A 144,179-nucleotide genomic window follows, 5' to 3' on the forward strand; every position below is an offset into this window, starting at 1 on the left:
CAAAAAATTAGGCGGCAAAAGATTTAGCACGAAATTTCAACAATTTGCAACGACATATATTGTCGTTGAAAGTATATAATTAGAAATATATTGTTGCTGAAAGTATATAAGTAGCAACGACATTTGACTTTTTAGCTACAAAACTACATTTGTCACTGTTCTCATTTTTCGCGACGAAAATTTTGGTCGCTGAAGGATTCTTGTGGCGACAAAAATGGTTTCATCGCTAAAATCATTTTAGCTACCCAAGTTTTTCACCGCCAAAATCTAATTTAGGGACAATATTTCTATGGCAGAAGACACTCTTTAGAGACGAAATATTTCATCGCTAAAGAGTGCTCTTTGACGACGAAATAGTTCTTATCGCTAATGGTATTTTTAGCGACCAAACATTTCGTCGCGAAAAGTGTCTCATAGCGACCTATAATATTTGTTGCCAATAACTACTTTTTGGGGGCACATTTAATTAACTGTTTAGTTGCTACAGATGTGGTAAATCAATATAAAGTTGTAAATTTAGAATGCATTTTCAATTATTTTAATTTTTGTTGATGATTAATCTTTTTATTAATTAACAAGTAATATAATTTCATTATAATAACAAAAAAAATATTAATATTTTGAAAAATAAAAAAAAAATAAAATGTGTTAATTATTAATTCAAACCTCCTTAATCTCGACCTGAATATTAAATTGAGATAAAACCGAATATTAAATTAAGATAAAATTTTATTTTTAATCCCGCATAAATAAGCCAGAATTTGGAATCCCAATGGAGATTCAAGAAATTTTGGCAATATAAGGACAAACTAACAATTTTTTGTAAACTTAACTCATTTTTTGTTAAGACTTATGACTAATTGTATTAGAAGACTTTTAGTTATAAGTGATGAGTTGTTCATCCGATTGCACGCTTCTTAATTTCAAAATAATGATTGAATGGTAGGTAGTTTAATTTAGCTCAACATATATTTTGATTAAAATTATGAGTTAAATATTATATCTTTTAAAGGTTAAAATTAAAATTAATCCATATGATTGATAGAATGTATAGTTAAATTTATGAGTAAGTATAATGCAGTTAATGTTCTTTTAAAAAAGACTATCATTTAAACTTAAATAAAAATATTTTTCACATAAGATTTTTATTTATGTAATTATAAATTATCAATTCAATTTAACTATATGAAATTGGATTCTTATAAAACATAGTTTATTATAAACCAATCGGTTTGGTGGGTTTGATTAAAAATATTATTTAATTAAAAATATAAAAAGCAAAATCGAAATAGGCAATTCCTATCTATTTTCTAACCCAAAATCGGCAATTCCTCGACCTCTCTCACATTCACGATCCCACTCTCACCAAACGCGACAAACCCGATTCAAGCCTTCAAGGTCACCACCGTCTACCGCCGCTTGTGTAATACTGTCATATTCGGCAGCTGTCTCCACCACTGTCAGCCGCTGCTCATCTGCTGCCATCATCTTTGTCAGCAACCGCTCGTAACCTAATTCATCATCGCCAGCCGTCGCTGCCGCAATTGCTGCCTCTCTCAGTCGTTGCTCTCGCTCTAGTGAAGGTGAGTACTGAGTTGGCTATGGCCCTCTTGAGCTTTCTTGCCCGCATTTTTTCTCTGACTCTGCACATCACAGAACTCCCAACTTTGTAGCATCTTCCTTAGTCTCCCTTGCCTAGGGTTTCAATTAGATCATAAATGAAGTTTGTGAAAATTGAAGAAGCAAAAAGAGTGATAATATGAAATTAACAGGCGCAAAGAGTTTTGCAATCAATTCAGGGGAGGTATTAAACATCTATCATCATGCCCCTCGATAATGAAAGATAAGAAAATGCTTGTTGCCTCGAAAATCAATCCCGACTGAACCCTACTGAAGTGAAATTTAATTTATCTTCTTTTTGTATTTTCATTTTTTTTTTGGTGGTCTTTTGGGGTTTAATTGAGGTTTATATTTGGGGAGTATGTCGCTGCTCCAGGAAATAAGAAAGAAGATAACAGCTTTTTCATGTGATCCCACATTTTTTTTTTAATGAAACATCCAAATCTTTTGCAATCAGGCTACAGGCTACTAATCTGCCGTTGATATTTTGTTGATATTTTATTGCGTGTCGGTGGCAAAAATTGTTTAGTTTTCCTTTTTTTTTAGCATTCTGCAAAAAAAATGTAGAAACTTAAATTGTTATTGGGTGTCAATAGAAAGAAGTTATTATATCTACAGAGATTTTTGTTTCAACAAAAATAATAGATATATGACTCGACATAACTTTATTTAAGTTGTAAATTAGATTAATAGACTATATACCTTTCTAAGAGGGATTAATAGCTAGTCATCTAACCAAGTCTGGATTCTTACTGTTTATACTATTATTTGGTAACTTTTTGTTGTCTATTTGTTTCGGCTGTTATTTGCTGCTGGCTCTTCAGTTTCAACTGTTATTTGCTGCTGTTTCTACTATTATTTGTTGTTGTTTATGCTGTTTCTTCTGTCAGTTACTGCTGTTTCTACTGTTATTTGTTGTTGTTTCTCCTGCTTGTACTGTTATTTGCTGCATTTGTTGTTGCTATCGCTGATTTTACTGTTTCTCCTGCTTGCCATTTTGCTGATTTGTTGTTGTTTTTGCTATTTTTTGTTAGATAAATTTGTTATTTGTGTTTTTTCCTGCTGTTTTAGATAACCTTTTACTGTTATTTATTGCTGACACTGCTGTTTCTACTATTATTAACTGTTGTTTGCTGTTATTTTGCTATTTTTCGTGGATAAATATGTTATTTGGTGTTTATTCTGTTGTTTCTAGGTAATTTTTTACTTTTTTGCTTATTGATAAAGTTTTTGCTGCTTTTTACTTTTTATGTTGTTTTTCCTTTTTTAACTGTTTTCACGTTTCATAGAAACAAAAATTGATTGTTATTTGCTAATATTTTTCTGCAGAGAAGAGGATAGCCGGTTCATAAATCTTCAAGTAAATATCCGCTCAATACTCACAGCTATTAGCGAGCATATAACAAAAATTTCATGTGAGTTTCTACTGTTATTAGCTGTTATTTGCTGCTATAAAAAGTAAATCCATATCAAAGCAATATAAAATTTTAAAAACTAAGGAAAGCTTAGATTATATAAGGAATCTTTATCCCATTTTAGGCATAAGCTTTATTAATAAGTAGCCTTTAATTCTCAAAAGATTCACATTCAGGATGGCTGATATTTAGAACACATCTACATGGTTATCGTTTTTCGTCTTTTTAAGCTTTGAGTGAAAAATTTAGTTTTTATATTGCTTTGATATGGATTTACTTTTTATTATTGCAGTTTCTTATTGGAAATACATTGTTGATTTGTTGAATCAAAAAGATGCTTGCTGGAGTGAAATTCATACCTCGCGATCAAGTTGATAAAGTAAATTTTGTTACTTTTTAATACTATATCTAGCTTGTGAAAGTTTTTATTTTGCTTATAATTTTAATTATGTATCTACTAACTCGGTTATTTGTTGTTAGGTAAAAGATGAAAAGTTGGATGCAAAGGGAAGGAAATCAAGTAGTAGGAAGGAAAAGCATAGGAGAAAGAAGAAGGGTTCAAGTTACGGTGGTAGTTCGGATGATGATCTTGAGAGAATAAAGAAACGGTCGAGACAAAGCAAGAAATGGTACTCGTCGGATGAACATTCAGTAAGTGAAAGTGAGGGTGAGGACAGTTCTGACCGAGATGAAAGGAAATATAGGAGTGCAAAAAAGAAGAGTAAGAGAAGTACTGATAAAGGTTCAAGAACTGGTAGGAAACATTATTCTTCTGAGAATTATTCTTCATCTGGTTCAGACTATGAGGACCAGAAAGGAAGCAAGGGGAATAGAAAGAAAAGAAATAAGGAGAGACGGGATGAAGAGGACATTGTGGATGGCTTGTCTGGTATGCATTTTGCAGTGATTTTGTTTTTCAGTTTTTTTTTTTTAAAAAAAATTGTCTTCAAGTTTATCATGTTCATTTGATCCAAATTTTGCATGTTGCTATATAGATGACAATAGAGGATCAGAATCATTTAAGGAGAAGGAAATTGTGAGAAAGGAAATGGGGTTAGAGTGGATGCTGAGGCCTGCAGAGAGGACAGCAAGAAAGCCTTTGGTGCCTGTTGAGAAGCAACCAGACGAACCTCCTTATGAGGAGGTATGCTGTCAATTTGTTCTTACTTCCTTCTAGTTGCAATCTATTGATCATATTTCATCTAGCCTTTCTTTATCCTCGTCTATTTTTTGTTCTGAATTGTTGTTGCATCTGGTTAAAATTGGTTTTTTGGAGTAGCTCTTGTACTGGACCTGTTTTAGATATCTTCATATGTGCATGTCTGATTTCTATGGAAAACATATTTGCCAGATGCCTTTACGGCTACATGATTGTCATGTGACTGCATATAACTTTATATTTATTTCTTCCTGTTTGTTAACATGAGTCTTCTGTTTGCTGTCATTTAGTCTATATGATTGTTTGTTGACTCCACATTGTTTGCTTTGTCTGCCAGATGCCAAAGGTGAATCCAAGGGAGTTGAATCCTTATCTGAAGGATAATGGAAGTGGCTATCCAGAAGATGAAGATGAGAATAAAGGTAGCGGAGAGCAACTTTTGTCTTCCTCACTTGTTGGTGATGGAGGTGCAAGCTGGAGACTTAAAGCTTTGAAGCGTGCCCAGGAGCAGGCAGCTCGAGAAGGACGACGATTTGACGAGGTATGCTACTATGCCTTTCAGATTCGATCAAGCATTACCAGTATGAATTTTGCTCTTTATTCATTTAAATGGTTCAGGTTGTGGAAGAGCGTTGGGGTTCTCTTGGTCAACTAGCTGTATCTGCCACATCTCACAGGGCTGCTCCATCTCGTGCTCATTTATATGCCATAAAAAACAGAAAAAGCGGACTAACTGAAGATTGTCAAGTAGATGCTGAAGATCAAAAGGAAAGAGATACTCAGAAGGTAACTGCAACAGTTGATTTTCTCTCTCTCTTAATGATTTTGTGGTTTTGTAATTTGGATTGAAATACTTAAAGATTCTATTCTGATTGAGAAACTGAAATTTTCCCAACACATTGGATTTTTGTGGTTGTGATCCTTAGACCTCCAATAGAGATTACCTGAGGGATGTGTCTCTTCGGCATCCTGATATGAGAGCCCCTAAAGCTCGTGATTCATTGTCTTGGGGAAAGCGAAAAGGTCAACATATGTCTGCTAGGGATGCTAACATTGTCTCTGCTGCATTCTCTGGCTTAAATAAGTTTGAAAATGATGGAAACTTCATGCGTGAATTCAGTCGTCAGCAGGGTAAAGATCCTGGTGGTCCTGTTGATTCCAATCCTAATGATGAGGGCAATGTGGAGTCAGAAGTGGTGTTATCTGAAATAAAAGTACCTAGCGAAAGTACCGTTATGATTGAAGAGGGACTGGGTGCCAACAAGCTAGCTGCTAAGGCAATGCAACTGCGTTTGAAAGGAAAGCATGAAGAAGCTGAAAAACTTTTGGTATGACAATATTTTCCTAACTTCTCTCCTCTCTTATTTGCATTTGGGGTGATAGGTGTTAAACCCATCTGGAGGTTCTCCAATTTGACATAAAAGAATTAAAAGTGCCAAATGAATTTGTCATAAAAAAATTTACTATTTTTCTAGTGCTGTCTTTTGCGGAACTTTAAGATAGTATGATAAAGCTTCTTTTGAAGCTCCTGGTCAGGTCTTTTCATTAGCATTCATCTGGAGATTGGTCTATCCACCACCCTAACCCTTTTCATGAATAGGCTAAAAAGTCTTTACAGCCGCTTGGCTGTTTTGCTAATCTTGGTTGTTCCATCCACTGCCTACTTTGCCAAGTGCTTCTTGTTTCTTCGAAGGAGAACATCGTAGGGACTTTTGTAATACTCTAGTTATTAAGGAGTTTATTTTATTTTCTTTTTATTTTTATGTTGATCTGTATAAGTCTCTATGATGTTCTACCTCAGTCTTTTTTATACTTAAACTGAATTTTCTTTAACTTCTGATTGAAAAATCATGAAAATTATGATTTAATGTTTCTTACCATTGATATTCTTAGAGATAATTGGATTATTTCTTGCTTCCAATTTTGTGAGCTAGTGCTCACAGAATTCCAGTGTTCATAGTAGGGAGATATATTAGAATTGATGTTGTGCACTCGGCTATTAGGTTTGGGACAGATATATGCATGCATAATCTTTTATTTTCAAAGAAGATCTTTGTACTTTGTACTTGGACAGCCAGCTATTAAGATTGTGAGCTTCTTCTTCGTGTTTAATTGTTTTTTTATTATTTTTGTTTCTGTTTATTAGCAAGAAGTTGAGAAAATGAAGGTAAAGCAGGGTGCGGCTGATAATTCTACTAAACATCAAGGTGTTGGAAGCTCGGGCAGGTAATTTTGAATATTGTGATTGGAGATTCTATTCTTTTTTCTTACTTCCCTTTAAGTGTGTGAAGTTGTTGAAAGAGTACTGTTCTTGGTAATCTGCCATATTAATATTTCGGAGGAGTTTTTGTACTAATGGATATTTCATTTTTTAATTTGTAGGCATGTTATTTATGATTTGTCTGTTCGAAAAAGGAAGGATGATGATGATGCTGATAGGAATCTGGTCCAAAAGATAATGCATAATAAACAATACAGTATATCTGGTCGGGCCGATGATGAATATGATTTTGAAGATGGTCCAAGTCGAAAATCCCAGAAGAAGAGAGGAGCAAATGATAATAAGGGTGCTGAAAGAGCTATTGCGAGACGTATCATGACTCAACAAGAGCGCTGCCTGTTTTGCTTTGAGAATCCAAACCGGCCAAGACACCTTGTTGTGGCAATAGCAAATTTTACTTATTTGATGATGCCACAGTGGCAGTCTGTCGTGCCTGGTCATTGCTGCATCTTGCCAATGCAGGTAATGTTGTTTCTTTACTATAATCTATTACTTTTTTTTTCTTTTTTTTTTTCTATTATGGGTTTTGTTTTCAGTTGAATGGTTTCCATGGTTGAACTTAAAACACATATTTGGGGATTTTCAATACTTTGTTGGAATGGAGTCATTCAATTTATGATTCATGGCACCTGGAAGCAAATATTTATACTTAATGATGGCTGTGGGACACAGTGAATGTATGGGCATTGTGGAAAGTTTGATTAATCCCAAAGTGATTATAATTGTGAAATTTCCGTCACTTTTTGAATAATTTAAGTTCTAACATACTGCTATCCACGATGGAAATTGTTTAATCTGAATGGGTGGCCCAGTGGTAAGGGTGAATGTAGGGTAAGATGTAAACTCATGTCTGGGTTTGACTCACACATGATGCAAAACTGTCGAACGCCAATGTTATATCTTGCTGGAGGTTGCATATACTTGAGGGTTTATGTCTGTCAACCGAAAAGAAAAGGAATCCCTTTGTTCTCATGCAGTTGACCCTTTATTATCATAAGGTTGACTTGATTTTAAGTTGTTCTATTCTGATTAAGAGTTTCTGCTTTTGCAGCATGAGTTGGCGACTAGAACCGTTGACAGTCATGTGTGGGATGAAATTCGTAACTTCAAGAAATGCCTTATCATGATGTTTGCAAAGCAAGAGAAGGAATTAGTGTTTCTCGAAACAGTGATGGGTTTGGGACAACAGCGTCGCCATTGTTTGATTGAGTGCATTCCTTTGCCCCAAAAAATTGCGAAACAGGCCCCTGTCTATTTCAAGAAGGTTAGATTCCGTCATTCATTCTCTCTCTATTGTTCTTCTGGTTCTCCTTGTCTATATTATGCTTCACTTTATTGTTAACTGTGGTTAATTTGACTGGCCTAAGTAAAGATGTTTTTGCTGCCCTTAACTTTGTGTAGGATTCCCATTTATTGCCAAATTAGTTGCACATTTATGTAAAACAAAATTGGAGGTTGGCATGGCATGTACATAGCTTGCATAATAAAGTAATGTCCTGTAAAGTTCATGTTTTTGAACTGATCCTCCCATCCACATGAACACCTCTTTTTGTTTGCATGTCCGTGTACGTACAATTCTTTTTGTCTCAATATATACAGTACAAGTATCTGAAACTAGCTGTTTCAGGCAATTGATGAAGCTGAAGATGAATGGAGCCAGCACAATGCAAAGAAGTTAATTGATACGAGTGTGAAGGGCTTGCGTGGTTCAATTCCAAAGGACTTTCCTTACTTCCACGTTGAATTTGGTCTAAATAAGGGTTTCGTCCATGTAATTGATGACGAAACACAGTTTAAAAGCAGCTTCGGACTAAACGTCATAAGAGGCATGCTTCACCTTCCCGAGGAAGACATGTACCGTCGTAGGAGGCATGAATCTGTGGAGGCACAAAAGCAAGCGGTGGCAACTTTTGCGCGGGACTGGGAACCGTTTGACTGGACTAAACAACTTGAATAGAAAACTGTGCAGTGGCTCTAAAGCGATTCAGGACTTCAGTTTTAACTTAAATTGATGAACTTGGCCAATGGTCTTTTATAGCCCGTTGGCAACACACATGCATAGGCTGGAGTTTAAGCAATATGTTATATTTATAGTGATGTACATAGTTTTTTATTTCTAGTGATATGTCATCAAATTTTTGTCGTGGGTATAGTTAATTTTTATTTTTTCATCATGAATTGATAATTTAATATCTATATACACTTGTTAGATGCAACTTCACTTGGGATACATAATTATGTACTTCAACCATCTAAATTCAGAATTACGTGGTCCCTTATTACGGTTACTGAAAAGACACAGAACCCTTGTCCTGCAAGTAAACCTCTGCGGGTATTGTCTTAAGGATTCCCTAAACCATATCCTATTTGGATTTGTAATCCTTAAAAATACTTACATATAAAATAGATTATAATTCCACTGCTGTAACTGACTTTCTGAGTCTGTTTTGGATTAGGAATCTTCTAAAAAATCGCTATATACAAGAAGTAGATCAACGCTTTGATAATTCAACTGCTGCATCTGTTGGATTGCGGGATTCATCAGATGGAGAGGTCCTCATCGTCGTTAGTTCTGTATTTTCTTTTTTTTTTTCCTCTGTTTTTGCTGTTTTGATATTTGTCTTTCAGTAATGATGAATAGAGAGTGGGAAAAAATCATGGAATATTTTTTTAAAAATTTTTTTGGTGATATTTCCAAATTTCTTGTTTGTTTGTTCTCTTAAGTCACAGTTTTTTCCCTAGATAAATAAACAAACACGTTCAATTCAAAAACAGTTTTTTTTAAGATGATTTGTTGATTTATTTATTTATTTTTAAGATGCTCAACTCAACATAATCGAAATATATTAATCAGTTGCTAAGTAATTGTTGAGGGAATCCGGTGATGATAATATTATTATGGAGAGCCTCGGCCGCATAGACCGGATATTGGATTTGCCGGAACCAATACTACATCACATTTTGTCATTCTTGCCTCTAAAGCAAATTAATGGTTCGAAGCACAGAATGTCCAAAAGTTTACAATTCGAGGGCCACTCCCATTTCAATGCGAGTTCAAGTTAGCCTCATGTAAGTTTCTCAAACACTTGACATTTGCCCTTGCTGCTCCTACAGAGGATGAGCGTCTTTGCAACCAAATTTCTAAATTTCCGCTTCTTGACTTGAAGAGCATTAACATCTCTAGCCGCAGTATTAAGATGTTGAAGATTTATGAATGTACGGGGTTGGTTGAAGTCAAGATTGAAGCTCCCAATGTCTTCTCTCAAGGTACTGCATTTTTTGTTCATTTGTTTGAATTCAATACTTGATCCATGCAATGGGGATGCAATGCAGTGCTGGTACTTCTACTCTGCTTTATTAATCATTTGGTCTACAATGGTCTTGTAAAAGGATGTCGTACTCTAATGTTTTTAAAAACTGAATCAGCTTTCCAGATTTAGATTGTTGTCTTGTACACCAGGTGTATGAGCCGTACAACAGAAGCCTTGTATCATTATCTAAGCCTGCAGATACGTGAAATCCTTGGCCGGGATTTTTGAAGTCTTAATGCCTGTCATCAGACGGAAAATATGCACGTACTGGGGGAACCATTCGACTGGACAGAACAACTTGAATGGGGAAACAGAGCTGTACTCTAAAGCAATTCAGGATTTCAGCTTCAAGTGCCTTGCCATTTTGATCGGTGGTTGATTATGTATCGATGATAAGAGGAGAAAGAACCGAAAAAAATAAATAAAAATTCACATTTTGAGTTGAAGTGTGACTGGAGTTGATTCAATTTCACTTTTTGAAGTGTTCTTTCATTTTAGACAGAATCAATCACATATTTATTTAACAGATACTTGAACAACCAGAATACTTGTTGTAGCCTTGTAGGTATGCCTACACTTTTGAGCAAAAAGATTTTGTAATTTTTTTAACCACACGACACGGGCTTTATTATCTTTCATTGTAAATTTTGGAAGGTGAATGCCAGGAACATTAAAAAAAAAAAAAAAAAAAATTTAATTAATTACTTAAATAAAAAAAAAAGCCTCATGCGCACCACGTGTCCTGCCGTTACGATATTCCATTTCAACGGCTCAGATTACACGGATGTTTGTTTATAAAATGTAACCGTTGGATCAACAGTGATCCAAAAATGGAAAAGTGCTAGGGTTTTAATCTTGAAGCCAAAATAAGCAGCCTATAAATACGCCCATGTCCAGAGACACAATCGAACCTTTTCACTCTACTTTCCTTAACCACACGACACGGGCAAATGCCAGGAACGTTAAAAAAAAAAAAAAAAAAAAAAAATTAATTAATTAATTAAAAAAAAAGCCTCATGCACATCGCGTGTCGTTCCGTTACGAAATTCCATTCCAACGTGTCGTGCCGTTACGATTTTCCATTCCAACGGCTCAGATTACCAGGATGTTTGTTTATAAAATGTAACCGTTGGATCAACAGTGATCCAAAAATGGAAAAAGTGCTAGGGTTTTAACCTTTGCTAGGGTTTTAATCTTGAAGCCCAAATAAGCAGCCTATAAATAAGCCCATGTCCAGAGACACAAACGGACCTTTTCGCTCTACTTTTTTTATGTTGCTTTGGTTTGGTCTGGTTACAAAGTGAGAAAATAAATCACTTTCGTTGTTCGTTGTTAGAAAAAAAAATGATCGATTATATTTGTTTGGACAGAGAAATCACGGTCATGAGATGAGTTTTCTAATCTGTACTGTAATCTGTATACGGTGATGGTGAATATTGACGACGGATTCTCTTTCTACCGTGTTTCTCTGCCCAATCAGATATATTTGATCTTCATTCCATTTCCATTTCTGTCTGAGCCTTATATATGTATTGATTAGTTAGTTCTTGAAATCTCTTCCAGATCCGTTCCAAAAACTTTTTATTAGTTTTTTCTGGTTTTCACTACTCTTCCAGATCCGTTCTGGCTTTTATTTTGGACCGACAGTTGAAAGCAAGGATCGAATCTAGTTTGGGCTGAACCGGTTAAAGATTATACACACACACACATATACGTATATATGCATATACTTTAATACAGGCGCCTTTACTTTTTTTTTTTTGTTTGATAAAGACACTTTTAAATCGTGCACACTTCTAATTCGTGGAGTTTAATAAAGTATTTTAATGTTATAAAAATATAAAATTTTATAGGAGCCCAGGCACAGCAACAATGACAAGTCCCATCACTAGCACTGTTGTTGTATATGGCGTAACTTAACCAAAGCCAATTTTATAATATGTTTAAAAATATTTTTATTAAAGTGCAGGTTTAAAATTTCACAATTGCCCTAGAATTAAAAATTGATAGTGGTTTGTATTGATTAGAGATGGTAAAATTTAAATTTGGATCCAGCAATGATTGCGGTAGATTTTTTAAATATTCGGATTCGCATAATAATAAATTTAAATATAATATTAAATTTAATAATTTATTTAATAATATCAAATAAAATTAATTATAATTTAACAATCAATAAGTCAACACTATAAATTTGATAATTTCACACAAGATAAATCAAACATTAAAAAAAAAAATCTAAGGTAAACCAATTCATTAAAATATTTTCTAATTATTATTATTTTTATTTTTTAACATATTTTTAATAGTTATAGAGTTAATTATACTTATACATATTAAATAAATAATTTTATTAATATATTTTTTAATTAAAATTTAATTATAAAATAATACTTACATCTAGATTCGAATTTACAAGGATCTTGATTTTTAAGATACGGATTCAAATCTTCTGAATGTTTATGGATCTGTAGTTTATTTCCAACCCGCGCTTATTGGTTAATTGAACCTTCTTGGTTTGGTTATATGAAACAAACTTATTATAACGTGCCAATATAAAAATCAGAACTGCTGTATGATATTCAAATATTTCAAGAACTAGTACAGAATGAATCCAAATGATGTCAAGGCCGCCACTAAAGTGAATGCAAATGGAGGTTTAACGGGAGCATCTGTTTCAAATCCGGGTATATATTTACCAATTCGGTCATTGTTAGGCTAACTAGTTTATCTTATTAATTTTTTTTCAATCAAGATTGTGTTGAGTTAAGCTACAAGCACCAATACAATTAATTCTGATTCCCTTTGTAAATTAAAATATTTTCACCCTTTATTAATTAAATCTTTCCTCCCCGTCAATTCTTCTCCAAATAACATAATGCATGTTTGAAGCATTAATCGACTTAATTATTAATTAAACTTTTGATTTGCAAATCTGCTGGTCCATTTTGTTACCGAAAGGGAACCACTACCAATGTTATCTCTTTGATGTGACAATTCCCGTCGTTCAATTCTCAGCCAGACTCTGAAGCATTGCACTTTTGGCGACATCTGATCTGAATGTGGGCTTGCTTTTAATTGTATGTGATTGCATTAAAAATGGTATGAAATGACATTTTCTTTTTTCCCCTCTTCCCATTGGCTATAAAATGAAGTAATCGTGAAAATCCTTCCATTTTCTCCTCAAATTTTCCTTAAATTTTCTTTTTGCCTTAAGAAAGCTTACCAAATGAAAAGATGAGTAAAGGGATTTGACTGAGGGATTTTTGTCAAATGCGATGGATGCAAGCCAAACAGACATGTTTCGTTAGGCAATAAGCAGGCGCTGCAATTCAGCTCATTTAATTTTTACAAAATTATAAAAGAATACACGACCATTTGCTGCTGCAATGAAAAGAGCCCCTTTAAGTTTTACCTTGCTTCGTATGTTTTTATTACTTGCGCTAATAAGCCACCGAAAAATCAAACGTCGGTGACCGGAGGAGGGGGGCAAATCCCTCCCCCACCGGGAATCATACTGCAAGGATTACCGCCAATAGGTGGCACGGGAGCCCTCTGGAGGGTCGCATGGCTAATAAGGTTACGAATATGCGGCTTCGCATGCAATGGCCTCAAGGCTGAACCTAGTTGCATTGTGCTGCTTGAAGCGAACAAAATGATGAACATGAACAAAATTGTGAAGAAGCGAATGTTTGTTCTATGGAACTCCATTTTTTTTTTTTTTTGAGTGAGTTTGATGGAGATGTCTTATATGCAAATATAAAGGCTTCAGGGCTTTGTCTCTCTTATCTTTTACAACCAAGTCTGTTCTTGCAAATATAGAAAATAAAACCTGTAACATTTAACAAAAAGATTCTAGATTTTGTTGATTAGCTTATAAACTTTGAAATATGATATACTCGACCCTTCGACAGCTCATTTAACAAATCGATATACCATTTTTATTGCTGGAAGAATGAAGTCATAAAAGATGCCTATTTGTTGTTGATTATCTTTTCCAAAATTATCATCCTCAAATGAATAAAAGAACAGCTCTCTGTCTTTAAAAAGAATCATGACTATTATAACATGGAAATGTATAAATAAAAAGTAATGATAAAATCACAATTACTTTGTGTAAGTAATTGTATACAAATTGATATGATATGAGAAGATTGGTTATATAAAATTACCATAAATAAGTTCATATAATTGAAAAAAAATAACTGTTAGTATTCTTCAGCTGATCTTTTTATACTAAATTATTTTGTAAACATTAATTTGCATAAAATAGGTTGATAAATTAAGGATTAGAACTATTATGATACTCAAATATATATGTCAAAATTTAACACTATTTTAGTATGCAAAAGGATAAAAGACACCCAATTCAAGTGCCTCTCATTCAATCATGTTAATCAAAAGCAGCAAACGCAAACACGCACTTCCCTCTCTATTTAGAAACCCACCTCAAAGCCCTTCACCAAATGCAAAACCCAGTAACCAAAACACAAAACCAATCTCTGTTTTGGGTCCAAACAAGTTGGAGTACCGTGTAAGGCACCACTGTAAACCAGGTGCAATCAGTCCCAAAAAAGCCCAAGAATATTTTCGTCAACTGATCCAAACCAAACCCATTCCTAATATTGATGCGTTCAATCATTTGTACGTTCAATTTCCAAGCCTAAGCGTTATGATGTTGTGTTTTCAATGTATGAGGAATTATACAGTTGTGAAATTCAGCCTGAGTTGTACACATTTAATATTTTGATCAATTGTTTTTATCAAACAGGGAAAATAAATTGTGAGTTTTGTGTACCGGGTGAGATCATAAAGAGGGGTTTTAAGCCTGATTTAATTACCATGAGTACTCTGCTTGAGGCTCTGTGTTTGGATGGTAAATTTTTTGATGCGGTTGAGTTGTTTGATAAATTGACTGAGTCAGGTTTTGAAGGTAATGTTAATGTCTATGGGATTCTCATTAATGGATTATGCAAGATTCGCGAGATTGATTCTGCTATTCATTTGCATGGGAGGATGATTTGTGAGACCAATGTGGTTATTTATTGATGGTCTTTGTAAAGATGGGTCTGTTGATGACGCAATAAAAATGATCAAACAAATTATAGGAAATGGTATTTGCCCCGATGTCATTGTTTACAGTTCGTTGATTAACAGGTTGTGTAGCTTTAATAGATTGAAGGAAGCTGTTGAGTATTCTGATAAAATGGTTGCTCGAGGGATTTCCGCTGAATTAGTCAATTACAACTCACTGATTCATGGTTTTTGTCGAATGGGATTTTGCAAGGAGGCAAATAGAATTTTTAATCGAATGTTGAGAAAATTGGGAGGAGGGAAAATTGTAACGTTCACAATATTGATAGACTGCTTATGCGAGGAGGGAAAATTGGGAGAAGCAAGGAAGATTTTCAGTTTGATTATTAAGCCCAGGAGGGAGCCTAACTTATTTAACTTATTATTCACTCATCAATGGATTAAGAATCGGTTGGTCACCTGATGCTGGAAAACTGTTAGAGTCGATTGTAGATGAAGGGACTTGAGCTCGATGTTTTTACCTACAATGTAATGATTAATTGCTATTGCAAGAGTTTGAAGACTGAAAAAGCTGTTAGCCTCTTTCAAGAAATGCTTCATAAGGGATTGAAGCCTAATAAAGTTGGTTACGACCTACTTATAACAGAGCTTCGTCAAGTTGGGTGAGTAGCAGAAGCACAAAAGCTGTTCAATGGGATGCCTGCAGCTGATCTATCTCCGAATTTATTCACATATTCAGCTTTGATAGATGGGCTTTTCAAAAATGGCCACGTTGAAGAGGCAATTGCTCTGCTCCAGTCCCTTGAAAGGGACAAGAAAGAGCTAAATATTGAGGTTTACAGTGCAGTCATTGATGGGTTGTGTAGAGTGGGCAGATTGGAAGCTAGAAAGAAGTTAGATCAACTCTCAGAGAAAGATTTGGTTCCTGATGTTGTAACATTTGACATTCTGATCAATGGCATCTGCAAGAAAGAGATGATAATGGAGACTGATATGTTGCTTGTCCAAATGGAAAAGTAGGGACGTTTTCCAGACTCTATATCATTCAACACCATTATTCGGGTTTTCTTGTGAAAAATGAAACTGATAAAGCAATGTAGCTTCTTGAACAAAATGTGTAATAGGAACTTCTCATCAAATGAACAGTTCACTCTAATGCTGCTATAACTCTATTTTGTAGATTCAATGTCGTGCAACCATTGAGTTCCAAATGTTTTTCGGGGGAACTTTTCAACTGTAAATTCTGTACAATGATATGGTACAAAATACGGAAAGAGATACTAGTAAATCGGTAACTTCACTTTTGTGTGAGAATTGAGGTAATAAAAACTTGTCCATTTTTCCCCTAAATGCAATAGTATTCAGATTTGCACGTTCTAACATTCTGTCGTATTCATGTTGTTGCAATTGCATATTTGTTTTATTACATATGATACAGTCCTTTAAGATGGTGTATATTTGCGGTTTCCCTTTTTCTACTTCGATTTTGAGTGTGGGTGAATGATAAATAATATCACATTCATATATTATTGCTTTTATTCTGGTGAATTCTATACTTCTAATGTGCCAAGATTTTACCCATGCTGCTGCGTCCCCTTTACTTCTTCCTATCAGCTTTGCTGCCCTCCTTTTGAGTTTTGTCTGCAAGATTCTGATTTCAGAAAGTTGTGTCAAACTGTCAGCCTACAGTGCCCGTTCTTTTGCCCTTGCAAACAAGGTAAATGACTCAACCCTAAGCTTGCCCAGGCATCTTAATAGTCTGACTGATTCAACTAGTTGAAGTCAATGCTTCACCAGAACTAGATATTTCAATTTTGAGCATACAATTTCACTTAATCATTGAAGACAAAGACAAATGTTGGGCAAATATGTGCTGTCGGACTGCTTTCTAAGCACCAAGCTGGATGCTACAGGGGTTAAAGTCCTTATGGTGGGTATCCTTAGTTGGAATGAAGAAAAATCTGTATCCCTCCACAAAACTCAGCACATTCATTACATGATTTACAATATAAGTAAGAAAAAGGAAAGATTGGTACTCACTCTCAAATCTATATTTGTTTATTTAGATGCTATTTGCGTGAAATCCTCTTTCTACCACGAGCCCTACTAGCCGGAACACCTTTTGAAGTGCTTGTAATATCCTTTGCAGGTTCTTCCTCACTTTTGTCATCATCGCTCCCTTCATCAAAACTCTCAGTTTTGTCTGTGGACTGTTCCTCCTCTTGTTGCAAATCCCCCATGACTGCCTGTTTTGAAAGCTTGTCTCGAAGCTCTCTGAGTTTTGATTTCTTTGAATTCAACACACCTAGGAACTAGAAGCAGGAAAAAAAACTTGAAGTCAGTCCTAAATACTAAAAGAATGGAAAGTTGATGCTCCTAAGATCCTATTCATCCTTTAATAACTAGCATGCTCAGAGTTCAAAACATCTTGAAATTACAACTATGACTAAATGGGTATTCTGGAAACATCAATTATGGGAAATCTAAACCATACATTTAAGAATTCAGCATTTATACATTTTCATCAGTCAAAACTGAATTGGAAAGAGGGGCTTCATCAGAAACACCTGATGTCCCTATTTTCAAACGTTTTATTCTTTTGGTCTCTGTCTTGGATCTCCAGTTAAAGAGCAATACTATCAGTGTTATTTATTCACGCACCTTTGCATAGATTGCTGATTCAAACTCCAGCTTCTCATTCTTAAATCTCTCACTTTGTGCTAAACACTTCTCAGCCTCCACTTTCAGTCTCTCAAATGATTGAGTTTTTGTGACAACTTCATCCTATAAGCGAAAGAGATAAAACATGAAGGTGTTATAAGCTGACAGACAAATTTCATTGCCAAACTAATTGACATAGGCATTTCATCTCCATCTATCTATCCAAAGAAACAGCAAGAATAATAGAACAAAACGTTCAATGTCATTTACAGTCAAAATTCATACCACATGTATATAGCTCGTTGGTACAGAAAATTTTATAAAGAAAATGAAGAATCCTGGCAGGACCATTCCATTTTGGAGTTATAAAGAGTGAAGCCCAAGGAGCTTTAGAGCTTCTTCAAACTTGGCCATCAATACCGCAGCTGATACAAACTTTTCCAGAATAAGACATATTGCTACAATCACTTTGCTAGAAGTATAAAATAAGATTCCTCAAGTACCCAAAATCCAATTCAAACTCACATATTGTGTATGTGAAAAATGTCTCAGCTTAATCCATAATGAATCAAAAGCATTATAGATGATATCAACAACCAGTAGGACAGATGACACCCCATGAATCAGCAACTCATCACTGATAAGAAAGAAAGGTCGAAGTGAATCAGCATGTTTGATTTACATTCCATGTAACCAACCACTACTCGCTCTTCCAACCTAAAGTCTGGACCACCTACAGAGAAAGTGAACTTCTAAAGATATAAATGTCTATCATGGAAATTATATTTAGCATTGTCCTCATGAAACAAAATACAAAGAACCAAGTCAATGTACAACCATTGATAGTTTTGAATCAAACATCAAGAGAAATAAATCCCTTCCATTGAATATAAACGAACCCAGTATGGACAGATCCCAAGTCTTTTCTTTTACTGCCCTTCAAACATTACTTACAACATGCACCAAGTCATTGAAATCTAACGAACATTACAAACACATCTAATAAAGTAAAATTGTTTCAACTAACAATCTTCAAAATTTCAGCCAACAAAAAGGCAAAAGAATCTTACACTGAGCCTAATGTTTGCATCCATAAGAAAGTCCAAAATCCCTGCAGTAACCTTCTTGCTATTACGTGCTGATCCACATTTCCACCGCCATTCAAGCTTAGTCCCTTCCTTCTCAAATGTCCATGACAACTGCAATACATCACAATCACATACATACCCACATAATTTTAAATTTCACCTTTTTCCAATTTCAATTTCGATAAACAAAATTAAATTTTAAAATATAATAACAAAAACTTACTCTTTTACATCCATCAGCAGCATCAGTAAAACCGTAAACAGAACCAGGCTGCTGAAACCCTAAATAGCGCTCAGCCAATTTGACGTATTCGGTCACCGGCTGGTCCCACAGCGCCGCCCTATCTTTCACCTGCTCCTCAGACGCTGTCGAAAAGACGAAAACGCTGTTGCTTTGAGACACACCCAAAAAGAAAAATGACAAATTTAAATTAATATTTGTTACAGGTTTTAATTTATAATACCGTTGCAGAGCCAAGCGTTGAGACCGTCAGTGATGGAGAGATCGAAGTGGGTCTGAAACCACGTGCCTTTGACGAAAATGGGATCCGTGGCGTCGGGAATCTCCAGCTTTAGACATGTATGGCTCGTCGCCTCCATTTTTTCTGAGCTCCTTCCTCGAGAAGCCCCAAGTGCGAGTGCAGAAATCTTCCCGCCTTTTCGAGTTGCGTGTTTTGGAATTTGGACTTTTCGCACATATTTATATAGATCCTATACATAAATATTAGGATATGACCAGTTTGAAAGCCACGTGTATCACCAAACGCACTAGCATAATAACACAAACATAGTGGCAGCAGTAAGCTAATCATAGCGTTATCATCCACAAGAAGAAGGCCAGCCAAAAAAAAAATGTCTTTGAGGTTCTGCAACTCTCACTCACTGTATCATCTTCTTCTGGTTCTCGTAATCTTCTGTTCCATTTCTGCAATCTACGCTAAAGCAAATGAAGACGCAACAATCAGAACTATGGAGGCTTTCTCAGGGTACCCAATTCATGAATCAAACTCATTTGTTACAAACTTGGCTTCTTCACTCTCAGTTGATACTGAAACTCTCCAAAAACGGGTACTGAGAAAATCTATAGCATTATGGACGAGTAAAATAATGTGGGTTTTTAATTTTCTTATTAAAATATATATTATTTTTAATGCGTGTGGTTTTGGCTTCTTTTTGTTTTTTTGGGCTAGATCGATGAACTGTCAACTTTCTCGGACACTCCTGCCCCATCAGTTACTAGGGTCTTGTACACTGAGAATGATGTATTGGCACGCAGGTAACTAATTTAAGAAGTTACAGTTCTTGTGCATGTTCTAATTGTCTGCAAATCTTAATAGAAAGTTACAGTTTTTATATTGTTTTTTCATTAATTATTCGTATATCGAATCCTTTATAATATTTCATCTGATGGAGTTGTTTCTTGTAGTCCTTAAAGGTAATCATTTATTTTACAACATGAATAGGCCTATTTTACTGAGTTATCAGTGTTTTCGAATGAATTATTCAGGTTAGGCCTTGGAGAATTCTATATGTGATGCTTTATCTGATTGTTTGTCAAGAGATATTTATTCCCTTTGTATGCTTTATCAGTGGCCCCCTCGTGTCTAGAAGGATATATACAGGACATTACTCTTGCTTCTAATCCAGCAGCAGTTGTCTAATATTTTCGGCCATTCTAAGTAGTTATTAACTTACAATGCTATTTAAGCTCATGTGTTGAGAACATACTATTAAAGCCTTACAGTATATATTCAATCATATTTGAAAATTTTATTATGTGTAGAGGATTATCTAGTTAACTCTTTATATGCCATTGCTTTCTGAATTTTTTTTTTTCCTCAATTGCTCACCTAAATTAAGGATTTATGCTGTCTGTTTGCAATATTTTAATGCAGCTACATCAAGAACTTGATGGGGCTTTCAGGTCTCTCTGTTAGGGAGGATGCAGTTGGTAACATATTTGGTAGATGGTGAGATTTCATCTTCCTTCAGAGGAGTTTGGTTATCATGAATTTTTTGCCAAACTCATGCTCTCTAAATGAACCCAATTGAACTCAAGATTGCCCTAACCTGTGTTAGTTTGCATGGATGGAAGTTCTTGGTTTCATTTATTCTCACTTAGAGTTTCAGTTCCTGTAACTGTGTTCAGATTGACATGTCATCAAAATGGAAAAAGAAAATCATATTATGAGTATAGAGTGTGGTGTACTGCATATTTTGAGAAAATGCCATAATTCTCACAGCAACTTGAAGTGCACTCTCCATATGGTATTGTGTTTTTCACAAAGGGTAATCTAGTTGACAATTGGTGTTCTCTTTTCCTGTCATTTTCCAAATTTTTGGCCTTTTTGTTAGAGTAGTGAAGTTTCTTTCAAGGATGTCTGCATTCGTTGAAGGGATTTTTTTTTTTTTTTGGCAGTAATAGTTTGGAGTATCAAAGCTCACAATACCACCTTTTTTCTTCATTTCTCTGAGACAAATGTTTCGCAATTTCTGTTGTGTATCCTCAAATGTCTTTGACCATGCCCCCACCCCTGTTTCCCTTATGCAGGATTGGCAATGAAGCAGTGCTTGCTCCAGTTGCAACAGGTTCTCACATTGATGCCATTCCGTACTCTGGGAAGTATGATGGTGTTGTTGGTGTGCTAGGTGCAATAGAAGCCATTAATGTGCTAAAAAGGTATTGGTTGATTTTATTGGTAGCGTCTGATGAATCTTAAATATGTGGTTATAAATTGCCAATTATGTTTGCTTTCTGGGTTGATTAGCATTCTAGATTAGCACTGAAAATTTCTCTTTTTGCAAATTGATGGCAATAAGTTCAATCAACATACATAACTTTATTCATGAATGGATAAACTTTTAGATGTTGAGTGCCTTTAGTTAGATCACCTGTACTGTAGTCAGATAATGTCAAAATTGAATCAGGACATATTCAGATATTCCTTGCTCAAGCTATCAAAGAAGAGATTTGAAACACTTATCTCAAACTATATCCAAAGACACCCTCTTAAAGCCGTGTCTTGGAGATACAGTTATAATAAACATTGTTATGTTCTCTCAGTTTTCCAGTCTAGGGTATTGTTTATGCTTTTGGTTTCCAGCTAATAAGATTGTTTTGAACTGAATAGCATGGATGCAATTTCTTTCTCATCATGTCATAGTTTTTTTCAGATAAAGGTATTGTGTAGTAGCCACAGTTTTTGGTCTATGCTATGTTGACTGGGTCTTTAACAGATCTGGATTCAAGCCTAGAAGGTCACTGGAGGTTATCATGTTCACCTCAGAGGAGCCCACACGCTATGGGATCAGTTGTTTGGGAAGGTTAGCCACTTGTAAATGGTTAAAACTTCATAACTCAATACATGCACTTGGGTTTATTTGGTTGCTTTCCTTTCTTAATTTTTGTCCATACAAAAAGAAGAAAAGATACTTTTCCTCTGGAGTTTCCTTTTACTTACCTTTGCAAACTTTATAGCAACCACTTCCACTGTACATTAAACTTCAACAGGTTATGTCTTGGCATGGTGGATGGTATATGGGTTTGGAAATCTTATACTATAGTATGAGTTCGTGCGTTTATTTTTTTGTGCAGTCGCTTATTGGCAGGAATTGAGTCACTTGCAAAAGATCTGACATCAACAGTTGATGGTCAAAATATATCCTTTTTAGATGCTGCAAGATCTGCTGGATACGCAAAAGAGCACAATGACCTATCCAGTGTGTTTTTGAAGAAAGGAAGTTACTCTGCTTTTGTTGAATTGCATATAGAGCAGGGACCCATTCTGGAGGAGGAAGGTTTGTCATTTTTTACTGCTTATTTTATCCTTATGATCTCAATTTATTGATGGTTATTAATCCACTTTATACTTCAAATCAGGTACATCAATTGGTATAGTGACTGCGATTGCAGCTCCTGCAAGTATAAAAGTAGATTTTGAAGGCAATGGAGGGCATGCGGGTGCTGTCTTGATGCCGAATAGGTAACTGCTGTCTGCCTGTATGCAGTTAAATTTACATATCTTTCATCAATTTGGTATATTCATCATTATGATTCTTTTATTATGCTTATTCAGTCAACAAGATTCACGACGTTTTACATGTAATGAGCAGGAACGATGCCGGTCTGGCTGCTTCAGAACTAGCGCTAGCTGTCGAGAAACATGTTCTAGAATCTGGATCCATTGATACCGTTGGTACAGTCGGTAAGTCATCTTCCTGAATGCCTAAACTTAGAATTTTTTGGTACTTATTGTTTAAATCCATCCTGCATTAGATTATATCTAACTTTGAGTTGGCTATCTTTCTTTCTTAGAACTATGATGTGACTCAATATATCCTGTTTCCTAAGGTATTCTGGAGCTGCATCCTGGTGCAATCAACAGCATACCAAGCAAGTCACACTTAGAAATTGGTATGGTTCCAATCAGTTGTTGAAGTCTTATTGGAAAACTGGCCAACAATTTTATAACATAAATACTTTGCATGAGATGAGTTTTAAGTTCCTGAAGTTTGTTTAAAATCATGTTATTGGCATTCTTCTTCTCCCAAAGTTTGATTTAATTCCAGTTGATTTCTGAAGTTTTTCTTTGTTATTTATTGAGTTTTCTATTATCTGTGTTTCGGCAGACACACGAGACATTGATGAAAAGCGAAGAAATAGTGTGATTGAAAAAATCCGTCAGTCTGCAATTATAATTGCTAAAAATCGTGGGGTCACTCTATCTGAATTCAAAATCGTAAATCAGGATCCACCAGCTCTCTCTGAGAAATCAATAATTGAGGCAGTGGAAGCAGCGTCAAAAGAACTTAATTTAACACATAAGCTTATGATAAGCAGAGCTTACCATGATTCACTCTTTATGGCCAGGTATAGATAGAGAGAAAGAGTTAATATTTGTACCTTGTCCAGTACCATGCTATATGTCCCATTATTTTGGGCCCTCCAAGTGCCATGTTTCTTAATATGAAGATTTTACTCCTTTTTCCCCCCTTTCTTTTCTTTGAAAGAGGAGGAAAATGATAAAATGTAATGATGCAAGATACCAATATGGGAATTCAGGTGAAGAAAATTTTCCAAGGTGAAAACTGGGAGTGGGTACTTTTTGGCAGCAATTGACTGCTGAAAATTCGCTGAAATCCCCATGATTTGAGTGACTGGCACCCAAATTTTCAAAAGTTTCACATCCAATCTGTTTCTTCCAACTCCCAAGCTTTTTCACAAACAATACACAGCACCAAACTTGCACACAAATGTGAAATGTATCCTTATTTTTAGATGCTTTACTATGAATTAGCTATCTTATTATTACCGTTCACTTCACCTGCTTAAGGATGTTTTAGATGGTGAATGCATATTTACTCTTATTGTTCTTCTTGCTAGCAACATCTAATTATAGGTTCACATCCTTGCAGGGTATCGCCAATGGGCATGATATTCATTCCATGTTTCAAAGGTATGAACGCATTTCTTTTCTTCTGTATCTAGAAATCTAAACCCTTCATCGCTGATTATTAAGTTGAATGTTGAAATATTCGGAATGACTATAATTATCTAGTTGGATTTCATCAATAAAAATTTTTAGGTACTGCTTTGGTGCTGGTGCTTCTTTTGCTTTTGAATTATGTGCACATGAAACAAATCTTGTGTGGAAGTACACTAAAATCACATGATGTGAATTAGAAAATGTACGCTTGTACAAGTAGTAGGGCACATACCCATTCTCGAATGGTGTCAACTTAGTAGGGGACTTTATCTAGTCAAAATGAGGACCTCTAGCATTTGTAATCTATCTAATCATCTTCTTATTTTATGAGGGAACTAGAGCATAGAACCAGACTAATGCTTGTTTTCATACATTTGATTTTGCAGGTTATAGCCACAAGCCTGAGGAATATGCCTCTGGCCATGACATGGAAAATGGGGTAAAGGTATTAGCATTGACCCTTGCCAAGTTGTCCCTGCAATGATCACTGCTTGTAATTCTTGTCAACCAACAACCTGCAATGATCACTGCTTGCAATACTAGGTATACAGGGTTATACATTCTCCTTTCTGTTACCCTTTGTGCAGTCAGGAGTTACTTTATGCTTATTTTTAGTAAATGACTTGATATAGAGCTCCAACATTGATCCATGACTTACGAGTTACTTAGACATGAGACTGTAAATTCAGATAGTCTTGTAACAGTCTTGTTGACCATGGGACAGTAGATTCTGATAGTCATGTTGAATATCTCATATTTCTCTTGATGAGGAATCACAGTGATGACGCCTTTAATTTAGCTTAGAGCAGAGTTTTCTCAGATGTTGTGATAATTGTGGACGAACAGATGATAAATCTAGCACTCACCAGCACTTACAACAATCCTCTTCTGTTTTCTGGTAAGAACTAGTATCATAATCACTAACCTAATAATTGTCCTCCGAGTCAGATCAACAGTTGAAACCGACCCAGCCCTGCCCCCAACCCCTCTCTTATTTTGGTGGTGGTTGTTGAACACATTTTTTGAAATTACAACTCTTAACGGTGATGCTTGCAGCATTAGCTGATCTCAGGATGCAGTCTATTTGCGTAAATTTTGTGTGTGCTGCATATGGGTGTTTGTGAGTGTCTGGCGCGTGAGAGGGAGTGTGAGAAGAGAACTTCATAAATCTGTTTATCTGATGTAAAATGAAACATGAAAGAGCAGGAGCATAAGTGATAAGTTTGATTATATGAAAAGAGAAATGGAAATATGCCCGGAAAACACCCAACGGCTTTAGATGTATTGGTAATTTTAAATCTATGGGAATACAGGTAATCAAGGTTGTACATCAGTTTGCGTAGGCCTTAATTATTTTGAGTAGCTATTACTAGAGTTATTATTGTATAGAATGCCACGTGGCCTATATTTTTTTAATTCTCATTAATTATATTATTTTTCTTAAAATTTTGCCCAAAAATTAGCTTTCTTAATAATATAAAGAATCGCCAACATTTGAATCACAACTCATCATCCTAGAAACTTGTAATCAATATCTAATGGATGAATGTTATATCAGTTGTAATTCAAATTGAGAATTAAATGTTTGGACACCTAGTATTGTTCTAATTTTATTTTATCTTGAAGGTAATTTGTAGTATCAACTATTTGAAAATTCTTACAAGTGAATGAAAATAAAACTTTCAATTAAATTAAAAGCAGTGGTAGATATTTTAAGATTTTATCCTAAATTTTGTAAATAATGTGTCATTCATTAGAGTAGAATACGTGAAATAATGATATAATTTAAAAGAAAAAAAGACCGTAAAATAATATAACTAATTCAGTTGAAATTTATGAAAAAATAATTGATTAATAAATGACGTATCACTTAAGATAAAAATATATGATTGTAAAATTACGAGGTGCAGCTATAATCATCGGCACTCTTTTCTCCTTATTAGTAACAATTTTTTTTTCTTGGATAACAACTTTTTAAACCGTATATTCAATTTATATTTTCTTACTACGTATGTAGGAAAACTTGTTAAATATAACAGAAACAGTGTGCTTATCTAGGAACAACTTATTACGAAATGCCAAGGCAGGAGACTATATGTAATTCTTTCCAACGAAAGTTTTGTGTGTTTCCTAATAATTGAGTAATAATTAGGGTAAGTGAAGACTCTACCTAATACCAATACGGTACGGTAAATCCTCTGTAAGCTAATAATGTCGTTATCATATAAAATTTATTAATTTAAAGAAGAATTAATTAATTGTCGACTTATTGAGTGTTTATACAATTCAATGAAACATATATGCAAGGGATTTCAAAACAACTATCATCATATTAATTTAACCAATTAGCCCAAGTTGGGACTATAAATAATTGCTATGTAATAGAGATTATTGATTTTTAGAGATTATATTTTACCGAGTGGTTTTTTGGAGCATGTAAAAGAGGTACAGTTTTCTTATCACTAGAATATTGCGGCACTTCAATGTTCCATTCTCACCAAGCCTATTTATACTGAAGTCAGGAAACTAGATTGGGAAATTATATCTGGCATTGGATTTCATAGAAGTCGTGGGGAATGGGTTAAGACTCCGTCATCTAAGAATGAGGACACTTTGGTAGCTCCGAAGGATAACCGATTGCTTAACGATATTTATTCTGAGGATGAGTTACCCAATTTTCGACATGGCACTAGACCTCGTGCACCTCGCCGAGCTGCAGCAGCACAATCTCCGGCTGAGGAGCCAGCAGAGTCAATTGAGCACCCTAAGGCACCTTTAGTTTTTTAGGACCACATGCAGTAGCTATTCGACAAAGTGGATACCCTCTCTCAGCAACAACAGCAGCTTCAATCCCAAATTTAGACATTTTAGCAGCAGATTCTAGACCAGCAACATGAGCTTCTCAAGGTATGGCTTGTCAATTAGTTAAGAGTAAATTTGATTTACCTACTCGCTAAAGAAAAAGCTTAAATGTTTAGGGAATTTAAATGAAATGTAATAGGGAAGAAAAAAAAATTAAGATGTTAATGGTCCATTTACCGATCGATAATCGGAATAGATTAGAATTAAAATAGATTTAAATTGAAATGGATTAAAATTAGAATGGGACATAAAGTGTTATATTTTATAAACTTTTGATATTTGACTTTCTTCCAATAAAGAACTCAAATAAAAAAATAATCACTTTGGTAAACATGGTGCACCCATATTAATTATTTACTAAATGAATATTATTAATTAACAATTAATATCCTCTTTGGTAATCTTACAAATAGTTTTGTGATGCTCAAGTAGTTCAATTAAAGTCTCACGAACTTCATGTAGGGAGGAATAAAGGAAGTATTATATAAAGTGGAGGCAAAGAATCTCTATATATATTATTTAATTGTTGGATGGTTAAGGTATGACTTGTCAATTAGTTAAAAGTAAATTTGATTATCTACTCGCTAGAGAAAAAGATTAAATGTTTAGGGAATCTAAATGAAATGTAATAGGGAAGAATAAAAAATGAAGATGTTAATGGTCCATTTACCGATTGATAATCGGAATGAGTACGAATTAAAATATATTTGAACTGGAATAGGTTGAAATTAGAATGGGGCATAAAGTGTTATACTTTATAAACTTTTAATATTTGACTTTCTTCCTGTAGAGAATTCAAATATAAAAATAATCCCTTTGGTAAAAATGGTGCACCCATATTAATGTTTACCTAATGAATATTATTAATTAGCAATTACTGCCCTCTTTAGTAATCTTACGAATAGTTTTGTGATGCTCAAGTAGTTCGATTAAAGGTTCACGAGCTTCATGTAGGGAGGAATAAAGGAAGTATTATATAAAATAGAGGCAAAGAATCTCTATATATATTATTTAATGGTTGGATGGTCAAGGTATGGCTTGTCAATTGGTTAAGGGTAAATTTGATTCTATACTAGCTAAAGAAAAAGCTTAAATGTTTAGGGAATCTGAATGAAATGTAATAGAGAAGAATAAAAAATGAAAATGTTAGTAGTCCATTTACCGATCGATAATCGGAATGGGTTGGAATTAAAATAGATTTGAATCGAAATGGGTTGAAATTAGAATGGGGCATAAGTTGTTATATTTTACAAACTTTTGATATTTGACTTTCTTCCTATAAAGAACTCAAATAAAAAAATAATCCCTTTGGTAAAAATGGTGCACCCATATTATTATTAATTAAATGAATATTATTAATTAACAATTAACGTCCTCTTTAGTAATCATACGAATAGTTTTGTGATGCTCTAGTAGGTCAATTAAAGGTTCACGAACTTCATATGGGGAGGAATAAAGGAATTATTATATAAAATAGAGGTAAAGAATCTCTATATATATTATTTAATGGTTGGATGGTCAAGGTATGGTTTGTCAATTGGTTAAGAGTAAATTTGATTCTCTACTCCCTAAAGAAAAAGCTTAAATGTTTAGGGAATCTGAATGAAATGTAATAGGGAAGAATAAAAAACGAAGGTTTTAATGGTCCATTTATCGATCGATAATCGAAATGTATTGGAATTGAACTAGATTTTAATTGGAATGGATTGAATAAGATTGAGACATAAGAATCAGAATAGATTATTTGCTCTAGTTATACGAATTGACATTAGAATGAGCTGTATGACCATTTATGTTTTTGTTTTATCTTGAAATCAGAATGAATTGTTATAAGTTACTAGAATTATTTTAAATGATTATTGTTATTGTTTACTATAATAATAATAATAATAATAATAATAATAATAATAATAATAATAATAATATTGTTATTGTTGTTGTTGTTAATAAATGGGATCAAATGAATTTTTTAAGATATCTTAATATTTTATCTTAAATTTTGTAAATAATGTGTCATTCATCATAATAGAACACGTGAAATAATGATATAATTTAAAAGAAAAAAGTGACCGTAAAATAATATAACTAATTCAGTTGAAATTTATGAAAAAAATAATTGATTAATAAATGACATATCATTTAAGATAAAATTTAAGATAAAAATATATGCTTATAAAATTACAAGGTATAATCATCAGCACTCTTTTCTCGTTATTAGTTACATTTTTTTTCTTTGATAACAACTTTTTTAACCATATATTCAATTTATATTTTCTTACTACGTATGTAGGAAAACTTGTTAAATATAACAGTAACAGTGTGCTTATCTAGGAACAACTTATTACGAAATGCCAAGGCAGGAGACTATATGTAATTCTTTCCAACGAAAGTTTTGTGTGTTTCCTAATAATTAAGTAATAATTAGGGTAAGTGAAGACTCTACCTAATGCCAATACGGTACGGTAAATCCTCTGTAAGTTAATAATGTCGTTATCATATAAAATTTATTAATTTAAAGAAGAATTAATTAATTATCGACTTATTGAGATTTGAGTGTTTATACAATTCACTGAAACATATATGCAAGGGATTTCAAAACAACTATTATCATATTAATTTAACCTATTAGCCCAAGTTGGGACTATAAATAATTGTTATGTAATAGAGATTATTAATTTATCAAATATTAAATTTTAGAGATTATATGTTACCGAGGGGTTTTTTGGAGCATGTAAAAGAGGTACAGTTTTCTTAAGCTCTTAAATGGAACAGGCCTATGCTAGTTGAATGATTTTCAAACATATTTAGCCGATCATCCAAATCCAGATCTTTTAAGAAATAAAGAAATTAAAAAAATTGTGGAAGATATTAAATCTAGCAGATCCTCAACAATCTGCTTTAGGCACAAGCAATATGTGTGTACATTAGGACAATTTCAACTATCAACTAATGAAGCTTGGTCGTATGAATTTAATGGTAAGGGGTTAATGAAACAAAACTAATGAAGTAAATTGGACTCTGGACATGCTCTCTAAGCCATGTATGGAACAGTATATTTTGCTCAAATTGTACTCTTTCAACGAAAGTGCCTATGCATTTTTTAGTAAATATGGTCTACCCCTTTTCATTTAGATAATGGACAGTCCGACGAGTCCTTAATTAATTCTTTAATCAGCAAAACTTTAGAAAGAAAAAGATGAAACAATGGCGACAAAAATAAGAATAAAAATGGTACAATGTTAAAATGTTACAATGTTAATAAAAAAATAATACTAATTTTATAATTTTTTTTATCATTAATATGTCAGAACAGCTGATCAGTATAATCAACACATATTTAGAAAATTACTATTTAATTTACTCGATGATGATGAAGTTTCTTGTAGGATTGGACCCGTATCACCGTATGTGCATGTAACCCATCTTCATGTATAAATTGGTTAGCACTTAGCAGCCTGTAGCCATCTCCGATCTCCATTTCGGAAGGGGAGAAAAAAATAGGGATGGCAACATTCTCCACGGATCCCTGAGCCAGTGGACTCCCGATGAATTTGGGTCGGCTGTGGGTCCTAAAATGTCTAAAAAATGAAATTAGGGCTATTTCGGGAATAGGCTTAAGAGCTAATAAAATTTTAGGTTCGGGTTTGGGGATTTTTTTTTTAATTAAATAAAAATTCTGAAATAGAATACAAAAAATTCTAAAATATAATTAATTTGTTTTGTTAAATTAGTTCCAAATTTTGGTTAAGCCTTTTCATATTGAGGTTCATATGTTTCAAATTATTAGTCCACTAGTTTTGTGTTAGGTATTTCTACTAAGTTCGTTCAATACCAATATTTTGGGTTAGATTCCAAGTAATTTTCATTTCCCATTGGATGAGTTCCTAATTTTTGTTGGATTTTCTCGTTTATTGGTTCAAATGTTTCATCTAATTATTCCTCTAGTTTTGTGTTGAATATTCCCATTAACTTGGACAGATTCCAATTATTTGGGTTAAGTATCGAATTTGTTTTTTGTAATTTTATTTTCTCCCTTGTGGGGTCATGTGATTCAATTATAATTTCACTAGTTTTGTGTTCAATATTCCAATTAACTTGGTAGGATTTCATTTATTTAGGTTAAATACCGAAATAATTTTTTTTGTTAAATTAGTTCCCAATTTTGGTTAAACTTTTTCATATTTAGGTTCACATGTTTCAAATTATTAGTCCACTAGTTTTTCATTAGGTATTCCTACTAAGTTCGTTCAATACCAATATTTTTGGATGAATTCCTAATTTTCGTTAGATTTTCTCTCTTATTGGTTCAATCTTTCATCTAATTATTCCTGTAGTTTTGCGTTGAATATTCCCATTAACTTGGATAGATTTCAATTATTTGGGTTAAGTACCGAATTTGTTTTTCGTAATTTTATTTTCTCCTTTGTGGGGTTATGTGTTTCAATTATAATTTTACTAGTTTTGTGTTCAATATTCCAATTAACTTGGTAGGATTTCATTTATTTGGGTTAAATACCGAAATAATTTTTTTTGTTAAATTAGTTCCCAATTTTGGTTAAACTTTTTCATATTTAGGTTCACATGTTTCAAATTATTAGTCCACTAGTTTTGTGTTAGGTATTCCTACTAAGTTCGTTCAATACCAATATTTTGGGTTTGATTCTAAGTAATTTTCATTTTCCGTTGGATGAGTTCATAATTTTCGTTAGATTTTCTCTCTTATTGGTTCAAATATTTCATCTAATTATTCATGTAGTTTTGCGTTGAATATTCCCATTAACTTGAAAGATTTCAATTATTTGGGTTAAGTACCAAATTTATTTTTTGTAATTTTATTTTTGGTTAAATAAGTCCCTAATTTTGGTTATATTTTCTCCCTTGTGGGGTTATATGTTTCAATTATAATTTCACTAGTTTTGTGTTCAATATTCTAATTAACTTGGTAAGATTTTATTTATTTGGGTTAAATACCGAAATAATTTTTTTTGTTAAATTAGTTCCTAATTTTGGTTAAACTTTTTCATATTTAGATTCACATATTTTAAATTATTAGTCTACTAGTTTTGTGTTAGGTATTCCTACTAAGTTCGTTTAATGCCAATATTTTGGGTTTGATTCCAAGTAATTTCATTTCCCGTTGGATGAGTTCTTAATTTTCGTTAGATTTTCTCGCTTATTGGCTCAAATGTTTCATCTAATGATTCCTCTAATTTTGTGTTGAATATTCCTGTTAACTTGGACAAATTCTAATTATTTGGGTTATGTACCGAATTTATTTTTCGTAACTTTATTTTTGGTTAAGTAGGTTCCTAATTTGAGTTATATTTTCTCACATTTACTTTTATATGTTTCAACTATTATTTTCACTAGTTTTGCGTTCAATATTCCAATTAATTTGGTGAAATTTCAATTATTTATGTTAAATATCAAAATTACTTGTATTACCAGAACCAATAATTTTAATAAGTTGAATTATGTTTGAACCCTTACTATTTTATGAAATATCAACGTACGATATAATTTTGAAAAAATTTTATTGTAACACTTAATCTTTTCCAATGTTTTGGGTCCATAGCCTAATTCCCTTTTATATATATCATGAGATCTCTTGAACTTGATTGTATATATACTTGAGCTTTTAATCTCTATACGTATTTATTCTCATTTTATTATTTTAGTTGATTATTTTTAGTTATTGTTAAAATAAATTAATTCATTTATTTTCATCTCTCTCTTTACTTTTTAAAATAATTTCTTTAATTTTTCAAAACTTCGACAGTAAATAAAAAATAACATGTAAGAGTGCATGCAATTGCTGTGCTTCTCCAAAAAATTATTTTTAAAAATTATGATGGCATAAGTTATAAAAAAATATTTAAGCTAACAAAAATTGAAACTTTCTTAATCTATTTGTGTTATATTTTCTTCTTTTTTTTTTTGGGATCAATTGACTTCAGGAGATTTCTTGAACTTGAATTTATTTATACTTAACTTTTGATCTTTATAAATGTTATGCCCATTTTATAATTCAATTAATTTTATTTATTTATCTTTAAACTAAAATAAATCAAGGATTAAGATTTTTTGAATTCAAATTAAATTTTTACCACTATGTTTTCTTTTCAAATTAGTTTTCTTAATTTCTTATTACTTTAACCAAAATTTTATCACTTGTATTATAAATATTATACTTGTATTAATATATTAATATATTATACTTGTATTATTAATTATAATCCCTATATTATAAATATTATAAATATTTATAATATTTATTATAAATATTAATTATTATTTTTATTAATTATAAATATTAATATATTATACTTGTATTATTATCACTATTATTATTATTTTTTACTCTTACTAAAATTATTATTATTACTATCTTGCCCCATGAGATTTGTTAACAATTTTTTTTTAATAATGAGTATCCTTCTTTTTTGTTTTTAAGTATGGATATAATTTTTAATTTATAAAATAAGTTCTTAAATTTTCAAGACTTAACTAAAATAATTTTTAAGAGTTTATTATGGCTAATATGGTTATGAAAATTTATTACTATAGTAGCAACACTTTATACCATACCATTTCATATTTATTACAACACCAAAATTATTTTATTTATTTTATAATTATCCTATGAACTGTGAAAATTAACTTTTATATTAAAATTGAAAAATTTGTAAATTAGTATTACATTGATCCAATTCTACTAAGCCACAATTTATTTATCTTTAATGAATGCTTTAAACACAGTAAACGCAATTCAAATTCAACAATATTTTGTAAAATAAAAACATAAAAAAATCAATGCAATCAAGAAAAAAGAAAATATATTAAACATTATTTTTTCTTCCTAAATTAAATATTGAAAGGATATTTTTCTCTAATAGGTAAATTCAACACCGCAATTTAACAATAATGTCGACTTTTATTTTTAAACTATTTTTTTATTACTCCGAATTGCAATACATTTTTATAGGTCCCAAAATTAATAACCAATAATGAAAGTATCTTTATTTATTCAATATCATTATTCTTTACTTCATGAGATATGATCATAAATTTGATTATCCCTTATACAAACAAAATAAGTTAATCATTTTCACGACTTAAACAAAAATTATCTTAGTAGCTAAAATTATTTTTAAAAGCTCAATATATTTGGATGGATATTCCAACTAATATGGTGTTACAACATAACACTTTGGTATAAGAAACAACATTCACTGATACGATTATGGTCTGCACTTAATAATGGAGTTTCACATTAATAATTTCACTCAAATTCCAAGAGTACAATTGAACCTTTAGATATACTAAAAAGTAAAAAAATAATACACAAAAATCTATCATTTCAACTTTTCAATGCTTGCTTGCTCTTTGAAGGTGGAGAAATCATAAGAATGCTTGCTTGCTCTTTGAAGGTGGAGAAATCATAAGAGTGCCTGTAGAATAAGAACTCAATTTATAGATTAAAAGAAGTTAAAGAGAATTGCTCAATTGGAGCATGAATTAACAAAAATTAAGTTCATTTACAACCGAATTAGATGGTAGCCAATTCTTGTTCATTACTCAACTATATAGCATTAGTTCATTCAAAAACTTATAATTTGTTAACATTATTATTTTTAATTAAGTATCATTCTCGTTTAAATATCCCTATAATTTAACTAGAAATACAATTATTTAGGACTCAACTAAAAGAGTTCTTCAATTTTTATCATGACTAATATGGCATTAAAAAAATATAACCCTACAGTTATAACATAAGATTATAATTTTGGCGTATTTTTATTATTTTTTAAATGGTTTGTTGGCATTTGTTTGTAAATGAAATTACAATGCCCTATTAATTTATCCAGTGCATAAAAATATTAATCAAATCAAAAATTCCATTCATCCAAATAGGTATATGAGAACTTTTTACAAGCTTGCGGGAGATTAATTTTAAAAACTTTTAGCATCAAATAAAACCAATACAAAACTAAATTAATTTACAATTTTCAAAAGCTAGATTTCAGATGCTGTTAGATCATAAGGGTCTCTGCGTGTAAAAAAGAAAACCAAATGATATTAGAAAATAATTCTGCGAAGCAATAAACAATATTCAAAATTTCAAATGCATGTCCTAAATTTCTTGAGTAGGATCAAATAAACTTGTTTTCAGTAGAAAAACTTTGATACAAAATATACACAAACCTATATACACTAATTTTTAACCACAATTTTTTAAAGAAATTTTTTTAATAGCAATATTCAGAATATAAAAATTAATCTCGACCACCATGCTTGTTATTTTTTAGCAGCAATATTCAGATTATAAAAAACAATCTCGATCACGTTCATGTCAATTTTCATTTAACAGAAAAGTGATATTTGAAAGATAAATACATCCACAATAAACAAGAATAAATGGAGAAATGAAATATTCCAATATCTCGATGATCAAAAATTAGATCTATAAGTGCTTCTTTATTTTAAACCTTAAGCTCTAACAACAGTTCTTCAAACCATAATATGACTTCCTGGCAACTCAATAATATTACATATTAAAACTATAACCTATATTATGGATTCAAAAAATTACATAACTCAAAAAAGAATTAGATAGAAAGAACAAACTTGCTATTGTCATCTTATAACACTCAAATAAACACTTTTGGAAGAGCTTGCTCTATCAAGAACACATGCATACAATCACAATTTGATTCACCTCCAAAAGCCAATCAATCAATCAAAAATGGAAGCTGCAATTAGAAAGAAAGATGGAATGCAAATAACTAAATATTTTAAAAATGGAAACTTTTAAGAGAAAAACTATAGAATGTTACCTTAACAATTCAAGAGACCAGTCTAAGCACAAGACAAGACAAACAAAACAATAAAGGATGTCAGTTTTAATGATCAATAGAATTGCAAGACTAAAATATTAGAAATAAAGACAATAAGTAGCTCAATTCAAAGAAATCAAGGTAATATACAAAATTAAAAGGTAATACAAATATTCTTCCCTCAATAAAATCTTGGGTCCCAACATCAACTAGGGTAGACACAATGGCCTTTGCAAAATTCATAAAAAGGGTATAAACAATGATGAAATATTCAGGTTACAAAAACACCAAATTCAAAATATTCAACTATAAATTACAACAATAAAGAAAACAGCTTCAAACCCGAAGACTCTTTTACTGGCTCGATTTTAGATACATCTTAGATGCCTTCACCTACTTTTGACCTTCACCTACTTTTGAAGGTAGTGGTGTTCTATTTTGAGCCCATAGCCTCCGACGTTCCATTTCCTCACAAAGGATTCTGTCAAAAAATACATAACAAGATTCAGTAAATAAATCTTTTAGAACAAAAACATATATTTAACAATTATCTTTAAAAAAAGGATTTAAAACCACAATACTAAATTGACACAGCTTTGCATTGGAGAAAAAAGAAGCGAGATTCAGAATTATAAACTAACAAGTTTTCAAAAGTTCATTCTCAATCCAAATGTTAAGATGCAAAAAATTCAGGCAAATTCCATTCCACCATCAGCTATGAATACTTGGCTCCACAAAAAAGAATTAAATAGATTATACAGAATATCGCTCACTTGGCTCTATACCAAAGCCTGGAAAAAAAAGTTCATGGCTCGAATTTACATCGGCCCGCATATGTTGTATTATATTATTTGGTGCTATATATATATAAACACAGTTCATCTACTGACCTAAACTTTTACCCTTTGCATAATGTTGGCTACACAATACATGACCTTTGCACAATTAAAATTTTTTAAAAATAAAATAAATTATCAAACTCTGCTGCATTCACATTCTAAAAAACTGATAACTTATTTTGCATTTACATATGTAGCAGAAAGCAAATAAATAAAGGTTTTCCTACCTGGCTTTGTTTTCTTTCTGGACTTTTCGTATCTCCTCATCTTGTTGCAATCCCTGCCCATATTTTATGTGATTACGTGCTGAATTAAAAAAAAAAAAAAGCAGCTGTACCAGATGTTTGCAAAGCAAACGCAAATATTTATACTTAATGATGGCTGTGGGACACAGTGAATGTATGGGCATTGTGGAAAGTTTGATTAATCCCAAAGCGATTATAATTGTGAAATTTCCGTCACTTTTTGAATAATTTAAGTTCTAACATACTGCTATCCACGATGGAAATTGTTTAATCTGAATGGGTGGCCCAGTGGTAAGGGTGAATGTAGGGTAAGATGTAAACTCATGTCTGGGTTTGACTCACACATGATGCAAAACTGTTGAACGCCAATATTATATCTTGCTGGAGGTTGCATATACTTGAGGGTTTATGTCTGTTAACCGAAAAGAAAAGGAATCCCTTTGTTCTCATACGGTTGACCCTTTATTATCATAAGGTTGACTTGATTTTAAGTTGTTCTATTCTGATTAAGAGTTTCTGCTTTTGCAGCATGAGTTGGCGACTAGAACCGTTGACAGTCATGTGTGGGATGAAATTCGTAACTTCAAGAAATGCCTTATCATGATGTTTGCAAAGCAAGAGAAGGAATTAGTGTTTCTCGAAACAGTGATGGGTTTGGGACAACAGCGTCGCCATTGTTTGATTGAGTGCATTCCTTTGCCCCAAAAAATTGCGAAACAGGCCCCTGTCTATTTCAAGAAGGTTAGATTCCGTCATTCATTCTCTCTCTATTGTTCTTCTGGTTCTCCTTGTCTATATTATGCTTCACTTTATTGTTAACTGTGGTTAATTTGACTGGCCTAAGTAAAGATGTTTTTGCTGCCCTTAACTTTGTGTAGGATTCCCATTTATTGCCAAATTAGTTGCACATTTATGTAAAACAAAATTGGAGGTTGGCATGGCATGTACATAGCTTGCATAATAAAGTAATGTCCTGTAAAGTTCATGTTTTTGAACTGATCCTCCCATCCACATGAACACCTCTTTTTGTTTGCATGTCCGTGTACGTACAATTCTTTTTGTCTCAATATATACAGTACAAGTATCTGAAACTAGCTGTTTCAGGCAATTGATGAAGCTGAAGATGAATGGAGCCAGCACAATGCAAAGAAGTTAATTGATACGAGTGTGAAGGGCTTGCGTGGTTCAATTCCAAAGGACTTTCCTTACTTCCACGTTGAGTTTGGTCTAAATAAGGGTTTCGTCCATGTAATTGATGACGAAACACAGTTTGAAAGCAGCTTCGAACTAAACGTCATAAGAGGCATGCTTTGCCTTCCTGAGGAAGACATGTACCGTCGTAGGAGGCATGAATCTGTGGAGACACAAAAGCAAGCGGTTGCAACTTTTGCGCGGGACTGGGAACCGTTTGACTGGACAAAACAACTTGAATAGAAAACTGTGCAGTGGGTCTAAAGCAATTCAGGACTTCAGTTTTAACTTAAATTGATGAACTTGGCCAATGGTCTTTTATAGCCCGTTGGTAACACACATGCATAGGCTGGATTTTCAGCAATATGTTATATTTGTAGTGTTGTACATAGGGCGTGTTTGGTGCATGGGATTGTGTGGTATTATATCATTATTCACATTAGTTTATTACCAAGAAGATGTTTGGCAGAATTTAATACCTCATTATACTGCATTATAATGCAGCATAATGAGGCGTGGGGCCGCATTACGCAAACCCGAGGGAACCTCGGGTTTGTGTAATGCGGAAGCTTTTTGCCTCAATTGAGGCAACAGTTAATGCCTCAATTGAGGCAAATTTATTTTATTAAAATATTATAAAAATAAATTATTTTATTACTAAATACTAATATAATGAATAAAATATAAAAATAAATTATATGATAATATTATTTTATTTATTAATGATTAATTATTAATGTAAATAATATATTAATATTATAATATTATTTACATTAATATTAATTTTAAAATTAATATTATTTAAATTTATACAAATTTAAATATTTATAATTATTTATATTAAATTATAAATTTATTAATATATTAAAATGTAAAAATAATAATATATTGTAAATTAAAATATAATTTAATATTATTGAATAATAATTTATTAATTTATATTAACAATTATAATATTAATTATAATCTAAATTTATTATTTACATATAATATTAAATTTTATAAATTTGTTTTATCATAATTATAATACAAATTTTAGAAATTTAATCATTAATTTTTAATATTTACTAAAAAATTGTTAAATTTCTACAATTAAGATTTCTATATTTATTATTTTTCTAAGTATTAATAAATATAATTTTTAATTATTTAATTTAATTAATCATAAAAATTAATACAATACAATGTAACGCCAAATATAGTTTAATTAAAAATTAATACAGTACAGTGTAGCAGCAAACATTGTACAGTATTGTTATAATATAATGCTAATGCAATACAGCATAATACAATACACCAGCATTAAAATAATGCAATACAGCATAATACAATACAGTGTGCCAAACGCACCCATAGTTTTTTATTTCTAGTGATATGTCATCAAATTTTTGTCCTGGGTATGGTAAATTTTATTTTCTCATCGTTAATATTGATAATTTTATATCTCTACACACTTGTTAGATGCAACTTCACTTGGGGTACATAATTGTGTGCTTCAACTATCTAAATTCAGAATTACTTAGTCCCTTATTACGGTTACTCAAAAAGGGCTTGTCGCTGACTAGTTTACAATTAATTCTAATTCCCTTTGTAAATTAAAATATTAGGTTTTTCAATCAATATCAGGTTTTCTCATTGCAATTAGGATTTAAAATTATAATTTGATCGAAGATTAAGACTGTGTTGAGTTAAGCTACAAGCACCAATACAATTAATTCTGATTCCCTTTGTAAAATAAAATATTTTCACCCTTTATTAATTAAATCTTTACTCCCCGTCAATTCTTCTCCAAATCACATAACGCATGTTTGTAGCACTAATCGACTTAATTATTAATTAAATTTTTTATTTGCATATCTGCTGGTCCATTTGTTACCGAAAGGGAACCACTACCAATGTCATCTCTTTGATGCGACAATTCCCATCGTTCAATTCTTCGCCAGACTCTGAAGCATTGCACTTTTGGCGACATCTGATCTGAATGTGGGCTTGCTTCTGCTTGTTTCTGAAAAACAACCTGTTATCTATTCAAATCCTGATAATATGAATCTAAATTTGGACTCGTTATCGACTCCCACATATTCTTGCAATTGTATGTGATTGCATTAAAAATGGTATGAAATGACATTTTGTTTTTCCCTCTTTCCATTGGGTATAAAATTAAGTAATCGTGAATATCCTTCCATTTTCTCAAATTTTCCTTAAATTTTTTTTTTGCCTTAAGAAAGCTTACCAAATGAAAAGATGAGTAAAGGGATTTGACTGAGGAATTTTTGTCAAATGTGGAGGATGGAAGCCAAACAGACGTGTTTCATTAGGCAATAAGCAGGCGCTGCAATTCAGCTTATTTATTTATTACAAAATTATATAAGAATACACGAAAAGAGCCCTTTTAAGTTTTACCTTGCTCGTATGTTTTTATTACTTGCGCTAATAAGCCACCGAAAAATCAAACGTCGGTGACCGGTGGCGGAGGAGGGGCGCAAATCCTTCCCTTACCGGGAATCATACTGCAAGGATTACCGCCAATAGGTGGCACGGGAGCCCTCTGGAGGGTCGCATGGCTAATAAGGTTACGAATATGCGGCTTCGCATGCAATGGCCTCAAGGCTGAACCTAGTTGCATTGTGCTGCTTGAAGCGAACAAAATGATGAACATGAACAAAATTGTGAAGAAGCGAATGTTTGTTCTATGGAACTCCATTTTTTTTTTTTTGGGTGAGTTTGATGGAGATTTCTTGTGTGCATATATAAAGGCTTCAGGGCTTTGTCTCTCCATCTTTTAAAACCAAGACTATTCTTGCAAATATAGAAAATAAAACCTGTAACATTTAACAAAAAGATTCTAGATTTTCTTGATTGGCTTATAAACTTTGGAATATGATATACTCGACTGTTCGACAACTCATTTAACAAATCGATATACTATTTTTATTGCTGGAAGGATGAAGTCATAAAAGATGCCTATTTGTTGTTGATTATCTTTTCCACAATTATTATCCTCAAATGAATAAAAGAATGACTCTCTGTCTTTAAAAAGGATCATGACTATTATAACATGAAAATGTATGAATAAAAAGTAATGATAAAATCACAATTACTTTGTACAAATAATTGTACACAAATTGATATAATATGAGAATATTAGTTGTATAAAATTATCATAAATAAGTTCATATAATTAAAAAAAATAACTGTTATTATTTTTCAGCTGATCTTTTTATACTACATTATTTTGTATACATTAAGTTGCATAAAATAGGTTGATAAATTAAGGATTAGAACTATTATGATACTCAAATATATATTTCAAAATTTAACACTATTTTAGTATGCAAAAGGATAAAAGACACCCAATTCAAGTGCCTCTCATTCAATCATGTTAATCAAAAGCAGCAAACGCAAACACACACTTCCCTCTCTATTTAGAAACCCACCTCAAAGCCCTTCACCAAATGCAAAACCCAGTAACCAAAACACAAAACCAATCTCTGTTTTGGGTCCAAACAAGTTGGAGTGCCGTGTAAGGCACCACTGTAAACCAGGTGCAATCAGTCCCAAAAAAGCCCAAGAATATTTTCGTCAACTGATCCAAACCAAACCCATTCCTAATATTGATACGTTCAATTTCCAAGCCTAAGCGTTATGATGTGTTGTTTTCAATGTACAAGGAATTATAGTGTTGTGAAATTAGGCCTGATTTGTACACGTTTAATATTTTGATCAATTGTTTTTTTCAAACGGGGAAAATAAATTGTGGGTTTTTTGTATTTGGTGAGATTATAAAGGGGGATTTTAAGCCTGATTTAATTACTATGAGTACTCTGTTTAATGGTTTGTGTTTAGATGGTAAATTGTTTGGTGCGGTTGAGTAGTTTGATTTGACCGAACAACGTTTTAAAGGTAATTTTCATGTCTATGGGATTCGCATTAATGGGATGTGCAAGATTCGTGAGATTGATTCTGCTATTAAGTTGCATAGGAGGATGACTTGTGAGGCTGATATGGTTACTTACAGTGCAATAATTGATGGTCTTTGTACAGATGGATCTGTTGATGACGCAATAAAAATGTTCGCAGAAATGATAGGAAAGGTATTTGCCTCGATGTTTTTGTTTATAGTTCGTTGATTAATGGGTTGTGTACCTTTAATAGATTAAAGGAAGCTGTTGAGCTTTTTGATAAAATGGTTTCTCAAGGTATTACTGCTGAATTAGTCACTTATAACTCACTGATTCATGGTTTTTGTTGAATGGGATTGTGGAAGGAGGCAACTAGGATTTTTTTATCAAATGTTAGGTGAAGGAATTTCACCTGATGTTGTAACGTTCACAATACTAATAGATTGTGTATGCAAAGACAGATAATTGGGAGAAGCAAGGAAGATTTTCAGTTTGATGATTAAGCACTGAAGGGAGCCTAGACTATTAACTTATAATTCACTCATCAATGGATTATATTTGGTTGGTCAAGTGGATGATGCTGAAAAGCTGTTTTGAGTCGATGGTAGATAAAGGGACTTGAGCTCGATGTTTTTACCTACAATGTAATGGTTAATGGCTATTGCAAGAGTTTGAAGACTGAAAAAGCTATTAGCATCTTTCAAGAAATGCTTCATTAGCGATTGAAGCCCAATACAGTTAGTTACAACATACTTATAACAGACTTTTGTCAAGTTCGAAGAGTAGCAGAAGCACAAAAAATCTGTTCAATGATCTGCCTGCAGCTGATCTATTTCCGGATTTATTCACATATTCAGCTATGAGAGATGACCTTTTCAAAAGTGGCCACGTCGAATAGGCAATGGCTCTGCTTCAGACCCTTGAGAGAGACAAGTTTGAGCTGAATATTGAGGTTTACAGTTTAGTCATTGATGGGTTATGTAGAGTGGGCAGATGGGAAGAAGCTAGAAAGAAGTTAGATCAACTGTCAGGGAAAGGTTTGGTTCCTGGTGTTGTAACATATAGCATTCTGATCAATGGCCCCTGCAAGAAAGGGATGATAATGGAGGCTGATAAGTTGCTTGTCCAAATGGAAGAGAAGGGATGATTTCCAGCCTCTATATCATTCAACACCGTTATTTGGGGTTTTCTTGTGAAAAATGAAACTGATAGAGCAATGCAGCTTCTTGAAAAAAAAAATATGTAAGAGGAACTTCTCACCAAGTGAACAAGTAACTTGAATGCTGCTAGAACTCTATTTTGTAGATTCTCAATGACGTGCAACCATTGAGGCACTCCCAAATGTTCTTCAGGGGAACTCTTTTACTGTAAATTCTGTACAATGATATGGGGCAAGTGACGGAGAGAGATAGCAATAATCGGTAACTTTACTTTCATCTGTGAGAATTGAGATAATAAAAAATATGTCCTTTTTATTCCCTAAATGTAATGGTGTTCAAATTTGCACGTTCAAGATGTAATAGTTTTCAGATTTGCACGTTCAAGCATTTTGTCATATTCATGTTGTTGCAATTGGATATTTGTTTTATTACACATGATACAGTTGTTTAAGATTGTGTACATTTGCAGTTTCCTTTTCCTACTTCAATTCTAAGTGTGGGTGAATGATAAATAATCATCACATCATATATTATTGCTTTTATCTTGGTGAATTCTAATGTGCCAAGAGTTTGCCCATGCTGCCGTGTCCCCTTCACTTCTTCCTTATCTGCTTTGTCACCCTTGTATTGAGTTTTGTCGGCAAGGTTCTGATTTCGGAAATTTGTATAAAATTGTCTGCCTACAGTGCCTGTTCTTTTGCCCTTGCAGACAAGTTAAATGACTCAATCCTAAGCTTGCTCACGCATCTTATTAGTCTGACTGATTCCACTAGTTGAAGTCAATGCTTCACTGGAAGTAAGTATTCCAAATTTTTAATTTTGAGTATACAAACTCACTGAATAATTAAAGACGAAGACAAACGTTGAGCAATTATATGCTGTAGATCTGCTTTCTAAGCACCAAGCTGAAAGCTAAGGGACTTAAAGTCCTTTTGCTGCATTTACTTATTGGGAATGAAGAAAAATCTGTATCCCTCTACAAAACTCAGCACATTCATTACATGATTTACATTATAAGTAAGAAAAAGGAGAGGTTAGCATTCACTGCTCAAATCTAAATTTAATTACTTAGATGCTATTTGCGAGAAATCCTCTTTCTACCACGAGCCCTACTAGCTGGAACACCTATTGAAGTGCTTGTAATATCCTTTGTGGGTTGTTCCTCACTCTTGTCATCATCACTGCCTCCATCAAAACTCTCAGTTTTGTCTGTAGACTCTTCCTCTTCTTGTTGCAAATCCCCCATGACTGCCTGTTTTGAAAGCTTGTCTCGAAGCTCTCTGAGTTTTGATTTCTTTGAATTCAACACACCAAGGAACTAGAAGCAGGAAAAAACTTGAAGTCAGTCTTACATACTAAGAGAGTAGAAATTTGATGATCTCCAGATCCTATTCATCCTTTGATAACTTGCATGCCCAGAGTTCAAAAGATCATGAAATTACAACTATGACTAAATGGATCTTCTGGAAACATAAACTATGGGAAATCTCAACCATACATATAAGAATTCAGCATTCATACATTTTCATTGGGAAAACTGAATTGGAAAGAGCAGCTTCATCAGAAACATCTGATGACGTCCCTAGTTTTAAAGTTTTATTCTTTTGGTCTTTGTCTTGGATCTCCTGTTAGAGAGCAATATTACCAGTGTTATTTATTCACGCACCTTTGAGTAGATTGCTGATTCAAATTCCACCTTCTCATTTTTAAATCTCTCACTTTGTGCTAAACATTTCTGAGTCTCCACTTTCAGTCTCTCAAATGATTGAGTTTTTGTGACAACTTCATCCTATAAGCAAAAGTGATAAAACATGAAAGAGTTATAATATGACAGAACTTCATTGCCAAACTAATTGATATAGGCATTTCATCTGCATCTATCAATCCAAAGAAACAACAAGGATAATAGAACAAAATGTTCAATGTCATTTACAGCCAAACATTTATACCATGTGTATATAATTTAGAGGTGAAAGGCTGCTTCACCTAATCCAATATAGCTCATTGGTACAGAAAATTCTATAAAGAAAATGAACAAGCCTGGCAGGACCATTCATTTGAGTTATAAAGAACGGAGTTGAAGCAGCCAGGCTAGGGCTTCTTCAAACTTGGCCATTAGTACTGCAGCTGATTTAAAATTTTCCACAATAAGACATGTTGCTACAATCACTTAGCTAAAAGTATAAAATAAGATTCCTCAAGTAGCCAAAATCCGATTCAAGCTCACATACTGTGTGTGTGAAAATTGAAAAATGTCTCAGCTTAATCCATAATGAATAAAAATCATTATAGATGATTCTAACAACCACTAGGACAGCCAACAGACCATGGAGCAGCAATTCGTCACTGATAAGAAACAAAAGTTGAAGTTAATCAGCATGTTTGAATTACATTCCTTGTAACCACTACTCGCTCTTCCAACCTAAAGTCTGGACCACCTACAGAGAAAGTGAACTTCTAAAGATATAAATGTCTATCATGGAAATTATATTTAGCATTGTCCTCATGAAACAAAATACAAAGAACCAAGTCAATGTACAACCATTGATAGTTTTGAATCAAACATCAAGAGAAATAAATCCCTTCCATTGAATATAAACGAACCCAGTATGGACAGATCCCAAGTCTTTTCTTTCACTGCCCTTCAAACATTACTTACAATATGCACCAAGTCATTGAAATCTAACGAACATTACATACACACTAATAAAGTAAAATTGTTTCAACTAACAATCTTCAAAATTTCAGCCAACAAAAAAGCAAAAGAATCTTACACTGAGTCTAATGTTTGCATCCATAAGAAAGTCCAAAATTCCTGCAGTAACCTTCTTGCTATTAGGTGCCGGTCCGAATTTCCACCGCCATTCAAGCTTAGTCCCCTCCTTCTCAAATGTCCATGACAACTGCAATACATCACAATCACAGACATACCCACATAATTTTAAACTTCACCTTTTTCCAATTTCAATTTCGATAAACTAACGTAAATTTTAAAATATAATAACAAAAACTTACTCTTTTACATCCATCAGCAGCATCAGTAAAACCGTAAACAGAACCAGGCTGCTGAAACCCTAAATAGCGCTCGGCCAATTTGATGTACTCGGTCACCGGCTGGTCCCACTGCGCCGCCCTATCTTTCACCTGCTCCTCAGACGCTGTCGAAAAGACGAAAACGCTGTTGCTTTGAGACACACCCAAAAAGAAAAATGACAAATTTAAATTTAAATTTGTTACAGGTTTTAACTTATAATACCGTTGCAGAGCCAAGCGTTGAGACCGTCGGTGATGGAGAGATCGAAGTGAGTTTGAAACCACGTGCCTTTGGCGAAAATGGGATCCGTGGCGTCGGGAATCTCCAGCTTTAGACATGTATGTCTCGTCTCCATTTTTTCTGACCTCCTTCCTCGAGAAGCCCCAAGTGCGAGTGCAGAAATCTTCCCGCCTTTTCGAGTTGCGTGTTTTGGAATTTGGACTTTTCGCACATATTTATATAGATCCTATACATAAATAGTAGGATATGACCATGTCTATGAAAATTGAAAATGAATAATTATTTTTTTAAAGATAAAAGTATAAATTATTAACATTTTATTAATTAAACACATAGGCGTATTACACAATATTTCAAATCAAGACCTAAATTTTGTTAAGGCTGTCCCCTAATTAATGGGATTAAGTAATGGTTTTTCATCGAATCTATTGGATAATTTCACACATTAAAAAACAATGAATTTTTTTAAAAAATGTTAAAGTGAAATATGTTAATGCTTGTGTCCATTCTTTGGTCAAATTAGCCTTAAGAGGAAATACCCTACTACCTGATTAGAAATAATACTAGCAGAGGTTTCAAGTGTAATGGGGTTGTGATTAATGGAAATATTTACTTTCTTATAAAGAAAAAAATTACACCATCTATTCTATAAAGATGGAATTATTTTTAACACAACAACCATTATAATATTTTTAAAAAATAAAATAAATATAATGAGAAGTGACTTACTTTGTTGGAGGGTATTATATTTAAAAAAAAAAAGGACAAAGACTCTAATATTTAAAAAAATATATAAATTTTTTACTAAATTATTAATCTTTTTCAATGTTACGTTGAATTTTAATGTGATTTTCTTTTTACAGTAGAAAGAAAATAAAAATGGAAATCAAAGTTATATCTTTTGAAGCTCGAATGGAATAGCCTAGTTGGTTATAAATCAATCAAGATATTTCTTTTTTTAATTCATGTTTGTGCTGGGACGAATTTTTTTTTGGATAGATTTATTATTCAATTCATTAAATAATTAAAGAAACTTGAAATGTGATATCACACAAAAGTGGCCCCCAAAAAAAAAAGAGAACACGTGTCAGAGTCCCAGTTTGAAAGCCACGTGTAGCACCAAACGCACAAGCATAATAACACTAACATAGTAGCAGCAGTAAGCTAATCATAGCATCATCATCCACAAGAACAAGCCCAGCCAAAAAAAAAATGTCTTTGCGGTTCTGCAACTCTCACTCACTGTATCATCTTCTTCTGGTTCTCGTAATCTTCTGTTCCATTTCTGCAATCTACGCTAAAGCAAATGAAGACCCAACAATCAGAACTATGGAGGCTTTCTCAGGGTACCCAATTCATGAATCAAACTCATTTGTTACAAACTTGGCTTCTTCACTCTCAGTTGATGCTGAAACTCTCCAAAAACGGGTACTGAGAAAATCTATAGCATTATGGACGAGTAAAATAATGTGGGTTTTTTATTTTCTTATTACAATATATATATTTTTAATGCGTGTGGTTTTGGCTTCTTTTCTTTTTTTTTTTTTTTTTTTGGGCTAGATCGATGAACTGTCAACTTTCTCGGACACTCCTGCCCCATCAGTTACTAGGGTCTTGTACACTGAGAATGATGTATTGGCACGCAGGTAACTATTTAAGAAGTTACAGTTCTTGTGCATGTTCTAATTGTCTGCAAATCTTAATAGAAAGTTACAGTTTTTATATTGTTTTTTCATTAATTATTCGTATATCGAATCCTTTATAATATTTCATCTGATGGGGTTGTTTCTTGTAGTCCTTAAAGGTAATCATTTATTTTACAACATGAATAGGCCTATTTTACCGAGTTATCAGTGTTTTCGAATGAATTATTCAGGTTAGGCCTTGGAGAATTCTGTATGTGATGCTTTATCTGATTGTTTGTCAAGAGATATTTATTCCCTTTGCATGCTTTATCAGTGGCCCCCTCATGTCTAGAAGGATATATACAGGACATTACTCTTGCTTCTAATCCAGCAGCAGTTGTCTAATATTTCCGGCCATTCTAAGTAGTTATTAACTTACAATGCTATTTAAGCTCATGTGTTGAGAACATACTATTAAAGCCTTACAGTATATATTCAATCATATTTGAAAATTTTATTATGTGTAGAGGATTATCTAGTTAACTCTTTATATGCCATTGCTTTCTGAATTTTTTTTTTCCCCCAATTGCTCACCTAAATTAAGGATTTATGCTGTCTGTTTGCAATATTTTAATGCAGCTACATCAAGAACTTGATGGGGCTTTCAGGTCTCTCTGTTAGGGAGGATGCAGTTGGTAACATATTTGGTAGATGGTGAGATTTCATCTTCCTTCAGAGGAGTTTGGTTATCATGAATTTTTTGCCATACTCATGCTCTCTAAATGAACCCAATTGAACTCAAGATTGCCCTAACCTGTGTTAGTTCGCATGGATGGAAGTTCTTGGTTTCATTTATTCTCACTTAGAGTTTCAGTTCCTGTAACTGTGTTCAGATTGACATGTCATCAAAATGGAAAAAGAAAATCATATTATGAGTATAGAGTGTGGTGTACTGCATTTTTTGAGAAAATGCCATAATTCTCACAGCAACTTGAAGTGCACTCTCCATATGGTATTGTGTTTTTCACAAAGGGTAATCTAGTTGACAATTGGTGTTCTCTTTTCCTGTCATTTTCCAAATTTTTGGCCTTTTTGTTAGAGTAGTGAAGTTTCTTTCAAGGATGTCTGCATTCCTTGAAGGGATTTTTTTTTTTTTTGGCAGTAATAGTTTGGAGTATCAAAGCTCACAATACCACCTTTTTTCTTCATTTCTCTGAGACAAATGTTTCGCAATTTCTGTTGTGTATCCTCAAATGTCTTTGACCATGCCCCCACCCCTGTTTCCCTTATGCAAGATTGGCAATGAAGCAGTGCTTGCTCCAGTTGCAACAGGTTCTCACATTGATGCCATTCCGTACTCTGGGAAGTATGATGGTGTTGTTGGTGTGCTAGGTGCAATAGAAGCCATTAATGTGCTAAAAAGGTATTGGTTGATTTTATTGGTAGCGTCTGATGAATCTGAAATATGTGGTTATAAATTGCCACTTATGTTTGCTTTCTGGGTTGATTAGCATTCTAGATTAGCACTGAAAATTTCTTTTTTTGCAAATTGATGGCAATAAGTTCAATCAACATACATAACTTTATTCATGAATGGATAAACTTTTAGATGTTGAGTGCCTTTAGTTAGATCACCTGTACTGTAGTTAGATAATGTCAAAATTGAATCAGGACATATTCAGATATTCCTTGCTCAAGCTATCAAAGAAGAGATTTGAAACACTTATCTCAAACTATATCCAAAGACACCCTCTTAAAGCCGTGTCTTGGAGATACAGTTATAATAAACATTGTTATGTTCTCTCAGTTTTCCAGTCTAGGGTATTGTTTATGCTTTTGGTTTCCAGCTAATAAGATTGTTTTGAACTGAATAGCATGGATGCAATTTCTTTCTCATCATGTCATAGTTTTTTTCAGATAAAGGTATTGTGTAGTAGCCACAGTTTTTGGTCTATGCTATGTTGACTGGGTCTTTAACAGATCTGGATTCAAGCCTAGAAGGTCACTGGAGGTTATCATGTTCACCTCAGAGGAGCCCACACGCTATGGGATCAGTTGTTTGGGAAGGTTAGCCACTTGTAAATGGTTAAAACTTCATAACTCAATACATGCACTTGGGTTTATTTGGTTGCTTTCCTTTCTTAATTTTTGTCCATACAAAAAGAAGAAAAGATACTTTTCCTCTGGAGTTTCCTTTTACTTACCTTTGCAAACTTTATAGCAACCACTTCCACTGTACATTAAACTTCAACAGGTTATGTCTTGGCATGGTGGATGGTATATGGGTTTGGAAATCTTATACTATAGTATGAGTTCGTGCATTTATTTTTTTTGTGCAGTCGCTTATTGGCAGGAATTGAGTCACTTGCAAAAGATCTGACATCAACAGTTGATGGTCAAAATATATCCTTTTTAGATGGTGCAAGATCTGCTGGATACGCAAAAGAGCACAATGACCTATCCAGTGTGTTTTTGAAGAAAGGAAGTTACTCTGCTTTTGTTGAATTGCATATAGAGCAGGGACCCATTCTGGAAGAGGAAGGTTTGTCATTTTTTACTGCTTATTTTATCCTTATGATCTCAATTTATTGATGGTTATTAATCCACTTTATACTTCAAATCAGGTACATCAATTGGTATAGTGACTGCGATTGCAGCTCCTGCAAGTATGAAAGTAGATTTTGAAGGCAATGGAGGGCACGCGGGTGCTGTCTTGATGCCGAATAGGTAACTGCTGTCTGCCTGTATGCAGTTAAATTTACATATCTTTCATCAATTTGGTATATTCATCATTATGATTCTTTTATTATGCTTATTCAGTCAACAAGATTCACGACGTTTTACATGTAATGAGCAGGAACGATGCTGGTCTGGCTGCTGCAGAACTAGCGCTAGCTGTCGAGAAACATGTTCTAGAATCTGGATCCATTGATACCGTTGGTACAGTCGGTAAGTCATCTTCCTGAATGCCTAAACGTAGAATTTTTTGGTACTTATTGTTTAAATCCATCTTGCATTAGATTATATCTAACTTCGAGTTGGCTATCTTTCTTTCTTAGAACTATGATGTGACTCAATATATCCTGTTTCCTAAGGTATTCTGGAGCTGCATCCTGGTGCAATCAACAGCATACCAAGCAAGTCACACTTAGAAATTGGTATGGTTCCAATCAGTTGTTGAAGTCTTATTGGAAAACTGGCCAACAATTTTATAACATAAATACTTTGCATGAGACGAGTATTAAGTTCCTGAAGTTTGTTTAAATCATGTTATTGGCATTCTTCTTCTCCCAAAGTTTGATTTAATTCCAGTTGATTTCTGAAGTTTTTCTATGTTATTTATTGAGTTTTCTATTATCTGTGTTTCGGCAGACACACGAGACATTGATGAAAAGCGAAGAAATAGTGTGATTGAAAAAATCCATCAGTCTGCAATTACAATTGCTAAAAATCGTGCGGTCACTCTATCTGAATTCAAAATCGTAAATCAGGATCCACCAGCTCTTTCTGAGAAATCAATAATTGAGGCAGTGGAAGCAGCGTCAAAAGAACTTAATTTAACACATAAGTTTATGATAAGCAGAGCTTACCATGATTCACTCTTTATGGCCAGGTATAGATAGAGAGAAAGAGTTAATATTTGTACCTTGTCCAGTACAATGTGCATAATGATTTGTATAATACAATGTGCATTTGTCCTTTGTATCAAAGAAAATATGAAACGTAAAACTAAACATTTTTCTTGAACACATAGAACGTGGACATCGACTCTGACACTTTTGTTTGACCCACTAGAGTTTTTCTTATATTTTGACTATTAGGATTTGGCTATGATTCTTGTCCATTAATGCTGTAGAGAAGGATATAAAAATCTTTTAAGAAAAATCAATGGATTGTGTTGCGGGAAAGACTTCAGATTTTGGTTTATCCAACCTTATAGACTAGCTATGGAGTTGGGAAACTCTATTATACTTGTGACTTTAAGTAACTCCCCATTGCAACCACATGTCACACAACTCGGTGTTTATTATTTTATAGAGTGAGGCTATTTACACCCATATTTATATTCCGTACATTCATTTTATAATAAAATTTTATATCACAAAAATATCTTCATATGTAATTATGAAAGTGAAACCATCCTCTTTTAATTTCTTATCTCTCTTGCATCCGACTTTGTGTATATTTTCTCATTAAATTAATTTTGGTTAAGGTAGAAAAATGCTATTCCATGAAATTATATAATATATTAATAGCTAATTCAGTTATAGATGCTATCGAAATTAAAAATAATCTCTTGGTTACCATAAGAAAATTGGTTTTTTTTTTCCAGAAAACAATTATGAACTACCATTCCTTTCCGATCCAAAATATTTGCAGGTCAACCAATATTTTTCAAGGCACCAATTTCATATTTTAAAAATATTTTCCATTGATTAACTCATTAACTTTCTTGTTGGGGTGAAAAAAAAGTATCAAAATAGTTACCATTATAACTTCTATCAATTCTTGTATTTTGGAAGATATTTGCTATATTTATTATTTTTTAGGTTAGATTATGAAGATAATTTTTTTTCTCCCCACTCCAAAAGTATTAGAATTTTGGGCAAAATTCTTGCTGGTTGCTACAATTTCATATTTCGTTTATACTTGTGTGGAAGTATTTTTTGGAAGCAAATGCATGAGAGAAGAAGATGAACGAAGAAAGGTTAGTTTTGGAATATGTGAGGGTTTGTTGAGTAAAAATAGATGTTTTCAATTGTAGTGATGGGTGTATAAAGAAAAAGAATTTAAAGAACAAAAAATTGAGTTCAAATAGCCTTACACCATTTTATAAGTAAGTTATTACACTCTAATTCTCAATTCCAAAATTTTGACAGTAATGACATTTTGTTTCTTTTCAAATCGCGGCATTTCTGTTTTCTTATAATAAAGGGCTTGGTATAAAAAGAAATCGGGCTGATTTCGCCTTTCAATGGGCTGAGCCCACAAAATACAAGGCCCATGAACGTTGAGAGCGGACTAATGAATCACTGCCACGCGCCCCGCGTGGGGATTTAGAAAATTGAAACGAACCGAAAGGGAATAGGGATCCCTCTACCGCCTGTCCAAAATTCAAAAATTTCAATGTGTGTATTCCGATCTCCATCTCAATCACACATTTGATTGGAGAAAGAACAACATTCATGGAGCCACCGGCTATGAAGCTGATCATGGTCCGGGGCCCACGCTCGGGCGAAACCATAGAATTCAAACCCGGATCCAAAATCCGAATCGGCCGAATCGTGCGCGGCAATGATGTCACCATCAAGGACGAAGGCATCTCGTCTAAGCACCTCATTATCGAATCCGTGTCCGGTAAATGGACCATCCGAGACCTGGATTCCTGCAACGGCACCTTTCTTAACTCTACGACGCTTCCACCCAACACCCCCTTCGATCTCCGCGAAAACGACACCATCAAACTCGGAGATTGCACCACCATCTCGGTCCAGATGATCACGATGGACAGCCAGGATGAGTCGGTCGCGAAGCCTAAGAGGAATCCAAAGCGTCAAGCGAATGTGCCCGGGACTTCCAGTGTGAGGGCGACTAGGGGTCGTACGAAGGCGGAGGCGGAACCCGTCGAGACTTTGGGATTAGAAGGTGGACAGATTGAAGATCAGAGTAAAATTACCAAAAAGGGTAGGGAAAGGAGCAAAGATTTACAGGAAATTCCACTGGATGGCGGCAAAGTTAAAATTGAGAGTGAAGAGAATTTGGAACCTCTTGAAGTACTTGGAGTTCAAGTTTATTGTAAAGAAAATTTTAGACCAGGTAAGGAAACATCGAAGAAGTGTCAAGTTCAAGTTGATGGTAAGGAAAAGACGTATGTGACCCTGACTGCTGGTGTGAGAGTCACTCGGAGCCGGATGAACGCATTGAATTTGGGATGTGATCGTGGAGAGATGGCGGCGACTGAGAGTAAAATTACTCGAAAAGGTAGAGGAAGGAAGAAGAAATTACAGGAAATGCCACCGCAGAGTAGTGAAGTTGAAACTGAAGGGAAGGAACGTCTGGTTCCAGAGGAAGTATCCAAGACTTGTGAAGTTCAAGCTGATGGTAACGAAAACTTGAAATCAGAGGAAGTGGCCAAAGAGGGAGATGCTAAAGAAACTCGTGATAAGGTTGATGATACAGTGGACAATGGGGTTCAAGAGCAGAAGGTGGATTTGGCGAAGATGACACTGGGGGAGTGGTTTGATTATGTGGAGGTTTATTTGCGGAAGCAGATCCTTAATACGACAGAGGAGATGATAAAGGAGATGAAAAATAAAGCTGAGAGAGTTCACAAGTACATGATTGAGGAGAAGAAGAAGAAGATGGATAAACTTTGAGAGATATGCACATTATTATTAATTTTTGGTAGTTTTAGAAATATGTATTTGTGTTTCCTCTGATTTTAGAGTTAATGCAAATGTTAATGTTGTTGTTGCACAGTGTATCTTTATGTCACACGTTTATCATTTTGGACTTCCTAGATGTTATGCAATAAGTAGTTCCCTTGTATAAGTATTTGTGCACCGGGTGAGATCATAAAGAGGGGTTTTAAGCCTGATTTAATTACTATGAGTACTCTGCTTGAGGCTTTGTGTTTGGATGGTAAATTGTTTGATGCGGTTGAGTTGTTTGATAAATTGACTGAGTCAGGTTTTGAAGGTAATGTTAATGTCTATGGGATTCTCATTAATGGATTGTGCAAAATTCGCGAGATTGATTCTGCTATTAATTTGCATAGGAGGATGATTTGTGAGACCAATGTGGTTACTTATTGATGGTCTTTGTAAAGATGGGTCTGTTGATGACGCAATAAAAATGTTCAAACAAATTATAGGAAATGGTATTTGCCCCGATGTCATTGTTTACAGTTCGTTGATTAACAGGTTGTGTAGCTTTAATAGATTGAAGGAAGCTGTTGAGTATTCTGATAAAATGGTTGCTCGAGGGATTTCCGCTGAATTAGTCAATTACAACTCACTGATTCATGGTTTTTGTCGAATGGGATTTTGCAAGGAGGCAAATAGAATTTTTAATCGAATGTTGAGAAAATTGGGAGGAGGGAAAATAGTAACGTTCACAATATTGATAGACTGCTTATGCGAGGAGGGAAAATTGGGAGAAGCAAGGAAGATTTTCAGTTTGATTATTAAGCCCAGGAGGGAGCCTAACTTATTGAACTTATTATTCACTCATGACTCATCAATGGTTTAAGAATCGGTTGGTCACCTGATGCTGGAAAACTGTTAGAGTCGATTGTAGATGAAGGGACTTGAGCTCGATGGTTTTACCTACAATGTAATGATTAATTGCTACTGCAAGAGTTTGAAGACTGAAAAAGCTATTAGCCTCTTTCAAGAAATGCTTCATAAGGGATTGAAGCCTGATAAAGTTGGTTACAACCTACTTATAACAGAGCTTCGTCAAGTTGGGTGAGTAGCAGAAGCACAAAAGCTGTTCAATGGATGCCTGCAGCTGTCTATCTCCGAATTTATTCACATATTCAGCTTTGATAGATGGGATTTTCAAAAATGGCCACGTTGAAGAGGCAATTGCTCTGCTCCAGTCCCTTGAAAGGGACAAGAAAGAGCTAAATATTGAGGTTTACAGTGTAGTCATTGATGGGTTGTGTAGAGTGGGCAGATTGGAAGCTAGAAAGAAGTTAGATAAACTCTCAGAGAAATATTTGGTTCCTGATGTTGTAACATTTAACATTCTGATCAATGGCATCTGCAAGAAAGAGATGATAATGGAGACTGACATGTTGCTTGTCCAAATGGAAAAGTAGGGACGTTTTCCAGACTCTATATCATTCAACACCATTATTCGGGTTTTCTTGTGAAAAATGAAACTGATTAAGCAATGTAGCTTCTTGAACAAAATGTGTAATAGGAACTTCTCATCAAATGAACACTTCACTCCAATGCTGCTATAACTCTATTTTGTAGATTCAATGTCGTGCAACCATTGAGTTCCAAATGTTTTTCGGGGGAATTTTTCAACTGTAAATTCTGTAGTCTGTACAATGATATGGTGCAAAATACGGAAAGAGATACTAGTAAATCGGTAACTTCACATTTGTGTGAGAACTGAGATAATAAAAGCTTGTCCATTTTTCCCCTAAATGCAATAGTATTCAGATTTGCACGTTCTAACATTCTGTCGTATTCATGTTGTTGCAATTGCATATTTGTTTTATTACATATGATACAGTCCTTTAAGATGGTGTATATTTGCGGTTTCCCTTTTTCTACTCCGATTTTGAGTGTGGGTGAATGATAAATAATATCACATTCATATATTATTGCTTTTATTCTGGTGAATTCTATATTTCTAATGTGCCAAGATTTTACCCATGCTACTGCGTCCCCTTCACTTCTTCCTATCAGCTTTGCTGCCCTCCTTTTGAGTTTTGTCTGCAAGATTCTGATTTCAGAAAGTTGTGTCAAACTGTCAGCCTACAGTGCCCGTTCTTTTGCCCTTGCAAACAAGGTAAATGACTCAATCCTAAGCTTGCCCAGGCATCTTAATAGTCTGACTGATTCAACTAGTTGAAGTCAATGCTTCACCGGAATTAGATATTCCAATTTTGAGCATACAATTTCACTTAATCATTGAAGACAAAGACAAATGTTGGGCAAATATGTGCTGTCGGACTGCTTTCTAAGCACCAAGCTGGATGCTACGGGGGTTGAAGTCCTTTCGGTGGGTATCCTTAGTTGGAATGAAGAAAAATCTGTATCCCTCCACAAAACTCAGCACATTCATTACATGATTACAGCCTACTTGGTAATTAGTTAGATTTAGCTTTACATATTTTACAATTGTAACAATTTAGATAGCTATCCAATACATGTATACATATACTTATAGTCTAAATAGTTGGTTTTAAGTTTTCCAGATTACGTAGCAAACTTCTCTAAATTCTCTATGTTTTCTTTCATTTTGCTTTTCACTTTCTCATCTCTTAAACACTCTTTACTACAAATTCTATCAAAGACTCATAGTTGCTAGAAACAACCAAGAGTGCCCTCAACATCTGGGTATTCTCGTTGAGTTACACCGCATTCAACCAATAGGTGATGCCTAATCAAAAGACACGAAGCATCAAATTCCGGTATGTTCTTAATTTTATGTATTTTTGTTTTATATTATTATTATTAGACTATTTATTTGCTATTTTTTTTATTATTATCTAGTTTGGTTGCCCTAAATACGACTTCATGAGGATTACACCGATATTTGCGTCAACGATGGCATGTTGTTGATTGATAGATGTGAAAATGATTTTGAGAACTTTTATTAATAAAATTGTATTTTCTATTCAGGTTCATATCAATTTAAGGCTCAATTTTGATCTATTATTGTCTAAATTTCTAGTTAGTTTGACAAACTTTCCTTTTTTTATTTTATAGTCTAAAGCTACATATATAGGACCAAGTTCTCTGCATATTATTAATTTCATATCTAACTTCTCCGTTTATTATTATTATTTTGTAAATATATTCAAATGGTTTGCTGAATCTAGACTTAGTGAAAGACATATTCTCGTTTAAACATGATGCTAATACCCGTTCCCAAATATTTCCATATAAACTTATTCAAATTTGAGTTATTTCATTCTGGTCAATTATAAATAACATAAAAGCTAGTATTCGTAACTAATTGGCAAGCTAGGTTCTACCTCAATTCTTTGTATGTATGTAGTCTTTTAAGTTATTTGCTCATTTGTGCCGAATTGTTTGGAGTTTACTTTTTTATTGTGATCATGTAGACTTATTGAAAATTTGTTGTTTTATTTACTATTTACTGATCTTAATTTGTTAATCATGAATTGTTAATTGTTGGCGCGAGAAGTGTCAGATAAGATGTTATGCATTTCTTGACACTAAGCCTGGTCAACCCTTTGATGCCGATGGTTCCCGTACTTGTGTCTTCCACATGGTTCACTCTAAACAAATACATCATGTCTACTATAGATTTTCCAATGGCTGGAAAGTGTGGTCGGTGAATATTTAATATTTTTTTTCCATTTTGGGATTTAATAAAATCCCTATTGACTAAGTGAAGCATGAGATATGGTTTAAAATAGAGGCCAGTTATCACAGGATGAGTATGTTGTGCAACAATCGGTACAACACTTAGACAACTTCTAACATAAAAATTACTAAGTAAACCTATCAAATTTCTCAAACTAGGTAAGTAAAGATGATTACAAAAGAGCTTTAGAGAAGAGAGAGAAATCTAGCCAAAACGAATTTTACTACCCAAAAGAAAAAGTACAAGTGAGCTTGAGAACTTACAAGTATACTTGAGTTGCTTAGTGTGTTGTTATGTGTAAAATAGTAAGTGTCATGCCTTATTTATAGGAAGGCTTCGCAAATTTTAGATAATTTCATGCAACTTGCACATCTTATCAACATATCTAGATATTTACAAGTGTAAAAAAATTTAGATATGTACAAGTTGATGAGATGTGCTAAATTATATTAAAAAATTCTAGAATCAGGCCAAACTAGCACACTTGGCTTTGATTTGGGTTCACATACTTGAAAATTTGGACAGACTATTGAAAATTTGCTCATTTGTTCAGAGTTGTTTGAAGTTTACTTTTCTATTGTGATCATGTAGACTTATTAAAAATTTGTTTTTATGTTTACTATTTACTGATCTTGATTTGTTAATCATGAATTGTTAATTGTTGGCGCGAGAAGTGTCATATAAGAGGTTATGCAATTCTTGACACTAAACCTAGCAAGCCGTTTGAGGCCGGAGGTTCTCCTACTTGTGTCTTCCACATGGTTTACTCTAAACAAATATGTCTTATCTAGTATAGATTTTTAATGGCTGGAAGGTGTGGTCGGTGAGTATTCAATTTTTGTTTGTTCTATTTTAAGATCTAATAAAATCCCGATTGACTAAGTGGAGTATAGGATATTGTCTAAAATGGAGGCATATTAGCACGAGATGAGTATGTTCTACAGCAATCGGTACAATACTTAGACTACTTCTAGCATAAAAGTTAATAAGTAAACCTATCAAATTTATCAAACTAGGTAAGTAAAGATGATTACAAAAGTTATAGAGAAGAGAGAGCAATGTAGTCAAAAAGAATTTTTTTACTCAAAAGAAAATGTATAAGAGAGCTTGAGAACTCACAAGTATACTTGAGTTGCTTAGTGTGTTGTATGTGTAAAATAGTAAGTGCCATACCTTATTTGTAGGAAGGTTTCACAAGTTTTAGATAATTCCATACAACTTGCACAATTTATCAATATATCTAGATATTTACAAGTATAAAAAGTTCTAGACATGTACAAGTATGTGCTAAATTATATTAGAACATTCTATAATTGGGCCAAGCTAGCACACTTGGCTTGAATTTGGGTTGACATACTTGAAAATTTAGGCAAGCTGTTACTTAGTGCATTTTGACTTGCCTTTTAGTGCACCTAGAGTCGCCAATTTAGCCTCCTTTATTAGAAAATTCGAGCGGCCCATGACAAGATACTGAGATGAGGATTCAAAATCTTCGATCTTAGTTTTCTTCAATTCCATGAATTGTTTGATATGTAGACAATAGAAATTAGTTTGTGATTAGAACTTTAGAAAGTAATTTTATTTTGGGAACATTTCTTGGTCTTAAAGCTTATCTTAAATGTCTAGGTAACTATGGCAGTAGAAAGAATTTTGAGGTTGTTCATGACTGTTGGTGCATTTTCTTTGAAACTGTATTGCTCTGTCAATGTGGAAATCCATATTAATGATTGGAATTCTTTGATATATAGACAATAGAAATTGGTTTCTGATAAGAACTTAAGCAGGTAAGTCTATGCTAGAAACATTTTTTGGTCTTAAAGCTTATTTTGAAGAATTTTAAAGTTGTTCATGACTACCAATGCATTTTTCTTGAAACCATTTAGCTCTGTCTATGTTCAAAAGTAATATGTTTAAACCTTCATGCTTGTTTTTTCTAATTTTAATTAGACTTGATGAGAAAGAAGAGATGATAGAAATCCACATTAATCCTGCGAATTGTTTGATGTCTATACAATAGACAGTAGAATTTGGTTTGTGATAAGAACTTTAGCAGTCAAGTCCATGTTAGGAACATTTCTTGGTCTTAAAGCTTATCCTGAATGTGTGGGTAGTTATGGGTAGCAACAAAAATTTTAAGGTTGTTCATGACCACATGTGCCTTTTCCTTGAAACTATGTAGCTCTATTCATGTTTAAAAGTAGGGATGACAATTTGACTCAAACCAAATTTTAGCCCGATTGACTCGACTCATATTTTTTAGATTTTTTGCCTGAATTTTCAAGATTCAAGACGGGCTTGGGCCAAAAAATAAAGCCCCAATCAAAATTTAGGTTAGGGTCGGGTTGATGATCCCACCCTAAATTGAAAAAAAAAATTATGAATTTTTAGTTTTATGGAAGATATATATATTTGCATGCATGTATAAAAGAGTAATTTTAGGTGCAATGCAAATGAGAAAAATTATAGATTTTTTTTTAATGTTCAGTTGTGGAATTGTGTGTTTTTATTTGGATAAGACATTAGTTTTTTTTTAATGAAAAATTATGGACATATAATGATCCTAGAACAAAGCAATTTGGTTTTACATTATTGACCAACAAAGTAAAATTGGCAAAGTAAAGCAAAATCGGACAAAATAAAACAAAATATTTAAAGTGAGAGAGAAAACACTGTGCGGGCTTTAGAAAAGCTTGACCTGACTTTAGCCTGAATTGGGTTGGGCCCAACTCGACTCGATGCGAAATACAATTTGTTAGACTTTTTTCAAGTTAGTCTTTCAATTTTAATAATAGGGCCAAGCTTTGGTTTAGCCAAGTCCAAGCCTAAGCTAACCAATTGCCATCTCTATTCAAAAGTAATGTGTTTGGATTTTCACACTTGTTTTTTTCTAATTTAATTTGATTTGATAAGAAAGAAGAGCTAGAGAATACAGATAAATCACTTTATTTAAACAAAAGGATTAGTGATTAGAGCATATTGCACCAACTTGGGGGAAGTGTCTTTGTTGTTCTTCTACTCAATCTAATTAGTATAAAAAATAAAGTTTTTGAACTAATGAAATTGATGAGTGTTTTGTCAAGCCTGGATATGGGAAGATTCCATTTCCATCTCTTCTTTGCTCAGCATCTGTTTGTAGTAACAAAAATGGTGGCTATGGTCCAAACCAGGGTACCAATCAAAAGCAGAGGTTTCTAAGCATTTGTTATATTTAATTCGGTAGCCATGATTTTGTCCACAGGTGCCGTCTTCATCCACATTTATATATCACGGTTGCAAAACAAGAGTATGAAATTTTTACTATAGAAACTAAGCCGAGTAATGATAATTTTTACCGTGTTTACAATGGTGTTGACATTTTTAACAGGCACATATTTAGTATTGAATATCGCCAAAGTTGCTTCTTCTTGATTTACAATTTATTTGGACCTTTTTATTGTTTAACAAGACTGGTGAAAACATTGTGACGAGATGTTATTGAAATTTTTGGAGGAGATCCAAGGAATTTGCTTTCCTAGAGTTCATTGGCTTTTTCGGGGAAGAGCCCTTTGTCGTGTACAACAACAGAACAAAGGATATTGAGCCCTTTATTGGGTACAACAACAGAACAGAGGATACAAAGCTTTAGGTTTTATGCTCTTAAATTTGAATATGATACAATTAATTAATTCAGAGAATTATTTATACCTTTTACTGTTGTGTATATTTGGTACGGTGGGGTTGTTCTATGTGTGAGAATTTATATAGTCTGAATTTCTATAAGTCCTCCCCTTCATCTTCAGCCTTTTTTTGTTTTGCCATAAGCAAACCTGAAGAAATTTGTGGAAAAAAGTATTAACCATATAAAAAATGTGGATTTCTTATTTCATACCATGGTTTGATTTTCATTGGTCTCTGCTGCTCGTCATAACCTATTACAAGTTCAAATATTCCCAAATTTTAGGAAATTAATTAATTGTTAATGTTTATAATTCTCTCAAAATGTACCACATATGTATATTGTTGTAGTTGGGATTTTTTCCATGGTGCTTGATTAGACTAAATTGGATCTTGTGCCGGCGACATGTAGTCCGTGGAGATGGGAAAGAATTGATCAAGGTAATAATAATACAAAAGAGAAGAAGCAGAGGAATAATAGAGAAGAAGAAAAGTTAGACAATATCTTAGAGCGACATGTCGAGGAAGTAAAGGATTCCTGTATAGAAATTGTTGCACTTGTAGCAACTGTTACTTTTCCCGCAAGTATTACTATGCCTGCTCGTTACAATAATGAAATGGGTCTAGAGTCCAGAGTCCAGACTAGGGGTGCCGCAGTTCTAACTAGAAGCGTCAAGCAATGCTTTACAGGCTAGCATTTGTTACGCTCAATTTGATAGCCATGACTTTGTCCACAAGTGCCGTGTTCATCCACCTTACTTACTTGTCAAGGTTGGTGACGAAGAGTATGGAGCATTGACAATGGCAACTGAGCCTAGGACTAATACTTTATGGCTTGTTAATTTGGTGTTAGCATTTCTTAAAGGCACATATTTAGTGCTATATAATGCCAAAGGCCAAAGCGCTAGTAGTTATGGTTTTCGTTATCCCTGGCTTGTTCTTCTTCATATATCGGTACTTCTTAGGTGTGTTGATCATCTACTCAATTTATGTTAACTAGCCGGCGATCTAGCCCTTCCTCATGAAGGTTGTACATTTTTCTTTCTTCGGCCAATGCATGCACTCAACTGCATGCATATATTTCGTAATATACAGATCCTTTCGCAAATTCGAGTGTTGTGTATATTTAAATGATGTGTAATAGTAAATGTCTTGTATAAGTTATATTGGAAAATTTTCCCAAGTTCCTCTAATCCTCTCAACATGGAATGATAAAAATAAAATGCCTCCTTTTATTATTATTATTAAATTTTCTTATATTACATATGTGATATTCGGGGAAGATTCTTTTCTACTGTAATAAATTGCTTCTGAGTAAAGTAGTGACAGCTCCCAAGATTGACTAAGTCATACCCAAACGCAAAATCTTTTCCTCCACTCTGTTTCTTTCAACTCCCTAGCCTCTACACGAAAGCTACACAGCAATGCAACACACTCGCAAATAAAGATGAATTGGATGCTTATCTATATGTTTTTTGATGCATTAGCTTATTCTATCCTTACAACACACAATGCTTTCTTATGATGCAAGTTTTAAATGATGAAGACAAATTTACTGCTCTTAGTATTTTTCTTGGTGGTAAACTGCAACTAAATTCTATTAATATATTTTTAAATCTTTGCATTGCGGGGTATCTCAATCAGCTATGGACATGATATTCATTCCATGCTACAAAACGTAGAGCACCTTTCTTCTCTTCTCTGCATCTAGCCATCCAAAACCTTCATCTCTAATTATTATGTTGACGTTTTCAGAATGGCATTTGAAAATAACAATTTAGATTTCATTCACTAAAAATAATTGAGGAAGCATCTCCGTTGCCATCGAAACCATTTGATTCGGTGATGGTACTCCTTTAACTTTGTGGATTATGACGTTACGTGCACATGTTCTACAGCATATTGAGAACCTTTCACATTACTTAGAAAAGATGAGCTTCAATGAGTAAAACACATACTTATTCCCAAATAGTATTGTTAACTCTTGCGGGACATATATCTTGTCAAACAGAGGATCTTTTAACTGAACCATTGTTTTTTGAGTGCACGAGTTACATCAATCAACCAACTAGCTTGTCTTCAACCACTGTTTCGATTACAATAGTACTTAAGACTACAGAAAATTAAATAGATTATAAATCATTCACTATCATGCTAACAAATTCATCTGGTTTATATCACGACTTGCAACAAAAGATGAACTCAAGCATTGATGTCAGCAAGACTAGCCAATCGCAGGGTGCAGTCAATTTGCTAACTTTGTGTGGACTGCATATGTATACGCATGTATATTTTTTTGTGAGAGAGAGAGAGAGAGAGCACAAGAGAGACAAATGATACTTTGTATGTCTATTCCTCTTATTCTCCTGGAAAATGAAATACCCCTATATCTATCATGAAAAACAGTAGCATAAGTTTGATATAAACAACATTCATAATTTTGAAGTGAACAAAGAATGACACATTGGTGCCAGACACAACCAGATCTGCTCCCACCAAGCTGTCTCTTTTCTAACTCTGTTGCGTGGTCATGCTAGCAGCAGCTCTCAGTGGAAGTAGCTAGCATTCTAATTATCTTCATCCGATCATCTCTCTACTGAAATCTTCTTAAAGTCTGGAAAATAATTATTATATTTTTGGACCATAGAAATGAAGCTCTTACGTCTTAAAGCTGCCTTATCAGCATCATTCTTTGGTGCTGTAGCAACAATAGTGATCTTGTTCTCATCCATTCCCATCGTAGTTCGAATCTAAAAAGCAGTGAAAGATGAAATTGTTAATAGTGAAGTTGATTAACTAGTTGGATTTCATCAAATATATATAGGTAGCATCTTGGCTCCCACCAAAAGCATTTGCTTTGGGATGGTGCTCTTTTTTCTTTCTAAATTGTGTGCAAATGGAACAAATCTTGTGCGGAAACGCATTAAAATCCCATGACATGAATTAGAAAATGTAAGCATGTACAAGTAGTAGGGTGCATACCCTCTCATGAATGGTTTCAACTCAGCAGTGGACTGCAATTTGCCAAAAAGAGAACCTCTAACATTTGTAATCTATCTAACATCTTCTTACTTTATGAGGGAATTAAAGTGTAGAACCAAGCTAAACACATATTTTCATACATCCGATTTTGCTGGTTATAGCGACAAGCCTGAGGGATATGCCTCTGGCCAAGACATAATAAATAGGTAAATGTATTAGCATTGACACTTGCCAACTTGTCCCTAAAATGATCACTGCATTTAATTTTAATCAACCAACTACTCAATATTTCATTCAGGGGCATACATTCTTCTTTCTTTCACCCTATGTGCAGTTGGAGTTACTTTATGCTTATTTTAGTAAATAACTTGATATAAAACTCCAACTTTGATTGTTGACTTATGAGTTATTTAGATATGAGACTGTAGATTCAGAAAGTCTTGTTGAATACGAGACTGTAAATTCTGATAGTCGTGTTGAATATCTCATATTTCTCTTGTCGAGGGATAATAATGATGAAATATCACCTTTATTTTATCTTAGAGCAGAATTTTCTCAGATGTAGTGATAGTTGTTGACAAACAGATGATAAATCCAACACTCGCTGGCAATCTTCCATGATATTCTGTTTTCTGGAAAGAACTAGTATCATAATCACTAACTTTATAATTCTCCTCTATGAATTACATTAACAGTTGAAACCACCCTTGCCCCGCCCCCCTCTTATTTTGGTGATGGTTGTTGAACACGTAGTTGAAAGTACAACTCAAACGGCGATGCTTGCAATATTAGCTTATCTCAAGGTGCAGTCTATTTGCTTAAGCTATGTGTGTACTGCCTATATATGTGCTTGTGAGTGTGTGGTCGACCAGGAGTGTGTGAGAGAGAGAGAGCTTTATAAATTTGTTCATCTTATGTAAAATTAAACATCACATGTCTAAAAGAGCAGCAGCATAAGTGATCTTGAAGAGAGAAAAATGGAAATATTCCCATAAAAATCCAACAGCTTTAGATGTATTGGAGATTTTCAATTTACGGGACTAGAGGAAATCAAGGTTGTGCAAAAGTTTGCGTACACCTTAATTACCACGTACAAATTACATTCTCTATAAACTACTTTTATATGTTTGCCACGTGGCCTACATTTTTTTATTCTCATTAACCATAATATTTTTTATTTTCTTTCTACCTATATACTTTTAGAAGTAGTGCCAGTTACAAATCTTAAAATTTTATCCTAAAATTAATTTTGTTGTCTGTGTTTCAAGGTAATTTGCAATATTAACTATTAACAAACTCTCACAAGTGGATGTAAAAATTTTTTTAATTAAATTAAAAGTAGTGTTAGATCTGTTAAAATTTTATCTTAAATGTTGTGGTATTCGTCAAAGTAGATTCTAAAATAATACAACTAATTCGCTTGATATTTGAAAAAAAAAATCAACAACTTAATGAATAATACATAATGTAGAATGAAATTTAAGATAAAATGTATAAGGTTAGTGATATTGATCAAAACATACAATGTGAAACTATAGAGTGCGGCTATAAGATATCAACTGCACCATAACAAACAGCAACAATTAGTTCGTACTTGGTAATGACCTTTTTGCTGTATAATATATGAGTAATGATACAGCCACAAACTCTTGTACAAACTTATTTTATACAAACTAACGTGGCATTAATTCATTGGTTGAATGAAAATATAAATTAATAAAAACAAATCATATGGGCCAAGTGATATTTAATTCAACCAATCTTATCATGCCACATCAGTTTGTACAAAATAAGTTTGTACAAAAGTTTGTGGCTGTATCATTACTCATAATATATATATATACTACTTATGAAAGGAAACTTGTTAAATGTAATGACGGACAATGAAAAAATTGTTACGGCTGCACGGTGTAGCTAATGCACCGTAGCAAGACCCAAAACTAGATATTTTCCAAAAGAAGTGTTTATGGATTATTAGTAAAAATGATAATATCATATGGTTAGGATATTAACCAAACCATTTGATTGTGAAACTTCCTTAATTTTCTCTCTCCTAGGAAAGTGCTTATCAATTTCTCTATCATATGTAAGTGAATCATATTCTCTATTCCAAGACCCTGCAAAGCGAAAACAAAATCAACCAAAAAAAACAAAAAATAGCTGACTAATTTACCCGACAATTGGCTATGAATTGAGGAAAATTTTCCATCTTTCACACCACACTCTTCACCGTCTTCGGTCACTATCTGTGGCCTTTCCTAGTTGTTGTTTGGGTACCAATGTATCTTCTCAAGTGCTTTTCAGAGCATGTGAAAATGGTGCACTTTTCTCAAGCGCGTGAAAGGAACGGCCTTAGCCTATTGACCCTATTCCTATGATTTTCAAACAATTTACTTAACTAGTTATCATAATTTATTTATTTTTTAAATAAAGATTAAACATCGATTAGTCTTTTCAAGATATTAAGAAAAAGTATTATTATAGTTGGGCTACTTTTAAAATTATAAAATATGAAATTATTATAAAATCTACTCTTCACCGACTTCGGTCACTATTTGTGGCCTTTTATAGTTGTTGTGTGTCTGTGTGGGTACCAATGTTTCTTCTCAAGCACTTTTTAGATAATGTGAAAAGGGTACAATTTTCTCAAACACGTGAAATGAACGACCTTAGGTGGCGTTTATTTTTTTATCTGAAATTTGAATAGACTTGAATTAGTCTGAATTCTGAATAGGTCTAAATGTCTGAATCTGAATAATATGTTTATTTTTTGGTCTGAATCTCGAAAAATAAATATTAAGTTGTTTTTTTTTTCAACTTAAAAAGTTGAAAATATGTATTTTTACATTTGTATCTTTATTAAATTTGAATGTCAAATAAATAATATATTAAATACCACAATATTTTAACATTTATAAGTAAAATTATATTCAAGTGAATACATAATTATTTTGGAATTTTAATATATAAAATACCATAAATTTCAAATTTTATTGTATATAATATAAGAAAGAAAAAACAAAGATATTTTTATGTGGGGTAAATATCTATAGGTGAGTTTTGGGATAGACATGAAAAATAAATTATAAAATATGAATATTTTTGATATTAGCACGTAATTGACTTAATTCAGATTTCTCCATTAAGTAAAAAGCCAAAAAAATTAGCTTATTTTATTAAGTCAAAATTATCTAAAAAGTCTCATTAAGTTATAAAAGCAAACACCTCTAATTAACTTAATTAATTAAGTTAAGTCACTTTAAGTCATTAAGTTAAAAAACAAACGCCACCTAACCTATTGGCCCTATTCCTATGATTTTCAAACAGTTTACTTAACTAGTTATCATAATTTAATTTTTTTTAAATTAAAGATTAAAAATCAATTAATCTTTTTAAGATATTAAGAAAAAGTATTGTTATAGTTAGACTACTTTTAAAATTATAAAATATGAAATTATTATAAGAAGTATTCGTGCTTATATTTCTATTATTATATCTCTTAAAAAAATTTATTTTAGTTTATTTTTATCGTAAGTTGAAAGTTAATGTCATGCTGACAAATTAAAGGGGTAAAAGTTTCATTACATTCAAAATTAAGATAAGTTGTATTATAATTTTATATTACAAGTGCAGTGTAGTCATTATCGTTGAAAAACAAATGAAAGAAAAAAAAAATCTTGAGTCCCGAATATCTAACGTCATCTTCTTCTTCTTCTTCTTCTTCTTCTTCTTCTTCTTCTTCTTCTTCTTCTTCTTCTTCTTCTTCTTCTTCATTTTTTTTCCTCAGATAGTGACCCACCATCTTTGAAAAATTATTGGCATTTTTGAATGGGTACAGGCCATGCATTGCCATTGATGGGTGTCATCTAAAAGAAGAATTGGAGGGATTTTCATGGCAGCCGTGGGTGAGGAAAATTTATTATGTTTTTATAACTTATCTCAGGGATATGTGATAAATTTGGAAGTGGATTTTATATAATATTTCTTTGAGATTTTTTTTTTCAGTTGGTGAGTTTGATTTGGTTATGGAACGATGGATTTATTATTATGAGTTTGAAGGATTCTGACGAAATAGAAATTAAGATTGACGGAAAGCATATTGATCTTCAAGCTTTAATGCCAGTTTCAATTTGCTTTCTTCAAGTTTAGTGGCGGTTTCAATTTGATATCTTGATGAGAGCAAGATCAGCAATTTAGCACAAAAGGAGGATACTTAATCACAAGCATTTTTTTTTTCTCTCTTCTTTTCCCCAATTGGAGCATAAGAAGTTTTGGAAGTGAAGGCACGCATTCTTCAGTTGAGTTTGATTCTTTATTTTTGTTTTCTTTATTTTTTATTTAATTAATTTTTTAAAGTAAGTGCATATTAGTATTTTGTTAGTCAAAATACTAGTTTATTGAAAACGATTCCACCACCGCTGCCTGAGGATCGTTCTACCAAAAAGGCTCGTTTTCGCAGCCATGGTATGGATGAGGATAACCCACCGCCGCTATCTTTCAAAGATGCACTCATGCCCTGGACTCAACAGAGAAGTTTTGATGATACTGAGATGGATGAAGAGTGGGACTTTGAACCTGGAGACGTAATTGTTGGGGATGATGGTGCCATGCCAACTATTAAATTTTCTCAACGAATCCATGAGAAGTTAGTTCAACCTTGGCAGAACTCTGTGGTGGTTAAGTTGTTAGGGAGGAATATCGGCTATAATGCTTTGTGCAATCGGCTGAAGGTCATGTGGCATATGATTCCAGATTTCTCAGTAATCGACCTTGAGAATAATTACTATTTAGTCCGCCTTAATTTATCAAAGGATGCTGTTTATGCGTTAACTGAGGGGCCATGGGTAATCTTTGGACATTATCTAACAGTCCAACCTTGGAGTCCCAGCTTCGATAGCACCGTTACAGAGATTGATTCTGCAATTGTTTGGATTCGTTTGCCTGGAATGGCTTTCCACTTATATGATAAGCGTATCCTAAGAAAGATTGGACAACTCGTGGGTAATGTCATTAAAATCGATTATCGTACTGAATTGCGAGAACGGGGCAAATTTGCTAGGATTGCTATGTGTCTCTCTTACTCAACTATTGATGTCTCGGTTTAACTTGGATGGCAGGATTCAGAAGGTTGAATATGAAGGGCTGCCGATCATATGCTATCAATGTGGTAAGTATGGGCACAATAGCACAGTTTGCTTGAATAACCAAAATTCGAATGAGATCAACGAGGCAAACTCCGAGAACAACCCACAAGCTAACATACCAGTCGAGAAGATCGGTGTCCTGACTGTGGCCAACAGCAGCAGTGAGAGATTTGGTCCATGGATGGTTGTGGAGCGAAAAGGGCGAGCTAGAGCAGTTGTGGATAAGGAGAACATTACGGATTCGAAGAGAAATCAGAGAACGAATTTCACTACTACTTCTCGTTTTGCTGCCTTATCTGACGATCAGGATGCACCAACCGCGGAGGAGCTTGATGTTCAGAACCCCATACAAGTCCCTCCCCAGCAACCAATCACGTCCATTACCGATCACTTCAACACTCGAAAAAACCCTACCCTGAAAACCTCTCGCACCTTAAAACCTCATCACCATCTGTCCAAAGGAAAGCAAGTGGCCAAACCACAGTTTCCAAAACCTAAGCCACTGCACTCTACCACATCCAGCTCCATGCATGAAACTCTACGTCCCCATGTCACCAAAATCCTATCCCACACTACCAATGATCCCAACCCGAGACACACGCCTAGTGATACCGTTGAATTTACGTTCAACTTGACCACTCTTGATCCCACAAAACATACGGCTGTCATCTTACCTTTTAGAAACCAGGCCACTGCAAGACAGCCACCAAGTGGAACAATTGTTGCCAAACCTGCACAGCAACTCCCTTCAAAGCAGCTTGCGGAGCCTCCCGATAGAAAAGATGCAGGGGTTATTGAAGGGTGAATCATGAGGGTGATGCTCAAACTGTATTTGGACATGAAGGTGAAGGCATTATGTCCGATGAGGAAGACATGGTTGTACAGGAGACCCCTGGAGTGCATGAAGGAATGATGGTGGGGCTTAGTCCGTAAGCCGTTCCTGCTCACCCATTACTTATAATTGTTTTATGACAATCTCAATTTTATTCTGGAATGTTCAAGGGGCAGGGTCCCCAACTTTTAGACGAACTTTTGCTGCTCTAGTTAAGAACTACAATCCTACAATTGTAGCAATTTTTGAGCCAAGAGTCAGTGGGAAGAAAACAGACGATTTTATCAAAAAAAGTGGTTTTGCCCATTCGCATCGTGTGGAGGCTCATGGATTCTCTGGAGGTATTTGGGTGTTATGGCGTGATTTTTTTGACGTTGAGGTTGCTTTAAATCATCATCAGTTTATACATTTAAAAATCAGTGCCCAGAATGTTACTCAAGCTTGGGTTACAGCAGTATATGCGAGCCCCCATTCAAGTCGTCGTCATGAGCTTTGACATCAGTTGAATTACATTGCGAGATCGATGCACGATCCTTGGCTGGTGGGGGGTGATTTTAACTCAATTTTATATGCGGAGGAAAAACGTGGAGGGTCTCAACTGGGCACCGGTATTTGTCCAATCTTTAATAATTGGTTTCATACTAATCAAATGGTTGATTTGCCTTTCAGTGGTCCTCGGTTCACTTGGGTTCGTGGGAGTTTGTCCAAGCGCCTTGATTGTGTTCTGAGCAATAAAGATTGGATTCTAAAGTTCGATAATTATTCCGTCACCAATCTTCCGAGAGTTGATTCTGATCACAGACCGGTTTTGGTTCATTTTGAGCGCAATGGTAGAGGAATGAGGAGTATAAAGCCTTTTCGGTTTCTAGTTGCCTGGATGACAGACAATCGGTTTGGGAGTTTTATGCAGGATAATTGGCAGGGAAATATGCCTTATGCTCAAGTAGCTTCTCGCTTCACAAGCAAGGTAACTACTTGGAATAGGGAAGTGTTTGGCAATATATTTAAACGGAAAAAGAATTGCTGGCTCGACTTGGTGGGGGTCAGAAAGCCTTGGAAAATAGGCCGCTCAGTAGCCTGTATCGTCTGGAGACAAAGTTAAAAAAGAAGCTGGAAGAAGTACTGTCCCAAGAGGAGTTGTTATGGTATCAAAAATCTCGTAGAGAGTGGATAAAATATGGGGATCAGAATACATCTTTTTTTCATCAAAAAACCATTACTCGGAGGGCTCGTAATCGCATCACTGCGATTAGGGATGAAGGGGGTAATTGGATTTATAAAGCACAAGAAATTAAAGACCATGCTGTGAATTTTTTCTCTACGTTATATAAATCTGAACAAGATACATATCAGCCGTATCAGGTGCAAGGGTGTTTTCCTCAAATTGACCAAACCCGATTGGCGAGTCTTGCTATGCCAATTGATAAGGAAGAAATTCATGCGGCTATCTGTCAGATGAGTCCTCTCAAAGCTCCTGGAATCGATGGCTATCCTGCCGGGTTTTATCATGCTCAGTGGCATATTGTTGGTGAGTCTTTTAGTTCTGGTATAAAGGACGTCTTCAATTTGCACAATATCCCTAGAGAGGTTAGTAAAACTCTCCTAGTCCTAATTCCAAAGACTGAGCGTCCCACATCCTTCCGGATGTATCGACCTATTAGTTTATGCACAATGTTTTATAAAACAATAACTAAGATCATTGTGACTAGACTCCAAGCCTTACTCCCTGATCTTGTTGGGCCTCACCAGACAAGTTTTGTCCCCGGCTGGCATATTACTGAGAATATCATCATCGCTCAGGAGGTTGTCCACTCTATGCGACGAAAGCTGGGTAAAAAAGGTTTAATGGCTATCAAGATTGATTTAGAGAAAGCATATGATAGATTGAGTTGGAATTTTATTCATGAGACTTTAATGGAGCTAGCTTTGCCTTTTGATCTTGTTCACTTAATAATAGAGTGCATTACGTCTAATAGGATGAACATTTTGTGGAATGGGGAATTAACGGGGGATTTTGCCCCTAGTAGAGATGTTCGGCAGGGGGACCCGTTGTCTCCTTATATTTTTGTTCTCTGCATCGAGAGACTGAGTCATGGAATTTATCGCTCCATCTAACAAGAACAATGGAAACCAATTCACTTAGCTCGAATGGGTACCCCTCTAAGCCATTTATTTTTTGCGGATGATTTATTACTCTTTGCTGAGGCTTCTAGTGCACAAGCTTTTTTCATTAATTCGATCTTAGAAGAATTTTGTTTGAGTTCTGGCGCAAAGGTGAACAAGTCTAAAACTCAAGTCTATTTTTCGAAGAATATCTCCGGCGCTGTAGCTGGTCGATTGGGGCGTGATCTGGGGTATACAGTCAAAGGATTTGGGTAACTACCTAGGCATGCCTCCGCTGCATTGCCGGGTTTCGAAGCAAACATACTAGGGAATTCTGGATAAAATGAAGCAAAGACTTTCGGGTTGGGCTGCTTCTCAACTGTCCTTTGCAGGGCGTATTACCCTCACCCAATCCGTCCTCCAAGCAATCCTTATTTATGCTATGCAGACTACCAATTTACCGGCTAGTATCAAGACTAAAATTAATCAAGTGTGCAGACAATTCTTGTGGAGTGGGAATGCTGAAATACGTAAGTTGAGTTTGATTAATTGGCACACTATATGTCAATCGAAGCTGACTGGTGCGCTAGGATTTAAGAGATTGGAGATTATGAATGAAGCTTTATTGTTGAGGGTTGCTTGGAACTTGATCACGGAACCTGGTAAACTTTGTGCCCAAGTACTAGCTACAAAGTACAGAGTGTCACTCTCGGATATCCCACGATCGCTTCCCACTCGGCATGGCTCTCATTTGTGGAAGTCTGTGTGTAGAGTCTGGGATCATGCCAAATGGGGGTTACGCTGGAATGTTGGTAATGGCCTGAGAGTGAAATTTTGGTGGGATTGCTGGGCTACGGCATATTTTCCCCTTGCGGCATTTACTTTGAAACCAATACCTCCTGAACTTTGTGATTTGTATGTGGCTGACTTTGTGACTGCAGATGGCACCTGGAACTGGCCGAAGTTCAGCTACCTCTTATCTCATAATGCAGTGATGCGTATTGCTTCAATTCACCCCCCTCGGCGTGGAATGGTGCTGATAAAGCTTACTGGGCAGCTGCAACTCATGGCAAATTCACAGTGAAGTCAGCTTATGACCACTTGGCTCAACCTTATTTGTAGGAAAGGGATACGATCTGGCGGTTGGCATGGTCATGGAAAGGCCTGCAGAGCATAACGATTTTCATCTGGTTGGTGCTACATAATCGCTTGAAGACGAGGGGAGAATTAGCATCACGACATTTAATCATTGACACACATTGTGAGAGATGCGGATACGAGTTGGAGACCACGATCCATGTGCTCCATGACTGTCCTTATTCTAGAGCGGTATGGCTTCGACTCCTTCGGGACTATAATCATCAGGAGTTCTTCAATACTGATCTTGTGGGGTGGATGTCAAGAAATTTGCAAGCTTCAAACAAGTATCCATGCAGCAACCTTTGGCGTGTCATGTTTGGAGTGGCTATTTGGCGGATTTGGTTCTGGCGGAATCATTTTATTTTTACTAAGGAATATTGGGAGAGCAATGCTATTGCAATGGATATCAAAGTAAGGGCTGCTGAAATTCAACGAAGTAATTCCTTTTCCTTTGCTGCTGACACTACCCGGATCGAAAGATGGATTCGTTGGATTGTGCCTGTTTGGCCTTGGGTCAAATTAAATTCAGACGGTGCCAAGAAATCTTCGGGGATTGCAGGAGCTGGTGGACTAATCCGTGATTTCAGAGGTGGGTGGCAGGTAGGCTACAGTGCTAACGGCCCACTCAAAAATAAATTTCCTATTAATTTTTGGGAAACTTATCTTTGGGTGGGGGTAATTTTATAAATAAATTTTAATATTGGTTTCAATTTTATAATTTTTTTTTATTATGATGTTGCCCCATGTGAATTAATTTCTAGATCTGCCTCTGGTTAAGGGTGTTAATTAATTAAAAAACTTAATGAAGTAATTTTATTGTGGACATGCTCTTGAAGTGAAGGTCTATCTCTATTGGTAAGAAAGGAACTTTGTTATACCTTAAGTTTTAAATTTCAATAAATACGTGAGTTAATTAAAAAGGAAAAAAAGGATAAATAAATTATTTTGCTTATAAAATGGCAGAACAGACTTTAGAAAACAGCTGATTAGTATAACATAATCTTTAATTTACTGGACGAGGATGAATTTTCCTTTAATTGCTCTTTCAACGAAAGTGCCTATGCATTTGTTCGGTCATATTAATCTGCAGGTCTTCAGAAAACAGGAAAGTGGCCATGCATTTCACAGGTCTTCAGAAGACAGTGATTGGTATAAATTGGTAACCCATTTTTGTCTATAAATTGGTAAGCGCACTTAGCAGCACCGTGGCCATCTTTCACAAACACTTCCTTCCCATTTCTATTTGGGGGACCACATCACATCACCAGCAAAATGTCGTCGTCACTTTCCGGTTCTGATAACCAGAATGCTGAGACACGCCGGGCAGGACGATTAAGTGTCCGAGAAAAGAATTTTGAGTTGATGGATTCTCTTTACAAGGCTGCCGTAGAAGGCCATACCGATCAATTCAGAGCACACGCAACGATGCTTGACCAAATATTGACTCCGAACGAGAACACAATCCTCCATATCCACATCACAGCCCGGCCTAATCAAACAATGAAGTCTAATAACAAGCTAAAAAGCAGCCTTTGGAGGATGATGAGTACTTTTAAAAAGCAATCATCATCATCAGAACATTTTGGGAGAGATATTTTAGAAATGTGTCCTGGTCTATTACTGAAGACCAACACCAAAGGGGAAACTCTGCTGCACATCGCGGCCAGGCACGGGCATGCTGATGTAGTAAAGGATCTGATTGCCGAGTGCAAAAAACCGCACCAGAACGACCCCGAGAAAGGTGTTGAAGCCGTGAGGCTGATGCAGGGGATGACGAATGAAGCCAAGGACACGGCCTTGCACGAGGCGGCGCGTTACAATCAAATCGATGTGGTGAAGATGTTGACCAAAGAAGACCCTAGTTTACCATATGATGCCAATAATGCTGGGGAGACTCCACTGTACGTGGCCGCGGAGAGGGGTTACAAAGACGTGACGCAAGATATTTTATTGACTTGCAAATCACCAGCTGACCATGGACCAATGGGAAGAACGGCTTTGCACGCAGCGGCATTTCGTAATGATACAGGTAAAACCTGCTGTTATTTGATTGTCAACCTTTTTTGTTTTAAATATTTCTCATTTTGAACATTCAAGAATCAAAATAACTTACACTTTAACCAAATCTATTATGCAAAATTAATTTGAACAAATAGTTGGTCACTCTATATCATTTTTCAATTTAATTTTTGTTTGCTTTCTTTTATGTAGAAATGACAAAAGTGTTACTAGATTCTAGTATCGGAACTCAGACCAGCAAAGCGGATCAGCAAGGGTGGCTTCCACTTCACTTGGCAGCACACTTGGGGTACTATAACGTGGTGAAGGAATTACTCAAGGCCGATAAATCAGCCGCCTACAAAGCTGATAATGAGGGAAAGATACCTCTTCATCTTGCAGCCGGTAAGGGCAGACTAAATACAGTGCAAGAGCTAATAATGAGTTGTCCAAGTTCTTGTGAACTGGTCGATGACAGAGGGTGGAATGTTTTCCACTTTGCCCTGCAGAGCGGAAGTAGAAGGACAATCGAATTACTTTTAAAAAGCCCGTCGCTTGGAAACCTTGTAAACGAGAAAAATGATGACGGAAACACGCCTCTCCTAGAACATGCTGGTTCTGGTTCTTTAATACCGTCTTTCGTTTGTCACCCGAAAGTGGACAGGCTCGCATTCAATCAGAACAACTGTAGCGCTGAAGACATAATCCGTTCAGACAAGTTGCTTTTTAGGCCGAACGAGGTAAGACAGACAACATAATAATCTATATTTTTAATTTTTGTGTCCTTATTAGTTATTTTTACTCACCGACTCCAGAATTAGGAAATTGATTGTTTACTGTTCATAACAATTGTTTCAAAATGTACAACATATATTGTTGCAGAAAAATTTTATGTGGTGCTTGAATAGACTTAACCGTTTCCGGTGCCGGCGACATATAGTCTTTGGAAATGGGGAAAGAAAGGAACAATTTAGTAATACTAGTATTGAAGACAAGAAGAACAATTACAGAAAAGAAAAGTCATCATCAATACACGAGGAGTTGACGCAATATGTCAACAAAGGGAAGGAATCCCAGCTAGTAGTGGCAGCACTTATAGCAACTGTTACATTCACAGCAGGGATTACCATGCCTGGTGGTTACATTAATGAAATTGGTCCAGATCAGGGTGCCGCAGTTCTAACAAAAAGCAGTTCTTTCCAAGCGTTTGTTATATTCAATTCGGTAGCCATGATTTTGTCCACAATTGCCGTTTTCATCCACCTTAAACTGTCATTGCTAGGGGACAAGGTTTTTGAGTTTAATCTATGGAAAATTAGCCGAGGAATGACTAAGTTAGCCTTGTTTTTTATGGTTTTCGCTTTTCTTACAGGCACATATTCAGTGCTTCCTAGTGCCAAAATACTTGCAGTTATCGTTTCCATCATCACTGGCGGCTCCATCCTCTACATCTACGCATACGATTATGCCGCACTTTTCTCGTTAATAAAGGCAGTGATGAGATTCCATGTCAACAGGCTACAAGAAATTAGGAAGGAGTTTCAACTAATTTACTTCTTGTATTTGAATGACTTTGTCCGGGCCTGTTAAGAAAGCACATAATGTGTGCAAATAGTCTGCTTATGCTTAGCACGTGTGAGAATTTAGTTAACTGAAGTTAGTTAAGTGTGTAATGTCAGCTCAGCAAAATTAGTTAAGTTTATTGAGATTCTGTTTTTGTAGCTTTCTTTTGTTAGCTAATCGTGTGGTGTATAAAAGGTGTGTTTGTGATCATTTGTAAAGTCAGTGAAAAAGATAAAATAAAATCCAGAATCTTCTTTGAGATTTTCTCAGCAAACTGAGCAAATTTTCTTAGCAACCAAACAAACTAATCAGTGAATATTATGTTTTCAAACATGGTATCAGAGCCAAACGGAGTCAGTTCTAGTAATCAGCAAACAATTATGTGAAATCCAACAATAAACAACACAAATCAACATATTCAAATCAATTTTTCTTTCACTAATCCAATCAAACTAGATCGATCAAACTACTTGCTCTAGCGTTCATAGGTTCTAGCTTCAATTAGAGGTAATCGACTGGAAGACTTTATTACTAGAATCAAATCAGCACCTGAGGAACATCTTCTGTTTACTGGAGTTGATGGATCAACTCAACAAATTGACAATCCTGAGTATCAGATTTGGAGATCACAAGATCAAACTCTTCTTGGCTGGCTGTTGTCATCAATAAGTGAAGGTATTCTAAGCCTTGTCATCAACTGGGAAAGTTCTTTTGATGTATGGAAAACTTTAGAAAAGAAATTTGGAATTCAATCTGAAGCTCGAGTTCTTCAACTCAAATATGAACTGAATACTCTTAAAAAGGAATCTCTTAGTATTGAAGATTATTGTATTAAAATGAAAGCAGTAGCTGATAAGCTTGCTAGTGCTTGTAGTCCAATAACAGAAAAGAATCAAATGCTGACCATACTCAATGGATTAGGACCAGGATACCGTGATATTGCTACATTCATAACTGGTTCACGTATGGAATTTGATGATGCTTATGCATTGCCGCTCACTCATGAAACTAGATTAGAACAAGATCAGGAGGACAAGAGTGCAATCAATGCTAGTATGAATATACTAATGCATTTCATCCTAAGGCTTGTTATGCACAGCCTAGGGGAAACTTTAAGAGAGGAGGTTATTATGGTGGTAGAATTTTTTTTTTTTTTTTTGTAGAGGAAATATTAACTTTTCTCCTAGAATGTTCAATGGAGGTTTTAGAAGTGGTTTTGGAAGAGGATACTCTTTTGGCAATAACTTCAATGGCAATAATCTTTTAGCACTAAAGAATCCACCTTCTGTTGTTAAGAATGGATCACATGGAACTTTCAACAATAATTCAGGGGATCCAGTATGTCAAATTTGTCTCAAACCTGGTCATACTGCTAATATTTGTTGGCATAGATTTGTTGAAGACTATATGCCGATACTAAGAGGGTTTGGTAAAGGCAAAGCACCAAGAGCAGCATATCTGTCAAATTTTGATGGCTTTGTTTATAATCTAAACTTTGATAGTTATAAAAACTTCAACTACATGCCTTCAGCTCACAATTTATGTTTGGCAGTAGCTATTACTCTGGTATTAATGCATATACTCCTGGAGTAGTATTTATGGCTAATTTTGAAGGGGCTGCTGATGATGGATGGGACTTGGATAGTGGAGCAACTCACCATTTAACCAACAACATAGAGAATTTGTAGATCAGTGAAGAATTCAAAGGTACTGACCAGCTTGTAATAGGTAATGGTCAAGGTTTGTCTATCACTCATAGTGGACATGCATTTCTGTCACATAGAGCTTCAAATTTCTTATCCACACATACTAAAATATCACTTAAGGACATATTACTTATTCCTTCAATTACCAAAAATCTACTAAGTATTTCCAAACTGACATCTTATAACCCCATAACTGTTGAGTTTTGTGGAAATATTTGTTTTGTGAAGGACATGAAGGGACAAGTTCTTCTGCAGGGACTTGCTGAAAGAGGTCTATATAAGTTGCCGTTGAGTTCTAATTCTTCTTCTCCATTATCTACATCTCATCTTTGTCATACTCAACTAAATAAACTTGTCTCAATGTTGTCCAGCTTTCAAAATTTTGATAGCTTTACTAAAGCTTGTTATCATTATGTTTCCAATAAATGTAAAGCCAAATTTGATGCAATAACTTTGTTACATAGAAAATTTGGTCATCCAAGTTCAATAATACTAATGCATTTCGTTAAATCTTGCAAACATTTAAAGGTCTCTCAAAAAGATGTTGTGTCTTTCACAAATTCTTATGTGAGGCATGTCAGTTAGGCAAAGTTCACAGGCAAAATTTTCTAGCAACAAAAACAAAAACAAAGGGAGTCTTAGAACTAATTCATACTGATATCCGGGGTCTTTCACTTATTGTATCTATAAATGGATACAAATATTACATTAGTTTTGTGGATCTACCCACTTAAACTTAAATCACAGGCATTTAAGGTCTTTAAATTGTTCAAAGCACAAGTTGAAAATCAGTTTAATGCCAAGATTAAGGAATTGCAGTATGATCTGGGTGGAGTTTAGAGTGTTCAGTGATTTTTTAAGTCAAAATGAGATCAATTTTAGACATTCATGTCCTTATAATCATCATCAAAATGGTCTTATTGAGAGAAAACACAGACACACAATTGAATTAGGATTAACACTCTTAGCTTAAGCTAATCTCCCTTTCCAATTTTGGTGGCAAGCTATTCACACAACAATATACCATATCAATAGGTTACCAACACTTGTTCTCAAGCTTTTATCTCCTTACGAAAAGTTTTTTAAACACAAACCAGATTATACATTTCTTCAATGTTTTGGTTGTCTATGTTATTCATATTTGATAGACTTTAATAAACATAAGTTTGATTTGCACACTACAAATGTATCTTCATTGGCTACAATCCTTCCTACAAGGGTTACAAATGTCTAACAAGCTCATGAAAAGTTCATATCCTAAGGTATGTTATCTTTGATGAAAATACATTCATTTATTCAACAAATAGAACCTTTTATTCGTTTGAAAATAGTTCAAATTCTGAAATATCATTATCAATTTTTTCTCAGCAACAAATTTATCATCTCTCCACATTATATTTAACTGACAGCAGCTTGGAAGATCTTCAATCAGCTGGTTCATAAAGCAATGAACAAGTGCCTTCTGTTTCTGCACATACAAATAACTTCTATTTCTGCACATACAAATAATCTGCATCAACAAGAGCATTCTGAACCTACAATATCATAACAGTCCTTATCAACCATACCATCACAGAATACATCACCAACACAACCACAAAATGAACCACAACTATTTACTTCTCAACATACAAATCAAATTCAAAACACAAACATTTCTTCACAACCATCCCATCCAATGACAACCAGATCAAAATTTGGAATCTTCAAACTAAAAGTTTACATAACTACCTTAACCAATACAGAACCTAGGACAGTTCAAGAAGCTCTAAGTGATCAGAATTGGCATCAAGTTATGAGATATGAATATGAAGCCTTGATGAGAAATGAAACATGGTCATTAGTACCATTTTCATATGCATACAAGGTTGTTGATAGTAAATGGGTGTTTAGAATTAAACAAAACACAAATGGGAGGGTAGCTAAATACAAAGCCAGGTTAGTTGCAAAATGTTTTCAGCAAATTGAGGGCATTGATTATATTAAGACTTTTAGCCCTGTTGTGAAGGCTTGCATAGTCAGAATTATTTTGAGTTTGGCTTTGATGAACAAATGGAAAATAAAGTAAGTGGATGTAAACAATGCATTTTTTAAATGGAGAATTGATAGAAGATGTTTACATGTACCAGTCGGAAGGATTTGTTGATGAGAAAAGGCCCAGCTATGTATGCAAGTTGAAGAAAGCCTTGTATGGCTTAAAACAAAATCCTGGAGTATGGTATGATAAGTTGAAAAGTTGTCTGATAAATTATTGGGGTTTTCAGAATTCCAGAGCTAAAACTTATCTCTTCTTCAAAGAGATTCAAGGCTCAATGATGCTTATTCTTATATACGTTAATGGTATATTGATTACAGGACTTGAAAGTAGAGAATTGGAGAAGTTTATCTTAGATTTCAGTAAGACGTTTGCTTTAAAGGATCTAGGAATACTATCATATTTTCTTAGGATAGAAGTTTCTTAAGCTGGTTACTGTATATATCTATCTCAGAAAAAATATATTAATGATCTATTGTCTAAAGCTAATATGATGAATTGTAAAGGGTGTGATACTCCCACAGTGACTGGAATGAAACTTCATAAAGAAGTTAAAGGTTATTTGGGTCAGTATGTTGAGGATGTAACAGGTTACAAAAGCTTGGTTAGAGGTTTGCAATATTTAGTATTGACCAGACCGGAGATAACTTTTGTTGTGCATAAACTCAGTCAGTTTGTCACAGCTCCAACACTGCAGCATATAATGGCCTGTAAAAGAGTTCTTAGATACTTAAAGGAAACTATGGATTATAGTATAAAATTTTCAGTTGATGAAGAGATGGGAATAACAAGTTTTAAAGATGCAGACTGGGCATGTGATATTGATGATAGGAAATATATAGGTGCATATTGCATTTATTTTGTAAACAACTTGGTGTCATGGTCATCTAAGAAGCAGTCAGTGGTTACAAGGTCTAGTGTAGAAAGTGAATACAGGGCTTTGGCTTCTGCAAGTGTAGAAATAGCATGGATTCAGTCATTGTTTAGTTAGCTCAATATAAAATGTACCTCAGTTCCTATCATCTGGTGTGACAACATGAGTCCAACAAAGTTAGCTAAAAATCCAGTCTATCATTAACGAACCAAGCACATTGAACTAAATATGCATTTTGTCAGAGATAAGGTACTAGCAGAGGAGCTGGAAATTAACTTCATCCCAACTGAAGAACAAATTGTTGATGTCTTAACAAATCCTCTCACATTCCTTCATTTTAACTATTTCAGAACCAAACTCAATGTGCAGCCATGCCCCTTGAGTTTAAAGGGGGTTGTTAAGGAAGCACATAATGTGTGCAAACAATCTGCTTATGCATAACACGTGTGAGAATTTAGTTAACTGAAGTTAGTTAAGTGTGTAATGTCAGCTCAGCAAAATTAGTTAAGCTTACTGAGATTTTGTATTTTTAGCTTTCTTTTGTTAGCTGATCGTGTGGTGTATAAAAGTTGTGTTTGTGATCATTTGTAAAGTCAGTGAAAAAGATGAAATAAAATCCAGAATCTTCTTTGAGATTTTCTTAGCAAACAGAGCAAATTTTCTTAGCAACCAAACAAACTGATCAGTGAATTTTATGTTTTCAAATAGGGCCAAGAGAAGCACTTCCTACCGCAGAATGCAGACTGAAGAGTATAGGAATTTGGATGGGTTTTACGGACATCAATGGGATACAATTCATTTGGAGGAGAAATTTGAAAGAGAAATATGCCTCTGATCCCTGTACTGATCATTGTTTGTAATTAATTTATGTTAACCATCCAGTGGTACCTCAGTTTCTCTCAACTCCCTAGCCTCGACATAAAATCTACATAGAAACACACTCGCACATAAAGATGGATGCTTATCTGTATGCTTTTCGATGCATTAGCTCATTCAATCCTTATAGCACACAATACTTATGCTTTTCGATTCATTAGCTCATTCAATCCTTACTACACAACACACAATGCTTTGTTATGATGTAAAAAAAAATGATGAAGACAGATTTACTGCTCTTAGTATTTTTCTTAACGGTAAACTGCTCCTAAATTCTAATAATACATTTTCACATCCTTGCATTGCAGGGTATCTCTAATGGGCATGATGTTCATTCCATGTTACAACAGGTAGACCAGTCCTCCTTTATTTGTACTATAAATATCTCGTTCTCTGCAGCATTTCCTGAATCGTGTAGTTAAAAGTAATTTAGGAATAATTGACGATGTTTAATAAGCTTACAAAGGCAATGACCATTTGTGTACCTTTATTATTTGCCAATCCATTTCCTTTCAGAATGATAGAAATTGTGTTAACAGTAGCAATAGCTGCATCAAGTAAAGCCAGTAGTCAGCAATAATTGCACTAACGCAGACGAGTCATTCTAACTAATACTTTCTCATAGATGACTTGAGATTCAAGTTAACAGAAAATAACTCTGAATTTTCTGGAATATTAGACCTCATTGGTCTCAATTACCTATTTGAAAGATTAAATTAACAGCATTTATGAATCAGCTCATCATCAAACACAGCGGGATGCAATATATATAACCATCAAACTCATACCATTCATTAAAATGTTTATTCTGGCAACGGATTGTATTTAGAATTATTTCAAAAGAAATGTTTAAGCATAAATGACCAGCAAGCAGGTGTAAAAGGTCTGCAATTTTCCAGATGAGCAATCATTTGGAAAATCACCAGTTAGACACACTTTGAAACAAAAAGTAAAAAGAGGAATAAAGGTTGGGAAAATAGGAAGGAAATAAACGAAATAATAATAACAATAAGGAAAATGATGAAGAAAATTCACCGAAGCCAAAGTCAGAGAGCTCGGCATCATTATAGTCCTTTAAATACATCTGCAATACGCTGACATGATTAAAGAAACCCCATTAAGGAAAAATCCATAATCTGATTTTGATGCACAATGAAAGCATAATAAAATCAGTTTAAGGAATCCAGATTAATGAAAGGTGACAAGTCATGAATCAGATTAGGCATAGATGAAGAATAGTACTGGAGATACAAAATCTATATACAAACAATTGTATACAAGTTAATGAAAGCTATTGAGTCAAAGAACCAATAAATCTCTCCCTTTTAATGAAACAATCATGAATAACTAAATCAAGATTAGAACCAGAAGTCCAGAACCTACCAAGAAACAAAGACCGTGAGATTATTAAGCAAATTCAAGTTTTATATAATTTGAAAACATAATTTATTGACACCCAAATTATCTAATAAAGCAAAACAAGATCGCATCATATATATCATAAACAAGTCTAAACCCCATGAAAAAATAACACATAAAGCTTCATTTGCTCATTTTCCTTTCTTCAAAATCTTGGCAACCAAACAAACACATCAACTATATTTGACCTAAGAAAGTTTTTTGAATAGGAGATTTAAAGTGTATACCTTAGCAAGACTCCAGTAGAAAGCTAAAGTTTTGTTGAGGATTAAGGGTTGAATTAGATTGCTCATCGTTATCTCCTTCCTCTTCCTCCCCCTCTTCTTCTTCTTCGGAATTTGTTTCTTATTGTTCTATAAACATCTTTAATTACTCGACCAAGAAACAATGCAAATGCCACTAGCAAAATTAATTCTTGTATCATCTTCAGAAACCAACTTCTGCTTTCTTGCTGTTGCCCTCCTTGTTTCTGGATTCAACAATAATCTCTGGCCTCTGCAGCAACCTCAGTTGCCTTCACAATGCTTGGAAATGGCTGGAAATTTTTTGATGAGATTCTTGGAGGAGGAGTCAGTTGTGACCGGAGGTCGGTACTATATAGAGGCATTGATCTAATGAGAGATGGACGTGTGGCCGTGTTTCATTTGGATTAGTTACTTTTAGCGGGAAGATTTTAATGGTCCGTTAGAGCAACTGCCCCAGCGTACAAGTTCGTTATAAGATTTTAACACTTTACTGTGTAACTAACAGGAAACTCAAATGATAATAATAATAAAAAGCCCACTTTATTGGGCCACATTATTTGTTTCTTTGAAATGTTAGATTTCATCCTTTAATCATATATATATTTCCATCCAATTTTCATTTTCGGGTACAGCCATAGGCAGAGAAACATGCCTCTAATCCTTGTACTGATCATTTGTTTGTAGTTTTTGTAACCAGCTACTTATATATAGGTGTACATTCTTCTTTTCTTGTGCCATTGCACTCACTTTATGCATTTTATTTCGGATATGACTCGATAGAGATATCCATTCATTAACTTGATGAGTGAATATTAAAATAAGTGATAGTAAATTGAAATTACTCATCTTGGAAAATTCAAGCTTCTCTTGACATGGAATGATAAAATATTAAGCAGCATACTGATAACTGTTGGCAAACAGATAAGAAATTTTCTCTCCACTAGCAATCTGTCCCAAACTTCTTCAACATGTCTGCATAGGCAGAGCTAATATTGATATCACTGAAAAGGCTTTTGCAAAACAAACAGCCTTTTTTCATTTTCCTTCTAGCATACTAACAAAACGTATGTTTTATTGATGCCATCACTTGCAGCTAAAGATGCAATTTGAACAGTTATATTTGCAAAATCAACTGACCTAAAGTGGAGGTGATTTATGTGCTGAGACAGAGAGGAAGAGGGGGAAAATGAATTTGTATTTCTGTCAACCCAGCAGAAAATTGAAACGTTACAACATTTAACATGGACAGAAGCACGTTGCTAAAACATTTTAATCTCAGGTGCACTAGGAATGGAAAAAACAAAAAAAAAAAAGGAAAAAAGGACATATACAGGAAGATGCCCAGGGATCACTAGATCTGCCCTTACAAAACAAGTCTTTACTCCAACCTTATTGCATGGTCATGTTAGCAGCAGCTCCATCATCAACTGGAAAAACAACTACTACCTCTAATCTCAGAAATATTTCCATTGACAAATGTAAGACTAAGGAAAATGTCAAGATTGGGTGTCTTGATATTCAAAGTTTGAATATCAAAATCAAACTTCTAGATATTCAAACTTTGAATATCAAATTCAAAATTCTAGATATTCAAAGTTTGATAATCAAACTTTGAATTTTGAAATTTTGAACAATAATAAATAATTAAAAAAATACGTGAATAGTAGCCAAGATTTTTCCTATAAATAGAGGGACTCATTCCTTCATTTGCTTATCCAATTTTGAGAAGAGTTTTCTTGTATTTAGAGAAAGTTTAGAGAGCTTGAAATTATAAGCTCTTGTTTTACTGTTTTGAGAGTTTGGGTGTATTGGAATTTTGGGAAGTGAACTAAAATACTACAATATTTGTAACTCCTTTTCACTAGTAAAATATTTCCTTCTGTCTTCGCCCGTGGACGTAGGCTAAAAGCCGAACCACGTAATTTCTGGTGTCCTCTTTTTGTGTTTGTTCTTTATTTTCTTACAATTTCAACTTAGCTGCGGTCCTGCTTCACCCACCAATTTCCTAACAGTGGTATCAGAGCTATTGGTTGTATTTTTTGGAGTCAGGAACTGTTCACGTAAGGGGTACTATTCACATATACGGCACTGTACACATATACGATACTGTTTACGTATACGGTTTTGATCATATAGATGATACTATTCATGTATACGGTACTATTCACGCATACGGTACTATTCACGTGAAACGGTGGAAGCGATCTAAGAATTTTGCGATGCAAAGCAGGGAATAGTAGTGTGAGTAAAGCAACTGTGTGGTTTTGTACATGTCTAGGAAAGTTCTGTCACAAAGGCGATAAGAGCTTAAAGAGTCTGGGTTTTAAGTGGGACCATTGTGACCCCTCCAGTCTTTCCTGGGAACTTTCCTAGTGTGCATTCTCATACATACTCACAACTATTCAAGGTGGTACACTAACTTGTGTGCAGTATTTATCAACAAAATGGCGGCAAAGTATGAAATTGAGAAGTTTAACGGAAATAATTTTTCGTTGTGGAAAATGAAGATGAAAGCTGTATTGAGAAAAAATAATTGTTTGGCAGCAATTGGAGAAAGACCCATGGAGATAACTGATGACAAGTGGAATGAGGTAGACGGCAACGCTATTTCTGATCTACACTTGGCACTTGCGGATGGAGTATTATCCAGTGTGGCAGAGAAAAATACGGCGAAGAAAATATGGGATATTCTCACAAAATTGTATGAGGCCAAGTCACTACACAACAAAATCTTCTTGAAGAGAAAACTCTATACTCTTCGAATGGCGGAATCTACAATAGTGACTGACCACATCAACACATTGAAGACTCTATTTTCACAACTCACAACGTTGGGTCATAATATAGAGGAAAATAAACATGTAGAGCTTTTACTTCAAAGTCTACCAGATTCGTATGACCAACTCATCATCAACCTGACGAACAACAATCCAGTGGAGAGTCTAGTTTTCGACGATGTTGCAGCCTCCGTATTAAATGAGGAGAGCAGGCGGAAAAATAAGGAAAAAAGACAAGCAAGTTCGCAGCAAGCAGAAGCGCTATCGGTGACAAGAGGGAGATTAACGGAACGTGGCCCCAGTAGGAGTCAAAATCATGGTAGATCAAAATCCAGAAGTAAGAAGAATGTTAAATGCTACAACTGTGGCAAGAAAGGGCACGTCAAGAAAGAGTGTTGGAGTAACCAGAAGAGAAGAGAGGGCAAAGAACCTGAGTCATCAAATGCTCAGGGGTGTGTAGCAAGTACCTCGGATGATGGCGAAATTCTCTACAGTGAGGCAACAACTGTTTCAGAAGGCAGAAAACGACTTTCTAATGTCTGGCTTATAGACTCATGAGCTACCTGGCACATGACCTCTAGGAGAGAATGGTTCCACACATATGAACCTATCTCAGGAGGATCTGTATATATGGGTAACGATCATGCCTTGGAGATCGCTGGTATTGGTACTATCAAAATAAAAATGTTTGATGGTACAATTCGCACAATTGGGGAAGTACGACATGTCAACGGCCTGAAGAAAAATCTATTGTCTTTGAGACAAATAGACAATCATGGGTGCAAAACTCATGTGGAGAATGGAATTATGAAGATCGTTAAAGGAGCGCTTGTATTGATGAAGGCAGAAAAGATCGGTGCTAATCTATTCATGCTTAAAGGAGAAACACTACAGGAGGCTGATGCGTGTGTCGCATCAAATAGAGAAGAGTCAACGATGATGTGGCATCTCAAATTTGGCCACATGTCAGAACAAGGTTTGAAAATTCTCTCTGAGAGAAAATTGCTTCCGGGGCTCAAATTGGTAAGTTTATCATTTTGCGAGCATTGTGTTACAAGTAAGCAGCATAGATTAAAATTCAGTAGATCTATTGCTAAAAGTAAATGCATTCTAGACTTGATTCATTTTGATGTTTGGGAATCACCGAATATATCCATGGGAGGTGCAAAGTACATGGTGACTTTCATTGATGATTATTCCAGAAGATGTTGGGTGAATCCAATTAAGAAAAAAATCAGATGTATTTCTAGTGTTTAAAGAATACAAAGCGCAGTTGGGACTTGAATCTGGTAAAAAGATCAAGTGCTTGAGGACGGATAATGGTGGAGAGTATACAGACGGTGAGTTTCTCGCTTTATGTAAGCAATACGGTATTCAGAGGCAGTTCACGGTGGCATACACTCCTCAACAAAATGGAGTGGCGGAGCGGATGAACAGAACTCTTACAGAAAGAATAAGAGCTATGTTGAGGACTACTGGTCTACCCAATTCATTCTGAGCAGAAGCAGCCAAAACTGCTTGTTATATAGTAAATCGATCGCCATCTACAGTTATTGGGCTAAAGACAGCGATGGAGATGTAGACTGGAAAGCCAGCTGATTACTCCTACCTACATGCATTTGGATGTCCTGTGTACGTGATGTACAATGCCCAAGAAAGAACAAAGTTGGATGCAAAATCTAGAAGATGTATCTTCTTGGGATATGCTGATGGAGTAAAGGGGTATCGTCTGTGGGATCCCACTGCCCACAAGATCGTCATCAGCAGAGATGTTATTTTTGTAGAAGATCAACTGCTAATGAAAGATGAGGATGATAGCACTGTAAAAGAAAAGTCAGAGACTGTACCGGTATATGTGAAAAATAATCCAGAAGATTCAGATTCTTCTGAAGCAGCACTAGAGCACGAGGAACAAGAACCAGTCGAGTCCGAGGCTCAAGAAACTCGTCGGTCAACTCGTGAGAGACGACCGCCAACGTGGCACTCGGAGTATGTCACAGAGATCAATGTTGCATACTGTCTTCTAACAGAGGATGGAGAGCCTTCAACTTTCCATGAAGCTTTAAACAGCTCAGATGTTGCTTTGTGGATGACAGCAATGCAGGAAGAAATTGAAGCTCTACACAAGAACAAGACATGGGAACTTGTACCACTACCACGTGGAAGAAAAGTCATTGGAAACAAATGGGTCTACAAGATCAAACGTGATGGCAATGACCAAGTGGAGCGGTATCGTTCGAGATTGGTAGTGAAAAGATATGCTCAGAAAGAAGGTATTGACTTCAACGAGATATTTTCGCCGGTGGTTCGACTCACAACAGTCAGAATAGTCTTAGCAATGTGTGCTACATTTGACTTACATCTAGAGCAGTTAGATGTGAAAACTGCATTTCTTCATGGAGAACTTGAAGAAGAAATATATATGCTCCAACCAGAAGGTTTTGCAGAAACAGGAAAGGAGAACTTGGTTTGCAGGTTGAACAAATCTTTATACGGTCTCAAACAGGCGCCGAGGTGTTGGTATAAGAGATTTGATTCCTTTATCATGAGCCTTGGATACAACAGACTCAGTTCAGACCATTGTGCATATTACAAAAGGTTTGAAGATAATGATTTTATTATTTTACTGTTGTATGTGGATGATATGTTGTTAGCAGGCCCCAACAAAGATCGAATCCAAGAATTGAAGGCACAGTTGGCTAGGGAGTTTGAAATGAAGGACTTGGGACCAACAAACAAGATTCTAAGGATGCAAATTTACCGAAACAGAAATAACAGGAAGATTTGGCTTTCACAGAAGAATTACTTGAAGAAAATCTTGCGGCACTTCAACATGCAAGATTGTAAGTCAATTTCTACCCCACTTCCTGTTAATTTCAAATTATCCTCAAGTATGTGTCCTAGCAATGAAGTAGAGAGGAAGGAGATGTCTCGAGTACCATATGCATCAGCAGTGGGAAGTTTGATGTTCGCTATGATATGTACTAGACCAGACATTGCACAAGCAGTGGGAGCAGTCAGTCGATACATGGCGAATCCTGGTGGAGAGCATTGGATAACTGTGAAGAGGATTCTGAGATACATCAGAGGAACCTCAGATGTTGCATTATGTTATGGAGGATCAGAGTTTACTGTCAGGGGCTATGTGGATTCAGATTTTGCAGGAGACCTTGATAAAAGGAAATCCACTACTGGTTATGTGTTTACACTTGCGAGAGCAGCTGTAAGCTGGGTTTCGAAACTGCAGACCGTTGTGGCTTTATCTACAACAGAAGCAGAATACATGGCAGCTACACAAGCTTGCAAGGAAGTTATTTGGATACAAAGATTATTGGAGGAACTCGGGCACAAACAAGAGAAAATTTATGTGTTTTGTGACAGTCAGAGTGCCTTGCACATTGCAAGGAATCCGGCCTTTCACTCCAGGACAAAGCACATAGGAGTTCAGTATCACTTTGTTCGAGAAGTAGTGGAAGACGGAAGTGTGGATTTGCAGAAAATCCATACCAAGGAGAACCTAGCAGATGTGATGACCAAGCCGATCAATGCTGACAAGTTTATCTGGAGTAGATCCTCTTGTGGCCTAGCAGAAACTTAGGCAACATAATTATGGCGAAGCAGAAAGGATGGTGTGGAGATTTATTGGTTCTCAATCAAATCTCCAAGTGGGAGAATGTCAAGATTGGGTGTCTTGATATTCAAAGTTTGAATATCAAAATCAAACTTCTAGATATTCAAACTTTGAATATCAAATTCAAAATTCTAGATATTCAAAGTTTGATAGTCAAACTTTGAATTTTGAAATTTTGAACAATAATAAATAATTAAAAAAATACGTGAATAGTAGCCAAGATTTTGGCTATAAATAGAGGGACTCATTCCCTCATTTGCTTATCCAATTTTGAGAAGAGTTTTCTTGTATTTAGAGAAAGTTTAGAGAGCTTGAAATTATAAGCTCTTGTTTTACTGTTTTGAGAGTTTGGGTGTATTGGGATTTTGGGAAGTGAGCTAAAATACTACAATACTTGTAACTCCTTTTCACTAGTAAAATATTTCCTTCTGTCTTCACCCGTGGACGTAGGCTAAAAGCCGAACCACGTAATTTCTGGTGTCCTCTTTTTGTGTTTGTTCTTTATTTTCTTTCAATTTTACTTTAGCTGCGTGTCTGCTTCACCCACCAATTTTCTAACAGAAAAAACATATGCAACAGCACACTGCAGAAATTAAGCTCTTATCTAACTGCCCTTCAGGCCTTCATATCAGTATCAGAAGTCTCCTTTGGAGCAGTGGTGGCAACAACGGCTTTCTCAAAGTTTTTCAGCCTTTCCCAGAACAATTTGAATCTGAGAGACAGTGTAAAAGTTAGATAAGACGAAACTGTTTCTGGTAAAAAGTAACTAAAATTGTGAATAGTAAAACAGACAAAGGCCAACTGCCAATGCAAACAATCCAACCTTAGCTTTCTGAAAGAAGCGGCCTTCAGCGTCCTTCTTGGAGTTCACAGTAGAAATCTTTACCTCTGTTGCATTTTTCAAAAGATATGTCATTCTAATTAATTTGCTAACAATAAAAGATGTTAACATAAAATGGCTTTAACATCTTACCTTTATTACTTGCCAGTCCATCACGTTTCAGAGCCTCAGCAATTGTGACAACTGTAGGAATAGCTGCATTAAGCAATTGTAGAAGTCGGCACATATTGTCATAAAATATGTTCCAAGGTGAAGGATATAATAACAATGAACTGTCTTTTGGGTGTGCTCTAATAGCATGACTCTGCATTTCAAGTTTAAGGAGGATACATTTATTATCTTGTACAGAAGTTGCTGACAGATAAGGCTCCTTGTGCTGACCTTACTGATCTTAATTTTTCATTGGAAAATCAGCCACAATCTCCAAAATGAACAATGCAACCAATAGAACTAGTGCACTGATTTATTACTTACATTCTAGTGAAATCAAATCATCGTCACATGGTGTAGGTCAAAACCACCAAAATCATACTAATATTTGGAAGAACAATTTCTTTTTCTGTCAAGAAGTTATGGTTTGAAAATTCAATTAAAAAAAAATAAGAAAAACTATCCACTAGATATAATTTGAAGAAGAAATTGAAAAGGGGTTCCTGTGCACCAAAGAATAAAAGAAAAGGAAATAATAAAAAATAAGCAAAATAGAGGAGATGGTTACAAGAAATTGTAACATTCCGGAGGCAGTGAGCTCAATGTCATTGTACTGCTTTATGTACCTCGCGGGTTTGGCTACAATGCCGTTGGCATTGTAGCCGGCACCATGCCGGGCTCTCAAAAAGAGAGCCCGGCTGTCAAATGGCAGCCAAAGACTTGGTGCAGCCGATTAACAAACCGGTTGCACCATTTTTTTAAAAAAAAATATATTAAAAATACAATATAAACATGAAAAAATTAAATAAAATGTCAAAAATAATTTTTTATAATTTAATTAATAGCAAAAGATAAAGAAATTAAATAATATAATAGAAACCCTATAATACAATATAATATAATTAAATAGAATGGCAAAAAAAAAAGAAATTGAAAATGAAAAAAATAGTATTTCAGATTTAACGTCAGTTGTTGCATGTCCGACGTCTCGATTGCATGTTTGACGTAAGATGTTGCATGTGTTGAATAAAGCCAAAATAAAAAATATTCTGGAATATTCTCGTCCATTTCATGTTCGACGTCGAAATTGCGAATTTTACGTGATAAGTTGCATATTTCGCGTGAAGTGTTGCAAGTTTTATGTTTAACGTCAGTTGTTGCATATTTGACGGTTGGATTTCATGTTTGACGTAAGATGTTGCATGTGTTAAATAAAGCCAAAATAAAGAATATTCCGAAATATTCTCGTCTGTTTCATGTTTGACGTCGAAGTTGCGAACTTTACGTGATAAGTTGCATATTTCGCGTGAAGTATTGCAAGTTTCATGTTTAACGACAGTTGTTGCATGTCGGACGTAACGGTTGCATGTTTGATGTTAGATGTTGCATGTCTTGAATAAAGCCAAAATAAAGAATATTTCCGAATATTCTCGTCCGTTTCATGTTTGACGTCGAAGTTGCGAACTTTACGTGATAAGTTGCATATTTCGTGTGAAGTGTTGCAAGTTTCATGTTTAACATCAGTTGTTGCATGTCGGACATCATCGTTGCATGTTTGACGTTAGATGTTGCATGTCCTGAATAAAGCCAAAATAAAGAATATTTCCGAATATTTTTTAGAGTAATTCTAGAAATAACGATTAGCCGTCATCAAATAACGGTTGACCGTTATCTTCCATAATCAAATTAGCAGTTACACTTATTTCCAAAAGATAATGGTCAACCGTCATCAAATAACGGCTCACCGTTATCGTCCAGAATCATTTTCGACGATAACGGTGAACCGATTTTGGATAACGGCTAACCGTTATCTTCCAGAATCATTCCGGAGGGATATGGATGTGAATTATGTTCACCCATACTTTGGTCTTAGACGGTTGATATGAATGTGAATATTTGATAATCCATATATTATGTGATCAATTTATTGCTAATATGGATATGAAATATTTTATCTCATATTTGATGTTATTAATTTATTATTTGTAATATGGATGGGAATTATATTAACCCAAAGGCTAAATATGAGTATTCCATAGAATAATTGCAAGTTACATTTTCTATCAAGCATTTGACAAATATTTAATTTTCTATCAAGCTGATTAATATAAAAAAAATATCAAACACTTCTATTCATAACTAAATACAAAATAATAGTGCATTTCAAAATTCCTTGACAATTCAAATGATAATTTATAAGTAAACTTATTTTTAATTTTTTTTATTATTAATTAAGTTTAATTAAGCCAATCTATTAAGTTTTAATTTTTTTTTATTAACTAAGTTTAATTAAGCCAATCTATTAAGAAACAAATATGGAATTGTTGCCTTAGCATTAAAATTATTTGGTAATTCAAGTGATTATTGTTTGATACTCCAAATAATAATTTATCAATCTAACTATTATTTGAACCATTTATTTTGTAATTTGTCTAATTTTTCAAGCGAAAACTAACTACGATGACAATTTTATATTACCAAACAACAAAAATGTTTAGTTCCATTGGTAATTTTTAAATTTTTTATTCTGCATAAAGGGTAAAATTCATTGTTGCAATTTTCTAAGGAATGAGTCTCTAATAATTGAATTAAGCTCATAAAAGGAATGTGTATTGATAAAAACTATAGATTATATAACTAAATTGCAAAAGTTAAATTGGGCAAGACAAGTAAGTTTAATAGTATCAAGGAAGCAATCAAAACTAGCAACATATATATGGCATGTGCATTAGTTTAGCATTATTAATATCTAAATTGATAGCAAATACCCAAAATAAATCACATTTTCTTCGGCTAAGAATAGCTTTTTCCAAACTATAAAATGGATACCCTAAAATAAGTGCTTATTTTGACATAATCAAGCAATAAATTGTAAAAACGTACAAATATATCATAGCTGGAATTAAAGAAACCATAACAAGAATATTCCCCGCAGATAACTCATCTAGGGAAGAGATTGTTTATGATATAAAATTTTAGTGGTAGCAATCAGATTAATAAGCATGAGCATTGACAAAAGTATCAAGTTACGATAAAAACCTAATGCCTAACTGGAGTAGATTCATCTAACACACTAAAATGCCTATAAAATTGTCGAAATCCATCATTCACATGCAGAGTTGCAGGAAGCTTTAGCATGTCATGTTGGCTATTGAGCTTGGTAACATCAATGGGAGTCTTGCGATCCATGTTCTGCAGAGTTCTGTGGTAACAAAAGATAAAATAGTAGAAAGAATTAATCATATAGCATTTTATAAAATAGAGACGGGAGTTAAAACAGTATTGGGTGTTGGCTTACACAGCAGCACCGTTCTTCAACAGAGGGGCTACACATTCCTTCTAGTCATAATTAGCTGCATAATGTACGGTAGTACTTGTTCTTATCCACAGCATCCACATTTGCCCCAGCCTCAAGTAGGAGTTGAGCACACTCCACCTAAAGCATTCAAGTGCATTTGATTAACTCCATGTCATAAACTTGGCCAATTTGCCAAGGAAGTTTTCATTAAAAAACTAACTAGAAAGTGGTCCTAAGTATCCCTAGGAGATGAACAATTGATGCCATAAACCATATAAGTTGGCTCAAACTGTCACTAGAAAGCCCCAGTTAGCACAAATACTAGTTTTCCATTGGCTTTATTAGCACTTCCTCAACTAAGTAACCAAAAACAGAAAACGTTAAGTAATATTTAATTCTATCCAAATCATACGCCCTACCTTTAAAACTCAAACAAAAAGGAACAAGAAAAATAAGTAAGAATGGGTAAAGCTCAGATTGTTTTACCTCACTATATCCGCAGGCAAAATGCAACGTTGTCCTTCCTTCTAAATCTTCCTCATCCTTATTAGCACTGGCTGCTAGTTTATATTTCATACCCTAATTGAAGAGCAGTAAGAAAAAATTAAACTTTTAGCAAGATACTAGAAAAAAAGTACATTGCATCAAATGTATACACTAAATCAACTTCAATAGCGTTAGCACAACATAAAACTAGAAACAAGAATTTCTGTTAAATAATAATGACAGAAAAAAATTTACAAATTTTTGTCTTGGTTGATTGAATAAGTAGAACATGTTCTTTTTCCACACCAAGCTGCATTGCATAAAAGAAAAAGAAAAACAACATTAGAGAATCAGTAAATCCAATATTTTGAAAAGAACTTAGAGATTTGGCCTCCATATACTCTTGAATAGCCTTGCAAGATGCATAAGATTAGTTCACATCCAGTCCCAATTCAGGCACAATATAATAGCTACACCCAATTAAACAAATTAAAAAGCAAAATCACAAAAAATAACGAATAATGCTAGTGATATACAAAATACCAGTCATTAAATAATAATTTCACCTCTCTTTGATGATAAATATTAAAAACTGAAGGATGCCGTTGGTACTCAAATAAGCATCACTCAGAAACAAACAAAAATCTTGAGAACGCAAGTGAGGAAATGAAAAATGATAAAAAATAATAGAAAAAACGAGGACTTACTAGTTAGCATCAAAACACTAGGTCCTTTACATGACGAGAACAGAGGAGTTACCTAGAGCCACACTGCTCTTCCTGCAACTCATCCGCGCTGCTCTTCCTGTCCTAGAATGACTCCAAACATAAACCTCAACTCTTTTTTTGGTTTCATTCCAGGATACGCCATTGCATAGATTTTTAAAGATTGCTCTGCAACCCCAAAATGATTAACTCAAAATTCACAACCAAAAAAAAAAAAAAAAACCCGGACCCAGAACAATGGGTAAGTTCTTACCAAATTATTGAGCGCCCATCTTTAGTATTCCTAGCAAAGAGTGTAGAGCTCAAAACAAGCAAACAACACCTAAAACCAAACAAGAAAAAATTAGGGTACCCATAGAAAAATAACACTTAAAAACCAAACCTCAAAAAATCAACCAAAAAAAATAATTAACTTGTTGTGAGGGTTTTTGATGGCAGCTTGGGGCAGCTCACGGGGCAATGATTCCGGCCAAAGCCAGGACGACGACAGTAAAGGCTAAAGAACTAATGCTGTAGACAACAGTGCAACGAAGGTAACGGTGGATGGTTGGAAAAGAAGCAGCGGACACGATACTGGCTCTGCCTCTCTCTAGCTCTCATGTACAAACCAAATACTTGGGTAGATGGATCTGATTGGTTGATTAGTGTGAGAGAGACGGTGGTTTTGATCTTAGATGATGAGTGAAAAAATCGGGATGAGAGAAACTATGAATTTGAAAGAGAGATGAGATTTTATGGATTTCTTTTTTGAGAGAGCAAAGAAATCTGATAGAGGTGAGAGAAAATTGTGGAATTTTCTTTTGAGGGAACCGGTTTACAAGGTAACCCATTTATTTCTATTTTTAATATAAATTTAATCTCAACCGTTGGATTCAATCTAATTGAATCGAACGGTTTTTTTCCAATTCCGGCATGGTGTCGGGGCTTTAATGCCCGGCATTGTAGCATTAGCCTTGCAATTCCATTAAGAAGATTAAGCAAAATCATAGAAGGAAAATGCAGCATCAGATGAATGATGAGGCAGAGTATCGTGAAATTTAAAGAATATGGATTAATGAGTTCACAAAAGATTCATGTAAACAATCAATGCCTATAATATCCACCATTTTCTTTTTAGCAGAATCAGAAGATATGCTAAATCAGGCTTTAAAAAACATTGACCGACTCCGAAAAGTCATTAACGCACAAGATTATCTTTGCTAGTTCCTCATAAAACTCGTAAGTATGATGTCTCTGATAAAACGCAGAGTTAAAAAAATATTGATACCAAATATGATTTAACACATGATGGTTTGTGTAATGCCCAAATTTCCCTTTTTTATTTTTTATTTTAATGGAATTTTTAAATGACATTATTGCCCTTATAAATAGAGATTATTTGGGATAATTTTTGGAAAAGGGTTATTTTCCCAAATTCAATAGGGTTTCTTAAAACTCTCTATAAAAAATTTATATTTTTCCCCTTCCATAACCCTAGGTCCACGAAGTTTATTCTTCTTCTCTGCTGCTCTTTACGCTTCTACCCAAACCATAGGATTCAAACTTTTGTTTAGGAGAGAATCAAAGCGACGGGTAAGTTATTCTCCTTATTCCCCACAAAATTTCCAATCACTCTATCTAGGGTTTATATTAGCATGATTTTAGATTGTTATAGATCATAATGCATGATTTAGAATGTGTTTAGGCTTTGTTTAGGGTTTTGATTTATTATGAGTTTAGTTAATCAATCTTTGACGTATTAAGCACACGGGATAATTCTGGACAGCATGGGTATCTCAAATTTAAACCTATATTTTCTGAACGAGTTTTCTTATGAAATTTATATTTCTGGAAACTAGACATGTAGGGCTTCTTGAATAAATTTTATTTCATTAAATTTGACTTCGTTTTTAATTTTATATGTATTTTCGAATTAGAAACCACTGCACTAGAAAACTGCGATTCCAGAATTGCGATCGGATTCACAAGATTATTTGTACTACCAAATGAACTCTAAAACTTCTGAAATTTTATATGGAAGTTAATATATGTGTTTAGTATTCCCAGTTGTAATTTCATAATTTTCTGATCAGTATTTTATTTTATAAAAAATCTCATAACCCATTCTGTTTGGTTTAGGTTATGTGAAAACAGTTTCGAATTTGTTGAGAAATAAATAGTTTTGAATATGTTTTTGATATCGGATCCTCTTGCAAATTTTAAATAGGGTACTCATGGATGTCCAGAATAGTTTCTTAGAATATTATGTCATTATGAGTTATAGATCAAGAGTTAAAATTTTGAGAATCAGACCTATACAGGTATGAATTAGAAAGTTAGATTCTTAGAATAAGTTATTAATTGTCATATCTTGTATTTCTTTAAGGTGTTGGAGATGATTGAGGCTCTTAGAGGCTTAGAGGCGTGTTAATTCAAATTTTTTAGTCAAGGTAAGTAATTTTATTCCTAGTATACTGGATATGTATAAGTATTTTGATATTATTATTATAAGTATAAATGTTTTTATACTACTTAAAGGATTAATTGATTTTGATAATTAGTTTTATGTAAATGTTTTCAAACCTAAATTCTTTTTTAACAAAGTATTTTATAAATGTTTTTTAATATGTAAATGACTTTATGACATGACAACCTTTTATGATTTTATCTATAAGTCATTATGTTTTGGCTCATTGTCCGTAGTTATTTTGATTCTAATTCTGATCGTATAATACGATATATGTCTATTCTGAACCGGTACTGGGTTTCTGTTCTGAGTGTGCACACAATATTCTGATTTTGTTTCTGGCCGGGTCACCGGGACTATAGGTGACATTATGTGACATGAGCTAACCTTTTGTTTTCTGTATACGTATTATATATGATTTGCTTCTTAAGTAAATATGCTTTTGGATATTCTGAATTATTAAGAATTTATGTTATGTTATCGTGATATATCGTTTTATGAAATTTATGGATTACAATATATGTTTTAAATAAAAGAAGGCTTGCAATATTTTTAGTATCGATAGGCCTAGTGTGCTAGGAAGGGTTTTACTTACCGAGTTGACGGCTCACCCCTCATCATTACTTTTTGCAGATTAAGTTTCTTTTGAGAGGTGCGCTTAACTTTGGAGTTAGTAATTTTTCGTTTCCATTTGCCATTTGAATAAGAAGAGGAATAGACTCATGTTTCTATTCAGTTTATTTTCCGTTATGATCCTGTAATTTAGAGTTTGAGACTTTTGTTATTGTTATGTTTTGGGAGAGATTATTTAGTGTTAGACGTATGAATTTGTAGATTTAATTGAATAAGAATTTGAGGTATTTCAGTTTAAGTAAGGATTACGATTTGTATGTAACCTCCTTCTTCACGTGCTCCGCACGTGTTAGATTTGGGGTGTTACAGTTTGGTTGGTGTGCTATGTGCAATAGAAGCCATTAATGTGCTAGAAAGGTATGGAACACTTGATTGATTTTATTGGTAGGCTCTGATGAATCTAAAATATGTGGTTATAAATTGCCACTTATGTTTGCTTTCTGGGTTGATTAGCATTCTAGATTAGCACTGAAAAATTCTCGTTTTGCAAATTGATGGCAATAAGTGCAATCAACATACATAACTTTATTCATGAATGCATAAACTTTTAGATGTCGAGTGCCTTTAGTTAGATCACCTGTGCTGTAGTCAGATAATGTCAAAATTGAATCCGGACATATTCAGATATTCCCTGCTCAAGTAATCAAAGAAGAGATTTGAAACATTTATCTCAAACTATATCTAAAGACAGCCTCTTCAAGCTGTGTCTTGGAGATATAGATATAATAAACATTGTTATGTTCTCTCAGTTTTCCAGTCTAGGGTATTGTTTATGCTTTTGGTTTCCAGCTAATAAGATAGTTTTGAACTGAATAACACGGATGCAATTTCTTTTTCATTATGTCTTAGTTTTTTTTTCAGATAAAGGTATTGTGTAGTAGCCACAGTTTTTGGCCTATGCTATGTTGACTGGGTCTTTAGCAGATCTGGATTCAAGCCTAGAAGGTCACTGGAGTTTATCATGTTCACCTCAGAAGAGCCCAAACGCTATGGGATCAGTTGTTTGGGAAGGTTAGCCACTTGTAAATAGTTAAACCTCATAACTCAATGTATGCACTTGGGTTTATCTGGTTGCTTTCCTTTCTTAAATTTTGTCCATACAAAAAGAAGAAAAGATATTTTTCTTCTGAAGCTTCCTTTTGCTTATCATTGCAAACTTTATAACAACCGCTTCCACAGTACATTAAACTTCAACATGTTATGTCTTGGCACAGTGGACGGTATATGGGTTTGGAAATCTTATACTAGAGTATGAGTTCATATGTTTATTTTGTTGTGCAGTCTCTTATTGGCAGGAATTGAGTCACTGGCAAAAGATCTGATATCAACAGTTGATGGTCAAAATATATCCTTTTTACATGCTGCAAGATCTGCTGGACATGCAAAAAAGCACAATGACTTATCGAGTGTATTTTTGAAGAAAGGAAGTTACTCTGCTTTTGTTGAATTGCAAATAGAGCAGGGACTGATTCTGGAGGAGGAAGGTTTGTCCTTTTTACGGCTTATTTTATCCTTATGATCTCTATTTATTGATGGCGATTAATCCACTTTATATTTCAACTCAGGCACATCAATTGTTATAGTGACTGCCATTGCAGCTTCTGCAAGTATAAAAGTAGATTTTGAAGGCAATGAAGGGCATGCGGGTGCTGTCTTGATGCCAAATAGGTAACTGATGTCTGCCTGTATGCAGCTACATTTACATATCATTCATCAATTTGGTATATTCATCATTATGCTTCTTTTACTATGCTTCTTTTACTATGCTTATTCAGTCAACAAAATTCATAACGTGCCAGTCTGGCTGCTGCAGAAGTAGCTCTAGCTGTCGAGAAACATGTTCTAGAATCTGGATCCATTGATACCGTTGGTACAGTCGGTAAGTCATCTTCCTGACTGCCTAAATGTAGAATTTTTTGGTACTTATTGTTTAAATCTGTAGGACCTAAAGTGCCATAAGTAGAGCAAGCAACCTTAGATCCTGCCCAAGATCACAAATCAAATTCACTAAGATGCTTCAAGATTGATTACTACAGAATCTAACTCTGTTGAATTAATGGAGGTAATGATGATTAACCAAACAGAATTAAGTAAGCTGAAGAATTTTAGAAAGAGTAAGGAACGAGAAAGGTTTAACGTGGTTCAGCTAAATTTCTCTAGCTTACATCCACGGCAGGGCAAATATGACCAGCTTTATTGATTCTCAAGATGATTTACAGAGTAATGCTATGACCCTTTACACAAGATCTGGACTGCTTATTTATACCAGCCCTTTCTCTCTACAGCTCTCTATCCTCTTGAATCTGTTGCACCAGAATCGGCTCTTTCATAACAGCTTCATAACGAATCCAGAAATCCCCAGCAACTCACGTGAGTTCCTCGTGCTTTAACGGCATTTAACAAACCTTGTAAGCTGGATACAAGCACGGGATGTTCGCATGCTTCACCTAAGGCTAAAACGGCAAGCTGTATGTCGTTCTGAAGAGCGTTTAATTTGCTCATCAAAACGCACGTATCTCTGTCGTTTGGCTTAAGTGATTTCAGCTCAAACGCAAGGTCTTCTATCGTTTTGGTTTTCTGGATTTGTTTTTCACACAGAGCAAAATCCATCTTGAATTAGATTATATCTAACTTTGATTTGGCTATCTTTCTCGCTTAGAACTTTGATGTAACTTAATATATCCTGTTTCCTAAGGCATTCTGGAGTTGCATTCTGGTGCAATTAACAGCATACCAAGCAAGTCACACTTAGAAATTGGTATGTTTCCTATCAGTTGCTCAAGTCTTATTGGAAAACATGCCAACAATTTTATAACATAAATACTTTGCATGAGATGAGTATTAAGTTCCTGAAGTTTGTTTAAAATCATGTTATTGGCATTCGTCTTCTGCCAAAGTTACATATGATTTAGTTCCAGTTGATTTCTGAAATTTTTCTTTGTTATTTATTGAGTTTTCTATTATCTATGTTTCGGCAGACACATGAGACATTGATGAAAAGCGAAGAAAGACTGTGATTGAAAAAATCCATCAATCTGCAATTACAATTGCTAAAAATCGTGGGGTCACTCTATCTGAATTCAAAATCGTAAATCAGGATCCACCAGCTCTTTCTGACAGATCAATAATTCTTGAAGCGGAAGTAGCATTAAAAGAACTTAATTTAACATATAAGTTTATGATAAGCAGAGCTTACCATGATTCACCCTTTATGGCCAGGTATAGATAGAGAGAAAGAGTTAATATTTGTACCTTTTTCAGTCCCATGCTATGTGTTCCACTATTTTGGGCCCTCCAAGTGCCATGTTTCTTAAAATGAAGACTTTACAAAGGTATGAACACATTTCTTTTCTTCTGTATCTAGAAATCTAAACCCTTCATCTCTGATTATTAAGTTGAATGTTGAAATATTCGGAGTGACTAAAATTATCTAGTTGGATTTCATCAATAAAAATTTCTAGGTACTGCTTTGGTGCTGCTTCTCCTTTTGCTTTTGAATTATGTGCACATGAAACAAATCTTGTGTGGAAGCACACTGAAATCACATGATGTGAATTAGAAACTGTACGGTTGTACAAGTAGTAGGGCACATACCCATTCTCGAATGGTGTTAACTTAGTAAGGGACTTTATCTAGTCAAAATAAGGACCTCTAGCATTTGTAATCTATCTAATCATCTTCTTATTTTATGAGGGAACTAGAGCATAGAACCAGACTAATGCATGTTTTCATACATTTTATTTTGCAGGTTATAGCCACAAGCCTGAGGAATATGCCTGATACGGGCTTGCCAATTGAATTGGATGCAAAAGACAATTTGCCAAGAGAGGATGAAGGAGCCAAAACCGTGACTAAGGAACCTAATAATGAATTCGCAGAAGCAAAACAGCAGCTCAACTTTAGACCCTAGAGAGCCAAGAAACAGCCAAGCTGGATGAAGGACTATGCCACGTGAACCAGGACACCTCTTAACAATTATCTGAATTATGTTATTATAATTTAGCTACTTTACAATTGCCAGCTCATATTTGTCTTTTAGCCTTAGAATACTCTAGAGGAGTCACGAGATATATATGTAAAAGGGAATATTGTAGAAGGCATGTTTTTGATGAATGAAAGTTCTTCTCATTTTTCACCTCTGTCTTATTCTCTTTCTCTTATTTTGGAGCTGTCATTCGCTCGAAGAGTGCTCAGTCATTGATACATTTTCTGAATTCTAGCTGTAAAGTGTATCATTTGTGCTTTCGTTGAGAGATTCCATGGCCGATTCTCATGAGAGCAGCACATTAAAGGAACTTAGTGAGAAAATTGACAAACAAGCCTTATCTTTTCACCAGATGATACAGCAATTTATGACTGTAGTAGATGCCCGTTTTGATGAAATTCGATCTAAAATACCTGATACTCCAACAAACGTGCCTAGTTCTTCGAAACAACCATTAACAGTGCCACCACTTTCATCTATCCCATCCGATGGGCGAGATCTCCCTCCGATGGTCAAATCCATGAAGATGGAAGTTCCACGTTTTGATGGTTCTGATCCACACAGCTGGGTATTTCGAGTGGAGGAGTTTTTCAAGTTTCATGGTACTCCAGAACATCAGCGCCTCCGTATCTTTCCTTTTACATGGAGGGTCGAGCAGCAGGCTGGTATCAGTGGATGAAATCCAACAATTTACTCACCACTTGGAGAGAATTTTTGGCTAATCTAAAGTATCGTTTTGCCACTACTCTTTATGATGATCCACAAGGTGATCTGTCTAAACTCACCCAAACCACCACTGTTGCCGAATTTCAGTCGGCTTTTGAAAAACTCATGAACAGAGTTAATGGCGTCTCCGAGCAACTTCTCATCAGTTTTTTCATAACTGGCCTGCAGCAAGACATCAGGAGAGAACTTCTCTTTAATCGGCCAGCAACACTCATGGCCAACTTTGCTATGGCTCGAGCGCTCGAAGCCAAATTTAATGACACTAAACCACACACTCGCTCCTGATCTAAATGGCAGCCACAGTCCACATTTCCCTCCATGACTACAACACAAACCAAAACAGTCCCTTTACCCCTACTTTCACATTCCCATCCCTTCACCATAAGTGCTAACCCACCATCATTAAAACCTCCACCACCTCACATTCACAATAAAACAAACACTTTACCAGCACTTCTTCTTACACCAAATTTGCCTATTCGTCGGTTGTCCCCGGTTGAGCTACACGAGAGACGTGAGAAAGGTCTCTGTTACTCTTGTGACCAGAAATACAGCCCCAATCACCGTTGCAATCGTCTGTTCTTGTTACTTATTGGAGCCGAAGATGATCATTTAGATCCAGCCAATGAAGGGGAACCACCAGACGAGGAAGACTCCGCTGTCACTGGTGATATTTCAAGTCTGAATGCTCTCGCTGGACAAGCAAATCCTCGCTCCCTTCATATACAGGGCAAGATTGGATCCCAAACATTCCAAGTATTAATTGACAGCGGCAGCACTTATAACTTTATCAAACCATCAGTGGCGGAACGTGCTGGCGTCGCGATTCAGCCCACAACTCTGTTTTGCATCTATATAGGAAATGGTGATTTTTTGTTGTGCACTCAATTTTGCCAGTATATTCAATTAACACTGCAAGGCACGGTGTTTCCCATGGACCTTTTTGTGTTGCCCATTGAAGGAGCTGATATTGTTCTGGGCATACAGTGGTTGCAACAACTATGACGGGTATCACATGATTATTCGGCTCTTTTCATGGAATTTTCTTTTAATGGAAAATCAGTTACTCTTCAAGGTGACTTGTCCACATCTCCGACTTTAGTAACTTATAATCAATTTCGAGCTCTGATCCACCGCGCTGCGATTTCAAGTTTTTGTGCTCTTTAACTGTTATCTTCACTACCAACAGAGCCCCCTCCAAGCCAAACACTTCTATCCCATTTAGAATTTCCAACCGATTTACCACCCCAATTCCGTGACCTTGTCCAACAACATCATCATCTATTTTTATCACCCACAACACTTCCACCCCACAGAATTATAGACCACAAAATACACCTCCTCCCTAACACTTTCCCTATCAATGTGCGACCCTACCGATACCCACACTTCCACAAGAATGAAATGGAGAAACTAATTAAAGAGATGTCTGACCAGGGGATCATCAGACCCAGCCAAAGCCCTTTCTCTTCCCCAGTGCTTTTAGTAAAAAAGAAAGATGGCACGTATCGTTTTTGTGTGGATTATCGTGCTCTAAACACGGTTACAATTCCGGACAAATTTCCAATCCCTACTGTCGACGAACTCTTTGATGAACTTGGCAAGGCTACGGTCTTCAGTAAATTGGATTTGAGGGCTGGTTACCATCAGATTCGGGTCCACTCTCGAGATATTTACAAAACCGCATTTTGGACACATGAAGGCCATTATGAATTTCTGGTTATGCCGTTTGGTTTGACGAATGCACCCTTGACGTTCCAAGCCGCTATGAATCAGATCTTTGCTGCCTATCTTCAGAAATTTATGATCGTCTTCTTCGACGACATCTTGGTTTATAGCGCTACCATGGCTGACCATTTAGTTCACCTTGAACAGGTATTGTTATGTTTGCAAATGCATCAATTCTTTGTTAAATTGAGCAAATGCCTCTTTTGTAAGTCAAGTATTGAATATCTTGGTCATATTATTTCTGCTATGGGAGTACAAGCGGATCCCTAAAAGGTGATTGCCATGCTCGAGTGGCCACTGCCGTATAGTACCAAGCAGTTGAGAGGTTTCTTAGGCCTTACGGGATACTACCGACAGTTCATTCGTGGATACGCTTCATTGGCTGCCCCTTTGACTGACTTGCTATGTAAAGATGCATTTCACTAGAATTCTGAAGCCACAACAGCATTTGCATCTCTGAAGCAAGCAATGATTCAAGCTCCGGTGCTCAAACTACCAGATTTTGATTTTGAATTTGTGATTGAAACAGATGCCAGTAACATGGGAATTGGAGCAGTACTGATGCAACAAGGCCATCCCGTGGCTTATTTCAATAAAAAAATTGGGCTCAAACTAAAAGCTTCATCCATTTACTTAAAAGAATTGCACTCTTGTTGAGTGTTAGAAAATGCATATTTATAAAGGAGAAAACCATCATTTTACATTTTAAGTCTTACTAACAACCCTTACTTTTATGTTTTTAACATTCTTGTGATTTAATTACGTGTGTTTTATTTTAATTAAGTAATTTATGTATTTTAGGGGCATTATAGTCATTTCACAATAAAGGAGAGATCAGACGGCAAAACGGACATCACTTTTGAACTCAGGACGGTCAAAAACCTTAGGAGGAGCATAAAAGGAAAAATGGCACTATTCACATGTACGGTACTATTCACGTGTACGGTACTGTATACGTTACTGTTCACGACACTGTTCACATAGACGGATGATGACGTGGCATTGACCGATGATATGGCATTGACTGATGAGGTGTCACGATCCTGTTGGACTAAAATTTTTATGTACTGTTGATGGTGACGTGGCAGCATATCAGTGGACGAAAAATCTCGCGTACGGTGCATGCATCACACAGGATTATTTTCAACCAAACCGCGTTACTGTTCATCCGGGTCAAACCGTGTTACTGTTCAAAGTCGGGTCAAACCGTGTTACTGTTCATCCGCGTGGTCAAACCGTGGACTGTTGACTGATGACGTGGCGCAATCCTGAGCGTCCAAACTGTTTTTAATCCGATGGCCATGATTTACTCCATGTATCTATAAAAAGGGGGCCTCTCCCCCCTAATTTGATATCTCTGAATCCATTTTTTGGGATCCATTTTCTGTAATTCCCTCTCCATCTTGTATTTTCTTCGTATTTTAATAAATTCCCATTTTGCCCCTAGTTCAATTATGAGTGGCTGATTTTCTTTCAAGCTTGGGTTGAAGGTGAAGTCTCAACATGTGTCATGGGCTTAATTTGGTAAATTTATTTTCTCTTCCCCTCTAGTTTTTGTAGATGTTTTGACTTCTCGTCGACAAATAATACTAATCTTGTCTAGTACCGCCTTGGTTTCACCGGCCCTCTAGTACAAGGTTATTATTATTTGGCACGATAAGCCCTTAGCACCATATTGATTAGAGCGTGGTTCATGAGGTGTGGATTCCCCCCTCATGATTTAATTGTCATTAATACGGATTATTTAGCCCATGATGCATGTTGATACGGATCCAGATACCCAAGTACGTCAATTTAATAGATTTTCTCTTCAATTTATTCTCTCCATTGCAATTCCAATTTTAGAATTTATTCTCGCCATTTTAATTTAAGTATTAGCATATTCCAAATCATTTCCACCTTAAATCCAACTACCCATTTACAAAATTAATTCTATATATAATTAAAATCCACCTCCTCGTGGGATCGACACTCGTCACCATTAGTCTATACTACAACAGATTCGTGCGCTTGCGAGTACATTAAAATTTGCACAACAACACTATCGTAGAAGCAGTCTCTAAATGGCGACAATATCTCTTGGGCAGGTTCTTTGTGATACGCACAGACCATCTAAGCATCAAAGAACTACTATAGCAAGTGATTCAGACTCCTGATCAGTAGGTTTATCTACGGAAGTTACTTGGTTTTCAATTTCGGATTGAGTATAAACTGGGGCATGCAAACCGAACGGCTAATGCTTTATCCCGAGTCCATGCAGCTTCTGACGAAATAGAGCCAATTGCCAGAAAGTATACGAGCTTTTTTTGTTTATCTCTTCACAGTAGCCCTTCCTTCAATCTCCTTACGGAACTATTGCCGGAAAATTCAACTTGTCATGATATTCTCAAACTTCATCACCAAGTTTCTTCCGGGCATTTCATGGCTGACTATTCCATTCATAATGGAATACTTCTCTACAAAGGGAAATATTATATAAGTGCGGAATCTTCATTGAAAACAATCTTATTAAAGGAATTTCATTCAACTCCACTGGCTGGGCACGTTGGCATCCATAGGACTTACATTCGATTGTCAGTAAATTTTTTTTGGGTTCACATGCGACGGGATGTTGAGAAACTTGTCACCGAATGCTTAATATGTCAACAAAAAAAATATTCAACTAAAGCCCCTGCTGGTCTCCTTCAACCGTTACATATTCCCAGTTTGGTTTGGGACGAAATCACTATGGATTTTATCACAGGCTTGCCCTTGTCTCGCGGTTATTCAGCTATTTTGGTTGTGGTAGATAGGCTGACAAAATCGGCCCATTTCGGACCATTACCAGGTAACTTCACAGCTCATAAAACTGCAGAGTTATTTGTCGAAATTGTGGTTAAACTTTATGGCTTCCCCAACTCTATTATTTCGGATTGCGATCTTGTGTTCTTGAGTCAGTTTTGGAATCGACTGTTGACTCTTAGTGGCGCATCGTTACACCACAGTACGGCCTATCATCCGCAAACGGACGGCCAAACGGAGGTTGTCAATCATAGTCTTGAGCAATATCTTCATGCATTCACACAAGACAAACCGAAAACTTGGGTTTCACTTCTCAGTTGGGCAGAATTTTGTTACAATTCCAGCTACCACAGTGGCTTGAAAATGACACCATATCAGGCTTTGATTGGTCGACTCCTGCCCACAATTCCTCCATATGTAAAGAGCTCTACTTCAATCTAAGCTTTGGATGAAATCCTGCTCGAGCGTGATAAGCTGCTGAAATCCTTGAAAGATAACTTGCGTCAAGCTCAGCATCGGATGGCCCAAAAATCTAATACTCATCGCCGAGAAGTTCAATTTTCTGTCGGAGATAAGGTGCTGGTCAAGCTCCAACCGTACCGCCAGTATACAGTAGCTTCACGTTCATGTCATAAATTGGCCAAGCGTTATTATGGGCCTTTTGTAGTCATCGCTCGCATAGGTCCTGTTGCTTATAAGCTCGAGTTGCCCCCGGAATCGAAAATTCATCATGTTTTTCATGTTTCCTTACTTAAGCCATTTCATGGCTCCACTCCTCAAGAAATCTCTCCACTCCCAGAATATAGCATTGACAATCACCCCTTGACTTTACCAGCAGCAATTTGTGCTACTCGCATAGTGTTCCAACAAGGAACATTGTTTCCACAAGTCTTGGTGCAGTGGACAGATGGTGCTCCTGAAAACGCCACTTAGGAAAATTTTGGAGCTTTTTGTCAACAATATCCTGCTTTCAACCTTGAGGACAAGGTTAGTTTCCAAGAGGGGGAAAATGATACGGGCTTGCCAATTGAATTGGATGCAAAGGACAATTTGCCAAGAGAGGATGAAGGAGCCAAAACCGTGACTAAGGAACCTAATAATGAATTCGCAGAAGCAAAACAACAGCTCAACTTTAGACCCGAGAGAGCCAAGAAACAGCCAAGCTGGATGAAGGACTATGCCACGTGAACCAGGACACCTCTTAACAATTATATGAATTCTGTTATTATAATTTAGCTACTTTACAATTGCCAGCTCATATTTGTCTTTTAGCCTTAGAATACTCTAGAGGAGTCACGAGATATATATGTAAAAGGAAATATTGTGGAAGGCATGTTTTTATGAATGAAAGTTCTTCTCATTTTTCACCTCTGTCTTACTCTCTTTCTCTTATTTTGGAGCTGTCACTCGCTCGAGAGTGCTCAGTCATTGATACATTTTCTAAATTCTAGCTATAAAGTATATCAATGCCTCTGGCCATGACATGGAAAATGGGGTAAAGGTACTAGCATTGACCCTTGCCAAGTTGTTCCTGCAATGATCACTGCTTGTAATACTTGTCAACTAGTTGTTTAAGATTTCGTACAGGGTTATACATTCTTCTTTCTGTTACCCTTTGTACAGTCAGGAGTTACTTTATGCTTACTCTTAGTAAATGACTTGATATAGAGCTCCAACATTGATCCGTGACTTACGAGTTACTTAGACATGAGACTGTAAATTCAGATAGTATTCTAACAGTCTTGTTGACCAGGGGACAGTAGATTCTGATAGTCATGTTGAATATCTCATATTTCTCTTAATGAGGAATCACAGTGATGACACCTTTAATTTAGCTTAGAGCAGAGTTTTCTCAGATGATGTGATAATTGTGGACAAACAGATGATAAATCTAGCACTCACCAGCACTTACAACAATCCTCTTCTGTTTTCTGGTAAGAACTAATATCATAATCACTAACCTAATAATTGTCCTCCGAGTCAGATCAACAGTTGAAACCGACCCAGCCCTGCCCCCAACCCCTCTTTTATTTTGGTGGTGGTTGTTGAACACATTTTTTGAAATTACAACTCTAACGGTGATGCTTGCAACATTAGCTGATCTCAGGATGCAGTCAATTTGCGTAAATTTTGTGTGTGCTGCATATGGGTGTTTGTGAGTATCTGGCGCGTGAGAGGAAGTGTGAGAAGAGAACTTCATAAATCTGTTTATCTGATGTAAAATGAAACATGAAAGAGCAGGAGCATAAGTGATAAGTTTGATTATATGAAAAGAGAAAAATGGAAATATGCCCGGAAAACACCCAACTGCTTTAGATGTATTGGTAATTTTAAATCTATGGGAATAGAGGTAATCAAGGTTGTGCATCAGTTTGCGTAGGCCTTAATTATTTTGAGTAGCTATTACTAGAGTTATTATTGTATAGAATGCCACGTGGCCTATATTTTTTAATTCTTATTAATTATATTATTTTTCTTAAAATTTTACCCGAAAGTTAGCTTTATTAATAATATTAAGAATCGCCAAGATTTGAATCACAACTCATCATCCTTGTAACTTGTAACTACTATATAATGGATGAATGCTATATCAGTTAGAATTCAAATTGAGAATTAAATATTTGAATACCTAGTATTGCTCTAGTTTTATTTTATCTTGAAGGTAATTTGTAGTATCAACTATTTGAAAATTCTTACAAGTGAATGAAAATAAAATTTTCAATTAAATTAAAAGCAACGGTAGATATCTTAAGATTTTATCATAAATTTTGTAAATAATGTGTCATTCATCAAAGTAGAACACGTAAAATAATGATATAATTTAAAAGAAAAAGAGACCGTGAAATAATATAACTAATTCAGTTGAAATTTATGAAAAAAAATTAATTAATTAATAAATGACATATCATTTAAGATAAAAATATGTGCTTGTAAAATTATAAGGTGCAGCTATAATCATCAGCACTCTTTTCTCGTTATTAGTAACAATTTTTTTTTCTTTGATAACAACTTTTTTAACCATATATTCAATTTATATTTTCTTACTACGTATGTAGGAAAACTTGTTAAATAACAAGAGCACTGCCTGTTTTGCTTTGAAAATCCAAACCGGCCAAGACACCTTGTTGTGGCAATAACAAATTTTACTTTGGAGCTGTTGCAAAGTAGATTACAAATTACAGTCACACACTCAAAGTGATAAATAATAGAAAGTACGTTATAACTTTGAACGTGTGGTTATAAAGATGTGTTTTACTTTAGAGAGGTTCCAACATAGTTAGATCCAAAATAAAATTGTCCGGAAACCACCCACCCCAACTCCTCAATTAGAACAAGTACAATTAAAATATTATACTATTTCTTTAAACTTGAACACTATTAATGACATTAATAAAATTAAAATAATCCAATAAAAAATCGTATTATATCTCATCATTGTTAACTAAGGATTTTTGTCAGCTACAATTTTATAGAACTCGTTATCAAAAATCTGTTTATAATGAGAGAGAATATAATCAAAGTTGTAATAAGTCATCTCTCTTCAATAACCCATGACAACTTGTATATAGAGATTTGATGACTTTGTATGCGGCGGGCAATAACCATCCATCCATCCCCGCCAATATTATGCTATGATTGATACTAATTATTATTGTATGTAAGGAGGGCTCCGTAAGTGTTCACTTCAGATTCTCATTTCGTTATCCACAATTTAGATTTAACATTGGATCATGCATAACATGGCCAAACTAGAGACGAGAAACTATTTCCTTCCCAAATAGTATCAAGACAGAGACAACCTGTGTTAGAGTGTAATTTATGCACTAGTTTTGCATTGTTTACTTCCCTTAATATCGATGTTTTGCACTTAATAATAATGATTTACTTGTGTTTTACTTTTGTAGGTGCAATTCTATTGATTCGTAATAAAATTGAGTTATAAGATGATTTTAAAGATGATTGTTCTCTTGGAGAAATTTAGAGAGTCAGAAGAACTTTGTTAATAAGGCGTGGGCGCGTACTGTCAACTGCGGACCTGCAATTTTTAGTTTAACGTGTTTTGTATTTTTGGTTATTTTGTAATTACGAACTTAATATTTTAGATATTAGTATTTTATTTTAAATAGAACTCTAAAAGAGAAGAGAGAGAGAGTATTTAAGGGAGGAATCTATTGTGAAAGAGGGGGATGGGAGAAAATAAAGAAACCCTAGATTTAAACTTTTCTCTTCTCTCTATGAAGAACTAAACCTATTTTTCTGGTTGAAGGATAATGAAGCTTTCATTCATCACTACTGTGAGATCTATTTTATGCTTTAATTGTTTTATTGCTTTTTGGGTATTTGTTTATTTTCTGAATTATTTTCATGATTATGTTTGTTAATTAGGTAATTGGCCATTATTTAATAATAACTTAATCTATTGTTAATTAAAGGATTCATCGTATGAAGATTTTAATGTTTGTGACAAATAACATAGCAGTAAGTTGTGTTATGGGAATAAACAATCTAATTTAAATGAATCATCGTATGTGTTGATTAGGATTTGGGTCTCTCTGGTCTTTCAGGCTGTCAATTGATTAAATCCTATGATCGTATCTAGGGTTGTCTATTGATTAGGGAAATAACCAATGGTCGTACCTTGGTTATCGACTAGTTAAGGAGAGATTGGCTATTAGAGGGTCTTAGTAGCTATAACAGGTCTATTCATAAGTAATAATAATCTATATTTGAATCAATGATCAGTAGTCGAATCAAGCTGAGTTAATTCCTTCAACTAAAGCTTTCTCTAATTTGAATTACAACTTTAATTTGCATTCTTGTTATTTTAATTTGATTTTTATTATTGTCAACAAAATCCTCATTTTATGTTTTGCGTTTTAAAAGGATTTAAATAATTACCGATCTCTGTGGACACGACCCTACTCAATCACTATACATAATTTATTTAGAGTAGGAATTTATTTTTGTTGGCTTCGACAACCATCAACCTGCTCTTTGTTTTGGGGAAATTCTACTTGGTTCTCACGCACATGATCGTTTTGTACCGGATTTGGAAGGTAGTGTATGCAGAAGACGCTCGTTAGTCGTTACCCGCTCACATAAAAGTGGGTTCGTTCGGTACTTTTATGAAAATCTCAGTATTGGATTTCACAAATACCTTTCCAAATGGGTCAGTCTCAAACTGGATTTCCTAAACCGGCTTGGTAAGCCCAATTTGATCCATCCTTTTAAAGCCCACTGACCATTGTCCCCACTCCCCAGCCCATCTTGCCAAAACCCTAACGAAAATGTTAATAAATAAATAACTTTGCAGAAAACAATTAAAAGAAAAGAGTGGGACTATTGGCACCCCTCTAAATATCTCTTAACACCCCTTTAGTTATTTTACAATTTTAACCTTTATTAAAATTACATAATAAGACAATTTCTAATTAAACCCCTACTCAAAATCAAATAAGTTTCCCCCTTAAAAGTTCCTTATGCGGCATGTTTTCATTTAAGAATTTTAAAATCTTTATACACCATTTGGTATAAACTCTCTTTTCTTTCTTAAACCCTAATCTAAGAGTTTCAAATTTAGAAAAAAATAAGCATGCAAACAGATGAGGATGATAATAAAAAAGTAAGTTTGCTATTATTTTATTGTTTTAGAATTATAATGACAGGGAGAGTGTTGAACAATGTTCAACAAATATCCCCTTAATAAATGTCAACTGTTTGGTTGATTATTGCTGAATAAATTACTATTGTTCGAGTTTTGTGTCTTGTATTAACTTATGTAATATCTGTACAATGATTGTGAAGGAGGAAAGTTCTACCATAGATGTCATTCTTGATAATAAAGTAGATGTTATGGATTACACTGCTGCATTCACTACTGAAGAGGTATAATGCTAAATAAATCTTCTTACATATATTTTCTTTTCTTTGAATCGTTAACTAATATATTATTAAACAGTGGGGTTTATACTAATAAATTTAAATTAAGGGTATTTTTGTCATTAAAGGGGTGTTAAAAGAATTTTATAATATTTTTAAATATTTTAATGGAGTTAATAAAGAAAAGAGGTGTTGAGAGATATTTAGAGGGGTGCCAATAGGCCCACTCAAAAGAAAAAAAAGGGTAAGTAAACCCCAGCTTTCGTTAAACCAATTAACAAGTTCAAAGCTTTTAGGGCGTCCTATAAGCTAGTAAACTACTCATGCAGCGAGCCATCGCAACCAGGTTGTTCTGCTCTATGCTCTCCAACATTTGTCACCGACCCCCCCCCCCTTTATTTCTATTTATTTTTTCCTACCTCACTTATTTTTCAATTTTTTTTATTTTTTCAAATTCTGTATCAATAATTATATATATATATAAAGGAAAAGGCCAGAGGCTACCCTCTTGTTCCCACCCTATGTAGCAATCCTCATCACGATAATAAAAAATGAGAAAAGCAAAATAGGAAAAAAATTAAAAATTGTACAATTGAAATTGAATTAAAAAAATAAAACCAAAATAAATAAATAAATGAAAACAAAAAATTTTCTTTTTTGGCCGCTCTCTCCTCGAGTCATCATATAGTACAGCGTTGTATGTAATACAACTGCTTCAACAGTGAAAACAAAACTTGAACAACTGGTATTTTACCGGTTGTTTATCTAATAATTTTTAAAAAATTTATTTTAATGTGAAAAAAATAAAATAAAATGAAAAAAATAAGGAAATTTATAAACAATTAATATTAAAAAGATTTGACTGAGAAAAATATTTTTAATTTAAAAGATAGTTAAAAAAGAGTAAAATAATCATGTTCCAATTTTTTTGGTTAAATATCAATATATTAGGTAGACATTTCAAATTAATTTCACATGTTCCTAATTTTCGTTAAAATTTCTCAATAATTGGTTTACTTGTTTCCACTTCTCAATCCACTAGTTTTATGTATAATATTCCTACTAAATTCATTAAATACAAATTTTTTATGTTAAATTCCAAGTAAATTCATTTCTCGTTGAATAAGTTCTTAAATTTGGTTACACTTTCACCCTTTTTGGTTTATATGTTTCAACTATTATTTCACAAATTTTATGTTCAATATTCCAATTCGCTTGGTAAGATTTCATTTATTTGGGTTAAATACCGAAATATTTATTTTTTGTTAAACTAGTTCCCAATTTTGGTTAAGCTTTTTTATATTTAGGTTAACATGTTTCAAATTATTAATCCGCTAGTTTTGTGTTAGGTATTCCTACTAAGTTCGTTTAATACCAATATTTTGAGATAGATTCTAAGTAATTTTCATTTTCCGTTGGAGGAGTTCCTAATTTTCGTTAGATTTTCTTATTGGTTCAAATGTTTCATCTAATTATTTCTCTAGTTTTGTGTTGAATATTCCCATTAACTTGCACAGATTCCAATTATTTGGGTTAAGTACCGAATTTATTTTTCGTAATTTTATTTTTGGTTAAATAAGTCCCTAATTTTGGTTATATTTTCTCCGTTGTGGTGTTATATGTTTAAATTATAATTTCACTAGTTTTGTGTTCAATATTCCAATTAACTTGGTAACATTTTATTTATTTGGGTTAAATACCGAAATAATTTGTTTTGGTAAATTATTTCCAAATTTTGGTTAAGCTTTTTCATATTTAGGTTCACATGTTTCAAATTATTAGTCCACTAGTTTTGTGTTATGTATTTCTACTAAAGTCGTTCAATACCAATATTTTGGGTTAGATTCCAAGTAATTTTCATTTCCCGTCGGATGAGTTCCTAATTTTTGTTAGATTTTCTCGTTTATTGGTTCAAATGTTTCATCTAATTATTCCTCTAGTTTTGTGTTGAATATTCTCATTAACTTGGACAGATTCAAATTATTTGGGTTAAATACCGAATTTATTTTTCGTAATTTTATTTTCTCCCTTGTGGGGTTATATGTTTCAATTATAATTTCACTAGTTTTGTGTTCAATATTCCAATTAACTTGGTAGGATTTCATTTATTTGGGTTAAATACCGAAATAAATTATTTTTTTGTTAAATTAGTTCCCAATTTTGGTTAAACTTTTTCATATTTAAGTTCACATGTTTGAAATTATTAGTCCACTAGTTTTATGTTAGGTATTCCTACTAAGTTCGTTTAATACCAATATTTTGGGTTAGATTCCAAGTAATTTTTATTTTTCGTTGGATGAGTTCCTAATTTTCGTTAGATTTTCTCTCTTATTGGTGCCCCTTCGGATGGGAGTTGATGGCGGCGTTCAATGGTCCCCAAAATGGGGAGTTCCCTTCTCTTGGGTCATTGGCAGCCGCAGATGGGCTTTCACTTTCACACCCGCTTCTGTTGCTGCTACTGGGTGGGATGAAGGCATCTATCTTATTATATTATATGGAAGAAGATCGTTAGATGGTTAGCGGCTAGAACAAAACAAGGTGTCTTCGACATGAAAAGACGATGTCCTAACCACTGGACGAAAGGGACCAAAAAGCCATTCTTCATATACCTCAGCTCCGAGAATATAAGTGGTTCGTTCTATACGCAATTCAAGATTTCGTTTGTGTTCATGTTGGCGATTTCTGATTTCTGATGTGAATTCGGCGGGTCGTCCACCCCTTCCTACGGGTTCCCCCACCGATCCAGTAACACACCAACCCTCCCTTTCTACGATCATAAAGCCCCCTGATTCCTTTCTTTGTCTTTCATCCCCCCTGAACAGAATAAGTAAGGCTTTCTAATTAAAAAAAAAAAAGAAAATAGGGGCGAAGCGCCCGTTTGAAGTGGCGAAGGCCTATGCTAAAGTAAGAAAGAAAGTACGTTAAGGTTACGAAGTAAGGTCAGCTGGTTAAGGAAAGCTCAGGTTATGAAATCGCTTAGCCGTTTTTTTATTTTATTATTCTAATTAATTAATTTAATTAATTAAGTAATTAAGTAGTTAAGTAGTAGTGAGGCGTCGGTACGGAGTTGCGTCAGCTGTACATATAGACTAGGCTAAGGCGGACTTCATCTCTTCTATTCTCTTCACTTACACTTCCGCTGAGTCTAACAAGGCTCAGGTGCGGAGCTTTCCACTGTGGACCGAGACTACGCAAAGGTAGAACACCATAGAAACTTCACTGACTTTATCATAAACCTTGATTTCGCTACGCTCAATAAGAACCCGGAATAGCGGAAATCGGTTCGTGTTCCGCTTCCAAAGTCAGTCGTCTTTGCCCAAGTGTGAACTGCAGACGACTCTCCGGTGGTTCCATTCCTTCTTACTTGACTTCTGGGTCAACCCAAGCCGAATGGGAAGAAAGGGGTCAGCCAAACAGCAGTCCACTTTGTACATTTTCTGAGGCAGACCAATCAGGCATTTTAGAAAGGGGAAGGGCACTTCTCACCGAAGGAGGCAGTAGGAATGAAGGAGGCGGGAAGCTACCGCTTCTAGAACTAGAATGCAAGCTTATCCTTTACTTTTTTTAGAGCGTACCACTATTGAAATAATAAAAAAAGGTTTATGGATGAAGTAATCGGAGTGACAATTACGGTTGCGGAAACCGGAGAAAGTCGGGAACCGTCGGTTACCTTTTGAATCAAAGTAGCGACGAGCCGAGCTTCGCTTCCTCGTCGCTTCTTTCTGGCGACTAGCTTCTCAAGCGGGTGGCTTGGTAAGCAAGCTACCTTCAGCATCGGGCAAATCCCTATCAATAATAGGCCGGAATGGTGTGGAAGGGGGCCCTGGCCCTCCCTACTTCAATGGAAAGGGGGGAATCGCCGTTTCACAGCCGCTCCTCTACAACTACCTTTCGCCTAACATGATCACGAACGAAGACAGAGAATTGCGTAGATAGGAGGACGAAACGAACCAACCCATTTCATTTGTCCTGATCGGAACGATTGAAGAAAGAAAGAGAATGGTGGCCCCTTTCGCCCGGGGGGCATCGTCGGAGAACAATGTCGGGGACAGGGTGAGAACCTTCCCTTCCGTTGGTTACGCCTTTTAAGTGTTGGTTCTTCCTTAGATATGGAGATAGATCCAGATAGAGATCTATATCTTTCTATCGATAGATAGATAGATAGATATATTGAGAAATGGATATTGATCTGCTTTCAAGATCTATGAACAAGAGAGATCCCTAAATATCCATTTGAAAAAAGAGATGAATAGGCGGAGCCAGCTGAAGGAAGGGCGCTAACGCACCCCTGCAATCTTTCTAAAGCAACAAGCGGCTTTACTTTAATAAGAAGGAAGGGCCGAAATAAGAATATTAATTAGTAAAGGCGCGTTAGCCTATCTAAAGGCCTTTTCTTGCTCTTGCTCGCCCCCCTACCCGATTAGTTTAGTCATAAAAGAACTCAAGTTTCGCCCTTTGACAACCTTACTAATAGAAAGGAAAGGGGAAAGATGCGCTCAAGCATGCGAAGAAAGCTCGAAGAGCTTCCCTTATATTATAGAAAGGTTTGTAGAAAGGGGCTTCTTCAAATATCCCATAAAAAGAAAATAGAAATATATAAATAAAGTAGAGGCTTCAAGGCTTGTAGTTTAGGGGTGGGACAGGAAGGCCCAACCTATACAAGGGGCTAGCGCGAAATGGCTTTCTCTGATAGGGGCTCGCTTCTTCAAGCGGAGCTTGCTGCTTTTCATTTTGATAGGAGTAGGTGCTTGCTGCTCGTCAAAGCCGTAGCTTGCTGCTCGCTTGCTGTCTACTAAACGAGCCTTCACTGTCCGCCCGGGGCCCCTATCTTTAATCTTAAGTAAAGTGAAGTCAAATCAATGAAGTGAACAGCCCAACCTCTTTGTTTGAAGCTTTTCCAAAAAGCTTCTACTTGTTTTTATTTTGAAGCTTTTCTTCCCCAAAACACAACAATAGACTTGCAATGCAACTATAGTATAGGAAAAAGCTGCTCTTTGATATCGATAGCGGGGGGTTCAGAAAGGATCTTATCGTAGATAGAGACTGAAACCTGTGTGGGGGTAGGGGCGGATGTAGCCAAGTGGATCAAGGCAGTGGATTGTGAATCCACCACGCGCGGGTTCAATCCCCGTCATTCGCCCATCCATCAATAAATGGACCATTTGTTACGGAGACACAAGACAAACCCTTCTTTTATCTTCAAGTCAAGTCGTAGGCTTTCAAACAAACGCATCCAAACATAGAAACCGTCGCCTACGTGCTGAAAGCAGAAATGGAATGGCTGATCATTCATTGTATGAAGTTTTTAAGACCTCACTAATCAGCCTTACACTTTTTAGTTCATAATGAATGAAATGAACCCCCGGATGAAGCAACTACCGTTTACCTCTCCCTTTTACTAAACCATGGGGAGCCCCGAGTAGTTTACCGGGCTAATTTAGTTGTCGTGACGATACCTTTCTTAGTGGAAGATCGGAAAAGACTTCTCTTCATCACGAGACAGATCGGATCTGCCGTAGACACCCGAGAGACCTCCACAAGGCAGGCTAAAAGAGTAAGAGGACAACAAGCAAAGAGTTATGCTTTCATTTCTTTGTTGAGATTGAAATCAAGTTATTTAAAAGGGGGTAGGGGGTCGTTAGACCGCGGGCCAAGTCAAGAAAATTACTGACTTTTCTTTTCTAGTAGTCTTAATGACTAGTAGTTTGAAGCCTTAACGGTTTTTTTCGGCACTCGGTTCCTTCGTCTTAAGTCAAGTTCAGTTTACTTTTTCGATTCGGAACTCTTAGTCGAGCTGATGGCGAGATCGATTTTTTATTCGAGGTTCAAGAGAAAAGAAAAGAGAGGAACCACCACCCAATGGTGCTTTTACGAAAGTACGGTCACCGGTGGCTAAGAGCCTTTCCTTTCCTATCAACTTCGTCGAGCCTTTAAGCCAATTGAATCAAATGGCTTTGCGTTTTAGTTGGTGTTCAGTGTATCGTACTGTTTTGAAAATCATGCTTTGCATTCCAAGTGAGATCAAAGCGCCCCTCTCTACCAACATGAAGCTTGTTGCCAGAATAGATCGAATGTAATAACGTATTGTTAACTGTTTCAAATTTAGAATTCGAATCAGCCGAGAAGGAGATCACTGAAGATGGGAAGAAAGAACGTGCTGTTTACCAAGTCTCTGTTGGAATATGAAAAGAAATAGACTTTTCTAGAAATTATTTAGCCTTAGTCTGGGCCGCCCAAAAGCTCAGACATTACTTCCTCGCTCACTCAGTAAAAGTGCTCGCGCGGATGGACCCAGCTGAAAAACGGATGCGCGTTAGCGCTTTACTAAACAAGCAACGGCCCTAATCCTAATAAAGGCTAAAGGCGCCTGGCGCGCCATACCCTTTCTTTATCTGGGGGATGCTCCCAAATGAACAGGTGTAGAAGCTATGAAATTAGATCGACCGTAATGGAAGCGGCTAATTCGCGATAGACGAGTGGGTGAGTGTCACGGGGAGTTTTTCGAGAAAAGGTCCTATCCTTCAATATCATGATTGGGTCGACCAGACCAGATCATGAAAATCTTCATTTTGAAGTATTCCCATGTTTAACATTTTTGACAAGTTCACTTCCGGTAAAGCGCAACTACGCCTTCCTCTCGGGGGCACTATACAAGAAAAGAACAAAGAGAGAGAGAGCCCTAGATTTGAGCACTTGATTTCGGCAGTTGGACAAATCGACTGTGCCGAATCGAGTGTTGCTGTGGAACTCAATCCAGCTGTCTTTCTTTATGAAGGCAGCTTTCTTCATTCGCCCCAGTTCGAGATTGTGGATCGGAAGCTGCATCCTTTTGTTTCAGACTTTCCTACAGATTCAGCTGGATGCCTTCCTTCCTTGTTGAGAGACAGAACCCAAGCCAAGACGAAAATGGATGAATATTCATTCTATTGCCACTGTCTCTAATGAGAAAAGCTCTTTAAGATGCTTTCACGTCAAAATCTATCATTGGAAGAAGCAAATGCGATTTCATGGGTTGTCCCTAGGAGCAAACATCCGATCAATCAATTACGGACACAAGGAAGTTAGCAGCGGACGTTAGATTTACCTATCGCCCGTTATGTATGATACACAACTACCATTCCAGATTGGTTTTCTCTCTCCAATTAGGAGAGGCTGATAAGAAATCGTATCAGATGCTATTCCCCGCCCATCCATCGGAGAGAGGAACTGTCCTAGCTTAACTCCTCGATTCAAGAGGAGCTCGGAAATAGGAGGAGAGGTTAGCAACGTACGAACGTTTTCCAAGCGAGCCATGGGAGTCTAGATTTTGCGAGCCAGCCCGGAAAAAAAAGTTTCACTATCTTCCCCGTCTCTCCATCATAAATTCAAAGAAAGACTCGCAGGCAAACCCATTATTCAAGGGGATGAATCAGGTGCAGGGGTTAGCTTCGGATTGGTATAGGTGATATGGGAAAGAGCATGTGGGGTTTTTTTACTTCCTTTTCCTTAGAGGAGAAGCCAATGAATTGTGTGATTTGACTGTTCTCGGTAAAGTGGTTCAAGAGCTAGTGGCGTGTATCAAAGGTTATCTTGTGCGTCTGTTCGCAAAAGATAAAAAAGGCTTTGATTGTGTAATAGCTTCGTGCTTAGGTCCCTACTTTCTTTTTTTTGATAAATGAAAATAGTGTCCATTGATACCTTATAGTGATAGAGTGACCGTTTACACACCTTCTCGGGCCAGTGTAGTGGATCTTTCCCATTATAACAGTAAAACGATCAAAAGATGTCGATTAGAAAGGCAAGGCTTTACTAATTACTAATAAGGGCTAATCTTGCTTCTCCAGCTCCACCAGAGCATTTAAAATAAAAAGAGCGCTCGGGAATAAAGCCTAATCAAAGCAGGCAAACAGAAAGATCGTGTAACTTGACAGGTGCAGCCACGAACGACGGCTTGTTTCTCAACCGCAGTAGCTCTTGTTCTTCTTACTTCTCAGAGGTCGATTCAGCAGCTTCAGTAACCTCCATGGTTAGTCTTTGTATTGCGGGTTATAATCCTGAGATGGATTCTTGTGGGCCAGTCTCAGGATTAAACCTGGGTTCCAGGGATGGCTCCATCTCGGTTGTGGATCTAATCAGCTCCATCAGACCGCCTGCCTCCACAGTGAAGCTTCCGGCCACTGCTTCCACAGCAGGACAGGAATAGAAGTGAGTGCTTCAGGTGGATAAGCTTCGACGCTCTCAACCTGGTTTGGATCGTTTGACTATGGCTCCGCGTTCTTTACAATCATAAGCTCGATCACGAGAGTCCAAATCAGGGTCTCCATCTCGCCTTATTAAAGAAGTTCGGGCAAATCTACATCTACATTTTAAGAAGTTATAGGTATAGCTCAGGAGATGGGATTGGATCCGGAATTAGAATTGGCTCTGCATCATCTGAAACTCCATTTCGGGGTCTTTATTTCAATTAGAATCCGCATATGGAATTAGAACCGGGCTACCCCATAATCGTGATTTGATCATCATTAGGTGGTGAGAAACCACGCCTTATGACGAAAGGGGAGCATTACGTCCGATCAAGACACCAGTCTGCCCTCTAATAGAGGGTGCTACGGAAGAAATTAGGCACTGAACTGAGGTTTAGCAGTGCTTATCACTCAGGACGGCCAGACTCCAGTCGTCGGTTTACTGGAAGACTTGCTGAGGAGCTTAGTGCAAGGGAGACCGAGCCAGTGGGAATAAGTTCTTCCAACTGCAGAGTTTGCCTATAAAAACGATGTGAATCGGCCTATGTTAAGTAAGGGGGGAAGTAACCATTCGAAGTGGTGTATCGGACTAACAATAAGGGGGAAGCACAGCGATCAAAGCTTTGGTTTAGGGCCCACTTAGTTTAAACGAAAGAAGAGATCTTTCTAGCAATTTAGTTCCGTTCCAAACCTAGCCTTCCAATATGAGAGCGAGACAAGCAAGCCTGAACCCATCCAATGAAGGAAGTGACGCTTGCTACGATCAATATCCGAACAACACCTTGACTTTGATCAAGATTGGGTTTGTGTTCAGTGAGCTGTACCAGCAACTGCATCGATCCTTCTCTATTCTAGGAGCATCCAATCCAGTCATTCTCTTGTAAAGAGGACGATTTCATCATAACAAAGAGAACCCAGTACAAAGATAGATCCATTCGCTGAGCTCGAGAGAGCGTTTTGAACAATAACAAGAATTTCCCACTGCACAATCATTTCAATTAGGATCTGCACCAGTAGCTCTCAGCTGCTACAATTGCTTTAGTGGGAGCACCGGTAGAAAACAGGTGGTCAGCCCACCAATCCTCCCTTTTCGAGCACGGCCCTCAACAGGCAATATTGATTATTAGGCAACGTTGTCAGGAACACAACGGATTGCATCCCGAGCGTTAGGTGAAGGGGTACGGTCCTCAAGGTATCCGAAATGAAAAGAATCCGCTTTACAAGAGCCTTGAGTTTCATGTCATTAAAGAGGTCGACGTAGCGAACCTGGTTCTTCTAACTCAAGTCAGTAGTGAGCTTTAGACAGGAAATAAATATTACTTACTCTAGGTGAGTCTGAGTTCCTTTGCTCTTTCTTTGGTCTTTACCCCTGCCTACTTTCTTTGGATCGTTCTGACGATGCTTATTCTTTTTGATAGAACCTCGTCTCAAGGCCCGGGCATTCATCTAATGCTTACTTTTAGGCAGCTTATTTCCTGCTTCTGCAAAGGGTGGAAAAGGCTCATCTGCTCTCTTCGGTTGAGCTGTCCACGACACGAAGACCTCTTTCCTTACAATAAATATTTGACTTTTTCTGGTCTTTTGTCCTGTAATAGCAGTCGCATCTGTAATATCTAATCTAGCTCTTAGCTGGTCTGGTCCAACCCCTCTTCCGTCTGATGAAAATCGGGAATACCTTGCTAGCAAAGTAAGCAATGCTATTCCATTAGTTTAATTAAAAAAAAAGGCACACTTCTATTTTCTCGCCTTCCCCGCCTTTTGTTCGGAGCGTGGTCTTTGTGATCTTCCTTCCCTCGTTGGTTCCCTACCACGACCCTATCCGTATTTCTATATAAATGAAAGTGCCCAGCAACAGGTTCAAGTCATTTCATGTTACCTCGTGCAATTTTAAGGCTTCGCGGGCTAGTTGTCACGGCAAGTTTCCTGGTGAAAGGCAAACACGTAACACCAATCCCATTCATCCTGGTCCGATCCGAACGGATCTTGTTGAATGAATTGATCCATTGTTGTATGCCTTACTTCTTAGTGAATTTTTGCCTACTTGGACCCGCCTTTGAGTACTCCTGAGAGATATAGTGGAAACATTTTGTTATGGTGGAGAGTGGGGAGTGAAAAGACCAATTCAGCAGAGAACGACCGCATGAATCGGAATCCACTTATATTAAGACAGACGACCGAGAAAGAAAGGCTCCACGTTCTCCAAGTGATTGATCTTAGCGTGCTAGCCGCTGCTTCATTTCGTATAGTGATAACGCTTTCTTAGCGCTCCGCCCCCCCCCTTGTATAGTAAGGGGGACTCTGGTTGCGCGGCTTTCTCTTATAGGGGTCTATTTTCTCTTACTTTACTCAACTTGACCTACTTGACTCAGCGGTTAGAGTATCGCTTTCATACGGCGAGAGTCATTGGTTCAAATCCAATAGTAGGTAAAACCGGCCGAAACCCCTGCTTTTGCCAGCATGACAGCAAGGAGTCAACTGAATGACCAAAGCATCGGTTGCTTCCACTTCTTCGACCCCCTCTCTTTTTCTCTTCATGTATGTGGGCTGCCTGCCCCGTCCCGAATAGACGAACAGGAACAAGCTGAAGAGAAGGAAGGCGCGAGAGAGAGAGTTGATACTCAACTCTCCTCCCTTCTTCCACAATTAGGTGAAGACCCGGGGGGCCGGAAACCCCAACGGGAACCCTTTCACCGCGCCACACGATTCTTTCGCGAAGCGCTCTCTCAGGCGTTTCCACTCCTGCCCCCGCAAGCAAAGCAAGATACCAGGCGACCAAGTGAAAGTGAACAGCCCCGAGCAAATCTTCTAGAGAGCGTACCCTTTGTTTCTACTCTTTCTCTCTTCTAAGAAAAACTTCTAATATAAATAAAATTTCTAATACTAATATAAATATAAAAAAAAGAAGAAGATTTTTTTTTATGGACCCCTTGGACCTCCGACCAATGAGGTGATGACACATGCATGCGTGCATATGAACTTCTAAAAAGTGGGTTCAAAACCTGGGTGGCACTATGTAACTCAATCCATTATAGGGCTATTGGTGGATTCTTTTTTATTTTAGAATAGACTCTGAGATAGAGGAGACTTTAAGGAGATTTTGTCGAGATAAGGACTTGCAGCAAAAGTCGAGTAGTCGAAGAAGTAAGGTCTCAGACTCGCGAAGACAAGTGAAAAGTATCTCGAGGTTTCGCCGCTTTGAAACAATAAGTTTCAAAATCTCGAAAAAATTTAGCGTGGTTTTTCTCTAAAAATTCGGAGGGTTCTGCCAGAAAGAGTTTGGGGATTAAATCGTTTGGTCTTTGGAAGTTCCCTGATTGGTTTGAGAACATGATTGAAGAAGACCAGAATTTTGGAATACACGTAGATCTGCAGATCCAGTGTTTGAAGTTATTCTAGTGTGTTTCGATTTAGTAATTCTACAGTTCAGACAGAGACGTTGTTGAGTATGTGGCTTGACTTACTCCAAGGTGACTCAAGTCTCGATTGAGCAGTCATTTTTCATAGTCACGGGTCCTGCTTTAGCACCGTTTCACATTTGCAACTGTAAAGGGCGGTTTGTGACCTTCCAATTTTCCAGTGAAACCGGGGACCGAAAGGTCGGTGAGAGATAGCAAGAAGATGCATCCATTTCTAGGCTAATTCAGTGTCTTGTGGATGCTATCTATGAAGTAGTTAGACACGCCCCTTGGGGGATCTGTTGGGTCTTTTAAAAGGACTCAATCAAAGGGCACAAACGGAAAGCCTGCAGTTTTTCTGAGGTTGGGTTTTGAGATGAGAGTAGGATACACACGTCGAAGAAATCCGTTGTCTAGAGAGAGTGGAGTGATCTCAAAGAGTTTTCTATTTTCATATTGAAAACTTTACTTTTTTATTAAAACTATATTTCTAGTTTTCTATTTCATAAAATAAAAAAACTAGATGTCTTTCTCATTTGCTGCCACTCAACAACAGCAGGTCTCAGCTCTGCGCATTCCTAACAATTTTTTCTTTCTTTCAGCTAAAGATTGTTATCATCTGGTATGAGAGCCCAGGTTGTGCAGATATGGTAGTGATACAATCTTCTGGATCTATGGTTGCTGATATGATTACTGCATTAACGCCATACGATTGTCAAGCATCGCAAAATTGAACCTATAAATGTAGATGTTTGGAAGAGGAGAATGCAGTTGCTTCTCAAAGAACGGGATCTTTTTTTTTTAATTCTTATTCTTGAGAAAAGAGAAGCCCGCAGATCTGGCGCTAATGGCTTCTTCAATCAAGTGATGTTTTGTTTTGTTGTAGCCAAACAACAAAAGAAAGCATATGAACAGCATCTATAGTTGTAGACAGTAAAAAAAAAGTTCTTCGAAGCTGTGCTAATGGTGGTCAAGGATAAGGTACTAGTTTCAGTGGGAGACATTGAGTCTGCATGAGAAATCTGGGAGACTCCACAGAGAATGTATGAGTCAGTGACAATGGTAAACATGAAGTTTCTTCGGCAACGCTTTTTTCCAAGCAAGATGCAAGAGGGGACGAGCGTGTCTCAGCACTTAGACAAGATGGAGAATATTTTCAAAGAATTTGTAGCAGTGAGAGTCAAAATGACTGATCGTGATCAGTGACCGGGAAGTCTGCTGAAGTCGTTTGAGTCTTTAACAACCACCCTCTCCCGTGAAACTCCTCCTTTAATTGATCTGACGATTTTCTTTAGGCAGAAGCTGAAAAGAGATTTGAACGGCAGTCTGAAAAGACTAATGCTGCGCAAAAGAAAAGAATATGTTTCAAAAGAAGAATAAACACAAATGCAGAAGGACCTGAAAAACATAGAGTGTTGGTAGAAGAAAGGTCACTTGAGTTTTGAGTGCCCATAAAAGAAGGGAAAAAGCTATGATGATCAGGAAAGGGTGGTGTTGGTCACTACTATGGCCCTGTTTGCCAACATTTCAGATAGTTGGTGGATCGGGTTCTCGCATCATATTTTCTTCCTTTCGGAAGATTTTGGTGCAAATATGATTGAAGAACTAGGTTCTTCATATATGGGCAATGGCGCTTCGACTGTAATCAGAGGCCGAGGGAATGTGTAATTGCTGTTGAAAAACGGAAAGTCAGAAGAAAAAGCAAGCATTGCTTTTCCCTTTTTGTACCTGAAAAAACCCTACTCTCGATGAGAAGAGCCTTTACTTTTTATTATATTAAGAAAGCGCTAGCGCGCTACTTATAGCAGCTTGCTTCAAAGCTTTACTAATAGGGCTTTTTTTATAAATTAAGAGGTGAGTAAGGGGCTGCTTCTTAGCCCTCCAGGAAATGAGATTCCGACCAAGAACAAAAGCCCGAGGTAGAGCGTCGGTCGTCAGGGCAGCCTACCTTTATTTTATAGGAGTAGGGGCGGATAGCTTGTCACCTGGAGATATAGGCGTAGAGACTCTTCCCCTATGCCGCCTATTGGTACTAGTGTAGTAGGGTTGACCCGCAATACAGAACGAACCCATAAGTGTAACCTTTCGCTCAATACTAGAATCGACAATTGAAGCATCTGAGGATGCATTAATCGGGGATAGACGACAGAAGGAATTCTCTATAACTTCACCTTCAACAAGCGTAGATTTTTTCAATAATCTTTTTTCGTTCTTTTCTATCCCTGTCTTTTTCATAAGACCTAAAGCGGTAAATAAAAAAAGAATCAAATCACACCATTTCTATTTCTGTAATAGGCCTCTTTTTCTCCTGAAGTTGTCGGAATTTTTCGTAATAAGATATTGGCTACAATTGAAAAAGGTCTTATCAATAAAATTTCCATTTATCCGCGATCTAGGCATAGGTAGAAATCCATTCGATAATTCTTTTCATTACCTCCTCGTGATAAAATGATCCCACAAACAAAGGAATTATACAGTACGAAATAAAATAAAATAAAAATAAGACTTCATTAAAAAAAAAAAAAGATATGACCTTCTACTCCAATTTTTTCTTTTTGTTTTGACAGGAGTCGAAAAAAAAAGAAGAAATATTTTAATACGATTAGATTTCATCCAAATGTAGTAGAGAATGAAAGGAACTATTCCTATTCCGATTTGATCGAAGTTGAAGAATCAAAGAATTTCTCCTGCGGATTAGGAGAATTCTATAAGTTTTTCTTATTCTTAAATTATGACCCAAAGAAGAAAAAGAATCGAATAATCGTTCTATGATGAAAATAGAATAACCCTCTTGTGTTTTGTGCATAGCGGGTATACGCTTATACACTAGAAAATCAAATCTAAAAATCCCTGGGATGATTTATGAATTTGTAATAGATTTACGGGTTAAGGGGTTGTTGTTGAGCGATCTAAAACTGGAAAGGAATTTTAGAATTCGTATAGAAATGGAATTTTTTTTTAATAATTATGATCTAAAGGTATCCATTAACCATAGTCTAAAAAAAATAGACCGATCAGTTGATTCGTTCCAATTCATTGATTTAATCCGGTATAAATATAATAATATAAATATCATAATATGACGGGATCGTCGTCTTGACAAACATGAATAGAAATAGTTCTTAAAAAAAAATAATAATTGTTTTTTTTCCTCGCTTTGAAAAAAAGTTTATAATGGGTTGGTCGTACCTTTACTGCAAGAATATGAATGACTCGCTATTCACTCGCGGGTTCTGGGTCATAATCATAAGATTATGCAGGAGAGATGGCCGAGTGGTTCAAGGCGTAGCATTGGAACTGCTATGTAGGCTTTTGTTTACCGAGGGTTCGAATCCCTCTCTTTCCGTACCTTCACCTAATTCACCAAGGTTACCGACCGCAATGTATCAAATTCCAATCGATACCATTATTCCAACAAAGCCCTTTTTTTTCCCTACCAAATTCTATCTATCCCTGCCTGCTTCTTCCCCTTCCTTCTTTACTGGTAGAACTGTTAGACTCGCATCGGCTTATTCAGTTTGTTATCCGTTTCACCGAGAGTGAGGCTTTCCCACGGTAATGGAAAGGTCAGCGGAATGCGTAAAGGAATGCGCATCGCTCAACCCCGTTTCATGCTGGAGGAAAGAAAGCCGATATAAACAGCTCCATATTAGCGAATTGCCTCTGACTACTCTTTTTAGACGCTATTCTTAGAATCTCGAAAGAGGCTACGCCCCTCCTTGCCTAAGAGTTCTTGCTTCAAGTTAACTTGCCTTGCTAATGGTTGGCAGTCTTACTGCTACTGTCGGTCCTAGCTATCGGCTGCCTAGTTGTAGGCTTACTTTCGCTCCTCTACCCGGCATGAAAAACTTGGATTCTCATTCTTTTCTTTAACTTGCTAACTCGCTTCCTCTCCAATGGAAAGTACGTCCGAGGCCTGAGAACCTCCGAGTTCTGGAGGAGAACCTATAGAAGGGCTTTAGCGTCAGAGTTTAGGAAGATCAGAGCGGACACCCATGGGATAACTTTAACATAAAAATATGCCTAACTTTCCTGAAAGCAGGAAGAACCCAATCCAACGCTCTCTCTCTGCTAGGCTAGGCTGACTTTACATTCCAACAAACGTACACACCTGCTCCAGTCTGGGATTCTAGGTTCTTCAAAGAGACGGTGGAACAGGGGAAAGCCAAACCACACATCTATGATGGGGCAGATAAGGAAGATGAATTTGATGCGTTTGTTGTTGAGGATATGGAAAGGGGATCAGAGGGAACTTTATCTGGGCAAAACAGCATCTACCCTAAAGTCCTTATTCCCTTGAGCGAAAGAAAGGATCTTTGGAAGCCGTGGCGGAGGGCTTTGATCGTGAAAGTACTAGGAAAATCGGTGGGATACAAAAGACTGGACCAAGGTCTAAGAGACCTGTGGAAATTGGAAAATGGCTTCGAAATGCTGGACCTTGACCTGGGTTCTATCTGCTGAGGGACTAATCGAAGAAGGATTTTCTGCATGTACTTGAGGGGGGCCTTGGGTATGGGTAATTCATTATGGGACATTATATCACTGTTAGCAAATGGAAACCAGAGTTTAGACCATCCACGGCATCAATCAACCTAGGTCTTTCGTCAGAGAAGGGGTAGAAGGAGCACTCATACCCGCTCTCCTCCTCCACCCCTGACCTGAATAGATATAGGGTGGCCTCGCCTTAGAAGGCTACAGAAGAGAAAAAGGTGAAGCCCTCCTTTCCGGGGCTTTCCTCAGACCTCTGTCCGGCCTAAGGACCGTCTCTAGGCTGGAGCTCCTGTCTCCTCCCTTAGAGAGCGTACCAATCCACTTCGTTCCCCGATCAAAATACAAATAAGAGTAATTAGAAAACTTTTGCTCTATTTTCCAAAAATGAAACAAATAGAATCGAAAGCCTGCTCTCAATAGCAACTATGAAATCCACATTCTTACCGGGCGAACGCGTAAAGGCATAATTCGTTCCACAAATCTCACTGCACTGACCATAGTAAACTCCTTCTCGTTGTACCAAAATAGAGATCTGATTTAAAGCGGGACTCCATTTATGAGATTTATAAAGTTGACTACTTCCTCCATAAAGAAGGAAGTATTCGTTGGAGTTAGGACCAGATCCCGCATTATTGAAACACCAAAACCAAATTGTGAGCTAATGCCACCCGCATCCTCGAAAAAGGTTTGAGTAATGTCGGGGACAGGAAATTGCTGGGGTACCGCTATATTTTATTTTTGTAATAAATTAATTACCGTTGAATCGAGACTCCTTTTTATAAAAGGAAGAAGTTCTGTTTTTAATTCATCATTCCCCGAAGTCTCGATTACCTGCAGAAGTTGATGATTGAGGGTTTTGAGGATTGCTTTTTTCATTTTTTTATGACAAAAAGAATTCCGCTCCGCTAAAACAGCAAAGAGACTTGTCGGAAATGGCCGGTTGGGTTTATCCAACCAAGAAAGACATGGGATTGTTTGGGCGTAACATTCTTTTGCTTCTCTTTCTTACGATATTTCTACTCAGCTTGAAAAGAAAGCTCAAGCCGATAAGAGCTCTTCATCATGTTCGAGAATTTCGAAAGAAGAACTGAGAGTGATTGACCTCTCACTCACGGCACACATGCTATATGTGTGATGCCGACACCTAAGAGACTTTGACTCCTTCGAGAAGCTGTCCAACTACGATGTGTTAAGCATATTGACCTCAATCCCAACTCTTCAGTCCACATTTTTATATACGAAATTACTTCGTTCTTCCTCCAAGAGAAGCGGGATATCGACTGGTGACAACCTATTGGAAAATTCCTATTTCACGCCCTATTCTTGCAAAGAAAGAACTTAGACTACTACTGCTACTAGCACTAGAAAGGGTCCGAGCGGAGCTAAGCAAGTAAGTGAGGGGTTTACTGGCCGTAAAGGGCGAACGATACAACAAGTGCTGTTCTTGCTCTTTCCCCTTTCGGGGTTGGAATGGTATAAATAAGGTTATGCTGGGGGGTTGGGGGTTGTATAGGGTACGGTGCTTTCAGTGATAAAAAAGCCTTCCCGCCCGCTAACCGTACCACTAGCCTTTACACAGCTGATTAGCCTCTTGGCTGGGCACTTTGACTTTTAGGTTCCGTCAGGGGAAAGGACTTTGTTTCCTCACCTTTGATCATGGCTTGAAGGCGTGGGGGACATACCTCAAAGAACCATACGTTGTATCAAATCCTTCCCAATGCATATCGGAACGTGGGGGATGGATACTTATAATTTTGAACATCTTTCATGCTCTATCCCGGGAACACAAGCCACTTTCTTTCCCAATATGTCTTGGTCCAACCCCCTTTTTTATATCTTTTCGTAACGAGAATGAATATATATTGGTACGAAGCGAGAGTACTTAGCTTAGAGCCCTGAGCTCCTCGGATCGGAAGAGCACCAAACTGCGAAAGGAGAAGACCTCTTCGGAACCCATACCCTAAGTCGATTATTTTATTTAGAATATATGTCAGAATGAGACGCTGACACTTGGTTGCTAGCATGAAATGCGGTAGACTTCTCGGAAGTGCCAGTAAGGCGGCTATGGCTGCATTTGCCAAATCCGAGGGCTTTAGTGAGGGGTGCCCCATGGTCTACAGCATATGATGCGGGTTTTTGCCCATGCCTTTTTGTTTATAGAGATCGACTAGACAAGTCATCAGTTATCACCTCTTTATTCCCTCCCTTGTTTGACTATCTGAGAAAAGCACTGGTACTGCCTACTCTACTGCTGAAGGAAGATAATTCATTGATCAGGTGAGCTGTTGTCTATAGTTCAAGTGTCAACCCCATTCGTTAGAACAACAAACAGCTTCCATTGAGTGTCTGAATGAAAATGAATGAGTCTCTGAAGCTACCCTCACTCAATGCAATGCGAAGAACCCTCCGACCAATGCTTTCCCGGAGCGAGCCCTACCCGGAGCAGACAACTCTTGACTGGCAACGGAATTCGTGGCACTCGCTTTCCTGGGCCTTCGATCGATCTTTTGTGAGAGAAGGCTGTTAGTACGGGATAGAAGGGGCAGTGGGAGTCACCAACCAGTAAGTCAACCACCGATCTATCTCAATGCCATCGGCAAGCAGCTACCTCGGGGGAGGGGATTGCCTAAGAGGCTGCTTGTTGTTTTTTGGAGAAAGGGGGCTCGGTCCAAATAAATCGATCGAGAATATCTATCAGAATATGACGAATATTGTCTGGCAGGCACATACATTATTGGTGAACCGCGTCCCTCAACTGCCATAGGTTGGTCGTATACCTCCGAAACAACCTCCAACACCACACAGGAGGAAAAGGCTCAGGTTGGTTGTTCAAACCTCCCTCTGAAGAAAGAGTTACTAATCTCAATACGATGAGTTATATGCCACCTTCTCGCGTTCTAGCTTCTGCGTATGTATAAAACTTCTTCCTTTTATGCCTCTGTTTATGCTTCAGTTGATGAATCGGCTTTTGATGCAGCAGATGGGGATGCACCAGATTCTTATCCTCTTTCTTCGGCTGCTTCAGTGAATGCACCAACGCATAAGTAAGAAGAGAGATAAGGGTTGTTAGGGGACAGGCTCACCCTTCTGTAGGGTTCCATGCTTAAGGTCAGGTAGCGGAAGTAAGGTCAATAAGGACCACAACAAGCCTCTCGGCGAGACGGGGAGTTTGAAGACACTAATAGAATACCGGGTGAAGAAGAAGAAATGAAACTCCACCAATTTCTTATACAAATAGAGGAGGCAAAAAGAATGGGAATCATAAAGAGTAAGTGACGATTCTAACTCATCCTGAACCTAGCTGGCGTCAGATTATTACTCGAAAACGGCGAGGCCGCACTAACAGTTCAGTTCAAATCGGGTGGAAGAGAGCGGTTTAGTGGCTTTGGGGAGTCCATTGCATCAAGAGTATAGAGATTGATTGGGCCCAAGGACCCTTTTAGCAAACCAGGAATATAGTGAACAAAGAGGTATCTAAGTTGCTCCTTTCTTCAGGCTTGGCGAAGGTGTCTGATCTACTAGCTCTCCTCCAAGCAATCCGGAGACTACAAGACCTTCACCTCAATCTCCACCGGTTCCCACTGAAAGCAGAGCATTACCTAAGGTAGATCATTTATCCCTCCTTCCAGTTTGCCATAAACCTTCTTGGCTAACTGTTGACATCATCTTCAATCTCAGATGTCAACAAGGTGAAGAAGTGAAAAGATTAGCCGCGGGAAGTTCAAATGTTTCATCTAATTATTCCTCTAGTGTTGCGTTGAATATTCCCATTAACTTGGATAAATTCCAATTATTTGGGTTAAGTACCGAATTTATTTTTCGTAATTTTATTTTTGGTTAAATAAGTCTCTAATTTTGGTTGTATTTTCTCCCTTGTGGGGTTATATGTTTCAATTATAATTTCACTAGTTTTCTGTTTAATATTCTAATTAACTTGGTAAGATTTCATTTGTTTGGGTTAAATACCGAAATAAGTTTTTTTTGTTAAATTAGTTCCCAATTTTGGTTAAACTTTTTCATATTTAGATTCACATATTTTAAATTATTAGTCCACTAGTTTTGTGTTAGGTATTCCTACTAAATTCGTTCAATACCAATATTGTGGGTTTGATTCCAAGTAATTTCATTTCCCGTTGGATGAGTTCCTAATTTTCGTTAGATTTTCTCGCTTATTGGCTCAAATGTTTCATCTAATTATTCCTCTAATTTTATATTGAATATTCCCATTAACTTTGATAAATTTCAATTATTTGGGTTAAGTACCGAATTTATTTTTCGTAATTTATTTTTGGTCAAGTAGGTTCCTAATTTGGGTTATATTTTCTCACATTTACTTTTATATGTTTCAACTATTATTTCACTAGTTTTGCGTTCAATATTCCAATTAATTTGGGGAAATTTCAGTTATTTATGTTAAATATCAAAATTACTTGTATTATCGGAAACAATAATTTTAATAAGTTGAATTATGTTTGAACCCTTACTATTTTATGAAATATCAACTTACCATATAATACTGAAAATTTTTATTGTAACCCTTAATCTTTTCCAATGTTTTGGGTCCTTAGCCTAATTCCCTTTTATATATATCATGAGATCTCTTGAACTTGATTGTATATATACTTGAGCTTTTAGTCTCTATACATATTTATTCTCATTTTATCATTTTAGTTGATTATTTTTAGTTATTGTAAAAATAAATTAATGCATTTATTTTCATCTCTCTCTTTACTTTTTAAAATAATTTCTTTAATTTTTCAAAACTTCGGCAGTAAATAAAAAATAACATGTAAGAGCGCATGCAATTGCTATGCTTCTCCAAAAAATTATTTTAAAAAATTATGACGGCATAAGTTGTAAAAAATATTTAAGCTAACAAAAATTGAAACTTTCTTAATCTATTTGTGTTGAATTTTTTTTTTTTTTGGGATCAATTGACTTCAGGAGATTTCTTGAACTTGAATTTATTTATACTTAACTTTTGATCTTTATAAATGTTATGCCCATTTTATAATTCAATTAATTATATTTATTTATCTTTAAACTAAAATAAATCAAGAATTAAGATTTTTTTGAATTCAAATTAAATTTTTACCACTATGTTTTCTTTTCAAATTAGTTTTCTTAATTTCTTATTACTTCAACCAAAATTTTATGCTATTAATTATAATTATTAATATATTATACTTGTATTATTATCACTATTATTATTATTTTTTACTCTTACTAAAATTATTCTTATTACTATCTTGCCCCATGAGATTTGTTAACAATTGTTTTTAATAATGAGTATCCTTCTTTTTCGTTTTTAAGTATGGATATAATTTTTAATTTATAAAATAAGTTCTTAAATTTTCAAGACTTAACTAAAATAATTTTTAAGAGTTTATTATGTCTAATATGGTTATGAAAATTTATTACTATAGTAGCAACACTTTATACCATACCATTTCATATTTATTACTATACCAAAATTTGTTTATTTATTTTATGATTATCCTATGAACTGTGAAAATTAACTTTTATATTAAAATTGAAAAATTTGTAAATTAGTATTACATTGATCCAATTCTACTAAGCCACAATTTATTTATCTTTAATGAATGCTTTAAACACAGTAAACACAATTCAAATTCAACAATATTTTGTAAAATAAAAACATAAAAAAATCAATGCAATCAAGAAAAAAGAAAATATATTAAACATTAATTTTTCTTCCTAAATTAAATATTGAAAGGATATTTTTCTCTAATAGGTAAATTCAACACCGCAATTTAACAATAATGTCAACTTTTATTTTTAAACTATTTTTTTATTACTCCGAATTGCAATACATTTTTATAGGTCATAAAATTAATAACCAATAATGAAAGTATCTTTATTTATTCAATATCAATATTCATTACTTCAGGAGATATGATCATAAATTTGATTATCCCTTATACAAACAAAATAAGTTAATCATTTTTCACGACTTAAACAAAAATTATCTTAGTAGCTAAAATTATTTTTAAAAGCTCAATATATTTGGATGGATATTCCAACTAATATGGTGTTACAACATAACACTTTGGTATAAGAAACAACATTCACTGATACGATTTTGGTCTGCACTTAATAATGGAGTTTCACATTAATAATTTCATTCAAATTCTAAGAGTACAATTGAACCTTTAGATATACTAAAAAGTTAAAAAATAATGCACAAAAATCTCTCATTTCAACTTTTCAATGCTTGCTTGCTCTTTGAAGATGGAGAAATCATAGAGTACCTGTAGAATAAGAACTCAATTTATAGATTAAAAGAAGTTAAAGAGAATTGCTCAATTGGAGCAAGAATTAAACAAAAATTAAGTTCATTTACAACCGAATTAGATGGTAGCCAATTCTTGTTCATTACTCAACTATATAGCATTAGTTCATTCAAAAACTTATAATTTGTTAACATTATTTTTTTTTAATTGAGTATCATTCTCGTTTAAATATCCCTATAATTTTCCATTTACCAAAATAAGTTATTCAATTTTTAGGACTTAACTAGAAATACAATTATTTAGGACTCAACTAAAAGAGTTCTTCAATTTTTATCATGTCTAATGTGGCATTAAAAAAATATAACCCTGCAGTTATAACATAAGATTATAATTTTGGCGTATTTTTATTATTTTTAAAATGGTTTGTTGGCATTTGTTTGTAAATGAAATTACAATGCCCTATTAATTTATCCAGCGCATAAAAATATTAATCAAATAAAAAATTCCATTCATCCAAATAGGTATATGAGAACTTTTTACAAGCTTACGGGAAAATAATTTTAAAAACTTTTAGCATCAAATAAAACCAATACAAAACTAAATCAATTTACAATTTTCAAAAGCTAGATTTCAGATGCTGTTAGATCATAAGGGTTTCTGCATGTAAAATAGAAAACCAAATGATATTAGAAAATAATTCTACGAAGCAATAAACAATATTCAAAATTTCAAATGCATGTCCTAAATTTCTTGAGTAGGATGAAATAAACTTTGTTTTCAGTAGAAAAAACTTTAATACAAAATATACACAAACCTATATACACTAATTTTTAACCACAATTATTTAAAGAAGTTTTTTTAATAGCAATATTCAGAATATAAAAATTAATCTCAACCACCATGCTTGTTATTTTTTAGCAGCAATATTCAGATTATAAAAATCAATCTTGATCACGTTTATGTCAATTTTCATTTAACAGAAAAGTGATATTTGAAAGATAAATACATCCACAATAAACAAGAATAAATGGAGAAATGAAATATTCCAATATCTCGATGATAAAAAATTAGATCTATAAGTGCTTTTTTATTTTAAACCTCAAGCTCTAACAACAGTGCTTCAAACCATAATATGACTTCCTGGCAACTCAATAATGTTACAAATTAAAACTATAACCTATATTATGGATTCAAAAAATTATATAACTCAAAAAAGAATTAGATAGAAAGAACAAACTTGCTATCGTCATCTCATTATAACACTCAAATAATCACTTTTGGAAGAGCTTGCTCTATCAAGAACACATGCATACAATCACAATTTGATTCACCTCCAAAAGCCAATCAATCAATCAAAAATGGACGCTGCAATTAGAAAGAAAGACGGAATGCAAATAACTAAATATTTTAAAAATGGAAACTTTTAAGAGAAAAACTATAGAATGTTACCTTAACAATTCAAGAGACCAGTCTAAGCACAAGACGAGATAAACAAAACAATAAAGGATGTCAGTTTTAATGATCAATAGAATTACAAGACTAAAATATTAGAAATAAAGACAATAAGTAGCACAATTTAAAGAAATAAAGGTAATATAGGAAATTAAAAGGTATATACAAATATTCTTCCCTCAATAAAATCTTGGGTCCCAACATCAACTAGGGTAGACACAATGGCCTTTGCAGATTTCATAAAAAGGGTATAAACAATGATGAAATATTCAGGTTACAAAAACACCAAATTCAAAATATTCAACTATAAATTACAACAATAAAGAAAACAGCTTCAAACCCGAAGACTCTTTTACTGGATTGATTTTGGATATATCTTAGATGCCTTCACCTACTTTTGAAGGTAGTAGTGTTCTATTTTGAGCCCATTGTTGTGCAAATTTTAATGTACTCGTAAGCGCACGAATCTATTGTAGTATAGATCAATGGTGACGAGTGTCGATCCCACGAGGAGGTGGATTTTAATTGTGTAGAATTAATTTTGTGAATGGGTGATTGGATTTGTGGTGGAAATGATTTGTAATGTGCTAAAACTTAAATTAAAATGGCGAGAATAAATTCTAAAATTGGAATTGAAATGGCGAGAATAAATTGAAGAGAATTCTATTGAAATGAAGCACTTGGGTATCCGGATCCGTATCAACATGCATCATGGGCTAAATAATCCTTATTAATGCCAATTAAATCATGAGGGGGGAATCCACACCTCATGAACCACGCTCTAATTAATATGGTGCTAAGGGCTTATCGTGCCAAATAATAATAACCTTGTATTAGGGGGCCGGTGAAACCAAGGCGGTACTAGACAAGATTAGTATTATTTGTCGACGATAAGTCAAAACATCCACAAAAATTAGAGGGGAAGAGAAAATAAATGTACCAAATTAAGCCCATGACATATGTTGATACTTCACCTTCAACCCAAGCTTGAAAGAAAATTAGCCACTCATAATTGAACTATGGGCAAAATGAGAATTTATTAAAATACGAAGAAAATACAAGATGGAGAAGGAATTACAGAAAATGGATCCCAAAAATAGATTCAGAGATATCAAATTAGGGGGGGGGAGGCCCCCTTTTTATAGATACATGGAGTAAATCATGGCCATCGGATTAAAAACAGTTTGGACGCTCAGGATTGCGCCACGTCATCAGTCAACAGTCCACGGTTTGACCACGCGGATGAACAGTAACACTGTTTGACCCGGATGAACAGTAACACGGTTTGGTTGAAAATAATCATGTGTGATGCATGTACCGTACGTGAGATTTTTCGTCCACTGATATGCTGCCACGTCACCATCAACAGTACATAAGAATTTTAGCCCAACAGGATCGTGACACCTCATCAGTCAATGCCACATCATCGGTCAATGCCACGTCATCAATCTGTCTATGTGAACAGTGTCGTGAACAGTAATGTAGACAGTACCGTACACGTGAATAGTACCGTACATATGAATAGTGCCATTTTTCCTTTTATACTCCTCCTAAGGTTTTCGACCGTCCTGAGTTCAAAAGTGATGTTCGTTTTGCCGTCTGATCTCTCCTTTATTGTGAAATGACTATAATGCCCCTAAAATACATAAAATACTTAATTAAAATAAAACACACAGAATTAAATTAAAAGAAGGTTAAATTCATAAAAGTAAAGGTGTTAGTAAGACTTGTAGTGTAAAATGACGATTTTCTCCTTTATAAATATACATTTTCTAATACTCAACACACCCCACAACCAGCTTATTGCTAGTCCCTAGCAAATAAAGCGAAAACAAAATTCAAATCCAAAATGATTTTTTTTTTAATAAAAACACTCGTATTTATTCAATCAGATTAATGATAGCAATCAAATAAAAGTATAAGCATTATCTCCAATCTAAAGCAACATCACACCCACATCAACCATCCACATGAATCAGCCCAGTAGACTTTGTTATAGCTACTTTCAAGAATGACATGTTAAACCCCAAAATCTCACTGGAAGTAGTGATACTCTCACAAAGAAATTAAACCCAATAAAAATAGTCACTCCAATGAATGGTAATTGAGAGAAAATAATAAAGAAGTGATATCACATGCTCTCACCAAGATGAAAGAAATATGCCCTCAGCTTAGAAATAATACGATCTCAAGTCAAACAAAAATGCTAGTCAACCCATTTTATTTATCTTTTTTTATTATTATTATTATGCATCACTACATCTTTTTAGCCCATATAACTAGCTTCTACTTCAGATTATAGTTCCCTAAAATCAAGAAAGACTTTTATTAGGACGTAATGTAGGCTAAGGACATGGATAACAAAGAAGGGAAATAGGGAAAACAAAGTTTATGTTTGAGAAAAATGCAGAAATTTTTTTTTTTTTGGGAAGTTACAAGGTGGATTTCACCTATTATTGTCATTTTTATTCTTTTGAAACAACAACTTTTGTTTTGTTTTGTTTTTTTTTTCTCTTTTTTTTTTGCTTTTATTTGGCATAACTTCACTGAACAAAATAATTATTTACATTTTCTCAAACATAAATAGGTGACGAAACTTATAAGACATTGGGTAATACTCCAAATCGGAGTGGGTCAAGATGATAAGTTGACAAAGAAAAGGTTTTTGTGTTTTTTTTTTTAAAGGCTCAAAAGGGTTAACTGTGAATATTTAATAAAAGGGATGGCTAGAAAGGCTCAAACGGATCAAAGACGGCCTTTCCATCGTCTTTTAGGGTTCTAAATAATCATCCATATCTACTAGTTAGATGGGCCTCCCAATATAGCAACACATTTTTTTTCTTCTTTTTTTTTTACCATTTTTTTAAGGATTAACTCAAAAGAAATCTAGAAATCGTGTATAAAATAATAAACTGCTAAGCTGTATAGAGAATGGGCAAAAGAGTTACTCTCCAAGAAAATGATAGGCTCAACAACTCACTTGGTACTTATTTATGACATGTTCATTCCTTCAAGCAACTCATATTTGTCTCTGACATCAACATGTAAAGTAGCAAACATAGCGTAACATCACTTAAGACCAAAGATAATACAAATACTAAAATTTGAAATTAATCATGTCATCCAATGTTAAAACAAATCACACAATTTCTTTTTTTTTTTTAAACAACATTCTACCTCCTAACCTATTCTAAACATGAAAGGAAAATATGCATGCAAAAATGTGAAAATGACGCATAAAAACTAATTAAAAAAGTTACACTTAAAATGATAGAAAATGAAAATGGTTTTTTTTTTTTTAAGAAGATGCGTTTCTAGAGGCACTACACTCCATATTCAGCCATCTTCGACTCAAAAGTTGGAAAATGTATATTCATAGAGGAGAAATTAAAAAGAAGAAAAATAAACATCAAAACATAATAAAGAAAAAGAAAATGTCTGAATTTTTTTTTTTAATTTTTTTTTAACAATGAAGATGCGTTTCTAGAGTCACTATACTCCATATTCAGCCATCTTCAACACAAAACGTTAGCAACGGTTAGTTTCTACAATAAAAAATTAGTAAAAACTTAACCAAGATTCCACAATTGTCGACTATTCCCTCCCCCCAACCAGAACGAAACATTGTCCTCAATGTTTTAAAGGAAAGAAGTAGAGTTCAAAAGACATCACCTGGGTGGTGCAACACAGAAGAAAATATTTACAGGCGGAGAGTTAAATCTAATTTGTACTTCTTACTGCTGCTACTGTTACCATCATTATTTGGACGCTCTAACACAAAGGTCCAGGGGTCTGGCTCCGGTCTATAAGCTTGTAACAGATCAAGTAGCTCATTAGCAGTGTGAGCACAAATAAAGAGTTTTTTCACATTAGCGGGAATGAAATAGTTTTTTATTGCATGGTTAAGAAATGCGATAAAGCCATCATAAAAGTTATTGACATTTAACAAACCGATGGGTTTCTAGTGGATGTGCAGATGGGCCCAAGATGCTAGGGTGATAAGTGCCTCTAGTGTTGTAAGATCTCCTGGAAGGAAAATAAAAGCATCAGCATGATTAAGTATTTCAGTTATTCTTTCTTGCATACCTGAGACGACTAACTCTTCTCCAGTTGATGAGTCAGACGAACTGCCCAATGGTTTTAAGACTCTTGGGATGATGCCTAACACTTGACTTCCTCTGATAAAAGCTGCTTCTGAGACCATTTTTGATAACACACGGTTACCTCCTCCATACACCAAGTGTAATTTTCTCGCTGCTATGCTTCGACCAAGATCGATGGCTGCCTCAACGAACTCTTTATGTTTGCCATAGGTAAATCCAGAAAGCACACAAATATTCATGAATTGTCTATTTGGAGTAGCTGCCATTGTGATACTTCTCAAAAAATAATTTGTGAGTGCTTGAAAAAAAATCACATTTAAGAGTCTTGGTGACAGTGGGGTACAGTTGTGTATGAGGTAACATGTCAGTATCAAATAACGCGTAAAGCACGTGGCTCGCGATTCAAAAAGGAAACAGTAAAAAGGAAAAAGCAAACAGTAATAAAATTATTAAAGACAATAATGCACACAATAAAACAATAGTGAAATAAAATAACAGTAAAGTAAAAGGATATTTACAGGTAGTTGCGACTGTGGCTCACATCTTCCTCTAGTTTTACGTCCAGAAACGGCTTGAACGCCCTCTATGGGTCGAGGATAGGCTTCCTATCCAGTTTTCTTATAAATTGGCAAACAGGGTCGTTTATAGTCAGATTCCCGAGACTGTATCGTGCATGCTCTTTCTGGAATAATGGCCATAACTGGAGAATCGCTCCTTGCACATATCCACTGGGATGCGTTTCAAGAGACAAAAGAATATCATCCAATGACTCCTTATTCAAGTCATTCCTAATGAATTGAATCTTATCTTCCCTGTTATCAGACACCATTCCTAAAGAACATGGGTTTTTATTGCAACTCATTCTGGTACACTTATGACAAGCAACAGAAATTCTTCGAGCTCGTCGTTTTCTTGCATAATTTCCTTTACCACAACCAGGCATGTATGCAATAAATTTTGGAGGTAACTCACCTGCCAATCGTACTTTCGCCTCAATTAACCAACGGATATCAGCAGGTATGTTATTCCTCATGAGCAATCGCATGCGTTCGGACCGAGCTTTATAGATCGTAAGAAGGGCATTCTGAGGAAGTGAAGGAAATCGCTTGTGAAGCTTCGCTAGAGTCTCGTTTCTGTCCATATCTTCGCTTCAGAATATCAGTTATTATGGGAAACTAAAGTAACCAACTTGATTGTCACGGAGTACCGTTATCCGCCACTTCACCGGGGTAACAAACTAAAGCACACAAATAGAAAAACAAATTAAAACACACAAAGAAAATTAAAATTGTCCTCTTATTGAATTTACCTCAAGCTCCAACTGGATGTCGTAAACACTTCTCTCAATGTCTCGGAGTTGGCGTTCTAAACCCTCAACATAGGCTACTAACTCTGGTGGTTGTAGAGCCCAAATGCGATGTGTTTTACAAAATTGAATCTGCCTTATGAGATGAGTTTTGACACGTTGAAGTGGTTTAAGAATGTTCAAGAGGAACGGTCTAAGTAAGGTACTCATGATTAAAAATGATAAGAGAAA

The 144,179-nt window shown here is 35.3% G+C and overlaps 8 protein-coding genes, 2 long non-coding RNA genes, 1 other non-coding gene and 1 pseudogene across 21 annotated transcripts; 10 read left to right on the top strand and 2 right to left on the bottom strand.

The window, feature by feature from the left end:
• The first annotated feature begins 1,299 nt into the window (after positions 1 to 1,299).
• Positions 1,300 to 38,377, top strand: LOC102622499 (uncharacterized). Of its 3 annotated transcripts, none has more exons than XM_052437248.1 (12): positions 1,300 to 1,583; positions 2,950 to 3,035; positions 3,328 to 3,414; positions 3,516 to 3,924; positions 4,031 to 4,179; positions 4,532 to 4,735; positions 4,813 to 4,980; positions 5,121 to 5,522; positions 6,341 to 6,420; positions 6,577 to 6,937; positions 37,367 to 37,579; positions 37,943 to 38,377. In XM_052437248.1, exons 3-12 carry the CDS (start codon positions 3,370 to 3,372, stop codon positions 38,270 to 38,272), a joined length of 2,361 nt encoding a protein of 786 aa, XP_052293208.1. In that variant the 5' UTR covers positions 1,300 to 1,583; positions 2,950 to 3,035; positions 3,328 to 3,369; the 3' UTR covers positions 38,273 to 38,377. The 3 variants fall into 3 exon arrangements, with proteins under 3 accessions (XP_052293208.1, XP_052293213.1, XP_052293201.1); XM_052437253.1 differs by lacking the exon at positions 37,367 to 37,579 and adding an exon at positions 7,527 to 7,739 and having other exon boundaries at positions 37,943 to 38,376; XM_052437241.1 differs by lacking the exons at positions 37,367 to 37,579; positions 37,943 to 38,377 and adding exons at positions 7,527 to 7,739; positions 8,103 to 8,646 and having other exon boundaries at positions 1,302 to 1,583.
• Positions 16,325 to 46,564, bottom strand: LOC102621916 (DNA repair protein XRCC4). 4 transcript variants are annotated; one of them, XM_025102525.2, is made up of 6 exons: positions 19,034 to 19,195; positions 18,793 to 18,935; positions 18,552 to 18,680; positions 17,482 to 17,604; positions 16,861 to 17,132; positions 16,325 to 16,471 (listed from the first exon to the last, which is right to left on the bottom strand). In XM_025102525.2, exons 1-5 carry the CDS (start codon positions 19,167 to 19,169, stop codon positions 16,890 to 16,892), a joined length of 774 nt encoding a protein of 257 aa, XP_024958293.2. In that variant the 5' UTR covers positions 19,170 to 19,195; the 3' UTR covers positions 16,325 to 16,471; positions 16,861 to 16,889. The 4 variants fall into 4 exon arrangements, with proteins under 4 accessions (XP_024958293.2, XP_052293250.1, XP_015389146.2 ...); XM_052437290.1 differs by lacking the exons at positions 16,325 to 16,471; positions 18,793 to 18,935; positions 19,034 to 19,195 and adding exons at positions 45,917 to 45,994; positions 46,107 to 46,249; positions 46,348 to 46,564 and having other exon boundaries at positions 16,625 to 17,132; positions 18,552 to 18,602; XM_015533660.3 differs by lacking the exons at positions 16,325 to 16,471; positions 18,793 to 18,935; positions 19,034 to 19,195 and adding exons at positions 46,107 to 46,249; positions 46,348 to 46,564 and having other exon boundaries at positions 16,625 to 17,132.
• LOC127898631 (ureidoglycolate hydrolase-like) lies at positions 19,422 to 24,853 on the top strand. Of its 3 annotated transcripts, XM_052437271.1 has the most exons (12): positions 19,422 to 19,637; positions 19,760 to 19,845; positions 20,465 to 20,539; positions 21,121 to 21,249; positions 21,807 to 21,893; positions 22,165 to 22,367; positions 22,450 to 22,552; positions 22,683 to 22,774; positions 22,921 to 22,983; positions 23,199 to 23,439; positions 23,985 to 24,025; positions 24,442 to 24,853. In XM_052437271.1, exons 1-12 carry the CDS (start codon positions 19,422 to 19,424, stop codon positions 24,537 to 24,539), a joined length of 1,434 nt encoding a protein of 477 aa, XP_052293231.1. In that variant the 3' UTR covers positions 24,540 to 24,853. The 3 variants fall into 3 exon arrangements, with proteins under 3 accessions (XP_052293231.1, XP_052293244.1, XP_052293242.1); XM_052437284.1 differs by lacking the exon at positions 23,199 to 23,439; XM_052437282.1 differs by lacking the exon at positions 20,465 to 20,539.
• On the top strand, positions 41,376 to 43,542 carry LOC127901111 (uncharacterized). Its single transcript, XR_008053194.1, has 2 exons — positions 41,376 to 42,123; positions 42,393 to 43,542. It is a non-coding gene; the product is annotated as an uncharacterized LOC127901111 (long non-coding RNA).
• A 960-nt stretch (positions 46,565 to 47,524) lies between the features above and the next one.
• On the top strand, positions 47,525 to 51,777 carry LOC127901109 (ureidoglycolate hydrolase-like). The gene is made up of 11 exons (XM_052437293.1): positions 47,525 to 47,793; positions 47,926 to 48,011; positions 48,630 to 48,704; position 49,023; positions 49,286 to 49,413; positions 49,971 to 50,057; positions 50,330 to 50,532; positions 50,615 to 50,717; positions 50,848 to 50,939; positions 51,086 to 51,148; positions 51,363 to 51,777. Exons 1-11 carry the CDS (start codon positions 47,578 to 47,580, stop codon positions 51,611 to 51,613), a joined length of 1,305 nt encoding a protein of 434 aa, XP_052293253.1. The 5' UTR covers positions 47,525 to 47,577; the 3' UTR covers positions 51,614 to 51,777.
• Positions 51,778 to 53,176: 1,399 nt separating this feature from the next.
• LOC102622206 (FHA domain-containing protein At4g14490-like) lies at positions 53,177 to 54,367 on the top strand. Its single transcript, XM_052444214.1, has one exon. It carries the CDS (start codon positions 53,177 to 53,179, stop codon positions 54,365 to 54,367), a length of 1,191 nt encoding a protein of 396 aa, XP_052300174.1.
• Positions 54,368 to 54,598: 231 nt separating this feature from the next.
• On the top strand, positions 54,599 to 55,815 carry LOC107178441 (pentatricopeptide repeat-containing protein At3g22470, mitochondrial-like). Its single transcript, XM_052444217.1, has 4 exons — positions 54,599 to 54,689; positions 54,865 to 55,046; positions 55,290 to 55,459; positions 55,503 to 55,815. The coding sequence occupies exons 1-4, from the start codon at positions 54,599 to 54,601 to the stop codon at positions 55,813 to 55,815; spliced, it is 756 nt and encodes a 251-aa protein (XP_052300177.1).
• Positions 55,816 to 69,169: 13,354 nt separating this feature from the next.
• Positions 69,170 to 70,652, top strand: LOC127903703 (uncharacterized). The gene is made up of 2 exons (XM_052444219.1): positions 69,170 to 69,771; positions 69,821 to 70,652. Exons 1-2 carry the CDS (start codon positions 69,170 to 69,172, stop codon positions 70,650 to 70,652), a joined length of 1,434 nt encoding a protein of 477 aa, XP_052300179.1.
• On the top strand, positions 69,696 to 77,641 carry LOC127901102 (ankyrin repeat-containing protein NPR4-like). Its single transcript, XM_052437263.1, has 3 exons — positions 69,696 to 75,951; positions 76,134 to 76,660; positions 76,803 to 77,641. Exons 1-3 carry the CDS (start codon positions 75,195 to 75,197, stop codon positions 77,508 to 77,510), a joined length of 1,992 nt encoding a protein of 663 aa, XP_052293223.1. The 5' UTR covers positions 69,696 to 75,194; the 3' UTR covers positions 77,511 to 77,641.
• Positions 77,642 to 94,906: 17,265 nt separating this feature from the next.
• LOC102610111 (uncharacterized) lies at positions 94,907 to 97,334 on the bottom strand. Of its 4 annotated transcripts, none has more exons than XR_008053189.1 (6): positions 96,800 to 97,334; positions 96,581 to 96,714; positions 96,077 to 96,131; positions 95,822 to 95,914; positions 95,336 to 95,473; positions 94,907 to 95,239 (listed from the first exon to the last, which is right to left on the bottom strand). It is a non-coding gene; the product is annotated as an uncharacterized LOC102610111 (long non-coding RNA). The 4 variants fall into 4 exon arrangements; XR_008053191.1 differs by having other exon boundaries at positions 96,529 to 96,714; XR_008053190.1 differs by lacking the exon at positions 96,077 to 96,131 and having other exon boundaries at positions 96,529 to 96,714; positions 96,800 to 97,333.
• A 1,931-nt stretch (positions 97,335 to 99,265) lies between these two features.
• Positions 99,266 to 103,535, top strand: LOC127903704 (ureidoglycolate hydrolase-like; annotated as a pseudogene).
• A 26,066-nt stretch (positions 103,536 to 129,601) lies between these two features.
• On the top strand, positions 129,602 to 129,688 carry TRNAS-GGA (transfer RNA serine (anticodon GGA)). The gene has a single exon. It is a non-coding gene; the product is annotated as a tRNA-Ser (tRNA).
• The last annotated feature ends 14,491 nt before the right edge of the window (positions 129,689 to 144,179 follow it).

Source organism: Citrus sinensis, chromosome 1 (assembly GCF_022201045.2).
Source record: "Citrus sinensis cultivar Valencia sweet orange chromosome 1, DVS_A1.0, whole genome shotgun sequence".
Classification (NCBI taxonomy): Eukaryota; Viridiplantae; Streptophyta; class Magnoliopsida; order Sapindales; family Rutaceae; genus Citrus; species Citrus sinensis.

What these genes read in the sequence shown, in the direction of transcription:
- LOC127898631 (XM_052437271.1), top strand. Translation starts at nt 19,422, where the DNA reads ATGTCTTTGAGGTTCTGCAACTCTCACTCACTGTATCATCTTCTTCTG. An exon ending in AATGATGTATTGGCACGCAG is followed by an intron (nt 19,846 to 20,464) that starts GTAACTAATTTA and finishes ATTTTAATGCAG; the next exon opens with CTACATCAAGAACTTGATGG. An exon ending in GCCATTAATGTGCTAAAAAG is followed by an intron (nt 21,250 to 21,806) that starts GTATTGGTTGAT and finishes GGTCTTTAACAG; the next exon opens with ATCTGGATTCAAGCCTAGAA.
- LOC127901102 (XM_052437263.1), top strand. Translation starts at nt 75,195, where the DNA reads ATGTCGTCGTCACTTTCCGGTTCTGATAACCAGAATGCTGAGACACGC. An exon ending in GGCATTTCGTAATGATACAG is followed by an intron (nt 75,952 to 76,133) that starts GTAAAACCTGCT and finishes TCTTTTATGTAG; the next exon opens with AAATGACAAAAGTGTTACTA. An exon ending in TGCTTTTTAGGCCGAACGAG is followed by an intron (nt 76,661 to 76,802) that starts GTAAGACAGACA and finishes ATATTGTTGCAG; the next exon opens with AAAAATTTTATGTGGTGCTT.
- LOC127901109 (XM_052437293.1), top strand. Translation starts at nt 47,578, where the DNA reads ATGTCTTTGCGGTTCTGCAACTCTCACTCACTGTATCATCTTCTTCTG. An exon ending in CTGAAACTCTCCAAAAACGG is followed by an intron (nt 47,794 to 47,925) that starts GTACTGAGAAAA and finishes TTTTTGGGCTAG; the next exon opens with ATCGATGAACTGTCAACTTT. An exon ending in CAAGTCACACTTAGAAATTG is followed by an intron (nt 51,149 to 51,362) that starts GTATGGTTCCAA and finishes GTGTTTCGGCAG; the next exon opens with ACACACGAGACATTGATGAA.
- LOC102622206 (XM_052444214.1), top strand. Translation starts at nt 53,177, where the DNA reads ATGGAGCCACCGGCTATGAAGCTGATCATGGTCCGGGGCCCACGCTCG.
- LOC102621916 (XM_025102525.2), bottom strand. Translation starts at nt 19,169, where the DNA reads ATGGAGGCGACGAGCCATACATGTCTAAAGCTGGAGATTCCCGACGCC. An exon ending in ATGCAAACATTAGGCTCAGT is followed by an intron (nt 17,605 to 18,551) that starts GTAAGATTCTTT and finishes TTTCGCTTATAG; the next exon opens with GATGAAGTTGTCACAAAAAC. An exon ending in AATCAGCAATCTATGCAAAG is followed by an intron (nt 17,133 to 17,481) that starts GTGCGTGAATAA and finishes TCCTGCTTCTAG; the next exon opens with TTCCTAGGTGTGTTGAATTC.
- LOC102622499 (XM_052437248.1), top strand. Translation starts at nt 3,370, where the DNA reads ATGCTTGCTGGAGTGAAATTCATACCTCGCGATCAAGTTGATAAA. An exon ending in GGTGTTGGAAGCTCGGGCAG is followed by an intron (nt 6,421 to 6,576) that starts GTAATTTTGAAT and finishes TTTAATTTGTAG; the next exon opens with GCATGTTATTTATGATTTGT. An exon ending in GCTGCATCTTGCCAATGCAG is followed by an intron (nt 6,938 to 37,366) that starts GTAATGTTGTTT and finishes CTGCTTTTGCAG; the next exon opens with CATGAGTTGGCGACTAGAAC.
- LOC127903703 (XM_052444219.1), top strand. Translation starts at nt 69,170, where the DNA reads ATGGATGAGGATAACCCACCGCCGCTATCTTTCAAAGATGCACTCATG. An exon ending in AAATTTGCTAGGATTGCTAT is followed by an intron (nt 69,772 to 69,820) that starts GTGTCTCTCTTA and finishes CTTGGATGGCAG; the next exon opens with GATTCAGAAGGTTGAATATG.
- LOC107178441 (XM_052444217.1), top strand. Translation starts at nt 54,599, where the DNA reads ATGAGTACTCTGCTTGAGGCTTTGTGTTTGGATGGTAAATTGTTTGAT. An exon ending in GACTGAGTCAGGTTTTGAAG is followed by an intron (nt 54,690 to 54,864) that starts GTAATGTTAATG and finishes AACAAATTATAG; the next exon opens with GAAATGGTATTTGCCCCGAT. An exon ending in ACAGAGCTTCGTCAAGTTGG is followed by an intron (nt 55,460 to 55,502) that starts GTGAGTAGCAGA and finishes GGATGCCTGCAG; the next exon opens with CTGTCTATCTCCGAATTTAT.